The 144,179-nt window shown below is 36.9% G+C and overlaps 1 protein-coding gene across 1 annotated transcript; it reads left to right on the forward strand.

Annotated features, from left to right (window-relative positions):
- Positions 1-7,226: 7,226 nt before the first annotated feature.
- LOC149242539 (RING-H2 finger protein ATL80-like) lies at positions 7,227-8,075 on the forward strand. The gene has a single exon (XM_089370874.1). It carries the CDS (start codon positions 7,227-7,229, stop codon positions 8,073-8,075), a length of 849 nt encoding a protein of 282 aa, XP_089227000.1.
- Positions 8,076-144,179: the final 136,104 nt, after the last annotated feature.

Raw genomic sequence — 144,179 nt, forward strand, 5'->3', positions numbered from 1 at the left:
TTGTTGGTTGAAGACACTGACCTCCCCTTCTGCAAAATCTAAATCCATAGTAGTAGGTGTTAGAGATAATGGAGAATATCTTAGAATAATGAGTTGGTTCACGAGACCTTAGGATAGGAATTCGTTTCTATTTTTTAGGTTATGGTTCTAACTTCCCTAAATCTGTGATTACTATATATTGTCTAATGTACATGAACAATGTAGAGCATTCTGTAGAGCCAGACTCAACTGGTTTAGACTCTCTTTTGTAGAGCTGACCAGTGGGTTTCATTTCATTTAATATACAACATTGCATTTTTATCATGGTATCAGAGCGACAGGGCTGAGAAAACCTGTTCGTTGAGTGAGGAACTTGCTAGGTGCGCCTAACATGAAATTGTTGCGTATCTTTGAGGAAAAACCACAAAGATCACATTGTACGCCTTCCGCACGTTTTCATTTTCTGGATCGTCACGGATATTAGGTGTACATACGTGAAGATCTCCACGATTCCATGGTGGATAAGTGCGACGACCATGGTGAGAGAAGCCGAGAGAAGGCTCCGAGGTCGGGGAAACAACAAACAACATCACAACAAAAAGAGGGGCTGCGTTTTGGCGGTGGCTGCCAAGAGAAGGTTGCGTAGAGGCCGAGAGAAGGCTGCATGGAGGCCGAGGTCTACCGAGAGAAGACCAGAAGGAGGCTGTTGAAAACAACATTGGAGATCAATGATCTCTGTCTTTGACACAGATCTGGGGTAATTCTAACATTTTCTTTTACCTATCAAATTTGTTTTAATCGCCAAGATGAATAATTAGGTGTTTGAAGCATGATTGAATGAGAATAACAAGCTTGATGGCTCCAATTATGCAAATTGGAAATTCAAGATGCAGACTCTGCTAGAAGTGTAGAGTGCTTGGACGATTGCAAATGGGGATGAACAGAAGCCAGCAGCTGGATTCGCAACAGTCCCAGATTGGGAGAAGCATGAGGGTAAAGCAAGGATGCTACTGAAGATGTCAGTGAAAGACTGCATCATACCACACATCAGAGAATGTAAATCAACAAGCGAAATTTGGGGAATTTTGAAGGATTTGTATGAGATCAAGAATACAAATCATCTTCTATTCTTGAAAAGCAAGATCTTATCCCTGAAGATGGAGGAGAATGAAACAGTTGTTGCCTTCATAGTAAGGATCAAAGATCTGAAGAACAAATTGGCAGACATTGGTCATACAGTTGAAGATACAGATCTTGTAACAATTACCATGAATGGTGTGATCGATGACTACCAAATGTTCATCACTGGGATAAATGCGAGAGAGAAAATCCTGAAGTTTGAAGCACTGACAAGAATATTGATGCAAAAAGAAGAAATAAGATCGACTCTGAAGCCCTAGAGTGCTGATGCTGCATTGATGGCAAAAAAGAACCTCTACAAAGGAAAAGGAAATTCGCAATAGCAAAATGGAGGAAGCCCACAGAAAATACCAAATCTGACCTAAGATATGAATCTGAATAGAAACAATTCTATAATTAAGTGTTTTTATTGCGGAAAATAGGGTCATATAGCTAGAGAGTGCATGAAGAAGAAATATCGGGAAGAACAACAGAGGCAGAAAAGATATGCAGGTCATCTCGCGAATGATAATCAAGAGCGAAATTTCAGATTGTTCATGGCAAGTCGTGATGAGAATGTTGATGCAAACATCTGGTATGTAGATTCGGGAGCATCAACACATATGACAGGGAACAAGCAATGGTTTGAATATTTTAAAGAAATCAACGACGGAGCACAAATCTACCTAGGTGATGATAGAAGTCATCAGATTAAAGGATGTGGGAAAATTTATGTCATTTTACCTAATGGTAATGTAAGACAAATTTATAATGTTATGTATGTGCCCGGTATAACAAAGAACTTGATTTTTGTATCCATGATTACAGATCAAGACCTTAAAGTTGAATTTTTTAAATCTAATTGCTATATTAAAGATCTGCTAGATGGCATGAAGACAATTGCTACAGGAATTCGAACAGGAGGTCTATACAAATTGGATGTAAGACCAGCACCAGTTCGAGCTTTAACAACAGCGGGTTTGACTACAGAAGAGTTGTGGCATCAAATATTTGGTCATATCAACTACAATGATTTGTTGTTACTTCAGAAAATTTAGGAAATGGTAAGATATCTTCATATATTAAAACAAATTCATAATGATTGTGACGCCTATACATTAGGAAAGATGCATAGAGAAGAATTCCCTGTTCGAATAGAGAAGAAACAGAGAGATATACTTGAATTAGTGCACACATATCTTTGTGGACCCATGCAAACAAAGTCATTAGGAGGTGCACTATATCTTTTATTGTTTATTGATGACTGCACAAAGTTTTCGTGGGTATATTTCTTGAGTAAGAAAAGTCACACATTTGAATACTTTAAGCAGTTCAGAAATATGATTGAAAAGCAAACAGGGACGCAGATAAAAATTCTCTGCTCTGAATAAGGGGGAGAATATAGGAAGGATGAGCGTATCAAGTATTGTAAAGATCATGGAATATTACAACAATTTACAGTACCACATACTCCTCAGCAGAATGGAGTAATAGAAAGAAAGAACAGAACACTGGTGGAATGCGCCAGAGGCATGTTGCAAGGTAAGAATATGTTGAATGGTTTTTGGGCTGAAGCATTGAATACTACAGTTTATTTGAAAAATAGGAGTCCTACAAGGAGTCTTGAGTTTAAAACTCCTTATGAAGCACTATATGGATTTAAGCTTGCAGTAAAACATTTAAGAGTATTTGGGTCTAAAGCATTTGCCCATATTCCAAAGGAAGATAGAAGAAAACTATATTCCAAAGCCATCAGATGTACCTTTATAGGATATTTTTCACAATATAAAGCTTATAGATTATTTAATCCCTCTACTCACAAAATTTTTGTTAGTAGAGATGTCATATTCCATGAGCAGGATCATGAAGAATCTGATAAGCACAATGAGGAATGGGATATTCCGTACTTGGTGGAAGAAGAAAGTGAAGAAACAGGAAACAATCAGGATCAGCAGCAGACAAAGGCAGAAGATGAACAACAGTAGCAACAACAACAAATACAACAGTAGCAACAGCAGCAACAACGACGGGAAGAAAAAGAGAATGATGATCAGACAAGGTTTGAGGCTACCCCACCACTTAGGAGATGAAGTAGGAAAGCTCAATTGCCTGAAAGATATAGGGAAAATGCCTTTATAACTAGTATGATGAATATTTTTGAACCTTCTAGTTATAAGGAAGCAAATGAATGTAGAAAATGGAAAATAGCTATGGAACAGGAATATGAATCTATAATAAAAAACAACACTTGGGAATTGGTTGAACTTCCTAGAGGGAAACAAACCATAGGTTTTAAATGGCTGTATAAACCAAAGATTAATGCAGATGGAACTATAGATAAATTAAAAGCTATACTGGTAGCAAAGGGGTATTCACAAAAAGAAGGCATTGACTATGAAGAAACTTTTGCCCCTGTAGCTAAACTTAATACCATCATAATGTTGATTGCTTTAGCTACTAAGAAACATTGGATGATTCACCAACTAGATGTAAAGTCTGCAATTTTAAATGGAGAATTGAAAGAAGAGGTTTATTTAGAGCAACCTGAAGGGTTTGTTGAGAAAGGGAAAGAACACTTAGTCTGTAGGATAAAGAAAGCACTTTATGGACTAAAGCAAGCACCCAAGTCTTGGTATGAAAAGATTGATTCATTTTTTCTACAATTTGGCTACAACATAAGCAAAAATGACCCTAATCTTTATACCATGCATGATGAACAAGGGCGCATAATGTTGATTTCTTTGTATGTAGATGATTTGATTATTACAGGTGATGCTACATATTTGATCAAAGAAATCAAGCAACAGATGTCATAGGTGTTCAAAATGAAACACCTTGGTGAATCAAGATATTTTTTAGGTCTTGAGATCTGGAGAGATTCAAGAAAAACATTTTTGTCACAGGGAAAGTATGTCAAAGGAATATTAGAAAGATTTAGGATGGATCAGTGTAAGCCTTCGGCAGTACCATTACAACAGAACATCAAACTGCAGAGTGAGGATGGCTCTAAAGAGGCAGATGCAACACTTTATAGACAGTTGGTTGGGAGCCTAATCTACATGACCACTACTAGACCAGATTTGGCTTATGCAGTCATTGTGCTAATTCAATATATGTCTAAGCCACTTGAAAGTCATTGGAATGCAACGAAAAGTGTTTTGAGGTATCTACAAGATACTGTAGATTATGGTTTTATTTATATTGATTCCTCTGATGTTAGATTGACAGGATTTATAGATTCTGACTGGGCTAGAAATGTAGACGATCGTAGATCCATAACAGGATATGCATTCAGCATTGGATCTGGGGTGATTACATGGAGTAGCAAGAAACAGAACACAGTTTCCTTGTCTTCAGCGGAAGCAGAGTATCAAGCTATGTGTGCAGCAACATGTGAGGTAGTTTGGTTGCAGAGACTTCTCCAGGATGTTGGGGAAGAACAGAAAGATGCAACAATGATCAAATGTGACAATCAGAGTTCAATCAAACTTGCTAATAATCTAGTGTTTCACAAAAACACTAAACACATTGATACACAGTTCCACTTTGTTAGGGAGAAAGTGCAATCAAAAGAAATCCATTTGGTATATTGTAATACATGTGATAATGTTGCAGACATTTTCACTAAGCCTCTTGGAAAAATCAAGTTTGAAATTTTTAGGGAGATGTTTGGCATATTTGTGAACCCCTTCTCCATTAAGGGAGAGTGTTAGAGATAATGGAGAATATCTTAGAATAGTGAGTTGGTTCACGACACCTCAGGATAGGAATTAGTTTCTATTTTTTAGGATATGGTTCTAACTTCCCTAAATCTGTGATTACTATATATTGTGTAATGTACATGAACAATGTAGAGTGTTTTGCAGAGCCAGACTCTCCTGGTTCAGGCTCTCTTTTGTAGCGCTGACCAGTAAGTTTCATTTCATTTAATACACAACATTGCATTTTTATCAGTAGGGGACTAAAGAGAAAAATTATGTTACTAGAATTAAGTTACATAATTTAAACACCTCCTTAACATCCGCATAAATCTCACTCAAACGACCGCTCATCCCAACCATTGATATTCTATATGCACATACATTTCAACCCGAAGATCCATTGTTACAAACAATTTTGATTTTGAAGTGTGAATATGATAAACATTAAAAAAAAGAAGTCAGTTTAATGATTTTTCAAATACCAAATTTATTTATACATTCAAAATCACAATTTCACAAAAAAATGACAATATTCATTCAAAATTCACACTTGGAAAAACTAGTCTGATAATAGATATATTATCTTTTGAGTTGAACATAGTCAACTAAGCTTAAAATCCTAATCCTAACCAAGTGGGCTTTCAACTTGCTCAACTATAATCCATTCCAATAGACAATCCCCAATCATTACATGTAATACTACAAGTCAAATTGCTTATGTTAGGTGCATAAAAACACCACCCGTACTCTAACAATATTGACCATTTTACAGATGAAGTTTACTTAATAATATACCCTTTAAAATTAACTAGAAAAACTCTTCACATCCAATACCAAAAACTCTTATACTCTACCCCTATCACCTAAATCTATATCTAGAATTCATTGACAAAAACATGCTTAACAAGTGTATCTTCACAACATACTTTAGAATAACGAAGAATAAACTATTTAAAACAACAATCTACCCTTTAAAATTAACTAGAAAAACTCTTCACATCCAATTCCAAAAACTCTTATACTCTACCTTATCACCTAAATCTATATCTAGACTTCGTTGACAAAAGCATGCTTAACAACTGTACCTTCACAACATGCTTTAGAATTAGGAAGAATGGACTATTTAAAACAATACACACATAATATCAGTTTCATGGAGATTCCACTAATAAGGGGTGAATGACTTGTGAGAATTATCATCAATACAAATTTTGGTTTAATTCTCAATGAATATATTATTTAGTGAGTTATTATAATTAGCTTTGCAAAAGTAAAAATATGAAAGAAAACAAGAGTTTCAAAATCTAAAGAGAATAACTTAATGAACTCTAATATGATATATTAACACTACAATGCAAAAATAAAAATGTAAAAGAAAACAAGAGTTTGAAAATCTAAAATTCTCTTTATTTGATATAAATGAGATACAATATCTCTTAGAGACACTAAATGATGCTTTAAAAAAAAATGGACCTTTAGGTCTCCTAAAGGAAGGTCCCTCATTCTCATTTCCCTCTCATATAAATTTGAATATGTGAAGTTTTTTAGACACTCTTTGAATGGAGAGCTTTAAGACTACAAAGCAATCCCAATTGGGTGACAATTTGAGCAACAAATGTTGCAATGACTTTCCTCTTGCAAATGGTCCTCAATGGAGTTGTATTTATAGATGAAGGTCCATGGTTATGGCTTCCTCCAAATTTTGCTAATGGATAAGATTTGATTTTAGAGTGATCCTCTAGTCTCCCTACAAAACAATAAGAATCCTTTGAAAACCCCATAACTCTCTCTTAATAAAGATAGCTTTATGTGAATTGTGGATTTCCAAAATATTTTAGGATTTGACATACATAAACAACATCAAATAATTGACCTTGCCCACATCAATCAAATCAGAAAATATTCCAAAAATAAACAATGCTAAATAATTCACCTTCCCCACATCAATCAAATCAAAAAAAATTCCAAAAATACGCAATGGACTTAGGCTTAGGGAATGAAGACTTTACCTTATACTTCCATGTACCAAAGGAGCATTTAAGGTGACTTCCACGAAGATCTTTACCTTTCACCGTTGTAAAGGGTCGCTACGGGTCGCTGCTACTTGAGTTCAGATGGTTCTGCCCGGTACCTTTGTTCACAAAGTGGATGCGTGATTCTTTCTTTGATTTATTTGAATATCAGATAAGATTGGACGGAGCGAAGACCAAGGTGGGTCGTGACCACTTTCATTTATAATACATGAGATACCAAGGCATAAAAAAAGAATATCCAAAAGGAAAACTGTAGAAACATATAATAGAACAGGTTGACGGAATAACAGCATGAAATGAGTCAGAAGAGTCTAGAGTTTTATAGGTTTTTTTTATACAACCAGTACCTTTATCTGTGTCCCAATCTTAATATTCTCCAACTTACTTACCGTTCATGCCCTGTTCGAAGAAAGTGGGAAGCTATTTATTGGAAGCCCTTCCAGACTTTCACAAAACCTTCTCCTCGATCTTGCCGTTGGAGCGCTTTTCCAGCAAAATGCAGAGCTTTTCTGGCTTGCAATCGTCTATTGATGACAGGAGATTGTTCAAATATCGCAAGATATTGCAATCTTCGACACCCATCAGCCCCTCTATGGACATTGCAGAGAGATCGACAGCGGTTAACTATGTAGCGAAATCGTGCTTCGACTCTGACATAGCCATCATCCTCGCGGCGTTGCTCTGTTCCATCCTGTGCGCATCGAGCGTGATTGCCGTGCTACGCTATAGACTGCGCTGCAGACGACTGCGAGTGGCGTCCGAGCCAGAACTCGATTTTGTCGTCGAAGGCGATAAAAGTGACACTGGCAAGAAAATCGATATAAAAACACTTCCTACAACTGTGTGTGGCAGAGGGTCGCCCCTCGCAGGCATGGATTGCCCCATTTGCTTAACAGAATTTGTGGAAGGAGAAAAGGTGAGAGTATTACCAGAATGCTGTCATAGCTTCCACGCAGATTGCATTGATGCATGGGTGGTTTCCAATCCTTCTTGTCCGTCATGTCGACATTCTCTGCATCATGTGGTGGTGGATAAGTCATTAGGGGTGGCTCAGCCAGCTGCTGAGACCACCCAAGGCGCCCAAATGCATGGTAATGAAAGTGTTAGAGAAAATCATGTTCTTCAATCTTGCAATAGTTCTATGGCAGCTTCATCATGTTTGAAATGCATGAGATCAGCTTCATCATGTTTGGATTGCACGAGATCAAAGGACTTAGAAAGAGGCAAAGTGGGCGAGGATTGAAGACCACGATTGGAAAAAGTGCGCAGGAGTGGAAAGGGCGCATCACAGGAATCTGAAATGTGACCGCGGGGCGAAAATTTGAAGCGATAAATTTCGTTTATTTGAATTGTTTATCCTAAAGTTTTGTAGATAAAAATGTAGTAGGTAAATAGATTTGGTACTATACGATGATAATAGTAACCGTATCCCATGTAGTTACTATAACGGTTTCAGCTAAATTGAGTTACTCGTATGGTCTTCAATTTCAAGGGTTATTACTTACCGGGCCATCGAGCAATATCTACTCTAATACCTGCAACTGCTATGTCCAGAACAGTGTTCTAAATACACTGGTGCTATCGTTTGATGATGTGTATTCAAATATGTTCAGAATATTATGGCGCTTCTCTGATATTGTGTATTTCAATCAAATCTATTCACAACGATGCGGGGCTTCTCCAATAGGAGCAGGCTGTCCTGCCAACCCTGAATGAATCTTTTCAATTAATTACTACAGTAGATTTCCTGTTAAGCACAGACTGCCTTGCAAGGAATCTCTATGTTCTACATGGTTCCAGGTGAAAACGCTTTCAAAATGACCACGGAGAATACATTTTCGTACTTGGGCGAAGCAATTTTTTTTTTCAAACTTCGCTGACAAAACTTTCTTCCTCATATAATTGAATGATTTCGATGGCTCATTAATTTTTATCACTCTCTAGTGGCCATGGCCACTCTACATTTCGAATAAGCCTTTTTCGAGGATTTCGTAACTTTACGCATCGGGCAACAATATACTCAAACTTTGACCTAGCGAATACCGAAATTTTTAAAAGCACTCTTAAATAATCGATTTTAAATCATTTTTAGGCGTATTTAAAGAGTTCATAATTTCACTAAAAAAACAATCAAAATCTGAATGAAAATTAGCATTAAGCTTCAATTTTTAAATAATACTCAATCCTTTAGCACCATTAAAAACAATTCAAATACTCTAAAAATTAGATTTTCACACCTGCCATACAACCAGTTCTATATGTTCAACCTTAACTGTTCATACTAATATAATACATACAACCATGTTAATATTTATTTTATTATTTTTTAAAAGTATTACATTATTTGATTTTGGAAAGGTAAAGTGCCCCAAAATTTCCTTTTTTAATTTCGATTTTTTTGAGCATGTCTTACGAAGCAACTTGTAATATGAGTCAAATATCATTGTTGTTGTAAACCTATGCCTAAGGGTATTTAGGTTAGTGTAGCCAAAATATCCGAAATATACATAGTTTATTAAAGGTTGCACTTCACAAAAGAAAGAATAAAAATTGGGCAGAAATAATTATAAGAAAGCAAACTAAGAAATAGTGAACATCATGAGGTGTACTAAATAATAATCATTAACCATAAAAATTAAGAATAATGTATAACTATATTTTAATATATATAATATGAGTCAGATATCATTGTTGTTGTAACATAAAAGACTAATCATTAGTATAAACCTATCCGTAAGGGTATTTAGATTAGTGTAGCTAAAATATCCAAAATATACATAGTTTAGTAATGGTTGCACTTTACAGAAGAAAGCAAGCTAAGAAATAGTGCATAATTATATAGTGAACATCATGATGGTGTATTAAATAACAATGATTAACAATAAAAATTAAGAATAATGTATAACTATATTTTAAATATAATGGGTGTTTATTAAATAATAATAATATTTAATAATAATTATTAAAAATTTAATGATGTGTAATAAAATTATCATGCTATTTCTTTTACTTTTAATATTTTTATGTTTATTTATAATTTTATATTACTATAAATAGATCAATAAATGTGGTTCATATAAATTTAGAGGTGTATATTAATTATATTTATTTATGTTGTTATGTTAGTTTATGTTTTATATGCTTAAGGACGATTAGTAGGCTATGATTGATTATGGTTAAATAGGTTACTGATATAGTTGAGGACGGTTATGATTGGCTATGGTTAACCATGGTTGACCATGGATTCCATGGGTATGGATTTACCATGGTGACTATAATTGAATATGGATGACTTTAAACCTAAGCCCACCTAGTGAACCTAATAAACCTAAGTCAACCTAGGACAACCTAACCTAGTTATTTCTATGGTTGACCATGGTTATTCACTTTAGAAATAATGCATAATGATCATGGTTATTTATGTTAAAATTAATGCATATTTATATGTGAGAATAATGAGGGTGTTGAATAATAATGATTGAGAATTTGATGATGAGTAGCAAAATTACAATATTTTATTTTCCTTTCCTTCAGCTTATTTATGTTTACTCATAATCTTATATCTGTTTATTTTTATATTTGTATGCTTGATCTAGGTTCAAAATATTTTCTATTACATTTCTTAGTATTCCATTGATTTATGATTGACATTAGGGAGAATTAACCTATTGCGTCTTTACATTTGAATTAACGAATTATCGAACAAGCTCTTACAATGTATGACTTCATGTTTTTATGCCATGGGTTCACAAGCTACAAGGTTAGATATAATTTGATTTAATGGTGCAAAATATTTGTAAAACCTCATGATTTTATGCCATGGGTCCGCAAGCTACAAGGTTACAGAGAAATTGATTCAATGGTGCAAAATATTTGTAAATCCATGTGTTTCAGATTTAGCATGACACTAAGGAGAAAATGAATAATCAGAAATCATATAGCCCCTTAGGAAAGACAATAAAACATATATTTCATAGTTTTAATAATTGGAAGGTAGAATTCTATGGGCTCATGAGTTCATGTTTATTTTTATTATAAATTTAAAGGTATCCTATGCATATACCATGGATCTAAGGATCCAAACACCATTAATAACTATATTTGAATATATTTTGAGCCATTTATTATAACCCACATGAATTATTTTGAATTTGAAAATTAGTGGCATTCCAAAATTGTTTTTTAGAGTTCCATGCACCTCAGATTTGGTCTATGGTTTAGCTAGAAAACATAAACACATTGCAAAATGCCTAACTTCAAAAGCTTTGCATAACGGAAATTACACTAGAAATCAAACTAATGTATAATACATAATAAATATTGCCCAAACTTGTTTTCTTACAATTCTATTAATAAGAAAATCCACAAGTCTCTCATACCAAGGATAGTGGCGCTTTACAATCCATGTACAATGCCAAAATATCATGTCTAGTCCTTTGACCAAATCACCTAGGGCTAACGCTTTGTCCTCTATGCCTTTCTTGCCCAAAAATAGACACCTATAGCACGTTGTCTACACTACTATAGAAAAATAGGGCATTACCAACCCTTCTTAAATTACCAAAAGAGAAATATGCTTACATGGCACTCTTTATACAACATTGTTATAACAAACATCTCACCTTTCTCTCCATGGCCAACCTATTGTCCCTTTCATTAAGCCTCTTTAGTCATCTTGTAGCATTGACCTACTCCCTTAGGCCTTCAGCCCTCTCGCTTAGGGCTCCATATGCCTGCAAACCTTCCCTTTCTTCTTATGACATACTTCAACAGGTCCTTAAACTCCTTTTATGGGTTGCATCCTATCCTAACATGATTTCCCAGATGCTCGAACTCCCTTGCTTCCCTTAACTAAAACTTTCATGATTCTTCCTAGGCTCATAGCTAACCCGTAGGGCCTTCATACTCCATTTGGCCTATTTCCTTTGATTTGCAGCCTCTCTTTTGACCACACAATTGTCCCTTGCTTCCTTTCGCACTTCCTCTTTTTGATCACTCCTTTGCTTCCTCAGGCTAGATCACTTCTAGCCTTCTTCCACCACACAAGAATAATGATTCTGTCAGCTTCTTGTCTTTAGGCCTCTCCATTGTCTTCTTATTTGAACATGTCCATAGGTCCCTTAGGAATCACATTTTTTATTCAATAAACCTCCAACACAACATCAACAATAAATTAGAATATTGAATTATCTTCCTTAGGTTCAAAGCCTAATCACTTAATGTCAAAAACCCTGAACATGGGTGCAAAGCCCAAACACTCATACTTTGTTGGTGTTTCTCTCTCACAAGGCTCGCACCAAGGGCATGTGAGAGTACCAGTTGATGCTACCCAATTTCAGCACCTCCTCTTAGAAATGGAGGTAATCTCTATTTCCCACACTTGAATGCATTCCTCTTCCATAGCTACTCTCAACCATTCATTATAAACTTCACCTTTCATCACAGAAGCAAAACATGTTGTAAGAACAAACCCCTGTTAGAAGTTTCTTTGATGCTAGAAGCCTCCCGCTGCCTCTTTTCCTGATAGGCCTTTAAGCTAGTCCATGGCTTCTTCTTTTCATATATGGAAATCACATTTCCTCTCTCTAATGATTCACTCTTATGGGGTTGCTAACTCTCCCTCTAAATTGATGAACTCCCTCTAGAAATTGACTGTTTCTAAGTCTTTGAAACCTTCTACTTTCCTTGGTTAAGAGGCTTTCCTTTTAGCCTATATAGACCATTCTCTCTTTCTCTAAGAACCACCCTGAGCTAGAGTCAGATCTAGTAGGCTTGAGAATCTCTTTTCCATTCCAAAATATTACATCAAACCCCTTTTCCTCAATTATTGAGATTGAAATAAAACTACATCTAAGCTTTGGTACCCAAAGTACATCCTTGAATTATAATAGTCCACATATCTCAATCCTGAATGGTACAATCTTCATCCCTTTGACTGCATGTTGATTCTTATCACCAATCTTCACATGTAGATTAGAGTCCCACTTAGTTAATCTCTCAAATGATTCTCGTGTTCCTTTCATATTCTTCGAGGCTCAACTATTTAGGAACCAAGAACCTGCATGAATGATGCTCCCCAAGAAATTAGAGATAAGAGAAAACTCCCCATCGAATATCATAGCAAACTCATCCTCATCAATTCTAGCTAGAGCATCCATCGCTATCTCATGCTTCTTCTCTTTCCCTCCTTTCTTCTTATGTGGACAGTTGCTTGCATAATGAATGAAAGTTTCACATGCAAAGCATTTCACTTTGCTTAATTCCTTCTTCTTCATGCCATTGTTCAACTTCCACTTTCCCTTATTCAACATACTAGCAAGGGAATCATACTCCCCATTAGGACTCTTCTATTGAATATCCTCATTCCAAAATTTATCCTAGATGAAAACATCCAAGAACCTATTCTGATGTAGAAGTTTCTTCTGTGATACTACTCTTTGATGAAATGATTCCACTAATTTGAGAAGCCTTTCAATGTAGTCCTCATCAACTTTGATTCTTCCACATTATGCCCTATAGTTGCAAGCTCATCCAAACTTGTAAAATCCTTGTAAGATGTGATGTCACATTCTCTGAGCCTACCAACTTTGTGTCCCTAAACTTCTTTCTCAATACTATATTATGATTTTCATTCTTGTTATGAAATAATGCTTTCATAGCTTCTCACATGTTCCATTGATCCGAATGGAAAGTGGCATCTACCAATGGAACTCATTTGCCCGTGGTATTTATCCACCCATGGTATTCATCCACCCATGGAATCTACCCATGGTATTGTAAGTGGCATCCACCCATGGTATTTATCCACCCATGGTATTATAAGTCGAATCTACCCATGGTATTCAGTCACCCATGGTATTTACCCACCCATGGAATTTACCCGTGGTATTTTAAATAAAAAAAAGACTATAAGTTACAAGTTACATTTTGTAAAATAACAAATTATTCATCACAATGTAGTTTTTACAATTACTTTCTATTTTAGTTAAAAAAAGTTTCTTTGTGGTTTTATTTACTATGTGTTCTCTCATTTTTCTTTTTGGCATTTCAGTTTTTCATATCTTGGGCGTCTCCGCCCCCCAAGATCCATTTAAAGTTTTTAGATCTTGGGGTCCTCCCTCTAAGATTTGGATCAATGGTATCAGATTCAGGTTATGACTCCATGAGAATGGGGGTTTGACACATATTTTAGTTTTAAATTTTTGCAGCAATCTTCAACAAACTTCATGCACATTCTACGACCTCCACTAAGAACTTTCCTAGGCAAAGTGGGAATATTTATTTATTTATTTATTTTTTGCAGGATTTTTTTGTCGGCGTGTTTGCAGATAGATCTGAAACTTTTGGTGCAAAATTTACCAAAAAAACTAATAGATCTGGATTCCTTGCGAAAAAATACCCAAATTCAAAAATAAAATTGACTGAATCAGAGTCTAGATGAGGGAGATATCGCTAATTTAAAATCAGCTATGTTGCACTTTTGTTTTGTTTTGTTTTGTTTTTGTTTTTGTTTTTTTTTTGTTTTTTGTTTTGTTTTTGTTTTTTTGTTTTTTTTTGTTTTTGTTTTTGTTTTTTTTTTTTATGGCAATTTGTGGACGACTGATATCCTATCATTTTTTGCATTTTTTGTGTAGAATTTCAGAAACATTATTGGATATCTGAGCTCCTCTTGAAAAATGACCCAATTAAAAAGAAAAAATTGGTCAAATTGAAGTTTAGATGAGAGAGATGTCACTGATTTAAAATCATCTATTTTTTTAGAACTTTTGTGATAACGAGACAGTTGCAGCGAGAATATGAGTTTCTAGAGTGTTTAGATAGGGATTTCAATCACATGGGAAGATCCAGAATGGTAATTCTATTTCCTAAAATAGGTTATAATAAATATTCTGAGTTATATTGACCAAGTTATGCCCATTTTTAAATTAGTTTTATATTTGGAGTAACATTCAAAGTGGGTTCCCTTTGGAGACGTGCCCTCCCACCCGCTTTAGTAGGAATCTGCTACACATTCTTCAGTTTCAGCCTAGAAACATCTGACTTGGTTTCTTTGGAGATGTTCCCTCCCACCCTAGGCTATGTAGGCACCTGCTACTTCATCAACAATCATCATCACGGTTATGGGTCAACCACACAAAATCCTTGTCATCGAAGTCCATTTGCTAGACCACACACTGTTAGTATCACAGTTGATCAAAATAATTATAGGGCATCTCTTGGTTTCTTTGGAGATGTTCCCTCCCACCCTAGGCTATGTAGGCACCTGCTACTTCATCAACAATCATCATCACGGTTATGGGTCAACCACACAAAATCCTTGTCATCGAAGTCCATTTGCTAGACCACACACTGTTAGTATCACAGTTGATCAAAATAATTATAGGGCATCTCTATCCTCGGATCTTCATTTGTCATGGTTATGGGTCATCCACAAAAGCACACTTCATCTAAGTCCATTTGCTAGGCCGCACACTATCAGTATCATAGTTGGTCACAAGCATTACCAGGTATCGCTATCATCAGATCTTCGTTCATTGCGGTTATGGGTTAACCACACAAAACCCTTATCTTTAGTGTCTCTTCATATTCAACACATGCTTCTCAGGAGAGAACTTCACGCAATGGGGACCATTATTTCTTAAGGCAGGAGGAATGATCCGAATGGAAAGTGGCATCTACCCATGGTATTCATTCACCCATGGTATTTATCCGTCCATGGTATTCATCTACCTGTGGAATCTACCCATGGTATTTAAGTGAAATCCACCCATGGTATTTACCCACCCATATAATTTACTCATGGCATTATAACTAAAAACAAACTATAAGTAACAAGTCACATTTTGTAAAAGGACAGATTGTCCATCATAATGTAGCTTTTATGATTATTCTCTATTTTAATAAAACAAAATTCTTTGTGGTTTTATTTACTATGTGTTCTCTCATTTTTTTTTTCTTGGCATTTCAAATTTTTAGATCTTGGGGGCCTCCCCCCACCCAAGATCCATTTCAATTTCTTAGATCTTTGTAGCCTCCCCCCAAGATCCGGATCATCCATGTAATGTGTTTTCTAGTAAGATGAGGTGTCAAGTGATCATTGACTCCATAAAAAATTATCAACTTGGCCTTCACATCAGCTAGGTTATATAAATCTAAAGTCGTTGCATCAGTTGGTGCCTTGATTTGGGTGTTAGCACAATTACATAGATCATTCACTAACCACACTAGCTTAAATATTTACTTCCATGAACCATAGTTGGATATCCCTTCCAAATGGTCCCAAAACCTCAAGCCAAAAATCATTTTCTCTATTGGATTCTTACTCAAAAATCCAAGAGACTATTTGTGCTTCCTTCAATGATGAAGACAATTCAAACCCCTATTAAAACTTCCACCAATGCACAATTCTAACCCAATAGTTCTTAAAAGTAGCTCTTCTACCATGTATGAATTCCATGCATCCTAGTTCTAGTTTATGCTTAGCTAGAAAACATAAACACATTGAAAATTTCCTAACTTCAAAAAATTTACACAATAGAAATAACACAACCAATTATATCAATGTAAAATACACAATAATTATTTCTTGGACATGTTTTCTTAGAATTCCATTAATAAGAAAATCCACAGGGCTCCCATACCAGGGATAATGGCCCTTTAAAATCCCTGTAGAATGCCAAAATATTAGGTTTAATCCTTTGACCAAATCACCTAGAGTTGAAGCTTTCTCCTCTAAGCCTTTCCTTCCCAAATATAGACACATCAAAAAACCTGTCTACAATGTTGTAAAAAACTAGGGCATACCATCCCTTCTTAAATTACCCAAATAACAATATTCTTACCTGGTAGTCCTTGTACAACCTTCCCATAGTAGACATCTCACTGTTTATTTCCATGGCCAACTTATTGTCCCTTGTCTCTAACCTCTTTAGCCTTCTTGTAGCCTCAACCTCCTCCCTTATGATTTTAGCCCTCTATTCAGATCTCCAGAAGCCAATGACCCTTCCATCTAGCCCTCATCCCTTCCTCTTCTACTTGCAGGCTACTTCAATAGGTCCTTGACCTCCTTTTCTAGGTTGCAACCTATCCTAACATGCTTTCACAAAGGCTTGGCCTCCTTTTCTACCCTTACTCAGGTCCACAAGCTTATTTGTAGGCCTACAGTAAATGCTTAGGCCCTTCTTGCTTCACATCGACCTATTTACTTTCAGCTAGAACCTCTCTTTTGACCACATAGTTGTCTCGTGCTACCTTATTCACTTCCTCTCCCTATGGCTCCTTTTGTTGCATGCAACTAGGTCACTTCTAACCTTCTTCCACCACACAAAAATAATGATCCCTTATTCTTATTGTCTCCCATACTCTCCATTGGATTCTTATTTATACTTTGTCCTTAGGTCTCTTAGGATTACCCTTTGTCCTTCAAGAAACCTCCAACATAAGATCAACATTAAATGCTCTTCCTTGGGTTCAAAGCACACTCAAATTTAGGTTGTAAACCCCAAACTTGGGTGCAAAGCTCAAACACATAGTTTGTGAGTATTTCTCACTCACATGACTAACACAAAGGGAATGTGAGATTACCTCTTGATGTTACTCAATTTCAACAATGTTAGGAGTTAGCATGAATCTTGAAACTATTTATGAGTTGTTGTAACCATTTGAGATTATTTTATCCTCAAGTGGATCTATATCTAGATATTTTTTGTAACCACTTCAAGCATAATTCATCCACAACTAGATTTATAAGTAATAATTGTTGTAAGCACTTTAAAATATTCTCAAGTAGATCTATATTTAAATATTTGTTATAACGATTTGAGAATATCATACCCTCAAGTGGAACTATATTTCGATATTTGTTATTTTTTCTTCAAACAAGCTCATGAATACAATCTCTAGCCTTACCATGCCTTAGTTATATGGTCTCCTTTAGCGACGATTCTTAGCTGGTTTCACTTAGTTTATTCTCAATTTGTGTTGGCTAGTGCCCAACCTTCTTGTGGGTGCCTTCTCTTTCTTGTTATCTAGCCTTTTCTTCCTTTGGTTCATATCTACTGAGGCTCTATTTAGTCGATCATCTTTTGTTATCATTGTTGTGTCTTATTTCTCTACCTCAATAAACACTCTTTCCTTGACTTTTTTTTACCTGGTTAGCAATTTCATTTTTTCAACATGCCCTATCAATGAGCTTGCTCAAGATGAGGAGCTAGTGGTCATAACGCCCTCAATAATTCCCATGCTTGGGCTCAAGTCCATGCCCCGGTTGATCGATTCCACGAATGAAACCCATATGGAATTCAATAGGAAACAAATTACATAGAACGAGAAGTTCTAGAGGAGTGGGATAACATCTCTAATTCAAAGGTCATATAGCTTTAGTATTGAACTAGGTCCTTGATCCCATGAATGATCAAGGCTAGCAAAATCACTACCTACACACCATTAACCTCTATTAGCACATTAAGAATCTCCCGTGAAAGGTTCTATTGGGCATAATGAGAGAAGGGATGAGATTCTCCTCCACATGGAGAAACTATACCTACTTTACCAACTTATGGATAAGCACATGGAGTGCGAAGATACCCACCACCTCTAAGCAATCCCAAAAGCCATTCACCTACAAACATGCCTTAGCATTGTTACTGGGTATGTTATTAATAACAACTATCTTGCTTGATTTTAGACTTTTGTGATCCAAACTAATTTTGATAATGTCTTTCGGATTAATCAAATCATAAGTTTCTAGTCGATGTTTCGAACCATCTAATCTAGGTCATCCTTAGGATAAAGGTTCGAAGCATTGACCAACAACTTATGATGTGATTAATCCAAAAGGCATTATAAAAAAAAAACTATATTTATTTCTTTATGTTATATAGACTATGTATCTAAATGTTTTAATTCTTGTTCTGTGAATGACTTCCTTGCCTAAATTTTGTAATGAAGACAATTGTAAGGATATATATGTCCCATTAGTTTTGAAGATTATGAATATAACTTCCATGTGTTGCCTATGGTCTCATTTTCTATCAGGCAAGCCACGATAATTTGAAATTTTATACATTCTATAAAATATAAGTATATCCCATATTAATATGGAATTCATATATATATATATATATATATATAATGTTGATTATTTAAAAAAAATTCATATATTTTTTAAAAGTTTAAATATTTAAAATTATATGATTTTTTAATTTTTTTTAAGAAAAAACTATTAAAAATATATAGATAATAAAATATAAAAAAATTAAAAATAAAACTTGAAAAAATATAAATTAATTTTCCCCTATCCTCTCTCCAATAAACTAAAACAAAACTTATCACAAATCTCTACAATGACCTAAACCAAAACTTATTACAAATTAGAAAATAAAAAATAAGCAGAAAAGGAATATATTAATGGGAGAGTTGGATAATTGATTCTTGGAGTTTCCCCTCCCTAACCCGTATTCCTTATTTCTATGATAAAATAAAATTGGGTTTTGATACAATCTTAAAATAAAATTGGGTATAAATTAATTTTCCCTTATCCTCTCTCCAATAAAATAAAACAAAACTTATCACAAATCTCTACAATGACCTAAACCAAAACTTATTACAAATTAGAAAATAAAAAATAAGCAGAAAAGGAATATATTGATGGGAGAGTTGGGATAATTGATTCTTGGAGTTTCCCCTCCCTAACCCGTATTCCTTATTTCTATGATAAAATAAAATTGCATTGTGATACAATCTTAAAATAAAATTGGGTATAAATTAATTTTCCCTTACCGCTCTCCAATAAACTAAAACAAAACTTATCACAAATCTCTACAATGACCTAAACCAAAACTTATTACAAATTAGAAAATAAAAAATAAGCAGAAAAGGAATATATTGATGGGAGAGTTGGGATAATTGATTCTTGGAGTTTCCCCTCCCTAACCCGTATTCCTTATTTCTATGATAAAATAAAATTGGGTTTTGATACAATCTTAAAATAAAATTAGGTTTTGATACAATCTTAAAAGTGAGAGGGATTGTTTCTTAGTTAAACTTATGTATGACACTTATCCTTTTTAGAACATGTTTATCAACATCGGGTATATTTTGATAAATATTTAAAATTTTAATATTTAAATACTTAAACAATTTATTCATTAAGGTATAAGATAACATTATCCTTTTACATAATATCAATGAACATTACAAGTAGCCATCCATAATATATGGATTCATACATTTTACTTAATGAGGTATAAGAAAACATTTTCTTTTTACATAAGATCAATGAACATTACAATAGCCATCCATAATATATGCATTCATAAATGTTGCAAAATCACTTCAACTAGGTTAACAAATTTATTTTAAATACAAATAATTTTAAACAAAATAAAAATAATAATATATTTACCGTGAAAAAAAACTAAATAACTAAAATATTAAAAAAATCTTATTATTATTAATTAAAAGACTACAAAATATATGGAAACAATTTCAATTGCATCAATTTACAACCCTAAAACTTAAAGAAACATCATAACATTTAGATCATCCCAAAAGTATCTTACAACCCATGCCTCACAATGATCTACAACATTAATGATCACTTAGCTTATTCAAGTTTTTCTCTCACTTTCTTTTTATTATTTTTTCATAAAATGATTACATATTAAAAAAAATTATAATAATTAATTAACTACTTTTAAATACCAATTAATTAAATAATTTTATTTTATATTGATAAAATTGATAATAATTATCTCTCCCAAATTTTTAGTTATTATATTAAAATTTACATATTTATATACTAATTTACTTACAAGGACCTATATATATAAATAATAATAATTAAAAATAAAATTGAAGAACGTCAACGAACAAAAAACTTAACTACTAGCATTATCTATTAGCATTATGATACAAAAGTTTTTCTTATATTGCAAAGCCGCATCTTGTACATTCATATACCAATCAACAATCCCCTTTCACCAATCTTCACACTTTCAATAATCATAGACATAAATTTTCCAACAATAAATCTAACAAATAAATAAATGTGGGAAAACATTTTCCCATGCGTTTTGGTATTGAAGCACCCTTATTTTTTATCAATACCTCAAATCATAAATTAATATTTCATATTTTAAGTCACTAACTAATAAATTATAAACAAATAAATAAAATTAAAATTATTACCAAATTAAAACTATTACCATATAGTGACATAATATGGATAAACTATCTAATTTAAAAAGTTCTTTATCAAGATCTATGAGTCTTGGATAAACGGTAATCGGGTGCTTTATTAAGGCACTCCTTGATGTGAATTTACTAGTTCAATTTCCCTCTTCAATTAGGGCGATATAATGGACATGATGAAGATGTAGTCTTGCTAAGCTTAAAAAAAAAAAAAGTTCCCTATCAAGAAAGAATAATAGGCAAATTTCCTCGATATGTGCAATAAAACTAAATCAAACATACAAATAAGTTAAAAAAATTTGTTAATTTAAGAAAGCAAATTACATTAGATTGCGAAAAACTTATAACAATTCTAGTGTTACACAACAAAATTGTTCATGGATTTCTCTTTTTTGCCCTTTTTCCTACAATCGTCTACCCAACCAAAAGTTTTATCATTTACAATTGAGGAGCATACCCTATCCTCATTCTATAGAGAGAGCTCCATCGCTTTTGGATTTGTCGAACATGGAACGCCTTTATCACTGTCTGAATGGTTAGACTCATGGGTGTGTTTCTATCCGTTATTTGCTGACACAATTATTGTTGATGATTTTTCCTTATTCTTACCCTGAAAATTCTCCTCTGTTGAGGAATGGGGTGGTGCCACAATTGATGCTCTGGATCTTGAGAAGCAAAGGAGGCCAGGGGTGCCAAGTTCTTACCACTTGAAGCAACCTTCTGGTCACTATGAAAATTCGAAACTGGAATCCTATTGTAGCAACTAGAAATTATTCTCCTAATTGTTAATTTAATTTAACAATTTATTCACTGTTTGCTAAAATAAATACTGAATAAATCACAATGCAATCTAAACAAATAAAATTGCGAAAGAATAAACACTGGAAGAAATTCTATGACACAGACATAAAAGTAACACAATTATTTTTGGACAAAATTTCATGGAAAAAACCAACTTGGGAAAATTGGTGCAACAGATGACGGTTTATTATTAAGAAACAATGAAATAATCTGAGTACAAATGGATGCCAAAATTAGAAATCCTATAGAGAAATACTTGCAAAAATTTGGAGAGGAATTTTCCTCACCGCACAGGCAATCTCCTAGCACAACTTGCCTTCAGAATTTTTTCCCTTTGAGCCTCTGTGCTACTCTGCATTACTGGCTGAACATCTAGCATTGGACTGCAATCTGATGGAGTCGTTTTGCCTTCTGCTAACTAGAAAGACACTTCTTCGGCACTATGGGACTCCTTCCCAGCCTCTAGAATTGAAAACGTCAATCTCTCTCGACAAATTGACTTTGCCTTTAGAGGCTATTGCATTGCCCCAATGTCAACCTATCTATGGTTCTTCTGCCTCTACAAATGCACTCACCGAATCTTGAATCCTTCCTCCAGCTTCACTGTCTCTACCCCTCTCTCACTGCTTCGATCTCATTCTCTCTCTGGAAGCATACTACTGCTACTTTGGAAATCAATCTACTCATGAAATTGAACCTCTAGAGTGTCTTCTCCAAGTGCCCATCGACTTCTTATAATGCTCTTTTGGGACTCCAAGGTCCAATATTAAATCTTAATCTATGGCTAGGTTCATCTTGAAGTCGGATCGTGTGAGTTTCTAGATCATTCATGCCTTGACTTAATTAATTCTGATTATTTAACCATTTTCCCTAAGTTTAGATTCAGGAAATATTTAAAAATTAATTAATAATCTAATTAAGTCATTTGTAGGCAGAATTTCTAGAAACAATGTTTGGGTTTTGGAGATCACATGCATTCTAGCCTCTTCACAAAATTTCAAGGATAGAACACATTTGATGCTACAAAAATTAATGTGTTCTAGTTCTACTACACACCCTATAGAAACACCATATCTTTGTGTAATCTTTTGTCATGCTGCTGGTGTCTGGCCATATTCCCACAAACTAATTCACAAATATGATATATGCTGCATCTGTGTTACTACTGACCCTGCTGTACTTCTACCAATACTACATCTGCACTGCAAATCCCTCTTCATATGTTGTTGCAATTGCAACATCTACAATTGAAAAGCATCCAAAATACTGAATCAATTGTGATCAGTATGATGCATTTGTCACCCAAGTATCTGATGGCTACTAGCCTCTGCATTGTCCACTTAAGGCTCTGTGCTGGTGCTGACTCTGGATTGTGCCAACTACACTGTTGCGCACTCTGCACTGCACTCTCCAACATCTCCCTACTACTAGTATCTGCAACTGTCACTTTGGCATTCGACTGCATCAACTATTATTGATCCATCTTGCTACTGAATATTGTGGGCCCCTCTAGCAAGGTATTGATCCATGATTTGGATTCCTTAAGGATCTTGCCCAACTATAGTGCTATGGGGCTACAACACCAAGTCACCCCACCTCACTCCTAGAGGAATATCAACAAACATAGCAAAGTCTTCCTCTAGTTTGGAGGAAAGCCTATTGATCTCAGCTGAAGCTGCTTGCTTGTTCTGCTTTTCCTCCTTGTCCTTCTTCCTAAGAGGACACTGGGTATTGTAGTGACCAAGATAACCACACCTAAAGCACTTGACCTTTGACATGTACTTCTTCTTCTTCTTCCTATGATCCCCCTGTCCTTGACTGGGACCCTTTAATGTGAGGGCCACATTCTCATCCTTCACCTGCTTCAATCCATTGCTGCTGCCACTAATGGAGCTCTTTCAAAGAGCTTGTGTCAATTACACCTTCTGCAAATCGGCCCACATATTGTCCCACCTTGGAAAGGTATATCTACCCAAGATACTTTGGACAAACAGCTACCACTCCTCTGAGACACTGTTGAGTGCCAATCACACTAGTTCCGTGGGTTGAGGCATTGCCCCAAAAACTACAAGTTGGTCCTAAATCTCTCGAATCTTGGTGAGGAAGGGGTTTATGACTTCCCGCTTCTGCATCCATACACACCTCAGATTCTCCTTTAGGTACATCTTCCGCTGCTCAAAAGTACCCTGGTACAACATAAAGAGAGCATCCCACATCTCTTTGGCAGTGTATTTACTAGCTATGTGTGAAATCACATGATCATGGAATCCATCTAGGAAAAAACATTTCACCTGTGCCATCTCCTTTCTATAATCCTTCAACTCTGTTGAAAATAGCAACAGGAAATGTTAAAAATATAATCCATAAATTCCAATTTAATTTGTCCTTGAATTAAATTGTGAATTAAAATTGTAATTCTTTTCTCATAGCAACTTGTAATAGTTAACTAAGTTAAGTTGACTTAGTAAACTTACAAATTTTGAGTTGGAAGTCTATCTGAAGTCATGTAAGTGCGATCCCTAAGTTTTAGGGGTCCAAGATGACTTTATTTATGAGTTGTAATTAGATAACTCAATTCACTAAGTTATGGTCGGTTAAATTAGTTATAACTGTTTGTGGAACTAATAGAGGATTAACAGTGAGTTGGTGCATTGGTGCATCCACAAGTGTTACTCAAGTTAACTAAAGATTCCCTCATCAGAAACTCATGCATGTCAATTCAGAGAAAGGCCCAGTTGAGACTAAAGTGCATGGACAATGTACTATTAGTTGTATGATTTACCGAGTTGTAAATATCATCCATGCAATCAAAGAAGGACCTAATTTGGGATTGTGCAGTTATGGATGAGGAATTTCCCTTTAAATATAAGCTAATTCTCTCTGGAATTGTGCAAAGAATTAGAAACTTGGGGGCTTGGAAATTTTGCTAAGTATTAGCCAAAGGAAGTCATCAGGCGGAGGATAGGAAGTACTTGTGCAGGTTAAGCTGAAGGTTGAGCAGAGAATATTGTATTCATCCAAATTCTTTGACCAAGGGAAAGGAATTAGGGGGTGGGGAGATTGATCATAATTAGTGCTGGGATTGTTCTTGTGAGAACAAACATTGTATTATCATCTTGGATTTCTGATTTAATGCAATACAGATAGTGGGGCTTTTTAGATGAGGCTATCGATGTATACTTATTGTGTTATGTGCCATTGAATTGTCTTCCTCTTGCTATTATTGGTTTCTTTGATCTGTTGGCTTCCATTGGTTTAAAGTAGAAGTAGATTTTTGTCTTTTGCTTTATTTCATTGCATGAGCTTATGAATCTATAGGAAATTCTACATGGTATCAGAGCCAGATTTGTAGAAACTTTCTACATGGTATCAAAGCCATATTTGTACAGATTTTCTACATCCTATTAGAGCAGGATTTTTTTTGGGCTGCGAGTTTGCAAAGAATATCTGAACATTCTTGTGAAAAAAATTCAGAAACAAATAGTAGATCTGGATTCCTTGCAAAAAAATACCCAATTTCAAAAAAAAATCGACCGAATTGGAGTTCAAATGAAGGAGATATCGCTAATTTAAAATCAACATTTTTTTTTCAGAAAATTTCGTGACAGCGGGACAGATGAAAAAAATTGGTGTGCTAGCCAAGAACCTGTATGCACTTGAGGTACAAGATTCATGCAAAGCCTTGAGGAGCAAGGAAAATGTTAGAGATTTGTTGGTTGAGAGGGAGAGTAAATTACCTCTCAACATGCAGCCCCAGAAGAAGCAGTCTCAGTCAATTATGGAGTAGCCACAATTCTAGAAGCCAATAGGAGATCGAGTGGAGGCATCCAATCATGCAGAGACCTCTAGTAGGGGGAAATTTCGAGCGAAGTGGGTAGAGGGAGCACATGCAGCCATACCTTTAGGTGTGAGGTGGGGCGATGTGAAGTGATAGTCGCAAGAGGGTTGAAATTGGGCAGGGTCCATTGAGAGTTTTTATCTCATGGATCATACCTTGCTACGGGAGACCAAAGTAAATAGTAGCGGGAGGAATCAATCGCGATTAATGCAGTCAGAGATTAGAGTGACATAGGCTAGAGGAGTCAGATACTGAAGAGCACAGAGAAGGGTTGACAATAGTGCAGAAAGACAGAGTCAGTAGAAGCACAAAGTTTTCAGTCGACAAAGGCAATAGTAGTCAAAGAATTTGATGAAATATGCATCATAATGATTCGGGTTGGATGTTTTTTTCTTGTTTTTGGAGTTTTTATAGAAATAACGCTAGAGAGAAGTGTTGCATGCAGAACATTCCAAAGGTTTAGGATCAGGATCGAGTTGAATTCCTTTTTTGTTGAGAGGGAGTGTTGAAAATAGCAACAAGAAATGTTAAAAATAGAATCCAGAAATTCCAATTTAATTTGTCATTGAATTAAATTATGAATTAAAATTGTAATTCTTTTCTCATAGCAACTTGTAATATTTAACTAAATTAAGTTGACTTAGTGAACCTAGGAATTTCGAGTTGGAAGTCTATCTGAAGTCATGTAAGTGTGATCCCTAAGTTTTAGGGGTCCAAGATGAGTTTATTTATGTGTTGTAATTAGATAACTTAGTTTACTGTTAAATTAGTTCGAACTGTCTATGGAAATAATAGAGGATTAACAGTTAGTTGGTGCACTAGTCCATCCACAAGTGTTAGTCGAGTTAACTGAAGATTCCCTCATCAAAAACTCATGCATGTCAGTTCAGAGAAATACCTAGTTGAGACTATAGTGGAGGAACAATGTACTATCAGTTGTATGATTTACTGAGTTGTAAATATCATGCATGCAATCAGAGAAGGACCTAATTTTGGATTGTTCAGTTATGGATGAGGAATTTACCTTTAAATACAGGCTAATTATCTGAGGAATTGTGCAAAGAATTAGAATCTTGGAGGCTTGGAAATTTCGATAAGTATTGGCCAAAGGAGGTCATCAGGTGGAGGATAGGAAATACTTGTGCAAGTTAAGCCCAAGGTTGAGTAGAGCATATTTTATTCATCCAAATTCTTTGACCAAGGGAAAGGAATCAGTGGCTTGGAGAGCACTGGAAGAGGCTAGATATTGGCTTGAGCTTGCTTATGTGTGGGGAGATTGATCATACTGAGTGCGAGGATTGTTCTTGTGAGAACAGGCATTGTATTATCATCTTGGATTTATGATTTAATGCAATAAAGATAGTGGGGGTTTTAAGTTGAGGATTTCCCTGGATACTTATTGTGTTATGTGCGATTGATTTGTCTTCCTCTTGCTATTATTGGTTTCATCGATCTATTGGCTTCTACATGTTTAAAGTAGAAGTAGATTCTTGTCTTTTGCTTTAGCACATTGCATGAGCTTGTGAATCTATAGGAAATTCTACATGGTATCATAGCCAAATTTGAAGAAATTTTCTACATGGTATCAAAGTCAGATTTGTACAAATTTTCTACATGGAGTAGGATTTTTTTATGGGCCGTAAGTTTTCAGAGAAGATATGAACAATTTTGTGAAAAAAATTCAGAAACAAATAGAAAATATGGTTTCCTTGCGAAAAAATGCCCAAATTGAAAAAAAATCGACCGAATTGGAGTTCGAATGAAGGAGATATCACTGATTTAAAATCAACGTTTTTTTCATTAAATTTTGTGATGGTAGGATAGATGAAACAAATTGGTGTGCTAGCCAATAATCTGTATGCACTTGAGGTGCAAGATGCATGCAAATCCTTGAGGAGAAAGGAAAATATTATAAGCTTGGTGGTTGAGAGGGAGAGTAAATTACTGTTCAACATGCAGCCCGAGAAGAAGCAGTCTCAAGCAATTTTGGAGCAGCCACAATTGGAGAAGCTGAGAGGAGACTGAGTGGAGGCATCGAATCATGTAGAGACCTCTAGTAGGGGATAATTTCGAGCCAAGTGGGCAAGGGAGCACATGCAGCCATACCTCTAGGTGTGAGGTGGGGCGATGTGAAGTGATAGTCCTGAGAGGGCTGAAATTGGGCAGGGTCCATTGAGAGGCTTTATCTCATGGATCGTACCTTGCTACGGGGGCCCAAAGTACATAGTAGCGGGAGGAATCAGTGGTGATTGATGCAATTAGAGATCAAAGTGACAGAGGCTAGATAAGTCAGATACTGAAGAGCACAGAGAAGGGCTCACAATAGTGTAGAAAGGCAGAGTCAGTAGAAGCACATAGTTTTCAGTCGATAGAGGTAATATCAGTCAGAGACTTTGATGGCAGATGCATCATACTGATTTGGGTTGGATGTTTTTTTTTGTTTCTGGAGTTGTTGTAGCAACAAAACTAGAGAGAAGTGTTGCATGTATAACATTCCAAAGGTTCAGGATCAGGGTCGAGTTGAATTCCTTTCTTGTTGAGAGGGAGTGTTGAAAACAACAACAAGAAATGTTAAAAATAGAATCCAAAAATTCCAATTTAATTTGTCCTTGAATTAAATTGTGAATTAAAATTTTAATTCTTTTCTCATAGCAACTTGTAATAGTTAACTAAATTAAGTTGACTTAGTGAAATTAGGATTTTTGAGGTGGAAGTCGATCTGAAGTCATGTAAGTGTGACCCCTAAGTTTTAGGGGTCCAAGATGAGTTTATTTATGCATTGTAATTAAATAACTCATTTTACTGAGTTATGGCCAGTTAAGTTAGTTCTAACTATTTGTGGAAGTAATAGAGGATTAACAGTCAGTTGGTGCATTGGTGCATCCACAAGTGTTAGTCCAGTTAACTGAAGATTCCCTCATCGGAAACTTATGCATGCCAGTTTAGAGAAAGACCCAGTTGAGGCTAGAGTGCAAGGACAATGTACTATCAGTTGTATGATTTACCGAGTTGTAAATATAATGCATGCAATCAAAGAAGGACATAATTTTGGATTGTGCATTTATGGATGAGGAATTTCCATTTAAATACAGGCTAATTCTCTCAGGAATTGTGCAAAGAATTATAAGCTTGGAGGCTTGGAAATTTCGCTAAGTATTGGCCAAAGGAGGTTATCAAGTGGAGGATAGAAAATACTTGTGGAGGTTAAGCTGAAGGTTGAGCAGAGCATAATGTATTCATCCAAATTCTCTGACCAATGGCAAGGAATCAGGGGCTTGGAGAGCAACAACAGAGGCTAGAGATTGGCTTGAGCTTGCTTGTGAGTGGGGAGATTGATCATACTGAATGCTGGGATTTTTCTTGTGAGAACAAACATTGTATTATCATTTGGGATTTATGATTTAATGCAATATAGATAGTGGGGGTTTTTATCTGAGGCTTTCCCCAGATACTTATTGTGTTATGTGCCATTGATTTGTCTTCCTCTTGCTATTATTGGTTTCATCGATCTACTGGCTTCTGCTGGTTTAAAGTAGAAGTAGATTCTTGTATTTTCCTTTAGTACATTACATGAGCTTGTGAATCTACAGGAAATTCTACAAGCTCATCTGCGTCCTGGCGAAATTCTACCACTGCATCAATATATCTCTTCAGGCCATATTCATTTAGAAGGAAGGACATCCTTGCCTTCCAGATGACATAGTTGGAAGCCCCATCTAACCTGTCCTGATCACTAAGCCCCATAGTGGCCATATCAACAAAATGTCGAAAAACTCCTCTTTCCTTTTTCTTAGTTGCTTCCCATATATTTGCATTCTATTCTAGAGTGAGAAGATATGTTCAAAATAACTGCTGATTTGCAAGGAAAAATCGAACTTCTTGAGAGTAGAAGTTCCTTGAGTATTTTTTTCCCTCTATGTGTGCTCTTCTTCCTTCCACCTGACATTGGCTCTGCTCTAGCAAACTACTACAAAAACACTCTATCAAAATAGATATCTACTTCGGAAAAATACTGAGATGCTCCCTATGCCTCTAGAATCAGTCGATCTAGAGATATCAAAATTTTCTGCCCCTCACTCAGAAAAATCAAATCTTCTCAAGTAACTTGGCCTCTTAGAAATTTGACTGTGCTGCCCCTAGGAATTTCGATCTGCTAGTCAAACTGAGCAATGAAATTTATTCTCTCTTTGCCTTTGAGCTCTCTAGTTGATCAACTGTGCTATGATACCATGTGAAAATTCCAAACTAGAATCCTATTGCAGCAATTGGAAATTATTCTCCTAATTATTAATTTAATTTAACAATTTATTTATTGTTTGCTACAACAAATACTAAATATATCACATTGCAATAAACGCTGGAAGAAATTCTAGAACACACACATAAAATTAACACAATTATTTTTGGACAAAAGTCCCCGGAAAAAACCAACTTGGGAAAACTGGTGCAACAACTGAGGGATTTATTATCAATCAATAGTGAAATAATCTGAGTATAACTGGATGTCGAAACTTGCAATCCTACAAAGAAATACCGACAAAAATATGGAGAGGAATTCTCCTCACCCGACATGCAATTTCCCATCTTAGAATTTCGGCCCTCTAAGCCTTTGCATCAGTATCTACATTGCTCTGCATAGCTGGGTGGATTTATAACATCATAATGGACTCTGATGAAGTTGTTCTGCCTTCTTTTGGCTGGAGAGACACTTATCTAGGACTCTGGGACACCTTCCCGACCTCTGGAATTGAAAATTTCAATCTCTCTCAGCCAATTGACTTTGCCTCGAGAGGCTACTGTGCTGCTCCAACGTCAGCATCTATGTGGTTCTTCTACATCTCTACAAATGCACTTAATGGATCTGGAATCCATACAGGGACTTCAATGTCTCTTCCCCTGTCTTACTGCTTCGATCTCGTGCTATCTCTCCGGAAACTGACTGTTGTTATTCTAGAAATTGATCCACTCATGAAATCGAACCTCTCAAGTGTCTTCTCTAGGTGTCCATAGAATTTTTCTTATAATCCTCTGTTGGGACTCCAACGACCAAGATTAAATCTTAATCGATGGCTAGGATCATCTTGAATTCAATCCATGTGAGTTTCTACATCATTCACGCCTTGAATTAATTAATTCTGATTAATTAACCATATCCCCTATGTTTAGACTTAGAAAATATTTAAAAACTCGCTAATAAACTAATTAAGTCATTTCTAGGCAAAATTTCCAGAAACGATTTATGGGTTTTGGATATCTCATGCATTCTAGCCTCTCCATAAAATTTCAAGGTTATAAGACATTCGATGCTACAAAAACTAATAGTGACGCCAACCTCTATTAGGTTTCTGCTGCTCTTGGGAGTAGGACGACACCTTTGAGGAAGGGAAATCCTTCTGTAGGTGCCCTAATTGGTGACACTTTTGACACCTAAAAGACGTGTTTTCATAGTCTAACTTCTGAGATAATTTATTTCCCTCTCACTTGAGAATAATATTATATGGAAGTCCTTCAATCAAATAAATTCAACACATATATGAATGAGTGATGAAAGAGGAATCTAATCTTTCGATGTTTGTTTTGATGTAGCAGCCCAATGAATTACTGATTCGTTCCAAAAAATCTGGTCGAATCCATTAAAGGGGTAAGTTTGGGAGCCTTACCCATACTAGTGTAGCTAGAGATTTCCTGGAAATAGGGTTAAAGTCCAGAAACCATGGTTGGAGAGGAAAACCTACTCTTCACCAGAACCATGGTCCTTGGTTGAAAACACTCTGTTGGTCATCAAAATATTTGAAGACTACCAAAAAATGTCCTTTCGAAGAAAACAACAACTCTAAATTCTGGGACTAGGTCTGATGAACCCAGTCTCGAAGAGCAAAAGTTGGGGAAAAAACCATTGAAACAACGTATAGCAGCTTGCTTCTTATAACCTACTATCTTCATCATTGATAATATCTCATCCACCTTGATCGATGGTGTGTCTACTAAATTCTCCACTATGAAATCTTGAACTCAAAGATTCTTTATTGCCTGATAGCTAGAGTCTATCTTTAGAACATCTTTGGAAGATAAGGGTTTAGTTTCCAGAGATGCCTCACCACCTTTGATCCCTCCCCTCAAGCATGCCACTACCAAGATAGTGGCATCCCTCGTATGTCGATAATCTCTGAGAGCAGTCCCTAGCTTCAATTGTCTCCCTTTGTAGAGAAGTCTCACTTCTTCCTTCAGGATACTCATTCATTGATGGATACTGTTAGCCAAAGCTCCCACAACCTTTGATGCCAAGACCATAAAACATAGGGAATCACTTGACATGGACCAAACAAAAGTTGGAAATTTTTGCTGGTCCAAGTATCCAACTCCCTTCATTACTTTTTCCAACATTGATTGGGGGATTTTTTCAAACACTTTGTATGCTTTTCTAAACCCCCTTTGAGAATTTCGTTCAGGCCTTTCAACAAACACTTTGCTCACATCCTTTCAACCCCAACTCTCTATGAACACTCCATTACTAGCAGTTGATAGATCAATTTCTTTTGCATCTAAGGAGGCCTATAAAGCTCCACTGCCAAAGCCAAGGTGATCTTCACTTCCCTAACCATTCTTCTCCATGAATTTCAATACAATTGACCTTTCGACATAATCGACAAGTCCTATTGGACTAAAACTTCTCCATCGCACATTGTTTTCCATCATCATCACTCTTGTCAACCTCCATTTCCTCTCTTGGTAGGTTTTCCTCAACTCCTACCTCTAGATGTTAACCTTGGAAACAAGCTTAGGTGTTATAGGAAGAGACTTTGTGGTAAGGGATTCTACCTTATTCTCCTTGGTTGGGGTTGTAGGGGAGGGTTTGTTGGTGTAAAAATACCACAGATCCCTAGTGTAAGAGATGGAAGTAGTGGAGGGCAGATCCCTGGCATAGGAGACAATAACAGTGGAGGGTTTCAGAATATCGGTGCTTGGTGTTGTCATGATTGTGCTCAGTATTGATACGAATCAAAACATACAAATAATTGATTTAAAAATTAAAATAAGAAAATAATTAAATAATTTGATTAAATTTATATGTAAGTATTATTTTTTAAAATATGTTTATATAAATTATTAAATAAGATATTTTTGATATTATTTGATTTTTTTAAAGAAAATAATTAAATTTTGTATTCATATTATTATTTTTTTGTTAGCCCACGGGACCCAACGGGCCTGCCAGTAAACCTGTCAGACCAGCTAGTAAACCTCTTGGGGGCCTACGAACTTTCCATCTCCTCGTAGGCATCAGGCTTTCTCCTGGGGTATTTCACAATATTTGAACCCAAGACTTTCGGTTCGGTGAGACTTCATTTTTCGGCCATTGCCAATAGTGCTACCCCCAGCAAACTTATATTCCATATCTATATCTATATCTATCTATATATATATATATATATATTAATTTTTGTATTTCTTTTTAACTTTTTGTGGCCACTCTTTAATGTAGAAGTTATAATAATTGAATATAACATAAAATAATGGAAAATAAAAAATCATATATAAAACTAAGTCTTTATGTAAATAAGGTATATTAGTTATGTGTTGTTTCTTTCTTCAACTTAAAAGGGCTTCATGCATAAGTAGCTTTACTAAAGAGGAGAGTCTAGTACCAATATATTCTACTCTATGAAATAAAGAAGGAATGAAATTCCAATTGGATATCATGGTAGCTATGTATAAGAGATTTACTAACGAGCAGAGTCTAGTACCAATATATTCTACTCTATGAAATAAATAAGGAATGAAATTCAAATTGGAACTCATGGTTGCTATTTATTTACCTCATTATATTTATGGTTAATATCTAACATTGATTTCTTTAGAAAATTTTAGTTTTTTGGATTTGATTTGATATATTTCCCCGAATATAATGAATTTAAGAATGAGATCAATATCATGCAAATGTATATAAAGTGCACATATCTGGTCCCTAAATGATATGTTCTCATAATCCAAGACCTGAGTGCATTTAATTTTTTTCTTTTTGAGAATCATTTCATCAAGAATATCAATACTAATCTCTATCTCTCAATATTTGTGCAATCACACATACTTTATATCTCTCCAGAATAGATTTTAAGTAAGTGCCCAAAGTGTTTACAACATCCTAAAAAATTGATAAATATCGAAATGTAATGGACGATTGGAGAAGCAAGTTGAAACTAAATTTTGTAGTAATTGACATAGCAATAGGTTCAAATTCTAGGAACTAGGGGGTTATAAAATTTCTCATGCTTTCCAAAAAAAAATGACCCTCCTCAAATACTTTCCAATACTTAACATGATCATAGAATTAAATGATATAAAAGACCTTTAGAGGAAAGAGAAATCTCGTAATTCTTTATCCAAGTTGAGTGGTCCATTGGTAAAAATTGATGTTGAAATTCAATAACCATTAAGACTACAATTAGCCACATATTTTTCAAATCTAAGAATTGATGCATCACCTCCAACATTGTGATCTCTGTCAATGACACCTCTACAACATGATCCACTATATAGATGCTAGGAATGGGAGAAAAATTCAAAACATTTATAATGGTATATGTCTTTTTGATTGCATCCCTTAAAGACACAAGTTTTGAAATAAGAGTTTGATATTTACCTTTATCTTTATTATTCAGTAAAAGACAATGTATTTTTATCATCTAGTTGTTTCCCCTCATAGATTAAATGTCAATGAGTCAGAGTAATCCATTACAATATCCAAAAATTTGGCTTTAGAACGATCTATTGAGTGCACCCATAATAATAAGGTTTTTCCCAAAAAAAATAACTTACCATAATTTGAAATGTTTCTATTAGGGTCCTATAAATTATAGGATCCCAAGGTGATTGATTATTTTGTATTTGTGATTTCATATCGTACATAATTTCAATATTCAAATTATTTCCAAAAATATAAGAAAAATAAAAAAAATTAGAAGAGGGGATGTTAAAAAATAAATAAGAAAGAGAAAAGGAAATAAGAACCCCACAAAAGAAAAAATAGAAAATAATACTGAAAGTGCTGCAAGTCTAAATGTCACTACTGATAAGTTAGTTCTTTTAATTCATTATCAAATAAGGTTGTGTGCAAATTGATTTTGAACGCCACAATGACTATACTTCTGTCCAAATCATACAATTTAATCATGATTGAACATATTTAAATTTATGTTCAATAGGATAGCGAATGAAGATTTACCAAACTGTTTAATCTTGGTAAATCAGTAGCTAGGTAGAAATAAAATTGATTCAAAAGTTTAATGCAAATCAATGGCGATGTAAGTGACATGATAAGGTAGATTTTCATAAAATGAAAATGATTTGGGTCTGCTAGTTTAAGTGCACCCTACAAAGCAAGAAGAGAAAATTAGCTTAGGAAAATAATTGAAAGGCAAAAGGGTAGGTAGAAGCACTATGGTGGTTAGAGGAAAAGCATGAAAGTTTTATTCTAAGATGAATTTCAAATACGTTTCATGTGTAGAACAAAAAGGCAAAGGATGAAAGTTTTACTCTAAAGTCTAATATATCAATTAATATTTGGTATATTAATCCCTTATTCCTAATTTCCAATACCCCAAAGTCACCCCTCCGCTCACATTTTCATTCATCCGCCTACCCAGCTACACTCCAAACATACCCCATTTAATACTTTTCCCTACCCCACAGAGCGCCCTGTCATGTCATGTTAATACCCCGCCACCTTTCTAATCATCTGCACCCACCTCTTAAAATTCGACGACCCACAGTACGTTTCAGGCCCCCCTCACCATCCGAACTTTACCATTGGGGGGGGGGGGGGGGGTTCGAAATGGGTGGTATTCAAACCCATGCCCACTGTAACATGTCACCATCACATGGGTTTGCACCCCCTTGGCTGAAACTATTAACTGCCTCCCCCCCTCCCCCTCCAAAACGTGGTTTCTCCACCAAGCAAAACCACTACCCTATCTATTGCGCTACCGCCAGTCACCCTTTGCCATGTCATCTACCCTTTGCTTCAGCCAATCAAATCTGCTCCCTCCAAAATTAATCTGTTAAGAAATTAAATGGTTTAACCGTTAATCCAACAGACCTGTACCACCATCAACGGGAAAGCCCAGAACATTATAAAATCCCTCCTTTCGCTCATTAACCGGTTACTGAGTTCATACACTACCACTGCCATTGTCCTGTTACAGGAGAGCCAATTCAAACTGCACCTGTTTCACCCGGCCGAGCATCATACCTACTAATTTCCATTCAAGTCGGCTCCTTTGTTTCTTGTTATCTTGAACTTAATTCTATTTTTGCACCCTATAAACCTGCATCATCTAGATTTCACCAGTGTTCCCAATCAATCATGCCTCTGAAAGACAAAGGACAAGAGGAACCCATGAGTCCTCTGATCCACCCTCCCATTGATTTTCACCACATCCCTTTGGCAGACAGAGACTATAAAATCCATGAAACCCTCTGTGAATTTGATCTTTTTGAGATGTATTGCTAGCTTGAGGACAAGTTTATAGATAAATTTGATGATATTCAATTGTGGGAATCCAATTTTTCCCACTATAGTTTTCCTCGTACCCACAACACCCCTGAATTTGTCAGGAAATGGCATGCATGTTATTTGCCTAGCCAAAGAGCTATTATTTCCCCCACTAGAGAAATTCTATTCACCATCACTCCCCAAGCTATAGACCAAATGATGCAAGCTCCTACAACAGATAATGCCACCCCTTTTTCCCATGAAGCACTTGTTGAATTGTATCATAAACTGGACTTTGCTAAAAGAGCCAAAACCCTTGAGCTTTTCTTGACTGAGGATGCCCCATTACCCAAGAAAAATATTCCCTATCCATCCTCTATTTTCCCTGAGAGAGCCAAGCAAATCATCATAGTCATCTCCTACCTCCTTGGCTATTACTCAGGTCAGTGGATAGATGAGGCAATCATAGGATTTCTTTCCATTTTCTCTGCAGATTCCAAGCCTTCCATCTTGTTCAACTTTAGGCAATTTCTTGCATATTCTATCCATGAACATTTTATCGAATTCCAAACTAAGGAAGTATTTAAATATGCTTCTATGTTAGTGTATATGTTTTTATATTTTCAAGGAGACAACCTCAAGCTTGCCTTACAAAAGCTGGATGAAGAAGGAAGTCAATAGTCAGTCATATTCTGGACTACACTAGTAATGAAGGAACAAAAGAAAATTTCATACAAACAGTAGAGATGTTTGTACATCCAACACTTAGTCTCCTAAGCAGCAGGACAAATCCAAGAATCACTGAAGAAAGTAGGAAAGTTTTACAACTATTAGACCAAGTCCAGACAGGGGATTGGTACCTTTATCACAATTACATAGAGCTTAGGATATTTGGATGTTATGAAACCAACTCACGAAAAGATAGAAAAGATAGTTGAACGCCTTAGAATTCAGCCTCTTCGAGGGGCAACCTCCTTTACGTTACACAAATGAACAATTCTTGGATGATACAAATGACAAGACCTCCTTTCTATATATAGGAGTCTAAGGGGTCATAATATAATTAGAGTCGACATAACAATAATAATGTAAGGGCACAATAATAACAATAATGGGCTTCTATGGGGCACGATAGTAACAATATGGGCACTACATGGGTACATCAATATAATAAGGGGGTTGTACTAATAACAATAAGAGGTTACACTAGTAGTATAGGGGCCTAACATGCCCCTCTGCTTCAAAAAGTGTTGTCCTCAACACTTGAGTAGTTCTTAATGCTTCTGTATAAAGTTCTTGTCATCCCATGTGGAATCTTCAGCGGGTAAGTTCTTCCACTTGATGAGATACTTTGAAATTGATTGATTTCGTAGTTGCTGGGTTCTTGTTTCTGTGACTACTCCAGGTTCCAATATGATTTTTCCTTCCTCTTCAATTTCTGGCAATATTGTTTGAATTGAGATCTTTTGCAACTTTTGAATAAGTGGCCATAATTCTTCGTCCTTCTTCCATTCATCCCTTGCTTCGTTTATCCAATCTGGTTGGATAATAGAAATAGCACAAAACAATGCTTCCACATCCTCATCCTTTCTTGAGAGTGCATCTGCAACAAAATTTTGCTTCCATTTTCTATAGATGATGTCAAAGTCATAACCCAACATATTTGTGACACATTTTTTCTGTTCTTATAAAGATAATAGTTGTTCTAAAATGTATTTAAGACTATCATGATCCATTTTTACCTTGAAGTGTCTTCCCATTCGGTAAGGTCGCCATTTCTTAAGTGCATGTAATATTGGCAACATTTCCTTCTCATAAATAGCTTGCTTGAGATGTAGCAGTAAAAATACCCAATCACCTACATCAAAACATTTTTCACTACGATGTTGATCTACCTGTTGTTTCATTCGATTTTGCACCAAAGTGGTGTTATCCTTTAAAAGTTGGAGAACTTGTTGTTGATGCTCAATGTGATCTTTCACTGCTTGAACCTTTTTCTTCTTGATATGTCCTTCTATCTTTAGAGTCTGAGGAGTGGTAATTTCTTCCAATCCTTTACAAGATATGGTCGAATTCATTTCTTGATGCTCGATGTGATCTTTCACTTTTTGAACATTTTTCTTCTTGATATGTCCTTCTATCATGATAGTTTGAGGAGTGGTAATTCCGACCAATGAATTACAAGATATGGTTGGATTCATTTCTTCTTTCTTGATGTGATCTTTCACTTCTTGCACCTTTTTCTTCTTGATATGTCCTTCTATCTTGAGAGTTTGAGGAGTGTAAATTCTTGCCAATGCTTTACAAGATATGGTCTGATTCATTTCTTCTTTCTCTGGGGTTGGGTCCTGGCGTATATCCTCTTCTTTTGATGTTTCTTGATCCTTTTCTTCCTCCTCTTCATACTCTATGTAAAATAATTTCTTCTCAGCACACTTATGACATTTGGTGCATTTTCTATCATAGTTGTAACAAAGCCCTTTTTCTCTTTTTTCTTCCAATTGTTGTGGTGTAACCCTTGTAGGTTGTGGAAGGCTAGGAGAAACAACACTTCCATCTTTATAGTTGTGAGGGGTAGAATTCCTTGTTGCCATAATTTTACTTTTCACTATGTAACAAAGCCCTTTTACTCTTTCCAATTCTTGTGGTGTTGCTCTAAAGAAGGTGTTGCTCTTTGTATCCTCATAATGTGCTATCATTTCCTTCGTGAAAATTGACCACGTAACAAGTTGTTTACGAGAACAAAGCCCTTTATACCATAAAAATTGATCCGGTTCTAAATATGAAGATGCAATACATACCTTTTGTAACAGTGGTACACCATGTAGATCAAAATATTGCTCCATCTGAAGTATCCAATTTACCGGATCCTTGCCATCAAACTTCCTCATATCGCCTTTTCTTGATTTTAGGAGCTCGATCTTGAAATGACTATAACTCTGCAATTTCGATTCTTCCAATTCTGAAATTATGACCTACAGTATCCCTTAGCATCCTCTTTCCAATGCCACCAGTCTGATCCAAATTGGATTATCCAAGGAAGAGTTATGCCAAATCTCCCACAGTGACCTGATTATATACTAGTTCAGTAGAGTGAACTTGTACGACATGACACGTGTCACTGTTTCAACCTTTGGATCTAAAAAATGTCCACAGGAAACTACAGTCTGTCCTCTTTCTATAACTTCTTACGAAATTTCAATCCGATGCTCAGAGAGAAAGTTATGACGATTTTCCCCAGGTCACCTGTTTGGAATGTAATTTAGGGGTTTGCAAAAATCCTAAATTCCTCAGACTATATCTCCTAAAATATAGTGATACAGGATTTGAAATTCAGAACCAAGATTCAAACCGATTTCATCTCAAATGGGTTTTGTTCTTAGCTTCTGAAACTTCGTAGCGAAATAGTTATAGCGAAAATCCCACGATGAACTATTTGGAGCAGCAAAACCCTAGAATCCACAGCTTTGATACCAAATGTTATGAAACCAACTCACAAAAAAGATAGAAAAGATAGTTTAACGCCTTAGAATTCAGCCTCTTCGAGGGGGCAACCTCCTTTACATTACACAAATGAATGATTCTTTGATGATACAAATGACAAGACCTCCTTTCTATATATAGGAGTTTAAGGGGTCATAATATAATCAAAGCCGACATAACAATAATAATGTAAGGGCACAATAATAACAATAGTGGGCTTCTATGAGGCACAATAGTAACAATATGGGCACTTCATGGGTACATCAATATAATAAGGGGGTTGTACTAATAACAATAAGGGGTTACACTAGTAGTATAGGGGCCTAACATTGGATGTGAGCTTGCCCCTTACAAGCTGCCAAAATTCCTCCCAATGAGGATTTTTGCTCTAGAATACATCAGAAAAATGCTTAATATGGATGAGATTCACTTTGTAGCTTCCAAGAAGTTCAAGTCCCAATTCAAAATCAAAACTAAAATAGGGCATTTCATTTGCAAAAACAGCAAAGTAGGGGAAGAAGTAGATAAGTTACTAAAAGTGATGTAGTTCAACCTTAGTTTCACCTGGTCATATGATCCATTAGGGATTATTTCCAAGTTAAGGGTAGAGAAAAAATATACTACTTATTTTCACATAGCCAGACCAGAGATTGAAAAGTATAAAAATAAGCTAGAATAGACTGAGAACATTCTACAAGAGGAAAAGGAGCAGTTGGTGTCATATTCAACAGTATAAAATCCTATTACAAAGGAGAAAACAACAAAGAGGAATAGAGAAGAAGAGTCACCTTCAGTGACTGAGATTTCCAGTGAAGGCTTCAAAATCATGTACATGAAGAAGGCCAAGTTACATTCCAAACTAAGCCTAAACAAGGATTCAAAGCAAGAGAATATCATCACCACTAAAGAGCCACTTGTTTCCTCATTAGTGGGTGATTAGAGTACACTTTCTCCCACTACCTCGACAACTTCACAAGATCAACAACAGGTTATGCAGACCAGCACATCTACCACTGGGGATACAGAAAAGAGTATATTTGAAATTTTCAAGGAGATTAAAGTGAGAAATGAGGCCTTGAAGATCAACACATATAATCAGTTCTGGAGGTAGACTTCCAGCTCTTAAAGTAAACTATTGTTAGCCTTTGACTCCGAGAAAGGTAAAATGAAAATGACATTCCTCCAAGCACAGATTCCCCAACCCAAAGCAGCATCAGACTACAAGAAGACATCATTTGAATTTGATGTGAAAGACATACATCGCATTGACCAAATGGAGATGCACAAGCAGGCCGGGAAAATGATTCATCCACTCTCACTAACACTACTATGAGTTTGTCTAAATTGCAAGTTACATTAGCCAATGTTCAATCAAAATTGAAGACGGAGAAGGTATCTGCACTTGCCAAAGACACAAGGATCAAAGCTTTGGAGGAGTTGGTGATCAAAGTAGGTTATAATCCTGAAAATATCAATGCTACAAAAGAGCTCGTAAGGAAAAATAATACAAACATAGTAGCATTAAGGAAGCAATTGAAATTACCAGCCACAAAAGATTCTCTGGCCAAGGATATTGAAGAAACAGAGTCACAGAAGGCAGACATGATCAAGCTCATCATGGAGCAGAGTGCACAGTTTAAGAAAATGGAGACAAATATGGAAAAGATAATCAAAGAAAAGGAGCAAGTTGCTAAAATGGATGTTGTCCCTTTGGAAGCACTGCCTATCACAACAGTTCCCACAACTACATCTTCTACAAGAAACACAGGGGCTACTGCAGATCAGTTGGCAAGTGAAGTGTAGAACATGTCTCTCCAAATTGAAGAAATTAAAAGATTACAGGCTGAAGTCAATCTTCTACAAGATTAGAAGACAAAGACTGCAAATTTTCGTGCAAAAAAGCTAAAGAGAGCTCAAAGCCAGATAGAACTATGGAGGAAATTAGCAATAGAGTCCTCTATTGGCCATACACTAGCCCAAGTTAAAGAAATTATATGTAATAATATTATTGAAGCAATGGATGAAATCTCGCCTTGTATCCAGATTATATTTGAGTAGAAAGAGTTGATGGAGAAATCCAGGCAAGCCATTTCCACTATCAACATTGAATTGGGAGAAATGCCTACCACAACCAACCACATCATCAAATTTCTCAATTCTAAAAATAGATATGAGCTGGATGATTTGGGAGTAGATGACATAACAGAAACAATATTAGAAGTAAAGAAAGTTCTGACAAAGAAGAATTTGATTGTGCAGCTGACAGAGAAATGTCACACTTTGGAGGTAGCAGTTAACAGGTTTTTCACCAGAATAGAAGCATTAAATAAGAAGGGCCTACCTTCTTTATTTGTAATCAATGACAAGCTGATGACTAGGGAAGGCTATATGAAGAAGATGAAAGACATTGCAAAGGATACAGACAAGTCTTCCCACATTAAAGGTGTTGTGACAAGGAGATATTTCTAGGAAACTATTAGTAACATGAGTTTCATCCAGCATTAGATAAAACACATTTTTGTAGTAAAACCCACATTTGCTCGGTATACCGAGGTAGATGAGATCTACCGCAAAGTAATAAAAATTACCATTCCAGATGAGGAGTGGTGCGATAAACTGTGTGAATTCCAGGATTAAAGAAAGGACCAGCTTCATGAGTGCAACACCTAAATAATGGCCACTCAGGAACTGTTTTCCACCAAAGCAGTGCTAGGTGTCGAGATCACTTTGCCAAATTCATCTCTTTTGGTCGCATTATTTCATTTCTGTTAGTTTGAAGTTAATAATAGGATGTCATGTCAATGAGGCATTAATTGTAATCTTTTTTTTTGCAAATTATGTTTAAATACTTCATTCAGTAGAAGTATTGAGGGTCAGTTCCTGATCATTGTAACTCTTTTTATCAAGCACCATACTTTTATCATGTTGCTAGAGCATCATTAATAAAAAGACTCTTCACAGGATTCTTGTGTTGCGATATACTGGTGATGTTTTTCTTAGTGTAATTGTGTTTCCATTGTTATTCTTTGTATGTTTATCATCTGGAATGTAATTGTAAAACAGGAGATGTGAAAAATAAGATATGTTATTGAGCACCTTATTTGGACTGTGTTTACAATATGTATGTTTCTTTCTGAAGTCTGATTGAGAAATTATTAAATTCTTTTCAATCACCACTGAATCACACCTTTTCGACATTCCATAATTCAATTTAAAGATCCAGTAAATGTAACTAGCTTTCCCTGTGATTACTCTTTCAAACATTTGATGCAGCATCCAACTTTATTTGACTCCATTGCCCAATGGATTCCTCTTGATATTCCAACCAAATGCTTTTCAAAATCAAACTTTGAGCCCAATAACTAGCTTGAAATTCCTAGTAAACAAAGCTAAATCTCACAATGAGATCCCTCTTTGATTTTAGGAGGGCTAGATCCTAAACTCGAAAGTGGTTTTGATGTTGCCTCCATGGTTTTTTATTCATCCTTGAAATTATAGAACGCTAACAATTTCCTTAAAATCAAAATCTACATCAAAGAATTGGTTGAGATGTGCTTCTTCAAACACTTGGTAGAAGAGTAATTCACTAAACACTCAGTAGATAAAGTACACTTTGTCAAAAATTTGGCTAACATCCTTAAAGAAGAACCCCTGATCTCTATCTTGATAATAAAAACCTTCGTTTTCCTATCAATTCTAAGAACATAACATTGTTAAGGTTTGTATTCTAATACATGGAAGCAAAAGAGCTAAGAATAGTTGGACAATCAACATTTCCTCAAACATTTGATATAAACCTGCCTTTAATATGTCGTAATGAATGAAATTTGAACTTTATACTTCTCCACCCAAAAATATATCTTTGGTTTGTTTTCTTTTAAACTTAATTTAGCCAATATATCTATTGATACCATACATAGAAAATTATATTTAGCCCATACACTATACTAGTTAAAAAGGAAGCTGAGCTATAGTGATCAAATAATAATCGACATGCTCTATGATCTACCTTGTCTCTTCTAAGGACTAAACATAGTATTGCTAATTTAAAAAGAAATATATATATTGAGCTTTGGACTAGTATTTTGTAGAATTTGTACCATCATCAATATTATAAAGAAATATATAACAAGATTCACCAATATAACTTGGAATAAAAAAATTCTAATCCTCATATTTAGACATGGAATCAACATGAATATAGGGGAAGATTCCCCTCCTATATTGGCCCTTAATAGCTTCCTCTATTTGATCTAACCTATTCTATTATCTTTTTGTAACCATCTTCCATTTTCATTGTATTCATTCCCTACTATGTTGGATCCTCAATTCCTCCCTCATCCCCCATATAGTATTAACTACATTTTCATATTTCTTTCCAAGTTGATCTAGTTTGTTAAGCATTTACATGTACTAAGTGCATTTTACATCTATAGTAGGAGCAATGAATGTATTCATGTGGCAATATAAATCCATTGTCTTTAAATACTTAGTTTCCTTAATTCTTGAAAATCATGTAATAGCTACACATAGAGTCATCTCCTCAACTATTTTGAAATTGGTTGTAAGGACTCTTCTCTCCTAACCTTGTTTTCAATTCCTTTCATTTCTTGCTTAAATTCTACAGAAAATATATGGTTATAAGCATCCATAACTAAGATTGTAAAATACATATTAGATCTAGTCTTTAAGCATCCCATTTGAAGGTCTCAGGTTCCTTACATTTCCTTGACCTTTACCTACAAAGCCCCTAGTTGGTTTCCCATTAACCATACTCTTTGTTGCTCACCATCCCATGTCAGCTCTCTTTAGAATTTGCATACCAAATCCAAACATAAAATTCAAAAGTAGACCAAGATTGACCATGAATCTTCATAGTAAAATATCTACGAGATAGATATGAATCCTTGGTGCAAAATAATTTTATATTTACTAAGTTTACAAAACCCACCTCCACCATTTAATACCAATTCTTTGAATGAAACCCATCATCAATGCCTTTGTAATAAGTCCCTCACCTACCATTACGCTTCAGTTTAAAGCCCACCATTTGATGAGATAGTGAATATCAAAGTTTGAACATGGAGGCGAAGTCATGATAACTCTAAGCTTCGTATTACTCTCAACTTATCTCCTTCTTATATGTGTCAAAGACAAATGTAACATCTACATATGCATTTAAACTCATATGCCATCCTATTATCTTACCTCTATAATACGTCACTAACAAAAAATACTTTTGATCATTCATTATGAGACAACCTCTTCAAAACATGTGCTACAGGGTAGCTTAGTCCCTGTCAATCAAGCTAGAAATTATGACATATATTGGTCAATGCTAAATTAATAGTGGTCAGCAGGGAAATTGAATCCTATATATTGGTCAATGTTGAATTAATAGTGGTCAATAGGGAAATTGAATCATATAGTTTTGCTTTGGCAGGAACTAATAAATTGAGATATGGAGTGGATAAATTAATTTCTTTTACTCAAGCACAAGGACTTGTGTAAATTTCGGTTGGAAGAAACCAGTAGTAAGTCTATACATTTTTAGTTTCTTCTACATAATTGCTAAGGAAAACATAAATAATGGCGGGAAATAACTCCAAGTAAGTATATTTATTTACATCTTATTCCTATCCATTTTTTATGCAAAAAATTACTTAAATTATGGTGGTAATATGTTCTTGATCTTAGTATGAACTTCTTCAAGGATTTTATTTTTGCATTATTTTCGTACAAAACTTAAAACTAAAAAATCATTACAAAAATATCTAAAAATCATACATGAATTTTGCAGCCATATCCATAACTCATAAAATAAAATATGTGAAACACTAAAACACATGACATTGTATTGTTTCAAAATTGTATTTTTCATTAATTAATTTGAAAAATAAATATTATAAATTCAAATTAATTAATAAAATTTTGCCTTAATAAAACTATTAATATAAATCAAAAATTATTACTGCCTAATAAAATTTTGCCTTAATAAAACTATTAATTTTCTTTATAAATTATCAAACTATTTTATTATATACTGCATTTTAATTTAAAAAAAAATATCGTTATTATAAATTATTTTCATACAGTCCAAAACATTTTTGTATTTAAAAAAAACAATTCTTTCTCAATTTCTAAAATGCCGATTTGTTTTCCATCCCACCTAAAAATGTCCTTTTGTTTTCTTTTTCATATCCCACTCACAAGTGTGGATCAATAATAACGGAGTGAAAAATATTTGCATTCAACCCACAAATACCAATTCATGAGATTTAACGTTTAAAAATTGAATGCATGTTTTGTGAACATGGTTTTTGACGAAGAATCTAAAAAGATATTTGAATACCACTTTAAAATATTCCTCGAACATATATATATATATATCACGCATGCACCGAGTTTATCGTTATATATTACATTCTCCAAAACCTTTTGTCTGCCACTTAATGGCAATCAAACTGATATATAATTGCAGAGTCGCTCAATGGATGTCCTTGTTAACCTTAATAGTAACGATGAACGAAGCAGGGTATTAATTATATGATTAAGTTGGGTGTCCGCTGTTCACTATTCCCTGCATTTAAAAGAAGCAACTGGTGCATCCACCACACCACTTAATGCGAATCTACAAATATATATTTTTGATGTATAATTGTGGAATGATTAGGCTGACTATGTTGGACGTCTCTTTACTATTTCATGTACTCTAAGACAACACAAATACTTTTGATTTCAACCCACGATCCTTCCTTCGAATTGCAAAAATATTTTTCCTTCGAATTGCAAAAATGATAAATATTAAGAATCGAGAGTTAAGAGTTCGACCTTAAAAACGATATGAGGTAGATAACAAGTTATGAATGACTTATATAAACCAGATATGTGATAAAAGTTTTAGAAAAAGTTTAATGGAGAAAAATAAAAAATTACTTTTAGTTTAGTCTTTATAATTTAAGTTAAAATTAAACGGTATAAAAAATTATATTTTATATTGATCAATGTTAAATTAAATGTGGTTAATTGAGTTGAGAGGTTCATTTTACAGTTCAGTTTTACAGCTGAGTATGATGTGTAATGTTGTTTGTTTGTCATCAAGTTGAGATTTTGCTTATATCCGCCCAAATAAAAATTTTAAAAATAAAAAAATTTAAATAACCGTACAAAATATTTAAATAATGTCGGCTCATAAAAAATTGCACGTGAAGAAATTAGATCCCTCTCGGTTCATGTTAGATCCGTATTTAAGATAGATCCATATTTAAGATGGATCTACGTTGGTAGGCAAATCAAATCCTATAATCCTACTTAAGAAAAAACTAATAAATTAAAAAGTGAAGTGGATAAATTAATTGCTTGTTTTCTTTTTAAACTAAAAAAAATATTTTTGATATTTCATAGGAATTCAAAAGGTATAGTTCGTTGGTTGCATATCAACACACTTGATAATTTAAAAAACTGGACCAAGAATGAAATCTCAGATATATCTTAGACCTTAAACGTATCTTGAAACTTTAACTAAAACATATTTGAATAGGATCGAACAGATTAAAGGACAAACGTACAACACATTACATTAGACGAAACTAAACTAACATCTAATAACAAAGATTCTTTGGATAACATATCCACCATGACATTATTGTCCTTGTATATATGACAATTCTAAATGACGGACAATTGAGTCAGCTCTTTCATTAAACCAATCCACAAGAACTTTTGAATCCCCATACAATTTGAAAACTTCTACTTGCTTCCAAAGGGTAATCCTCGTGGGATGCCACATAGCAATGAGTTCAGTTGTAAAATTTGTGCCTTCGTCCATACCTAGTTTGCATTTAATCATCAAATTATGGGAGAAAAAATGACTATACCCACACCACAAATGTCCCTCTCACTGGCTCTATCAAAGAAATCCCTTACTATACCAACAAAAAGGTCCACATCTCTGATGAGCCTAGTCCACATCTCTAATAAGCCTAATATTCTTCCCTTTCAACAGTTTCACTTGCTCAAAATAAGGCAAACTTGCATTGTGTGCAATAACTTTAGGGGCTTTGTGGTTTTCATTAATTGCTTCTTGGGCCATATTGAATAAATGTTTGTGGGTAGTAACGACTAGTAAGTCTGCAAATTTACAATTTTATTCCTATATAAGTGCTAAGGAAAACATAAATAATGATGTGAACTAATTGGTGATAAATATATGTATTTACATCTTATTCATATATATATTTTTATGCAAAATCTTGCTTAAACTGTTATGGGATACTACTAATCATAAATATGTTATTAATATATGTTTGAGCTATTTTCAAGGTTTTTTATTTTTGGATGGACATCTGCAAAGTCTAAGAATAAAAAATCACTACACAATTATCTAGAAACCATGCATGAAAATTGCAACGATACCATAAATTATGGCGTAAATTATCGGAGACAGTTACCCACATGGAATTATATGATGCAAAGGTTACAATAAGATCATGAAGTTATGGTCTAATCAAATGTTTGAAAATTAATTTTTTGCAATAATATAGAAAAACATTTTTCTTTTAAGTTCCACATTTTAAGTTTCATTTCCTAATGTTAAACTAGTAGTGGTAATAGAGAAATCCATTTCCAAATCTACTTTCGAAGGGACTAATAATATATATATTATCTTTTGGCTTAAAGGCAGCTGGCCAACATCTTATCCTTGGTTAAGTGAGTCTTCTTCTTACTCAATTTGGTCCATTACAATGGAGAATCATGAAACCTAATAAGTATCATTTTAAATATTTTAAATGGTTGGTAATACTAGGTGCATGAAATCAATATTGACTTAACAACCTTGACTCTTTCAACTACACAAGCTTACTTAACAATCCCCCTTTAAATTTGACTAGGAAAATTCTTCGTATCCAGTCTAGAAAACATGCATTCTCTCTCGCCTATCACGTAGGTCTCTGTCTAGACTTTCATTGCATAGGTACACATGTATAACCAAAAATTACAACAATATATGTGTAAACATTACTCACAAAAGTAGACATGCTTAACCAAACCTTATATCGAGATAAGATAAAATTAAAGAAAAAATAAAACTAGCACAACCATATAAATTACATGGTTGCTAAATTCCAAAAGGCAGGAAGCCATAATAAGCATCAAAATATTTACTTCATCATACATTTCAAGTTGGTAAAAGAAGAATAAGAATTAACTAGATTATAACTTTATTTAAAATACTAATAATTATTTTTAATTATAAAAACATAAACATATGTACATTTGAAAGAACATGTAAGAAGATTCTTAACTTTGGAGATTCATCCCCTTTATTATGTAGTTTCTTAATCTAAATATCCTTGCTACAATACCATGAGCTAATGTTGTGGCTTATCAATACAACATGCCGAAATAACCATAATTCATTTCATATGACACTTGTTCGTAACAACCTTGAATCTTTCAATGATCCAGGTCCCTTCAGCTACTAGAATTAAGCAAAGTCTTTTACTTCTGTGATGTTAGCAGAATTGTATTTAAAAGAGCATGAAAAACCACATTTGCATATTGTAAAGAAGATGAAGCATAACGATGACCATCAAATCAAGAACACAAACACATTGATAATGGAGTTTATCCAATGTGGGTTACGTCATTGGGCCCTAGTATCAAGAGAGTGGAGGCTGCTTCATTTAATGTTGCAAATGATGATGATGTACATGAAATGTTATTTATCATTACAAGGATGAGTAACCTCAATGAGAGTGGAATGTATCTCCACTAGAGGTTCTCAGAAACTCTCACTTATTTGGGAAAATTCCCTCAACAAGAGTGTCATGTCTTTCCACGAGACGTCCTATAGGAAATCTCACTCTAACAGGCATTCCTTCAACATGAAAAACTAGTAAATTATCACATGATGTGGCAAACAAGTATCCCTCAACATAATATCAATCAGTGATCTCAACAATAAAAACATCATGTCAACAAAACATAAGAAAATCATGACATAATTACATCATATACTTCCATTCCCGGTGATGGTCAAAAAATGAAAATCTCAACAATTAAAATGGGCATCACCGCTGAATTCATGGCACGAAACATGTCAAATGACTGTAAAATTTTCCCCTTTCTGACACTGTCAAATTTTGGACTCTCAGACATCTTGAAGATTCCCCCAAAGATTCCTTCCTGAAGATTGCCGAAAATTGGTTGCTCGGATGAAGATTCTGAGCATACCACTGTGCTCCCTGTGAAATGCTATGAAAAATGACTATAAATTTGACAGCATTCTGCCTTGGTCAAAAAATAACATCCAAAGGAATATTTAAGATTCCACAAGATTCTCCAAAAATTCCTTTTTGTTGGACACTTGCATTTCTAATACTTAGATGGAGATTCTATATGCACGGTTAGACTCTTGGTGAGAAAATGTGCAAAAATTACTATAATATTAACAAATTATTTCACTGGCATCTCTGGCCCTCTAAGGGAATCTTTTTAACATATTGGCATATTACTCGTTCATGGTTCCACATCAATCCCTAGGTCAGGTTCTGCAGCTCCTCTATGATCTTCCTAGTCAAATGGAGAATTTGAGTTCTTAGTAATATTTTGGGTGGATAAACCAACAAAGGCCCATTGGGCCGTTTGTAGTGGGCAATATTTAGTGGGTGGAGGACCTGTGGTCGAACCTGTAGGCCTCCCCCAAATAACATGCATATATTTTTTTAATAACAAACATGCACATTTTTTAGCCGTTTGTGGTTAACGACATGCGATCGGTACATAATTGTTGACGTTTTTGGATGACGGTTACATGTGTTGGTTTGAGTTTGGTTATGGGGGTGCCTGAGAGGCGGACAACCCATCCGCCACACTATAAATATATATTGTATGTGTGGGGTGTGGCAGGGGTGGCGACCCACCACAACTTTTTGACATTATTTTTAAGATAATGACCAGTAGGGTTGGTGGGTTTGGCAGGCTTGACCCACCCCCATTTTTTAATATTTTTCATTTTTTATGGAAATATTGGCCATTTTTAATCTTGTCAAAAATATGGGTCACTCGATAAATTAATGGTTTAACAAATTCACCCTTTCCGGTGGCTGGATTTTGTGCACTAAGACTCGACCAAATTGTTGCCTCCTTAAGCCTCCAACTTAAAAAGGTTTGACCAGAACTTTGACTACAAATATCTTGAGCATATAAACTCGGATTTTAGTTTCGTTCGCACTATTGGAATCAGGGTGATGAACACGATGATCTAGTATCTATTTCATATGAATATGAAGACTTTGATTTTTGAGCTTTTTTGAAGCCACTTCTAAATTTGAGCGTGTCTGGAGTGACCTGGATCATTCCTCCCAACTGAGGAGATTTTGGTCCTCCAAAAGCATGAACATAATATGCAACTATTGTTTACATTACCAGCACCACAAGTGTCCTGACATGTCACGCTTCCTTCTCCTTCACCTTTGTTCTTCAGAGCCATAAGTGATGAGTCCACACTTACATCCTCTACAAACCTGTAGTACATATTTGCAAATTACGTGCTTAATTACATTACCAATCATGACCCAAGCATCCCCATACTTGCCAAGAGTTTGTAAGTCACACTATTTGGTCAAGTTTACATCAGAATAGAAATCAATACCCTAGCTATCAACAACAGGCCAAAACATTATTCTTGCTTGAATAAGCAATGGAAAACACATCATCACTTTTAAAATTTAAATAGAAAAATATTATTTACAAAATGTGGCAATGACAAGATACCATATCTACAAAAAGCGTCTCTCACTCTTGAAAGTGGATGGGTCATCATCTCCTTGTGGTGGATTTGCTCATTGAAAAAAAATTCCAACTCGTTCATGCATGGGTGCTTTGTCCTTGAGATGTTGCTTTGGATGGTGCCTCCAATACGTGGCTCTTTGATGACCACCTTTGTTGCAATGACTGCAAAAATTATTATTCCTCTAGAACTACTTAACCTGCTTCCTTCCCTGATGTGCAGAAGGCCTTTCACACTTCATCCTTTTTCTTGCTTCCATTCTCTTCCATCACTCAACAAACACATGGTTATGTAAACCACAAAAACCACACGGTTTTCTATTCGATGATTTCCATTCATCATTAACAACATGCTTGTAATCAAAATGAACTCTAGAATACTGAGACTGTTAATACCTCTCTTGACTATCTCTAGTGCAATTATGGTGAGAAGAGCTTGCCTTAGCTCTCCCTTTGCGATGTGCACTTTCATGGGAATATGGTGATGTGTTCCCATCATTTTCTTTCCTCGATGGTTTCAACAATGTCTTGGAACCTTCTGATACCTTTGAGCACTCTCCTTGAATGTATCCCAAACCTGCGAATTGAGGTCTTTGTACAACCTCCAATGGCTGAGTCATCCCTTGGCCATTAACACTAAGTCCTCCTCCTTTATACCTCATCTTGCTAAGGATTCTCATGCAAGTTCCTGAAATGGGTACCTCCATGTTTCCAACATAAATAATTTCATGTGAAAAATAAATTGAAGAATGATCAACACTTTTACCTCAGCTGTCGATTATGAAATTGGCGATGATGGCTTTGCTAAGCCTTCAATGCGCTTCAATTTTTCCAAGGCCTCTTCAGTGGCTCATAAATGAAGTTGCAACGACTGCTTCTCCTCCTTCTCTTCTCGTAGAAGTCTCCTTAATTCAACATTCTCTGTTTGAAGGCTTTGATTGATCCCCTCATCTGAATGTACACTCGAGGGGGTAGATGGAGCATTGTCCTTTGCTATTTCTTTCTCTTGTTCCCCTCGTACCATTTTCTCCTCACAAGCTACATACATTATGTCCACCATTTTTGACATCCTGAGGAAGGCTTCATACATATCTCTATCATCCTCCATTTTCTTTCTTGTTGCACATTCAATTATGCAATTCACATTAGTGAGAAGACCACTCTGATGCCAAACTTGATCTGGGTCTCTTCAACTATTGGAATTAACCAAGATCTTTTACCTCTATGATGTTATCAGAATTGCATTTAAAGAGCATGAAAATCCACATATGCATAATGTAAATAAGATGAAACATAATGATGACCATCAAATCAAGAATACAAACACATTGATAATGGAGTTCACCGAGTGTGGGTTACATCTCAGGGCCCTGGTGTCAAGAGAGTGGACGTCGCTTCATTTAATGATGCACATTAGGGGAGTTTTGAGGTCTAAAATGGGTCTCCTAAGGAAATTATAAAATAATAGTGGAAATAATAAAATAATATTAGATTACATCTCAAATTTTAGAGGGAAAAAAGAAAAAACTATTTTTTTAAACTCATATTTTCAACTTATCTCCCTATAGGTTTACTCAAATTTCGAGTGTAAATACTCATTGGATGCGGAATTTGATTCCTCATTCAAGGTGTACCAATGTTGCATACTTTTGATGGACTCTACTACATGAAAAATTAGAAATACATGAAAAACGTGATTGCAATCACATTTTTCATGTATTTCTCATTTTCCTTGTAGTAGGGTCCATCAAAAGTATGCAACATGGGTACTCCTTGGATGAGGAATTAAATTTTGCATCCTATGAGTACTCCTGCTCAAAATTTGAGTAAGACCTTACGGAAATAAGTTGAAAATATGAGTTTAAAAAGTAGTTTTATTATTTTATTATTTTTTAATCTTTTTTATTTTTTAATCCAAAAATGATGAATCATCCCCCATGGTTCACATCATCATCTTGAATCCTATTGGTTCTTATAAAGTTTATTTTGGTTGTAGATTTTTCTTAGGAGGCCCATTTTAGACCTCAAAATTCCCCTAATGAATGATGATTATGTCAATGACATTTTTTTTGTCGTTACAAGGATGAGTACCCTCAACCAGAGTGGCATGTCTCTCCACAAGACATTCTCATGAACTCTTACTCATATGGTAAAATTCCCTCAACAAGAGTGGCATGTCTCTCCACGAGATGTCCTATAGGAACTCTCACTCAAACAAGCATTCCTTCAGGATGACAAGCTAATAAAATATCACATGATGTGGCAAACAAGTATCCCTCAACATAATAACAATCAGGGATCTCAACAATACAAACATCATCTCAGCAAAACATAAGAAAAACATGACATAACTGCATCATATACCTCCACTCTTGGTGATGGCTGAAAAATGCACAGATTAGTTATTAAAACACGCATCACCACTGAATTCGTGGTTCGAAATTGTGTCAAATGACCATAAACTTTGCCCCTTTTTGACACTGTCAAATTTTAGACATGGGAATATTGAATATTCCCCCAAAGATTCCTTCCTTAAGATGGCCAAAAAATTCGCAGCTCAGATGAAGATTCTAAGCACATCACTGCGCTCCCTGTGAAATTCTGTGAAAAATGACTATAAATTTGACAGCATTATGCCTTGGTCAAAAATCAACATCCAAAGAAATCTTTAAGATTCCACAAGATTCTCCAAAGATTCCTTGCTCATGGAAATTTCGACTACACGGTTGGACTCTTGGTGAGAAAACATGTAAAAATGACTATAAGCTTGACAAATTATGTCACTAAGATCTCTGGCCCTATAAGGGAATATTTTTGGCATCTTGGCATATTCCCCATTCATGGTTCCACATCTCTTCTTGGGAAAGGTTTCGCCGCTCCTCCATGCTCTACCCAATCGAATGGTGAATCTGAATTCTTAAGTAATATTTTGGGCAGATAAACCAATGGAGTTCCGTTGGGCCATTGGTAGTGGGTGATATTTAGTGGGTGGAGTACTTGGGGTCGAACCTGTGGGCCTCCCCCAAATAACATGCATATATGTTTTTAATAACAAACATGTGCTTTTTTAGCCATTGTTGGTTAAAGATATGCAATTGATACATAATCGTTGACATTTTTGGATGGCTGTTACATGTCTTTGTTTGATTTTGGTTATGGGGCATCCGGGAGGCATGCCAACCAGGCTGGCCAGGTGGGTTTGAGCCCTGCCACCCCCGTTCTTGTTACAAGTCCTAACGGTTGAATGGTGGGGGTGGGTCCATCGGTGGAAGACCCACTCGCCACACTATATATATGTATTGTATGCATGTGGTGTGGTGGGGGTGGTGGACTACCACATATTTTTGACATTATTTTAATATAATGATCAGTGGGGTGGACCAGCCCCCGAAGTTTTAACAATTTTCATTTTTTATGGAAATATTAGTCATTTTTAATTTTTCCAAAAATAAAGGTCACTAGACAAATTAATGGTTCGACAAATTCGCCCTTTTAGATGGCTAGATTTTGTGCATTGTGATGCAGCCAAATTGTTGCCTCCTTAAGCCTGCCACTTGGACACACTTGACCATAACTTTGACTGCGAATATCTGAAGCATACAAACTTGGATTCGAGTTATGTTTGTTGGAATTAGGGAAACATGCACTATGATATGGTCCTAGTTTCATCTGAGTCTGAAGACTTTGATTTTTGAGATTTTCTGAAGTCACTTTTGAATTTGAGTGTGTATGGAGCCACCTGGATCATTCAACTACTCAAGTTTACTTAGCAATCCTCCTTTAAATTTAACTAAGGAAATTCTTTAGATCCAATCTTAAAAACCAACATGCTCTCTCCCCTATCAGGTAGGTCTATGTCTAGACATTAACTACATAGGTACACATGTATAACCAAAACTTACAACAATATATGTCTAAACATTACTCATAGAAATAGACATGCTTAACCAAACCTTACATCAATATCAATTAAAATTAAAGACAAATTAAAATAACACAACCATATAAATTACATGGTTGGTAAATTCCAATAGGCATGAAGTCATAATAAGCATCAAAATACTTACTTCATCATACATTTCAAGTTACTAAGAAAACATAAGAATTAAATAAATTACAACTTCATTTAAATTAATAATAATTATTGTTAATGATAAAAATATAAACCTATATACATTTAAAAATAACTTGTAACGAGATTCTTAACTTTGGAGATTCATCCCATTTATTATGGATATTCTTAATCTAAATAAGCTTTGTTACATTATCATGGGCCAATATCGTGGCTTATCGATACAACATGCTGAAAAAACCATATCTGATTTCATATGAAACTTGTTATATATATATATATATAAATTAATGAATTTAATTAAAAGGGAAAAAAAGACATAACTACTCTGTAAATAAATTGTAACATCCCCCAGAAACATCACATGAAAATGAATGGAGTTCGTATTTTTTTACGGAATTTACCCACAGGTAACTATCCAAATTACTATTCAATAATCCTCATTAACCATTATATAGAATCTTCATCATTACATATAGTAACTTTAGTAAAGGAATATCAAGTTTCATAACCATCAACAACCACTATTGTAGCTATTAACATAAACTTTCTGATGTAACCTTGCATCATTTTCGTGGTTCCTTTAACTAGATTAGTTAAACACATACTTCATATTATAAACATAAGCTCATGCAAGGAATACACATCATAAAAGTAATAGAACATGCATCCACATCATTAGACACCAATATGCCCTGGAAACTCCATAGGGTGAAAATCAACAAATGTTCAATTTTATTACTAAACGCTCATGAGGATGTTCACCCCTCACTCAATGACTTGTAAGGGATTCCATCCCTTAATCATTGTCATAAAATCTTACAAAGAAATATCATTTAAAGACAAGATATCTAGCTAAAAGCTATTACAATCATCATGATATAATTTACCCACAAATGTTTAATCTTCATATCTTTGTGGCTTGGTTGTTCTATCAATGGACCATCTTGCACCTCACACTCCCCAATCTACATGGACCATTAGTTCTCTACTTGCCACCATGTTAAACATAATCTATCATTTGCACAAGTCACCATCATTTTCTTCCATTCTTGTCGATAACACAGTTTGATATCATGATTATATAAAATATTAATCAACGAATGATCAATTTTTATTAGTGACACTTCAACATCTATTTGTATGCAAACATAAAACATAAAGAAAATGTCATGAAATTCCTTCTTTAACATCATTGCACATGCATTAGTAACAAACATATCACTATCAAGCATCATATTTCCAACAAAACACTAACATAACCTTCCATGCACTTTCATATTATTTCCAAATGAAAGTTAACATACTATACATTTTTCATGTGTATGCCAATGCATAACAATCTTTTAAGAGAACTAGCCCAAAAAACAATTTTCTTTGTGCCTATTGTTATGTTTTCTTTTCCAAAGGGATCAAATGCATACATCCATTCTTTCATGCATGCAAACAAACATTTTCCTCTTACCAAAATATCTAGCCCAATAACTATAGATAATCTTCTCCCAAAAGAAAGCTAATGCCATAGCTAATCCCTTTATGTGTGCAAATGAATATTATTTCTCCTAAAAGAAGGCTAACATAATCAATATTATGTGATCACACCTCTCTTTTCTCCAAAAATCTAATACCAAAACTATACTTTTCCATGCATGCAAGTGCATATGTTTCTCTAAATAATATTCCAAAAGGAATCTTAATGCAATAAATCATGTGATTACCAATTTTCCTTTCTAAGAATCTAATTCAATAATGCATGCAAGGGAATGTTTTTCTCTTCTTTTCTTTTTTAAGAGTTCTAACAAAAAAAATACTTACACACACACACACACACACACACACGCATCTCTCTCTCTCTCTCTCTCTCTCTCTCTCTCTCTCTCTCTCTCTCTATATATATATATATATATATATATATATATATATTCTAAGGAATTTAACACACTAATTATTGTTTTTTTCTAAAAGTTAGCTAACTCACTAGCTATTATGCATGCAATACAATATTTTTTTTATCATTTCACACATCAGATAAATATGCAATATTTCCTGAAGAAATAACATGAATAACATTCTTCTCAAATAACACAACCAATTGCCTTTTATGCAAAGGTTTTATGTGAAATATTTCTAAAAAAAGTTACTTATCTCTTACCGCACGAATCGAGCTTCCCACGCATGTAAAATCACATATTCATTTTGAGTAGATAAAATATAATAGATATTATTCCTATGCACATAAGCACATATTCTCTTTAAGAGTCCAATATTTCTCTTTAAAAATCTAATGCGTATGCATCATGATAATATCCGTGACAATAACTTAATTCCTTTTCAATAAATATCAAACATAATAGTTATTTTTATGCATGCGAATAACTTTTATCTTTTCAAAAAATATCAACATAATCATTCTATTTTTGTGCATGAAAATAACTTATTCCTTTGCAAGAAATACCAAACTTAATAGTTATTTTTTGTGCATGCAATTAATTTATTTCATTTCAAGAAATATCAAACTTAATAATTCTAATTTTTTTTATACATGCAAATAACTTGCTTCTTTTCAAGAAATATCAACATAATATTTTTTCTTTCTTGCGTGCAAACATATATATTACTTCTCCAAAATTTATTCTTTAATGCATGCTAATATACATATTTTATTTCAAGAAATAAAAAAAAAAATAGTTCTATTTTTCGTGTATGCAAAGAACATGCCTTGTTTTCAATAAATCTAATTACAATAACTAATATTTTGGTGAATATGAACAAAATTTATCTTTCAAGAAAATTTGACAAAATAGTTATTATGTATATGCATGTAAGAACCCATTTTTTCCTCAAGAAAGTTGTCATAATGGCTATTACCTATAATCATAGAACGTTACTTGTTCTTTCCAGTGGAAGACCTAAATAGTATATTATATTCGCGCATAAGATCTACTTTATGAATTTAAAAAACGAAAACATCTAGGTTAATTCTTTTACATGTAACTACACCTCCTTTTGCAAACAAAAAAAGGACTACTACGAGTTATCATCTCTCCGCATGAGAGTTGATGGATGTCTTTCCAAGTAAGTCTCTACTGACAATAATAATAACAAACTCTAAAGCAAGCTATACTAATAATAACCATAGACATATAGCCAAGAAAATGAAAAGAGATCTTAATAATGTTAACTGCATGCCCCAACCTTAATCACAACAACTACAAGTGAGTAAAACACTTGGCGGAGCAAAGAAAACACAAGGCAATGGAATAACTCTAGGGTCCCACTCACCAGCCAACATTGCCAATACACTCATTGTAAACTATTTCGAATACCCAATATCCTTTTTGAGAAGGTCAGGTACTGATCAGTCCCATCAATAGGTACATTATGAAGATCATTATGCCATCCTCCAGCATTAAAACTATCCTTCTCTTACATTAATTCACATTTTTTGTTATATTGTTCTTAGTAAGAGGAGTAAAAGGTGTTTTTCATAGTATGTGGCCTAATGTGGTTTAATTTTAGGAAAAAAGAAACATTTTTTAGGCTATTACTATTCAAGGGCTTGATGGAGACAACTAGGAGAAAATCTATGGGGTTTGTCCACCTCCTTAACTCCCTAAACTTGGCTTGGGATCACAATATCCTCTCTCACCAGTTCGAATTCATTGGCAACCAAGTGACTCCTAGTCCAAGTGAAAATCAAGAGGGACAAGATCCACCATTTCAAGATCAAGGTCAAAATCACTCCTAATTTCAAGGGATCTTCTTCAACTGCGATTTTGTATAAATAAACAAGAAGAAAATCTCATTAGGATTCAAAGTTTTTGTTCAGATAGGTGTAGCTATTGAGCTTGCAGCTTGACATTGTTACTTTGAAATTTTATGTGATGTATTAGACCTTCACTTTTTGATAATGAGAAGTTGGATTTGAAGTTGCATATGAGTTAATTTCACAGAGCTGAGACACTTGGGTTTGGGCCCAACCCAGAGGCTTTGGTCCCTATTTTTTTTACCTATGTTTCTTCTTGATTCCAAGAAGTTCACATTTTCTTGCATTTGAGTAGAGATTAATCTATAAAAACTTGTGGTTGCAACCTCTACATCACCTCTCTTAAGGGAGAATGAGTGGAAGGATTCCCAAACATAGTCCAACAATATTGTGTTTATGATTTCTTGGAAATAGATTAGTGTTAGTTGTCATATTTTACAATTTATTTCTGTACCTTATAAATAAGGTTAGTGATTAGATCAGTGTTATGGCATAAATTAGATGTTATTTAAATTCAACTAATCTTTTCCACCATAAGTTATCCTATTTTGTTAATGATAAATGGATGCATGCATGTGATTGGTTTCAGGGCTACGTTGATCTACAGGGAAGGGAACCTTTACCACTTCCATATTGAGCTCCTTCATGTTCTCTGTCCACCTCCAAATCCTGTCCCAAAACCTTGTTTTATAAGTCATTTTTCCTAGTATACCGAGGGCACTCATCATAGTGAAAGACAAGCCTCTAAGAGGTCTTGAGCTTGGCTAGGGGCTCAAACCAAGATCCCTCCATTTGATTCAACTTCCATCCACCTCTCCATATCCTCAAGGCATCATTTTCACCTTTAAAAGCCATTCAGATGCCCTCCTGTGGCATTACAGGCCTCCTGTAGCAAAGATGTAGCACCACTTTCCTCCATTTGTTTTGATCCCCACTGCAACTTTTACTTATAATAGATGAATAATGACCCCCAACTATGATTTTATGATCATGGGAAGATCCTAGGCCACTCCAACCATTCCTTTTCTTCACTGCAAAAACATAGTAGAGTTAGTTTTTTTATCACAAGCATGATGAAATTAAGTCACTGATTTACAAGCAAGTGTGAACTAGGTAGATGGTACATGCAATTCTGATTGGTAGTTTGATGAATTATGCAAGGAAAAATAGTTTCCTTTTTGTAAGTAGATTTTGTAGTTTGATGACTTTTGTAAAGATAAAATTGCTTTCTTTCTGCAAGTGGATTAGCATTTGTCCTTTCATGAATTGATTAGTTTACACATACAAGTTGATTTAAATGGAATTTCCACTTTCACAGCTAGAAGTAATTTCCAATTGTACCTTTATCAACAAGATTTCATTCTAATTCAGTGGGAGGAATGATCTCTAAGCACTTTTGATCTAATGTCATAACTGAGGGTGGCATGAGTGGAATTCTATCTACTATGCATATAGCACTGTCACCTCTAAGTTTGTACAAACCTTGGGTTGATAATTTAAGTTTAGGAGCCCTTGGGAGTTGCAAAATTCTTGGTGCAATACCAGGGCTTGAAACTTTTTGGCACTGTTAACGGGGAGGTGTCTAAGTAGATGTTGTTTCCTCTTAACCATTGTTTTCTATTTTTCATATAGTTTTTGAAAAAGTTAAAAAAAAAAAAAACAATTCTTTCATGCCTCGTAGGAGTAGGGATAATCAAGGAAAATTCTTACCAGAAACTCCCACACCCTATAAAAGTCAACCTTTGCTCTTCTTCGGTGACTGTGAGCTTCCCTCTCTGACTGCAAGTGAATTATATGACCCTCTAGGTGAGCAACCGGAAATTTTTGAAGAACCTATTGAGGAAGAAGAAGAACCCACTTCACCTACCCAAACTATGGCTAAAAACAGGGACAATAAGGTTTCCCCTATCAGAGAGACTAATGGAGAGGCTAGAATGAAGAAGATAAGCCCTACTGCCCTTCCAAACTTCCATGGTTTAACCTATGAGGATCCTAACACCTTCTTGTTTGAAATTTTTGTTGTTGTAGGACTTATGACTATTCCTCTTATGAGCAGAAACTGACGTTATTCACCTCTACCCTTAAAGATGTAGCCTTGTGTTGTTTTATGGGTATGCCTGGGGGTAGCATCACTACCTGGACCCAAATGAAACATGCCTTCAATAGAAAGTACAGGGACTACTATATGTCAAAAGAAACCAAGGAATAAATATTTAGGATGACTCTTAGACCTGATGAATCCCTAGAAGACTATGAGGAGATATTTCAACTCGGTTATAGGAGGGCCAACTGCACCCTTGATCCTGAATCACTCAAGCTAGTTCTTCTCCGAGGGATCAGGGAGGATATGTTGGAAACCCTCAACATGTTGTCTGGAGGAGATATCTATCAGTTATCCTATGATGACATTAAAATTGTGTTCAAGAATCACTCTAGGGCTACTAGGAAGAAGGGTAGGGCTAGTTAAGGCTTGGTCAATTCCTCTCCCTCCACAAAATCCATTAAGAATGAGATAGGTAACATGTTGAAGGATTTCAAGAGTGAAAATTTTCATACCTTTTCATTGCAAATGGATACCATGCAAATGAAAAGAAAACATGAGGAAGTAGAAAGGGCACTAGCCATTTTCTGCCCTAGACGCATCAAAATTCATCCTAGGAATGGATGCCCATTGAATGTCATAGATGTCTTCCTAGTCTATGAAGAAAATAATGCAACAGAAAAATGCCCTTCTTTTCCAAGACTTTGTTTCATTAATCAAATAAAACCTCAAGGACCTTGGCCTTATTAACAAGGTATGCAAGGTGCACACTACTCTTATTATAATCCAAATTAGAATGTACTTGTGCAACCTTGGTACTCTTCCACTCATCCATCCTATTCCACACCTCCTTCTTGGCCTTATGCTTCTCCATATCCTCCTCAACTTGTCAACCATCCTTTTTAGCCATATCCTCCCCAATCTTCTCAATGGGGCAACCCATGACAAGGATGGATTCCTCAAGTTAACCAATCTCCTTCTTTACTTCCTCAAAACCAACCTCAACCACAAATCACTCATCCTACTCCACCTAAGAAACCTCAAAAGTTTTCTCAACCATGTCCGAACCCGAACAACTAACAATCATGATAGGTTTACAATGGAGAGACATCTTATCATGCTTAGGCTGTGGAAATCCAAGAGATCAACCTTTGGTCTGGGAGAGTGCTTCCAGATAACCACCCACCTTCTCCACCTAAAGAGATGGAAGAAGATAAGGAAGAGAGTTTTTCTCAAGTCAATCCACCTCCTTTTCCTTAGAGGTTGATCCACCCTAGCTAACACATCCCATAAGAGGTTGAACTTCTGGGAGAATTAAACAATTTGTGTGTTAAGATACCCCTTGTCTAAGCTATTAAAGATGTTCCCATCTATTATAAGCTCATCAATGAGAAATGTTTCAAAAATCCTGGGATAATAAAAAGAGATAGCCCCACCATAAATGTTATTGGGCAATTATCTGATTTGATGCTTAGTAGGGTGATCTTCCCGAAATATCTAGACCCTGGAAGCCTAGTAGTATATGTTCACATCGATGGCCTTATAGTCCCTAATACCCTAATTGATCTTGGGGCTGTAATCAATGTGATGACTAAGGAAACCATGTTAAAGTTAAATATCCAAGGGGATTTGAGAAATAACACCACAGTGCTGGAGCTTGCAGACAGATCCACAATAGCTCTTGAGGGGTTTGTTGAAGATGTTATGGTATCCATTAAATTTTGGGAGTATCCTATTGATTTCCTAGTTCTCTAGCCCAAAACCAAGTTTAATGGCTATCCTCTCATCTTGGGAAGACTGTGGTTAGCCACTTTTGATGCTTACATTAGTTTTAGGGATGGGAACATGATCATTAAGAATGACCATTTGTCCAAAAAACTAGTATTGTATCCTCCTGCTCAACCTTCTATTGAGCATGACTTACCCTAATGGTTAGAAGAAGAGGAAGAATATGAACTGTATCACAACGCTTCCTACCTAATCTGCACTCTAGATGCTATTACAGGAGGGGGGAAACCTGATGAAGATGACCTCATTGACCATATCCTTCAGAATCAACCTCCCACTCCCATACCAATTGATTAGTTGATGAAAGAATCTGGGAGTATTCCTTGGAATGAATTATGCCCTATTGACTCAAGTCCAAACCATGTCAATATTGTAGAGTTTAGCCCTTCTAGAAACTTAAATATTAACCCTTCTCTCTCGGCCAAGGATGAAGAACAATTGTGAAAACTATTGAGGAAACACTTGGATGATTTTTCTTGGGATTATAAGTAAATGAAAGGTGTACATCCTTCAGGTTTTACTTACCATATTTACATTAAGGAGGGATGAAATCATGTGTGCCAACCTAGAGAAGGATGAACCTAGCTCTTAAAGACATTGTGAAAGAAGAACTGCAAAAACTACTAGATGTAGGGTTCATACACCCCATCTCAGATAGCGAGTGGGTGTCACCTCTTGTTTTAGTTCCTAAGAAGAATGGGGAGTGGAGAATCTATGTTGATTAATAGAACTTAACAAGGCCAAAAATAAGGACCATTTTCCTATGCCCTTCATTGACCAATTCATATATGGCATTGCAGGGAAGAAATTATTCTCCTTCCTGGATGGATTTAGTGGATACAACCAAATCCAAATCAAACCCAAAGATGAATATAAGACCACATTCACATGTCCTTGGGGTACCTTTTCTTATAGAGTTCTTCCAATTGGCTTGTGTAATTCCCCTGCTACTTTCTAGAGGGAAGTTTTGACTGTTTTCACTGAATTAGTTCATGACTCTGTTGAAATATACATGGATAATTTCACTCGTTATGGATGTGACTTGCATGAATCTCTCTCCAATCTATGCAAGGTCTTGAAGAAATGCATTGAAATGATCCTCTCTTTAAGCCCCGAGAAATGTGAGTTCTTGATGAATGAGGGGACTGCCCTTGGCCATTCTATATCCAAGGAAGGGATATAGGTAGACACAAATAAAATTACCATCATCAAAAGGGTCTGTACCCATCAAAAGAAAAGAGACGTGAGGATTCTCTTGGGACTAGCTAGGTATTATAGAACACTCATCAAAGACTTTAGTAAAATGGATTTACATTTGTTTGGTTTAATGGCCAAAGATTTAAATTTTTGTTGGACCAACAATTGTCAAGAGGCCCTTGAAGTGCTGAAAGAAAAGTTGACCATTGCACCCATCTTAAGGGGTCCCAACTGGGAATTTCCTTTCCATATCTATACTGATGCATAAGATAAAGCTATAGGGGGAGTCTTGGGACAAGTAGATGATAAGTTGCATTATTCTATTTATTTCATTAGTAAGAATTTCTCTAAAGTCGAGTTGAATTACGTTGTCACTGAATAATAAATCTTAGTTTTAGTACATTCTTTAAACAAATTTAGGCACTATATCATTGGGTACCGAAATTTTGTTCATACTGATCATGCAACTATTAAATATTTGATGAACAAGGTACATGTCAATGTTAGGATAATTATATGGTTGTTATTATTACAACAATTTGATTTGATTATTATTGGCAAACCGAGGAAAGAAAATGTGGTTGTAGATTTTTTGTCCAAGTTGACCTTGCCTGAAGATAATGAAGATATGGTGGATGATCAACTACCAAATGAGCACCTCTTTTCCATCTAGTTGTTTTCTCCTTAGTTTTATGACATAGAAAACTACTTGGTTGCTCTGGGGTTCCCTCCTACTCTATCATCTAGGAAGAAAAGTAAGTTTGTCAGGAAAAGGTCTCCTTTCACTTGGATTGGGGGAAATATTTTCATAATGGGACAAGATCATATCTTGAGGGTATGTGTAAGAGAAGAGGAGGTATTTTAAATCCTCTTAGAATGTCATGATGGACCTTGTCGAGGTCATTTTGTTGCAAAAATGACAACCTCTAAAGTATTACAGGATGGTTACCATTGGCTCACTTTACATCAAAATGCAAGGAGATACACCACTAGAAGTTATTAGTGCAAAAGAATGAGAAAAGCGACACCCAGGGATGAAATTCCCCTACAACCTCAAGTGGCCTTAGAGCCCTTTGACAAGTGGGGCATGGATTTCATAGGGCCAATTGATCCACCATCAGGACAAAAGAAGTACATGATTGTGTGCACTAATTATTTGAAAAAGTGGGATGAGACAAAGGCAATCAAAGTAGCAACTAGGCATAAAGTTGCAATTTTTTTAAGAGAAAACATCTTCTATAAGTTTGGGTACCCAACAGAGGTAGTCACTGAACAAGGAGCGTAGTTCACAACCTATTTAATTGAATATATCATGAGGTGCACCATATCAAGAACAAGAAATCCACTACCTATCACTATCAAGAAAATGGGAAAGTAGAGGTCACAAACATAACAGTGGAGAGAATCCTCACCAAGGTTGTTAGCAAAAACATGAAATATTGGGCAAAGAGACTAGTAGAGGCCACTTGGGCCTACAACACCACTTGGAAAAATACCATTGGATTAAATCCATATGAATTTTTTTATGGGAAGAAGGCTTTGCTTTCTATTGAGTTTGAATATAACACTTTGATAATGATAACTCAGTTGGACTTATATGTCATGACAACACAACAAGAAAGGCTGGTCCATATGAATGGCTTATATGAGTTCAGAATGTAAGCTCTCCTACACACTGAAGTCATACAATTGCAAAGGAAAGTCTAGCATGACAAGCATATCAAGGAAAATACTTTTCAAGGAGGGGATTAGACCCTGTTTTATGAATCTAGGTTCAAATATTTTGAACGAAATCTAATGACAACATCGTTGGGGCCATACCTAGTAGAGAAGTATCATGAAAATATATATGTCTAGATCAGAAACATTGATGGGGAAGACATTCCCTTACTTGTAAATGGTCATAGGTTGAAGCTATATATGAGACCTATGTCAAAGGAAGAATTTATCAGTTTAGTCAACAAAGAATTAAATGTGATTGGGAGTTTCATAGCTTCTAGTCCACATCATTCCTAAAATTGAAAAAAGAAAAGAAAAAAGACCTGGATGAAAACCTCTATGAGGAATTTGATGTGAATTATAGGGTTGAAAACCTCTCTGAGGCAGCCCAAGAGAAAAAAATAATAAAGATTCCCAGGTTAAAACCTCCTTTGAGGCACCTAGGGCACACATGTAGGTTGGAAACCTCATTTGAGGTAGCCTGTGTGTCTCATGGAAAAAAAAAGAGAAGAAAAGAATAACAAGCAAGAAGCTTATATAATGTCTTCTAACCTTTCTCTTGTTTTGTAGGATTGTACATAGTGGCAAATTTCATGGCTACAGGCCAAAACCTGCAAGCTATCATCCATCCCTCCATCCATAGACCTCATATACATCGTATCCATTCACATGACTATCTATATCCACAATACCATCATCAAGGAATTCAAATTTCATCTCATCTTTGTGATGCTATAGTAAGGACCTGTATTGCTACAGGATGTCCTATAATGATATAGAGGAGTTTGTGGAGCTACAGGAGGGAAATCCAAGGAGGAAAACAACCCAAAATTCCATTATGAATCTAAGAAATGATAAAGTGGGTCCTCCTATGGTTTTTTCATCATCCATCCATCACCCATCCATTCCATTTCACCAAGAATTTTCTCACATTTTCCACTTTGTCCTACCTTGAAAAAAACACAGAGGCTACTATTTTTTATTTCCACAGTGTCTACACTACTCCTTCATGACTCCAACCCTATCCTCATGGATTTTCATCACCTCACTCATCTCCCTCGTGCAAATTGAAGACTTCAAGGGGCGATCAAAGGAATGCTACAGGAAGAAACTCCTCTTGTAGTAGCATGTGCATCCACAACAGGAATCACTGATATCATTTTTTTCCGCCATCATAAGGGATAATGGAGCCTTGTTTGAAGCTATCAAGAGACACATCATTCTCAGGGAGGCTTTCCACCAACAACAATAGCTTGGACATCAAAGAGGCACCTGCACACACACATCAAAAGCAACAATCAAGGTATCATCAAGGATGAAGACATGCATATGAAACAAGTCAAAGAAGTCAACTCCCTCAATCATAATGATATATGTTCCAACTCCAACATGAAAACCTCTACAACAGTTTGATCCACAAGTAGGCTCAGGTATGGTAACCCTAACCTCCTCCCTATGCATAAAATGAATAAAGTGTGTTTTGAGTGAGAAAAGGTATTTTAATAGGTTGGAGGTGGCCAATGACGTTGGCCACCCTCGACTAGTAAAATAAAGTGTGAGTTAAGTCACCCATGCAATCTGGAAATGTCAACTCAAAACGAAGTGGTGCCCTCGAAGAGTGGGGTGATAATCATGAGGAGAGAGAAATGGTTACAGTTAGTGGGGACAACAGTCCAAAAGAGGAAACTCATGTTCATGCCAAGTCACTAGAGTGTTCCAACCAAAAGATGATATTATATGTTGGGATCGACTTCATTTGTACCATCACTCATTCCAAAAACAGGGAGAGGAAGTACGAGCTAGTGCAACAGATAACCTAAGGTGCAATCAAAGAGGTTCGAATCCTATCTGTAAGTGCTACAGGAGGAAGCTATAGGTAGGACTGCAATTGCTATAGGAGGGATGAGAGGAGTTACAAGAGGATTTGGGAGGATAAAAAGGAATCATAGTGGCTCGATATTGTCTCAAAACCTTCATGCACACGTAGAATTGTTCTGACAAGAAGTAAGTGACACTCTCCTTCCTTGTTTCTACATCCAATTGCATGAGAAGTCTAATTGAATCTAAGAGCCTAAAATAGTCAATTGAATAGTAGGAGGTATTTTTTAAGTTTTCTATGGTTAAGAGAAGAGAAAATAGTTTGGTTGATATCAATTTGAGCACCCTTCTTCCTCACTACTACCAAGCACTTTACCACTATTTCACCAATGAGATTGTTTCATTTTTCTTTTTGAATCCCACACCTACATAGCATCAAGGAGTAATAGGGAAGAAATGGGGGGAGGATTTAACAGAAGGGAACCCTCAGACACCAGACTAATTCACCATCATCCTCCTCTAGTTGACATCTTGAGAAGATGCCAGTGGTTTGGTTTCTTTGAGTTGTTAAAGGGGTATGATGATTATCTTTCCCATGAATTTTCCATGACATTACACTCTAAAGAGAAAGACAATGACTCTACTACTATAATAGGGTTGGGCATCTCTCTCATCCCTATATCCATAAGTAGAGTGACTACCTTGCCTTTAGGAATTAGGTGGAGAAAAGATGACAAGAAAGTAAGTGTCATAACAAATAATAACTTCTTCCTTTCAAAAGAGAAGCCTATAGAATACAAGAATTGAGTGAGAAGAGAAATTCTGCCTTACCCTTGGGATGTTGTAGCTTACCATATCCTTAAATATATACCTTGTGAAGGGATATTAAGTGTGGTTTATGCCTACCACTTTAGGCTACTCCAGGAGCTAAGATTGAGGGAAAAATTACCCCTTCCTCAAAGACTTAGTGTCCATGATTTCCTCCTACAGTCAATCATGGACATGAGTTAGAAGGTAAGGGAAGGAAAGAACCAACATTTAGCTCGCCATGGCCTGATTAAGTTGATAGTGGTGGATGCTATGAAACACTTGAATATCCCTGTCATATGGAACAAATTTGTGGACATGGATAGGGAGACTTTCACAGAAACCCAAGCCCTCATAGTAGGAGAGACTCCCACCTCTAATATTGGAGGAAGAAGAAGGAGAAAAAAAAGAGGAGGAAGAGGCAACAAGAATAGAAGAGGAAGAGAGAAAAACAAAGCAAAACGAGGCAAAAGAGACAGAGGAAGGAGAAGCAGGGATGAAAGGATAAGAGGGGGAGGAGAAATGAGAATAAAGAGTAATCCTTGAAGAGACTTCCTAACCCCAAGGAGTAGAATATATTTAACAGGAAGTAGCTGCAACATTAGCTACATTAGGCACTCTTGTCAAGCCCAAGAGGAAGCAAACAAGATCAATTCAAATGTATTTTAGAACCAGAAAGACTAGTAGAATTAGACAAGGCAATCCACAAAATCTTACAAAGGTTCCTATAATTATTGATGAGTCACCAAGAAAAAAGGAAGAAATAGGACCTGGTGAAGGAAAGATTGAGGTCACTCCTCGTAAAACCAAAACAAGTCATCTATATCACCTGCGATTAGGCCTACCACTAGGATTTTCACCTTCAAGAAGCAAAGGAAACAATCTTCCTTTGATAAAGAAGAAAAAGAGAAGCTACAGGAGGATTAGGATTTGCTACAAGAGAGACATGGTTTTCTACAGGAGGGGCAGAGTCTATTATAGGAAGGATAGGGGAAGTTATAACAACACAAGAAAGAGTTACAAAAAGAATCCACCACCTCAAACAAAGTTGGAAAGGACCTACAACAGCTCTAAGAGCATAGCCCACAACCTAGCGTGGGGTCCTATGACAAATTTATTGAAGGAGAAATGATTATCCTTGAAAACTTTGCAGTCTCACTCCTATATGATCTAGAGATAGAGAGTGGCATAATCGATAGATGGATGAAAATTGATAAATCTAAGAATGTGGAGGATGTAGGCCTCATGGAATATAAGGTCCTTGAAATGGGAAAAGTGTTAAGTGATTTGAGAATGAGGGAGTCTATGATGAAGGAGCAACTATAGGCAGAAAACACTAGGTTGAGCGAAAGGGTGCAGGAGAAAGAAACACAACTTGCCACCCTGGAAAGTCTCTCTATGGAAGCCCTGCAATGTAGGAAGCCATCAAAGTATTATGCTCCCTTTCTCAAATAACAAGGGCAAGAGTTCCAAATCAAAACTCTAACACAATATTGATCTCTTCCTTTTAAGGACTACATGGAGTTAATTGAATTTTGCAACCAAACTACCATTTAAGATAAGGTAAAATTAGCTTAATTTTATATGCACAATCTCACGTTGAAAAATATGAATTTTTGAGATTCCAATTCAAGATTGGGGAAATGAAACTGGTGGATTTAGCATCCTGGATGACTTATGAGGAGACAAGAGATCATGAGGAGATGAAAAAGGTAATGGAAAAGGAGGAGAAGGAACCATTGTATATCAGAGTAGAGCTAGTGAGCCCTAAGGCTATTGTTAGTAGTTATAGCCTCATCTCCAATGATGTTCCTTTAGAAGGTGAATACATTGTTACCCAAGAGACATCCATTCTACACTTTGAAGACACATTGAGGATGTTGGGAACAGAAAGTATGCAAGCCTTCAAGATAAGATGGCATGCCTTACCCCACAAGCTACAAAGCAAATAATATCACTCTCCTAAAAGTCTAAGGAATGCCTTGGAGAGAACACCTTTGTACAAGAGGATCACGCAGAGGATGAGAATCAGGTTGATAGGACTCAAACTCGGTCCACCCTTTCTCCTAGGCTTACAAGAAAGAAGCGATGGACAAGAAGAGAAGAGGGAGCAGACAAAGATATAAATGAATGTATGTTTCTACCAACAAGAGGGAAAACCATATGAATATCCTTGGGATGTCAGGGAGGCCACTAGGGACATGAAAAATCTTCACATAGATGACTGAGTTGCTCAGAAAATGAGAAACACCTTCATGAGGGGATGATGATGAGTCCCATCAATTAGTACATTTTTAAGATCACTATGCCATCCTCCATCCTTAAAACTATCCTTCTCTTACATTAATCCACATTTTTTGTTATTTTATGCTTATTAAGAGGAGTAAAAGGTGTTGTTCATAGTATGTGGCCTAATGTGGTTTAATTGTAGGAAAAAAGAAGATTTTTTTAGGCTATTACTATGTAGGGGCTTTATGGAGACAGCTAGGAGAGAATCTAGGGGGTATGTCCACCTCCTTAGTAACCTAAACTTAGCTTGGGATCACAATATCCTCTCTGACCAGTTCAAATTTATTGGTAGTCGAGTGATTCCTAGTCCAAGTGAAGCTCAAGAGGGACAGGATCCAGCTTTTTCGAGATCAAGGAGGGAATCACTCCTACTTTCAAGGGATCATCTTGAACTGCCCTTTTGTATAGATAAACAAGAAGAAAAGCTCACTAGGATTCAATTTTTTATTTAGCTAGGCATAGCTATTGATCTTGAATCTTGACATTGTTACTTTGAATTTTCATGTGATGTATTAGACCTGCACTTTTTTATAATGAGAATTTGGATTTTAAGATGCATATGAGTTAGTTTCAAAGGGCTGAGACCCTTGGGTTGGGCCCAACCAAGATTCTTTGGTCCCTCTTTTTGTACTTATGTTTCTTCTTGATTCCAAGCAGTTCATAGTTTCTTGTGTTTAAGTAGAGATTAATCTATAAAAAGCTATGGTTGCAGCCTCTACATCACCTCAGGAAGGATTCCCAACCACAGTCCAAAAATCTTATGTTTATGATTTTTTGGAAGTAGATTAATGTTAGTTATACTAATTTACATTTTCTTTCCGTAGCGTAGAAGTCATGTTAGTGATTAGATGAGTGTTATGGCATAAATTAGATGTTTTTTAAATTCAACTCATCTTTTCCATCATAAGTTATCTCATTTTGTTAATAACAAATTGATGCATGCATGTGATTTATTGTTGGCTATGTTTATCTATAGGGAAGGGAACCTTTAAAACTTCCATCTTGAGCTCCATCATCTTCTCTTTCACCTCCAAATTCTGTCCCAAAAACCTATTTTATAAGTCATTTTTCCTAGTATACCGAGAGCACTCATCCTAGTGCAAGACATGCCTCTGAGAGGTCCTGAGCTTGGCTATGGGTTCAAACCAACCTCCCTCCATTTTCTTCAACCTCCATCCACCTCTCCATAGCCTCAAGACATCATTTTCACCTTCAAAATCCACTCGAATGCCCTTTTGTAGCATTATAGGCCCTCATGTAGCAATCACCTATAGCAAACCTGTAGCACCACTTTCCTCCATCAGTTTTGATCCCCATTGCAACTTTGAATTAGTCTATATGAATAATGACCCCCATCTATGATTTTATGATGAAGGGTACCTCTTAGTCCACTCCAACCATTCCTTTTCTTCATTGCAAAAATATATAAAGTTATGTTTTTTATCACAAGCATGATGCAAGTAGGTTATTGATTTACAAGCAAGTGTGAACTAGGTAGATGGTACATAAAATTATGATTGGTAGTTTGATGAATTATGTAAGGCAAAATACTTTCCTTTCTTTAAGTAGATTTTGTAGTTTGATGGATTTTGCAAAGATAAAATAATTTTCTACAAGTAGATTAGCGTTTGTCCTTTCATGAATTGATTAGTTAGCATATACAAGTTGAGTCAATGGAACTTCCACTTTCATAGCTAGAAGTAATTTCCAATTGTATCTTTATCAACAAGCTTTCATTCTAATTTAGTTGGAGGAATGGTCTTTGAGCACTTTTGATCTAATTTCATAACTGAAAATGTCATGAGTGGAATCCTATCTGTTGTGCATATAGCACTATCACCTCTAAGTTTGTAGGAACCCTGGGTTGATAATTTGAGTTGAAGAGCCATTGAGGGTTGCAAAATTATTGCTGCAATACAAGGGCTCACTAGGTACCATGTAAACCGATGACCTTAGTACATCGAGCAATACTGCAAATTCATTTTCTATGCAACCGAGACGATATTCCTTTCTTATTCACTGTAGTATTTTCTTTATTACTGGAATCATATCTAGATAGGATTTGTTAACATATATTTTTTTTGCATTCCATATTCGAAAGAGGAAACACATTCTATTTTTTTTTATCGTTACCAAATGTGAAATAGATATTAACCACAAGATCGTTTGTGTAACTACACTGTTTTTGTAACTACTTCTTGAGGAAAATGTTTCTTGATATTCACTATTGGACCACATAAACATATTAACCTAAAATTTACAATTTCCATGTTAATAAGGTTATAATTGCCAATGTAAATACATTGACATATGATTTTACGTAAATCTCAGCCTTTGATTTGTGTACACTAATATTTTAGAATATTCTATGGAGGTTGAAACTCTAATAATTACTGCAACAAGAGCCTAGTATGAGGGGAATGTGTAATTACTTCTTTGCTCAACCTCGAGTTGACACGTGTCTCTTTTAAGGTAAAAATAAAATATGCTGTAAATAAAAAAATTATAAATAATTACAATAAAAACAAAATTGAATATAGTGAATATATATATTTAGTTAGTTTTAATTAAAATCATTATATAACATCAATAATCTCACTCTCACTATGCTTACTAGATATTTTATTTAGAACCATAAATAAAATATTTTATATAACTTTAAAATAATATATATATATATATATATTTTATTTATATAACTTTAAAATAATCTCTGAAAATACATACTAACCATTTGCATTGAAAATCCACAAACCCGAGTGGAGAGGATAAGAGCGACTCCCCTCCTAGTCAAGCGAGTTATCATAACTACCATTTCAGATTTAATTGTCAATGCATCTCGTATCGTGGGACTAATCTTACCATTGTGAAGGGTCGATGTTAGGAAAACTCAAATGGTTCCAACCGGTACGGTTGTTAGCGAAGCAAATGTCTGATTTTGTCTTTGTTTTATTTTAAGATCAGATTCAATTGGACGGAGCGAAAGATAAGATCCGAAAAGAATATCGGTAGAAACATATAATAAAATAGGTTGACAGAATAACATCATGAAATGGGTTAGAAGAATCAGAGTTGTATATACACTTCATAAAACTAGCTTGGACGTGGAATGCAAGATATAGTAAAAGACAGAAATATGTTGCATGACGAGGATTCTGTTCTTGTGAAGTCACAAGAACAGAATCCTCATCCTGCATACTATATCTTGCATTCAACGTCCAAGAAGGTTGTTATTGTACCTTGATTCACTTCGAGGTTCGACACCATTATAGCGATTCCCCTGTAAAATGCAGAGAATTTCTGGCTTGTCATCGCCTATTTGTGACAGGAGATTGTTCAAATAAAGGAGGATATTGTCTTTTCCCACTCCCATCGGCCTGTCGATGGAGATTTCAGGGAGACCAAAAACAGTCATTGGAGCGAACTCAAACTTCGACTTAGGAATAGCCATCATCCTCGCAACGTTTCTCTGTAATGTCTTGTGTGCGTTGAGCATGAGTGGCTTGGCACGCTATAAACATCGTTGCAGATGATAGCGAGTCGCGTCTGCGACAGAAATCGATGTTGGTGTCGAAGAAGTTAAGAGTGACACCAGGATGAAAATCGATATAAGAACACTGCCTACCACTATGCATGGCACATTTCGCTCCATTTGCTTAACAGAATGTGGAAGCGAAAATGTGAGAGTATTTCCAGAATGTTATGGCAATTTCCACTTAGATTTGGATATTTTTATATGAAATAAAAATATTTTATTTGAATATTCCAATTTTCAATGGAAAAATTTTGGTAAGTAACTAGATTCAGTAACAATACAAGGTGGTTCATAAATATAGTTAATATAATTAGATTTTCTAATAATATTAGAACAATTACATTAATAAATGTGATTGATAAGTGTATATTAATGATATACACAATTTGTTGTAGTCACGATTGCCGTTACACCAAAACCCGCAGGTGTTACTAAACACACACATCGCTAGAGTTAACGGATCCATGAAACAAACGGGAGCATTGGATCAACACCGCCATTAATGGGGAGCGCAAAAATCTCGCCCCTCAACGCTAGCCAGGTGTGTTTTGAACTCGAGACCTTTGACTCTGATACCACTTGTTGGAGTCACGATTACCGTTACACCAAAACCCGTAGGTGTTAGTAAACAGACACATCGCTAAAGTTAACGGATCCACGAATCACACGGGAGCATTGGATCAGCACCGCCATTAACGAGGAGTGCAACACAATTATATTAGTAAATATGGTTAAAATACACCGATAGCCATTAATAATATAAATTTAATATTAATATTAATATTAATATTCATATTAATAAATATATAACAATAAATAAAAAATATTATATAAAAAAATGATAATTATTATAATATTATAATTATAAAAATTATACTATCTTATAATAATAATTATATTATAATTATAATAATTATGATTAGTATGATAATTATAATTATAATTATTACATTATAATTAATATTAAACAATATTAATTATTAATTACTTAGACTAAAATATTAATTAGTATTAATATTAAATTAATTAATATGGATGTTACATTAAATTTATAATATTAATTAATCACACTAATAATATTAAACCCTATGACAAATATTATAAATGCTAAAATAAATATGGTTGACCATGGTTAATTTACATATTGAGATAATCGTTGTCACAATACAACATTGGACCATGGTTGACAACCATTGACCGTGATTACGCATGGTTGACCATGGTTGATTTTCATATGTGGACAATTTTTTGCACAATGTCTCATTGGACCATGATTGACCATGGTTGAGGATGGTTGACAATGGTTGTTCATGGTTGATTTTCATATTGTGACATTCTTGACCACAATGTGACATTTGCAATGGTTGACCATGGTTTACCATGATTATAAACCCAAGGGATTTATATTAAACACAATGGTTAATATTATAAACCCCATGAATAGTATTATAACCTTGGAATATGAAACCTTATATTAATAAACCCAAGGATTGATATTATAAACCCAAGGGATTACAAACCCAAGGTATATAAACCCTAAGATAAATATTACAAACCCTAAAATAAATATGGTTGATCGTGGTTGAACATGGTTTATTTTCATATTGACACAATCTTTGTCATAATGCGACATTGGACCATGGTTGACGATGATTGATCTTCATATTGAGGCAATCTTTGTCAAACTGCAACATTGGACCATGGTTGACCATGATTGATTTCCATATTAAAACAATCTTTGTCACAATATGGCATTGGACCATGGTTGACCATGGTTGACGATGATTGATCTTCATATTGAAACAATCTTTGTCAAACTGAAATGTTGGACCATGGTTGACCATGATTGATTTCCATATTAAAACAATCTTTGTCACAATATGGAATTGGACCATGGTTGACCATGGTTGACGATGGTTGACAATGGTTTCCCATGGTTCATTTTCATATTGAGACAATCTTTGCCACAATGTGAAGTTGGACTATGGTTGACCGTGATTATAAACCCAAGGGATTTATATTTAAGCAAATGATTAATATTTTAAACCCTATGAATATGAACCCTTAGATTAATAAATCCATGTGAACCATATTATAAACCAAAGGGATTAATACTAAAAACCCAAGGGATTATAAATCCAAAGGAATAATATTAAACCCAAGGGATTAATATTATAAACCCAAGGTATATAAACCCTAAGATAAATATTATAAACCCTAAAATGAATATGGTTGACCATGGTTTATCGTGGTTGATTTTGATATTTACACTATCTTTGTAACAATGCGATGTTAGACCGTCATTGACCATGGTTGTCACAATGTGACATTGAACCATGAGATAATATTTGTCACAATGTGACCATGGTTATTGACCATCATTGACCATGGTTGACTATGATTGATTTTCATATTGGGACAATCTTTCTCACAATGAAACGTGGGACCACGTTTGACCATAAACCCGAGGGATTGATATTGTAAACTGTTGTACTAGCTGCAACACCCTCCAAAATTTTAGCCTACACTCAAATTTTGGAGCCTAATGTGGATCCTATGATCAATTATTCCTTAGTCACTCATTGGTTAGCTGATGATTTCAAGCTCCCTTCTTGGATCTCAAGAGTCATTTACACTTTTACATTTATATAGCAATTGTCATCTTCGGGCATGGGAATTATCACTTGTAATGAGAATAGGAGTTTGTTTGCTTCAAGGAGAAATATTTGTGAAAATGATTTGTTCTCGTCATATAGACATGTTTCGCTATCATATCCAAAGTTTCATGTACTATTACACAAGTGTCGTCATTATCCTCATAAAGTCTATCATCAGAGTGACACTTGTTGTAAGTTCCCAGAAAGGTTGTTGCATTAACCGAAGTATATTTTCATATGTTTTGGATGATCTATGTTGTATCACTAAATGTCCAAGTGTGTGGTCACAATCAAGTTCTATCACTGTTCACATTGGTTCCACTAAACCCACACTTAGCAAAATTCCAAAGGATTCCTAGCAACCTAGCCTCATCCAGCCTTCTAAACTGCGCACTTCGCATATGCAACACTCAAGCTTTTTCCTTGCCTGTTGGAAATACATAGTGCATAGAAAGCCCAACCTCCCTTGGAATCCAAAACTACGCTGTTGCTTCCTCCAGTGTCATTCCCTCGGCTAGAACTCACTGCCTCTAGAAACAACGCAATTCTGTCTCAAAAGCCTCTCAACTTCCCAGTCCCCATTTCCTCCTGAAACTGTGCAGTTTTTCCTCCCAGGGCTCCATCCTGCAGTAGCCACTACTTGCTTGAACTATCCAATTTTTTCCCTTAGTGGGAACTGCAGAAATTTTTCTCGTAGTGAGGATTGTGCATAAATTTCCCTCAATCTGGCCTGAGTTGCGCACTACACACTCTCAGTGATCAAGCTCAACCCTTGGCTGCTTGAACTACACAATATGGTAATCACTAGGCCTTCTCCCATGACCTATCAATTAGTCCTGGCCCAGTTCATGAATCCAAATGCTCTATGTTAGGCTAGGGGTTTCAAATTGATGTCATCTCGTCATGAGTGATTTGTAGGGGCAGGTACTCTCTTACACTATGACAAGATGATAAAGAGGGATATGAAGAAGGAGGACATACTAGATGACGCTTAAGGAGTTGAGGAGAAAAGATAATCATGGGTAAGAAGACCAAGGAACCTAGGGGTATGATAGAATATTAGGACCGCATGAAGGCTCCATCTGATTCACAACCATTTGGAGGGTAGGTATGAAAACAAAAGTACATATTTCATGAAATACACCTCTTATCATAGTGTGAAGGACAACTTACTATTTTCATATCAATATGTCTTCAATGAAATGTATGGTCACAAACACTGAAAGTCATTCCATTTGTTTTTGCAGTAAGTGTTTTGTTCACTTTTTTATGTTGGGATAACTTTCATCTTTTGGCATGTGTGACTAAATGTAATGTCACGATCCTTTTATGGTGGTTTCAAAGGTTGGTATTTGTGTATACAAGTTTTCCTAGCCATGTAAACACTTGTCACACTCATACACAAAGTCTTGAGCACTTTCGTATAAGTGTCATCACGGTCAACCTAAAGCCTATCTTAAGTGTCGTACTTGTCGCTTCTTGTCACAAGACAATCACAGAGAGGGTAACACTTTTTTTTGTTCTTTGGTGGTCTATGTTGTTGTTTCATTGAAGTATGCTAAGTGTGTGATCACAAGTTCAAGTTCATCACAAGTCGATCATCCTCCCACACTTGGCCCTGTTTGAAAAATCTTCTTGAGTAGGTAACTCAACTTTGTCGGTCACCGACTAAACTACGTAGTCTCTAGCCTCATTGATGTGACCTTGCTACCTGGAACTGTGAGGTGCTTAGTCATTGTTCTCCAGGGTAGTTGTACTGTGCAATTCGAGAGCCCAACAACCTTCCTTCACCCCTAGAATTGCACAGTTGTTCCTCCTAGTTTGACTTGAACTGCGCACCTCACACTTTCAGTCCTCAAGATTTTTCCTTGCCTGTTAGAACCCTGCAATGCACATAGAGCCCAGCCTCCCTTGGCCTCCTGAACTGTGCATATGTGTCCTACAGTGTCCTTCCCTCACTTGAATCTCAGTGACCTCAAGAACTACACATATTTGTCCTCCAGGCATCTTTGCTACCTAATCCACCTTTCCCTCTGAAAATTGTGTAGAACTGAACTCTCAGGGCCTCATCCCGCGTCAGCCACTCCTAGCTTGAACTATGAAATTTTTCACCCCTGTCGGGACTATATTGAAAAGTTCCTCGGTCAATCCCGAGTTGCTCTCTGTGTAATCTCAGTGATAAAGCTCTCTCCCTATCACCTGGAACTGCGAATGCGCAGTTACTAGGACCTCTCTCCCAACCTGTCACTTTTCTAGGGCTCAATTCATGGATAATAATGTATCATCTTAGACTAGGGAATTTTCAGATTGATATCATCTCGTCATGAGTGAATTGCAAGAAAAGATACACTATCAAGTCATGGCGAGATGATGGGGAAGGAGAAGAAGGATGGAAGCATGCCTAAAGACTCACTTGTAGCTAAAAAAGCAAGGGGACTTACCAAGAGAAAGTGAAGGAACACAAGTATGCAACCACCTGAAAAGATCGAAGATCATTGAAGACCTCTCATTACCATGCTATTCAGAGAAGAAGAGAAAGAATATCCAAGAACACATCTAGCACTCGACAACAATAACAAATTGAAATTTCCACATCATCAAGTGAGTCCATGTCAACAATGTCATGTCAAGCCATTTCGTGAGTTATCATACGTCGCACTACTAGTGTGGGCCATGTATATTGAAAATGAAATGTATTGTAAGGCGGAAGTCCAATGGACATAGATGAATATGAAGAGTCATGTAAGTTCAAAATTTATAGGAAGTTGAACAATGATGAGGGTATTCAAAGGGTCACAAGGGGTAAGCATAAACCCTTGGTTATATATATTCCCTCATTGTATGAACAGAGCACTTTTCACCTTGGCTCCTCTCGCAAGGCATTACAAAGACCAATTAGTTCTTTGAGGAGTAAGGAGTGGCTCCAATGTCCAACTACTGGGGTTAGTGACGTACAATGTAAACATGTGTGTTGGAACTTTTTCTTTATAACAAAAGCCTTTTAAGGCCAACACGTTCTTCATGCATGACATATGAATTTTTGTAAGACTATTTTATAGATGTTTGTATTTAACGTTTGCTTTCACATGTATTAAGATAGTTGGACTATTTCAGTTATTTTAGTGGTTATCTTCTTGAGAATTTTTTGTAATAATTGTTATTGTTTTCCCATCCTTGTGGACTATTCCACAAGATACTAGACAAATGTTTTCTTGATTATTAGTTATAATGACCGTCACATCCGTTGTGGACTACTCCGCTGGATGTTAGAAAAATCTTCACTTGTTCATTGGCTGTAACAATTGTTGCATCTGCTATGGACTATTCCACTACATGTCTGACAGGTCCTTTGGGTTCATGTGTGTTTCTTCCTGGGAGATACTATTACCTCTCACATAGAGGCATGATTTTCTCCCCCTTTTGCAGTAAGAGAACCTAGACACAGTTGCGCTACACACTCACCAGGCACACTCTCCTTGCTTTTCGAAGATACCATTGCATCACTCTCATATGCTGACAGCTAGACCGAAGTTAGATCTTTGAGGATTTGGAAACTGATCCTTTATACCTTATGGGACTCTTACACCAAACGGTGTGAGATCTGATTGAGACTTCATATCGGGGAGATCCCCTTGGTTGACGGATTTATAACATCATCAACAAAATGGTGCTAGAAGGAGGGCGATATGGCAAGTTCAGCCCATTGCATCTAGTTTGAATATCTTATCTAAAATGGCTCATAAACAAATCATACTCCCGAGGTGTTTCTCCAATTTTTCCCTTCATCAATTTTTAGGCCCTGATGAGCCTCTCGGTCACTTGTCCTAGTTAAAGTTTGATGGCAAGGATGGAACATTCATAACCGAGAACATTTCCAATTTTCTTAAATTTTGTGAATCTTACGAAATTGATGATGAATAATTGGCTTGTCTAATTTTCTTCCTCACCCTTGAATGTCATGTTAATCGGTGGTGCCATACCTTGCCAGCCACTTCCATTAATTCCCTTCGTCACTTCCTTGAGGATCTTCTTCAAGCCTTCAGTGGGTATAATTATCGAAATGTTTAGAAAAGAATAAATCTCTTAAGAATGGAGCCTAATGAATCAATTGATAATTTTTTTGATCGATTCCTTCACCTTTGCTATGAAATTTCGAACAAATATTTGAATTTAGAATTCTTGAAACAAGATTCTGAGTGCTTGGTTCTTATTGCTTCACATGGTGAACTTGAACCCCTTGATTTTTATGCTTCCCCAAGTCTTTTGAATCATGAGACACTTCTAATTTTAGAGGAGGATTTTATTGTCCCTTTGTTCTTTGTACTCCTCCTTTTCTAGTTCTGATAGGGGTGCCTCTCTGTGTTGGAAACAAAGTTCAAAAGCATGCAAATAAAATTCCCAGTCCATATTCTCATTCTTCTTCCATTTTGCATGATTCAGATTCAATGGAGGAAATTCGAGAATGGTTCATGAAACCTACAACGAAGACTCACTCCTCCATTCCATAAGATGATACAATTCACTACTCTAGTCTTAAAGCTAATATGGATTTATGTTATCCTCTATCATCTACATATCCTGACTCTTTGTACCATGACCAGCTTGATCAGTATGCTTCACTAGCTAGTTCTTCACATTCTCTTGATTCTAAAGATGCTGTCTCAAATTGTGATCAGGTACAACGCAGTCACATTACGCAGGTAGAGGAGCACAAAGGTGAAGAAACTTCCAATATTTACTCTCTTTTTTAGAATGTTCCACATCAAGATATTGCATTTCCATTCTTTAATGATTCTCAATCTGCTAATCTCGATTGAGAATACAATGCAATCAATTTTTTTAATCAAACCCTAGCCTTGGGCAGTGATTATTCCAATAATGATAACTCTATTTCTGTATGTTGTGATGAAATCCCAAGCACATCATATGATATTTCAATTTCTGATGAAGAATTTAATTTAGATCTAGAATCTGGTTTGGTCAAAAAAGATGTTCATATCGAAACTTCCCATTCACCTCACTATCCCTTGTGTCCTACCATTTGAAACACATCTACTTGTGATGGAGATACTCCATGCTCTCTAGTTTCTTCATCTGATGAGTTATCCCTTGATTGACACAAGGAAGTGAGGCTATCCATGATGAAATTGAAAACAATCAAATCATAAGGAACTCTTACCAACCCTCATCATCATTTCTCTTGCATGAGGACAACACTTCAAATCAACTTACTTGTGAGATCTCACCGATTCATTTATCTTTGAATTTCTGATCAGAAGAGTCTTCTAATTTGAGAAATCTAGTTGTTGAAGTTGAAAAATCTGGTTAAATCTATGACAGAGATGGTTGCTATTCGATGAGTAGTTGTATTACTAAAACCAACAGTGGAAACTATCCTCAAACCATGCATCATCTGGTCCAAGCTTCAAAATGTGATTCTACATTCCTAAAAAGTTCCTGAACCTGAGAGGGAGTCGAGGCACTTCAAATTCCATTGATGGCTATCTCAGGATCTTGTGACTCTGGTAAGCCCCCCAAACTAAGTCAGATCTGGTATCTCTTGCACAATCCATCTCTTTACATGGTTTCACTCGATGTAAATTTCCTTGTGAAAAATGTTTGGTATTCTGGGTGTGACCTTTCAAATTTTCAAGATTTTACTTCCTAAATTTAAGAATCTGTTACAGTTCATTCATATTCATGAAAATCTCTCACATCAAAGTTGGCTTGGGAATGTGCATCTCTCATAGAATCATGGAATTGAAAAGTTAATCATGTCAACGACTATCTTTTCCTGAAGGAATCATGCTTATCTAATTCATCCCTTAATGGTTAGCTCTTGGGTCTTCTTGAGAATTTTATATTGCAAATATGTACTCTCATCACACTAAATATCCTCTTGAGTAACAATGAACACACAATTTGTCACACAAATCAAATTATTTTTTTGTTCACCATGTCCCAACTGGTCTCATGTATTTGTGGTGTTGGCATCCTTTCTAAACTATTTTGACGACTACGATGCCTGCATAATTTGTCACCAGTTGTGGAAAAAGGTCTGTCATATTTGGCTGACAAGAAACTTTGTTCAATTGTTTATAGCATTCGTAAGACTGTTCGAATCAATTTTTCTTTTTTTATTGCAAACTGGGAATCTGATGCTTCAACCATCTTATTTGATCATTTCTCTATCTTTGGTGGCTATCATTCAGCTTATCATTTTCCCATCAACACATCTAATGAAATTTGTTTCACACTCCTTGATCTTCATTATTCAACATCTCCGTATTCATATTGTTGTCAAGCAAGAGAGGCACTTCAGCCTTCGTTGATGGTTATGGCAGGTCCTCATTGTCTTGGCATGATTTTTGAGAATAATCAGATCTATTTTCCCTTACAAGATTCCCATAGTGATCCCACTGCTCTAATTGAAAATTCATCTTTTCCAAGATTACGGGTCTTCAAGAGGACATCATGAATTTTATGATCCAATCACTCAATGGATGGAAAAATCATACCTGGCAAGCTCTCTAGCAAACAACAAGTTTCAATATTTCCTCACGCTTGCTAAAGGGCTTGATGTATATGAAGACACATCTGCAAGAAGCTTCCGTGGTTTGTTGGAAAATGGTATTCATTCAAAAGGTAAGCATGTGAATTGGATAAAAGTAATGGGTGTGACACACCTTTTTTCCCATAGGAAGAACCTTCTTTTTCTTGTACAAGTTTTTCAAGTTTTTATATATTCTATTACACATCACTTTTTATATATTTTAATTGTTCATATCTTTATGGATGCGGGTCGGGAACGAATATAGTGGCTTCAATGGAAATTTCATTATACGTGACCTTGACCTTCTAGTTGTTGGGTTAGGAGTAGGATTAGCTACATCCTAGTTTTCCCTTTCTTAAACTCATTTATCACCCATTCCTTATTTTCTTATTCCGATTCTACTTCATGTTTGGTTTAGTCATTTTGTTTTCTTGTCTTCTAGTTTTGTTTCCTGGTTCTATGTTTTCTTTCTTTTTATCTTGTTTTCTTTCATGTTGAGTTTTCCCTTTTGTTTTCATCATGTGAATAAGTGTTTTTCCTAGACCCATTTTGGCTTCTTAGTATGTGTGTGGCCGTACTACAAATAATCCTGTGATACTTCAACATTTGGCTAGCCATTTGTCCATCTTCCTTATGTTGGTTACACCTTTTGGCCGATGAAGTTCCGACAAAAAATACGATCCATATGTAAGGAGACGTTTGGTCCAACCATGAACCTGTGTCTAGTCTAGAAGCCTCATGCCTATACTTGGTTTTTCTTCTTTGGTGTTCTCAAGCTTATCCAACCAGTAGAAATGGAGAAGGGGAAAAATCTAAACAAGCAAACCTAAATCAGAGGGCTCTATATGCCTCTCTGAAGGAACAACCTCTTCTTCTCTTAGTGAGTCAGGATCACTCTTCAACCCCAACATAAATAAGTGTGATTGCACAATTCTCTTTAAATAAATAAATAAAGGCGAAAGAAGAGAAAGGCTTCCTACGTAGAGAGGTGAAGCAAGCAACTCCACAGGGGTACTGTCCAGGCTCCTTGGTAGCAGAGTAATGTTTGTGTTCTTGAGTGACTCCACTGGGGTACTGTCTAGGCTTGCTAGCAGTAGAGAAAAACAAGAGATGAAAAATTATACTTTAAAAATCTTAAGCTCGTGAGCTACACTAACCTTCCGAACTCGAAACATTGTGATCATGCTAAATCTTATGTTGTGTTCAACTGTGAAGGTATAGAGGTGACCATGTCTATTCATGTGGCAAGTGGGAAGGCCAAAGAAATTTTCGTGATGAATCAATACTCCTTGAAGAACCAATGCCCTGCACAAAAGGATTTAACCAAAGCAGAGAATTTGGATTCTACCAGTGTGTCGCCAAGTGTTGTAGTGGCTGCAACCACCTCCAAAATTTTGGACTACACTCACATTTTGGAGCCTAACTATGGATCCTATTATTGATCGTTCCTTAGTCACTCATTGCCCAACTAATGATTTCAAGCTCCCTTGTTGGATCTCAAGAGTTGTTTACACTTTTACCTTTATATAGCAAGTGTCATCTTTGGGCATGGTAATTATCACTTGTCATGCAAAGAGGAGTTTTGGTTTGCTTCAAGGGGAAATATTTATAAAAATGAGTTTTTCTCATCATATAGACATGTTTCATACTCATTTCCAAAGTTTCATGCATTATTGCACAAGTGTCGTCATTATCCTCACAAATTCTATCATCGAAGCCACACTTGTTGTAATTTGCCAGAAAGGTTGTTGCATTAAGAGAACTATGTTTTCATATGCTTTTGATTAGCTATGTTGTATCATTAAGTGTCCAAGTGTGTGGTCATAGTTAGGTTCTATGACTATTCACATCGGTTCCACTGATCCCACACTTAAATGAATTCCAAAGGATTCCTAGCAACCTAGCCTCATCCAACCTTCATAAACTACGCACTTCGCATTTGCAACCCTCAAGATTTTTCCTTTCCTGTTGGAACTCTACAATGCATAGAAAGCCCAACCTCGCTTGGCTTCCAAAACTGCATAGATGCTTCCTCTAGTTTCCTTCCCTCAACTGGAACTCACTACCTCGAGAAACTACGCAGTTCTGTCCCTCAAGCCTCTCAGTTGCCTAGTCCCCCTTTCCTTCTGAAGCTACACATTTTGCCCCAGTAGGGCCCCATCTCACAGCTGCCACTACTTGATTTAACTACATAATGTTGTCCCTCAATCGAAACTGCATAAATTTTTCCCTTAGTGAGGATTGTATAGAAATTTCCCTTAGTCTTTTCGGAGTTGTGCACTGCACAGTCTCAGTGATCAAGCTCAACCTTTGGCTTCTTAAACTGCACAATCATGTAATCAATGGGCCTTCTCCCCTAACCTATCACTCAGTCCCATCCTAGTTCATGAATCCAAGTTCTCTATATTAGGCTAGGTGTTTTAGACTGATGTTGTCTCGTCATGAGTGAGTTATAGATGCAGGTACTCTCTTACACTGTGTAAAGATGATAAAGAAGGAGATGAATAAGGACGACATACTAGATGACACTCAAGGATCTAAGGAGAAAAGATAATCATTAGATAAGAAGACCAAGGAACCCAGGGGTATGATAGAAGATCGAGACTACATGAAGACTACATTTGATTCACAACCCATTTGAGGGTAGGTATGGAAAACAAAGCACACCTTTCATGAGATACACCTCTTAGCATAGTGTGAAGGAAAACTTACCATTGTCATATCAGTATGTCTTCAATGAAATGTATGGTCATAAACACTGAAAGTCATTCCATGTGTTTTCGCTAAGTGTTTCGTTCCCTTTTATATGTTGGACTAACTATTGTCTTTTGGCATGTTTGACTGATATGTAATTTTGTGATCCTATTCTAGTGATTTCAAAGGTTGGTATTTGTTTATATGAGTTGTCCTAGCCATGAAAACACCTATCACACTCATACAAAAAGTCTTGAGCACTGTTTCACAAGTGTCGTCATGGTCATCATAAAGTCTATCTCAAGTGTCACACTTGTCGCTTCTTTTCATGAGACAATCACACATAGGGTAATTCTTTATTTTTTTCTCTTGTGGTCTATGTTGTCATGTCATCAAAGTATGCTAAGTGTGTGATCACAAGTTAAATTTCATCACAATTCTATCTTCCTCCAAAACTTGGCCATCTTTGGGAAATATTCTCGACCGAGAAAATTAGCTTCATCGGGCCCCGACTCAACTATGGACTGCACAGTATCAACTGTCATTTATTTGACCTTGCTTCCTAGAACTACGTAGTCACTTTCTTTGAGGGAAGTCGTACTGCACAATTCCAGAGCTTGACAACCTTCCTTCACCCCCAGAATTACGCAATTGTTCCTCCCAATCTGAATTAAACTGGGAAATTTGCACTTTCAGTCCTCAAGCTTTTCCCTTGCCTACTGGAACCCCATAATGCACAGAGAGCCTAGCATCCCTTGGCCTCCAAAAATACGCATATGTGTCCTATAGTTTCCTTTCCTCAACCGATGCTCCTTGAACTCAAGAACTACAAAGATTTTTCCTCTAGGAATATTTGCTGCCCAGTCCCCCATTGCCTCTGAAAACTGCACGGAACTGACCTCTCAAGGCCTCATCCTACCTCAACCACTGCTGGCTTGAACTACATAATTCTAACTCCCAGTGGCCATTGCACAATTTCTCACTCTAGTGGGGACTGTGTTGAAAAGTTCCTTGGTCAAGCCTGAGTTGTGCTCTATGCAATATAAGTGATCAATCTCTCTCCATGTCACTTGGAACAATGCAATGCGCAGTTACTGGGCCCTCTCTCCTAGCCTGTCACTTGTCTCAGGCTCAATTCATGGATAAGAATGTATCATCTTAGACTAGGGAGTTTCCAGTTTGATGTCGTCCCATCATGAGTGAATTGCAAGAATAGGTACACTATCAAGTCATGTCGAGATGATGAGGAAGGAGAAGAAGGAGGGAAGCATGCCTAAAGACTCACTTGTAGCTAACAAAACAAGTCGACCTACCAAGAGCAAGTGAAGGAACAAAAGTGTGCAACCACCTGCGAAGACCGAATATCATTGAAGACCCTGCATTACCATGATATTCATATGAGAAGAGAAAGCATATCCAAGAACACATGTAGGACTTAATAGCAACAATGACTTGACATTGCCACATCGTCAAACTAGTCCATGTCGACAGTGTCATGTCAAGCAATGTAATGAGTTGTCATATGTCGCATCACTATTGTGGGCCATGTATATTGTAAACCAAATGTATTTTAAAGTGGAAGTCCAATGGACAGACATGAGTATGAAGAGTCGTATGTTGAAAAGTCATAGGAAGTTGAACAGTCATGAGTGTAGTCAAAGAGTCATAAGGGGTAAGAATCAACCCTTGGTTATATATACTCACTCATTGTATGAGAAAAGAACTTTTCACCTTGGATCCTCTTGCAAGGCATTACAGAGAAAAACTATTTCTGAGGAGTAAGGAGTGGCTTCAATGTCCCACTTTTGTGGCTAGTGATTTACAAATGTGTCTTGGAATTTTTTCTTTATAACAAAAGCCTTTTAAGGCCAACATGTTCTTCATGCATGACTTATCAATGTTTGTAAGACTATTATGTGGATATTTATATTTCAATTTTTCTTTCACATGTAATAACATGGTTGAAATATTTCAGTTATTTTAGTGCTTATCTTGTTGAGAATGTGTTGTAATAGTTGTTATTGTTGTCCCATCCTTGTGGAATATTCTGCAAGATACTAGACATATCTTTCCTTTCTTATTGGTTATAATGACTCTCATATACATTGTGGACTATTTCGTTGGAAGTTAGACAGATCTTCCCTTGTCATTGGTTGTAATGATTGTGACATCCACAGTGGACTATTCCACTATATGTCTAACAGTTCCTTCTGGTTCGTGTGTATCTCTTCCTGGGCAGTACTATTACCTCTCACTTAGGCACTCACTTTTCTCCCCCTATTTCAATAAGAGAACCTACACATATTTGCACTGCACACTCATCAGACACACTCCTATTGTTTTTAGAAGATACCATTGCATATCTCTCCTATGCTGACAACTAGAGTCAAGGCATATATTTGAGAATTTGACAATCGAGCCTTTATACTAGATGGGACTCCTACACCAAATAGTGTGAGGTTTGATTGGGACTTCATATCAGGGAGATCCCATTGGTTGATGAATTTCTAGCATTGTGAACATAAACTCAAGGGAATAATAAACTGAAGGGATTGCTTCTAAAACCATAAGGGATTATAAACCTAAGTGAATAATATTAAAGCCAATGGATTAATATTATAAACCAAAGATATATAAATCCTAAGATCATTATTATAAACCGTAAAATAAACATGGCTGCCCACGATTGACCATGGTTGATTTTCATATTGACACAATATTTGTCACAACGTGACATTAGACCATGGTTGACCATGATTTATTTTCACATTGAGAAATTCCCAATTAATAAACCCATGGGATTATTAATATCGGTTTTATTAATATGATGTTGACAATGGTTTATTTTCATATTGAGACAATCTTTGTCCCAATGTGACGTTGGAACATGGTTAAGCATAATTGACCATGGTTGATGACGGTTGAAAATGGTTGTTCATGGTTCATTTTCATATTGATATTTATATTAAACCCAATGATTAATACTACAAACCCTATGAATAATATTATAACCTAGGAATATGAACCCTTCGATTAATAAACCCAAGGGATCGATACTATAAACCAAAGGGATTAAAACTAAAGACCCAAGTGATTATAAACCCAAGGGAATAATATTAAACCCAAGGAATTAATATTATAAACCGAAGGTATATAAACCCTAAGATAAATATTATAAACCCTAAAATAAAAATGGTTGACCATGCATTACCATGGTTGATTTTCATATTGACATGATCTTTGTAATAATGCGATGTTGGACCATCGTGACCATGGTTGTCACAATGTGATGTTGGACCATGAGACAATATTTATCACAATGTGAACATGTTTGACCGGGATTTATTTTCATATAGAGACAATCTTTCTCACAATGCGATGTTGGACCATGGTTGACCATTAACCCAAGGGATCGATGTTATAAACCTAATTGATTAATACTATAACGCAAAGGGACTATAAACTCAATGAAATAATATTAAACCTAAGGGATAAATGTTATAAACCCAAAGTATATACACCCTAAAATAAATATTACAAACCCTAAAATAAACATGGTTGACCATGGTTGATTTTCATATTGTCACAATGTTTGTCCCAATGCGAGATTGGACCATGGTCGACCATGATTGATTTTCATATTGAGACAATCTTTGTTAAAATGTGACGTTGGACCGTGATCAACCATGGCTGATTTCCATATTGAGACAATATTTGACACAATGTGACATTGGACCCTGGTTGACCATGGTTGAAAATGCTTGAACATGGTTAGTTTTCATATTGAGACAATCATTGTGATAATGTGATGTTGTACCATGTTTTACCATGATTATAAACTGAAGGGATTTATATTAAACCCTAGGGTTAATAATATAAAACCTATGAATAATATTATATCCTAGGAATATAAACCCTTAGATTAATAAACACAAGGTATTGATATTATAAACCCAAGGGGATAATATTAAACCCAAGGGATTAATATTATAAACCCAAGGTATATAAATCCTAAGATAAATATTATAAATTCAATGAATATGAACCCTATGATAAATGTTATAAACCCTAAAATAAACATGGTTGACCATGGTTGATTTTCATATTGACACAATCTTTGTCATAATGTGACATTAGACCATGGTTGATGATGATTTATTTTCACATTGAGACAATATTTTTCAAAATGTGTCATTAGACCATGGTTGACCATGGTTGACCATGATTGATTTCCATATTGAGGCAATAATTGTCACAATGTGACAGTGGACCATGGTTGACGATGGTTGACAATGGTTGTCCATGGTTCATTTTCGTATTGATACAATATTTGCCACAACGTGATGTTGGACCATGGTTGGCAATAGTTTACCATAATTATAAATCCAAGGGATTTATATTAAACCCAAGAATTAATATTTTATACCCGATGAATAATATTATACCCTAGGAATATGAACCCTTAGATTAATAAACCCAAGCGATTGATATTATAAACCCAAGGGAATAATAAACCCAAAGGATTAATACTAAAAACCTAAGGGATTATAAACCCAAGGTAGTAATATTAAACCCAATGGATTATTATTATAAACCCAAGGTATACAAACCCTAAGTTATATATTATAAACACTAAAATAAACATGGTTGACCATGATTTACCAAGGTTGATTTTGATATTGACATAATCTTTGTAAAAATGAGATGTTGGACCATTGTTGACCATGGTTGACCATTGATGAGCCCTAGCATTGCAACAAGAATGTTGCAACTCTTGAGGCTATCAGCGTAAATTATCAACCTAAGGTTCATACAAACTTAAGAGGGGTCGACATTGTATGTGCGATAGACACCTTCCTCTTCCTGGTCTGACTCCGTTTGATGAAGGTGAACTAAGGCAATAAAACAAATTCAAATAAGAAAATATCTAGGTAAGCCATCAATTCTAAGTTGCAAAAAGGGTAAATAACAATAATCAAATCTATTCTATTTTTGTTGAAAAGTAAATCTAGACTAATTGTAGAAATCAACATTCAAGAAGCTAGAAATGTAAGCGATAAATGAGAACCTAACCAAACCTCAACTCAACCAAAGTGGTCTCAAAGCATTAATAGGCTATAAATTTACTTCAATCATGAATTTGGAGTGAGTCCGAGCAAGGAAGATCTTGAAAACAAATTGCTATAGGATTGCTATAGGATTGTTATTTCTTGAGCTAACTTTCCAAATGCGCATGAAATAAAATGAAAATGGGATGGGGCAATATTTTTTACTATGTATAATTACATAGAACTCCAATCCAAGTTGAATCACTCAAAAATACCCTTGTTAACATGTGCTAAAAAATAGAAGGAAATTACAGCTACTCTAAAAACCAGAAATTCAAGAATTAGTGAGCTAGTTAACCTATCAAATCTCTAATGTGATCAAGTTCAAATGCTATGGAGAAAATTTTGTTATTAATTAGAACTTTTTTAGGACTCAATAAAAGTGTTATCAACTCAAAATAACCTCATTAACATGTTCTAAAATACAACATAGAATTACCACTAGAAACCAAAATTTTAGAGTAGTGCACTAGTAAGCTAATCAAAGTGCCCAAATGCCTAGGCTAATAAAGTGAAAATGTTGTGGGGTAATTTTTTATATTAATTGGGATGGTTTTAAGCTATAATAAAAGTGGAATCAACTTGAAATAGTCTTATTAACATGCGCCAAAAATTAGTAGAAAACTACTATTTTTCTACAAAATACTTGTAGAAATTCCAAAATTGTGAACTAGTAAACCAATCCAAGTAGATTAATCATGGATATGATTTTGCAAGGTTTTTATAAAGATATATCATCATTGTGAATTCATAAATAACCTTCAAAACAACTTAGTGACTCACTTCAATAATTTAACCCATATAACCTACAACAAATGAAACACAAATACTAAATGGAGAAATAGGAAAAACAAGAATAAAAGATGCAAGTGAAAACATTCAAAGAAGATAAATAAATTGTATAGTAGGGCTTTATGGCTCCTGGGATGGCCAAGTCCAATGATAATCAGATTTAAATGAAGGAAACCAAGCTTTAGAAGCTAAAAATGACACCAAACTTCATTATTTGAATCAATCCAAGTACATCCCTGCTAGAAATGAAAGTAGAGTTGCTAAATAACATTTTTTTCTCCACAATAAGACTAAGAAATACATGAATCTGGAGTAAAATTCAAATTACTACTTATTCAAATATATGGGGAAGCATCCTCCTTGAACAGACGTAACTTTCCCCTCAAAAATCCCTTAAAAATTGGATTTGGTTCCCAATAGTAGGAATCACCATCTAATGATAGTAAACGCATTCCTAGATTTTCTCAATCAATGGAGCTCCAAAATATATTAATTATTTCATGATATTTTATTCATTTATTTTTCCATTTTTTCCATCTGGTAGAAGGGAGCAAGTCCCTAGATTTTTTCATTCTCCAAATATTCATAATTTGTCCAATATTCTCACAATATTATGCAAATATAAATAATATTAGGCACATAATATGTAATTATCTCTAAACCTTCCTAATGAATATATTAAATCTAAAAATATTTCATCCAATGAAAAAATATAGGTTTGATGTGATGAAGGATGGTTAGATGGGCCTTAATTTCTATCTAATTTGGAGGCCCATGATACCCTCTACTGAAACTGTTGCTCATCATCTAGCAACTTTGTGACCTAACTGTGCCTCATTCATGGCCCTGATGGCCTCCTTAAGATCCCAAGCTACCTTAGAAGGAATTTTGGCACATATTCTTCTTCTTTATCCTCTTCCTCTTCTTCACTATACTCTTCTTTTTCTTCTCTAGATTCTTCTTCTACAAATCCATGTTTTTCTCCAAGTTCTAATTAGGCTTGTGTTTGTGTCTTAAGAAAAGTATGTCTGTCTATGTCCATAAATTTTTCCCATGATACAGGTTTTCAAGCATTCTCCACAACATATATGATAATTAGAATCCTTGATGAGTCTATGGATTATCTTCAATTCACACCACCCCCCATGATTGTCACTTTTATTTTCCAAAGTTTGGCAAACCAATACTCCCAATCTGCTACCGATGTTAGAGATTTTTTGAGCAATTAGGGTTTCAAAACATGGGTAAAAGAGAAGTTTATTCATATTGGTTAGAGGAAGGAAAACTTCGGGCTCAGTTAACAAACATTCCCATTTCCTTTATTACCTTGCTTAACTCAAAAGAAACATTCACATTCAATTTTTTTTATTCTCAAACTGTTATCAAAATTTTGATACGGGATGCATTGTTGAAGGAATGAGAGATTTTGCAAGTTTTTTGTACACAGATGGCAAAAAAGAATGCATACTTAGCCTTCTCTTGGATGTCTCTATTCAAATATACGGTTTGGTGGATGGAGTTTCTCAAATTAAGGATCTTTTACAACTTTTTTGACATTGTTGTAGCACACTCTTATCCTATAGAAGATTATCTCAATCCTATAGCTCTGTGTTATGATCATGTAGTAGTATGTTCTAATCATGTAACAATAGTTTCTAGGTCCTTTAGCCCCTCTACAATGGTATATGAAAGCAATAGATGAGGTAGTTTGTCCTCCAACACTAATGTCATGCCTCCTTAGCTTAAAATACAATTTTTTATGTATCACATGAGGCTCTACCCACTTAAGTTATTGCTGGTTTGGTGGGAGAGAAAAAAAAATTGCATACCAATCTCAAGACAATTTCATCTTCCTATTATAATTCTCATCTTCACAAGAGAAAAAATTCACACTTAAACTTCTTTTATTTTCAGGGTTCTTTTATATGATATGCAATGAACGATTTTTGCAAGAATTCATAGAATTTTTAGTTTACAAGAGGTGAGGAAGATCAAGTAACTACCCCTTCCTTGTAGATTCCTTCAAAATTCTAGGGTTTTATGGCCAATAATGCTCAAATTTCACTCCTTTTCACCTCTCGGGACAATCCTGTAGCACTGTTTGCAATCTTGTAGCAACAGTCTGCAATCCTATAGCAACAATCCACAATCTTGTAGTAGCTATGTATGATCTTGTAGCACCTATTGTACAACTATGTAACTTCTATGTATCACCCTTTGGGACCCTTGGTCATTGCTATCTCGACTCCCGATGTCTTAGTGGGCCTCTCTTACTATTTTAGGAATGAATTCTCGATACAAATGAGATTCAAGCTTGTCTTTTTATTTATTTTGTGGCTTGGTGGTGGGCTCAGTGCATTGTATGAGATGGCCCCCACCTACCACCTTTGTAACTTATCAAACCCATTGGCCCACTCATCAAAATCATCACTCTTCTTTTTTTCATTTTCCCCACATTGCATGAGAGAGGCAATTAACTTCACTTAATTATTCGAGGGTGGCTGAGAATGATCACCACCTTTAGCCTACAAAACCTTCTCTCTTGTGCATTGGCAACAAATTTTTAATCATAATACGCTAAAGAGGAGAGGTGAAGAAATGCATACCTATTCCTACCTGATGATCTCTGGCTACCATGATGTCTGCATTTTTTTTACTATTTGGATGTGCCATTTTCCACGCTAGTTGCTTCATGCTCTAGCCCTTCTTTAAAAAATATATTTTTGTAGATAATTTTCTGATAGATGTCTAATTGAGTGAAGTCTATCAATGTAGGTTCTTTAAATGTGTTGTAACACCATTTAACACCCTTGGTAGATTTGATTCTCTATGATATGGCCTACGACAACCCTTCCCTACCAGACTTGGTCCATTTTCTAAAAAAACAATGTTTTAAATCCCAATACGCGATTATTCCCTAAATAAAGTGCATGTACACATGGGTCAGCCTATACCCAACCCTTGTATATGTGTTAAAAAATTTAAAAATAAATAATCTCCCTTAATTGGAGCAGGGTTTACAAGTTTGACCAGATATCCACCTACTATAGCCCATGGCCCAACTGTTTCCTAACTAAAAAAACTAATTTGGAGAAGTATAAATACATCTCCATGGGAAGGCCTCGAAGGGGAGGAAGGATTAGATATTGATATGATAGTTAATTACATCCCTGATCAAGTCTAAAGATATCCCTATGCCTTCTGCACTCCCATTCATAGGAAACCCCTGTTTCCTTCATGTGATGTTCATCATCCTTTCATGACATCCTTGTGTATACTTATGGAGGAGGATTGTTTAGGCCTGGGAAGGATGGATCCTGAGGATGGTTTCAATTGGAGCCAATGGATGAATCAGGTTGTATTTCTTCCATATTTTCTTTAGCTTACATTAATAAGGAGGCGATGTCTTGTTCCTGATGATTATGGTCTTTGTGCAGTAATTTATGTCATGATTTTCTTATAAAATATCATGTTAATGCTTATTTGCTTACATGCTTATATGATCTAAGCTAGATGTCATGAACATGATTTCAGCTATTTTTGGTGTATATGCTTTGCCTTGAATGAATTGTAGGTCCTAAAATGCAAGGAAGAAGCAAAGGGTTTGAACCCTATAGGAATGACCTCAAACGTAGGACCTACGGGTAATACCTTTTGTACCAAGTTCAAATGTTTAAGTATTAAGACTTCTTGTTTGTGTGTCTCTTTATGATGTATTCCATCCACTCTGTTGGGATTCCCAAGCCAAGACCCTAGGGTAATTCTACCCGAAATAGAATTGGCGACTCCGCTGGGGAAAGCATTCTTGTTTTTCCTAGATTGGGTTGTTTCTTCTTGATCAGGGATTGCCTGATTGATTTATTACTTTTAAAGTGTCTGTCATCTATTTTCTTCCTGGGCATCAAGTCTGATCATTTAGATCAGACCTGGATTTTCTATTTTTCTTTATTGAGCTTTATATACGCGCTTTCAGAGGATACAACAACGTATACACGTTAGTTTCTTCAAAGAAATCACATATGCACGAGTTTCCTTTGTTTCATTTCTGTATACATGCTTCTTTGTCTTTACACAATCGTATACACATTATTTTGAATAATTTTTTCAAAATATTGGACTCAATTGAGATTGTTGTCTGGTGGTTTTTTCTATTTTTTGGTCATTCAATGTTAGTAAAGCTCTACTTTCATGCAAGTTTTCACTTTCTAATATTATTTTTGTTGAAAAACCTAGTAAACCTAGGGTTTTATTTTTAGTAAAGTTTCAGTTTAGGCTTTGGGTTCAAGGCTTCTTGTAGAAGTTCTTGGTTGTTCTGACTTTGTGGAACAAGAAATTGGTTGCAGTTTTGTTTATAGCCCAACTTTTGGATTGCTTTTCTTTGCTTTCCTTTTTTGGTTGACCTATTTTGTTTTTGATTGTTTTTTAGTGCCCCTTTGGCGATATTGAAAGTCTTTCTTGAAGTTATTTTAGTTTGCTAAAGTCCTTTATACTATTGTTCAGATCAATCTATACAAGCCTGTAGTCCTTTGTCATTTCAAGTTTTATTATATTAATGATGTGCATAACTTGAGAATTTTGGGAGTCTTTATTCTTGTTTTTGGTCTTGGAATTTTAGTAGTCTTTGTGTCCTCAAAAATTTCTTTGGCTTCTTTAAAAAAGAGAAAGACAGAAACATCGTTCTTGCCTTTCTTTTTCTTTTCAAGTTTTTGTTTTTGGTTTCTTCATTATTTTTGAGCAATTGTGAACTTTTTTCGATTCATTTTGCTTGGTTTCGAGGGAAGTTTGTCATTGAATTTGTGCCCTCGTAGTCATGTTGGCCTATTGATCTTGTGAAGGAACACCTTTTCTTATTTTATGAGCATCCATAGAATATTGCACCATCATTATAGTTTGCATTAAGTTAGTTTTCATTACAGGAATTTTAGTCTTCTTGTTAGATTTTTAGTGTGTGGAGCGTTTTTTCTGAAAATGATTTTTTTTGTCTTTTACAAGTTTATTTGTAGAACCTTATAGAAATATCTTTTCATTGAAGAAAAATAGCTTCATTTGCATATCACTAAGTTTCTATTGATTTATTTTATGTCAAAACACCACAAGTTGCACTCTCATTTTACTCATGACCTAAAGAACAACCTTTTAAAATCAAGCGCTTAATTAAAAAGAACTAGAACATTTTTTGATTTGTCATTAATTACATCAACAAGTCTAGCTCTTTAGGGCCCTGGAATAGGTGAGTGGAGAGTTAACTCTCCAAGGCCACTCAAACTGTTAGACATAGATTTTTAATAATGAGTGAAATCCAGTGTCGTTAGAAAGACCAGGAAAACTCCTTTCCACTAGGAGTCAAGCACGACAGAGAGTGAAGAAAAGGAAAGAGAGATACCCCCTCTCCTACTTGTTGGATCCCACCATGAGACTGTTATGCATGGATTTTGATATGAACTGGTGTCCATAGTTGGTATTCCTAGGGACCACATAGGTCACTACGGAGGAGAATCTCGTAGCACCTAAGGTAGATGTTGCATCACATTCATTAGTACTTTTGGAGGGTACCCTTACAAAGTTTGGGTACTTTCACTGGAAAAGGATTTTGTCTGGGGGTCAGAGTAACTATTTCTATTACCTTCGTTCGTAGGCTTGGGCCGTAATTATCCCAAACTATCATCAAAAGGTCTCTTACTTCACCTTCTTGTAATTTGGTGTCCGATCCTCATCACCCAGAGTGGAAATATTTGGAAGCTGCTTGATTGGATGCATCTTTAGGGACTTTATAGTGGATTGCTATTTGCTCTTTGTATTTAGTTGTCTTTAGGTGGATTTATCTGGTCACTTTTGGACCTTAGATTGTGAGTGACTGAAAAACCACTCCACTCATCTTGAAAGGCTTTTGACCTTTCTTTTCAAAGTTGTGGAGTTTCCTCCTTAAGGGAAAAGGCTTGATTGTGCATGTCTCTTCCTTGGAAAGTCATTTGTATGATCCCGTAAGAGAAGGATCTGCGTAAAATTTGGGTATGGGAAATATTCCTGTGGAGGCCAACCAAGGTAACCTTCCAAAAGGGGATCATTGTGCTTTTCCTTTCTTTGGAAATGTTGGTATCCCCTTGATGGCCACTTTGAATATTACTGGATTGAGTGTTGGACTACCAGTTTCGCTGTGGACCACTTTGAATATTCCAAATTTTCTTGAAGCTTCTCAGGTGAATGCTTTATTTCAAGGGCATCAAATGGGTGTTAATTGTTCATCTTCTTCAAAAGATAAATCTACGATTCCTCTTTCTCCTCCCTCTTGTAATAAGAGATCTAAAAAGAAGAGAAACAGAAGGAAGAAGAATAAGAATAGTTTTATCCATGGATCATCACCAACCCTTGCAAGTCATGTTGGAGATGAGCTTTCAGCCACTGCAAGTCATGCTGGGGGCATAAGTCTAGTCATTGCAAGTCATACTGGCAATGGATCACCTACCTCTGTGAGTCATATTTCTATTGACTCACCTGCTTCTGTGAGTAGGGCTAGGGGCACAAGTCCTATCTCTCTTGGGAAAGAGTCACTAACCTCTGCGAGTAATTTTGGGGACTCTCCACCGACCACTGCTAGTCATGTTGGCTAAATGGATGTTGATAAGAAACTAGGCATAGAAGATTTAAACCTAAGTTACCTTGTAAGCTATGTAAGTGATACCATCTCACTCATTTGTGCCCTGGTATTCCAGTGGTACAAAGGATATGGTCTGAGTTTGAAGGTTCTTCTACTCTTGAATCTGTTATGGTTTCTCTACAGTCTCCTCAACCATTGGTTGATGAAGTGGTCAAGCCAGTGCAATCTCTGGTTGATTTCACTACTCTTTTGGGGGGTGAAGTGTGTAACAACAAAGTCTTCTTGATTTCTAGTACAAAGTCTTCTGGTCTAGGGGGCATTCCGGTATATTCAATGTACCCCCTCCAAGCTCTAGGCGTGTCTCCTTTGATTGGGATAATCTTGTCGAGCCTCATCTTCCTTCTGCTCCACCTTTCCAAATAAGGGTTAGAGTTAATTTCACAAACATCTATCGATGTATGGTGGATGAAGGATCCTCTACAAGTATTGTATCCTCCTTGACTTGGAAATATTTGCGTTTTCCAAAGTTGTTGGCGGCTGATAATCAATTGTTAGCCTATGATAGAAGACCTCATGAATCTATGGGTGTTCTTCGTCAATTTCCTATTACTTTAGGTGGGAAGACTGTCATAATTGATATGATGGTGGTTGATTGCCCTTTAGACTTTAATATGATACTTGGATGTAATTTTGTCTATGCTATGAACATTGTGGTGTCTTCACTCTTTTGAGTGATGTATTTTCCTCATAATAGAAATATTGTCACTTTTGATCAACTTGTGTCTAATAATCACCCCCTAATTCGAATTTACTACAGAATACCCCTTGGTATGTTCCAAGGGTTTAGGTAGACTCTACTCGGTCACATGTAAACTATGTGACATTGTATCCTCAATGATTAATTGCTTCTGAGAAGGATCCTTTGAACTATTAGTTTCCTTCTCGGGACTTGGTCCCGACAGTTGACTGAGTGATTTCTCCTAGTGGGACCCCTTAATTCCCTCTTTTAATCCTCCTGGTTCTCATGATTTCTTGGAAGTTGACTTTCCTTAACAGGAGGAAATTTTTGAATCCATGAGTTTTAAATACCAAAGGAGTCCTTGGTCGGAGCCTCGTAAGGGGCTTGTCTTGAAGAACTATTATGCGTAAGCCGCAAGGTTGCATGGTTCCCTGTACCATATTGTATATATAAGGTACGCATTTTCAAGTTTTGTATTCTATAACACCAGATTTTATCTGAAGTTTATATATGGGATATATTAACTTCTTTTCTACTATTCCTAATTATGTCTATAGAACTTGGAAGACTTCTCCTTTGGGAATTTTTTTGATCCACTCTGATAGGTATTGGTTCTCGAAACTAGCATATAGGTTAGGTTTTTCACCTGCATTGTGTATTTATTAGTTTCCTTTCTCATTTTTTCCTTAGGATCGACCCCACCAAGATATGATGCAGAAAATTCTCATTGCTTAGAAGTGTCATAACTTGTGTGGTAGAGCCTACCTTATCATGGGCACCCTAGATAGTACCTTGTTGTCACTTGCCACCCATGCTGAACTTTTGTTCTTAGGCTTGGGAGTCCTCTTTAGTCCCACCATGACTTTTGCGATGAAGCTTCATTATCCTACTTCTTCGCTATTTTTCTGGCTTTATACGCTAAAGTATCCTTTGTGCTGGGTTGTACCACTGCGTTGCATGTTGACTATTTGCCTCTTTTTGGCCTCAAGTCGGCTTCATTTGGACTTGTGCTTAAGCATCTTTTTTGGCTAGACCTTTCTGTGAAATCAACCCTACAATAATTTAGTCTCTGTAACTTGACACCCGCTAATCCGTGGAAAGAACATTCCTTTGAGTGTCATTGACCAGTTTCGTCACCTTGCATTGAGCATAGGCATGTTCCACTCCTAGGAACTAGAACATCTGTACTTCGACACTCATTCTTTCCACTGTATTATAGCCATTATTTTATTCTTTTTTGGGCTTTCTAAATATGAAAAAGACAAAAAAATTAAATATTCCAAAAAGAGCGGGAATGAGACATTACTTCCATGATTGATGGAAGCTAGAGTCAGGTGTGTCGCCCTTGAACAAAGCACTCAAAATTAAGTCTTTCCCCCATTGGGATGGGCTTTTGTTTGACTTAAGAGAGCCTTAACCTTGTTATTGAGTAAATACTCCTCTGGTTGGTTATCTCTTCCAATCACATGGAGAGTTTGTTTGTGCCTCTTGCATGACAAGCTTATACAAAGTTATCATATGTTGCCATATTGTCACATTTGAGTCGTGCTTTTGTTCAAGGGAAGTAAACTTGAGTCAGCCTTTCTATGGTGTCCCTTGAATTATTTTAAGTCAGCCATCCTTGGTTGTCAAAGTCATGTTCACTATCACATCAGCTATTTGGTCCTTTGCTCATGCTGGTTTGAGAATGTCTCCATTGATTTCTTGCTGGCAGGCCTTGCTCTTATCGACTACGAAAAATTTCTCTAAGAGTAGACCTAGAGTTGCACCTTGGCCCTATTTCCATCATTTATAGGTGACCTTGTGCTCAACATCGATCAGTATCATGCATCTTTGACTAAGTGTTTTCACTTGTGTTCGACGCCAGCTTTCATTATCACACATTAGGATTCGTGTAGTATCTTGGTTTCCATTTGACCTCATTGATGGATTCCTTGCCTTTGTGTCAAATTTCATTATTGGCTCGTACAAAGGGTTGCTGTTGTGCACTAGCTACATCTTGTGTACACCAGACACGTGCTTTAGTTTGGTTACTACATATTTATTCTTTTGATTCCTTCCACATTATTGGCATGTGGGTTACACTCGTGTTGGATTGATGAAGGATTCCTTAATGCCTTCCAGCAAATATTTTCTGATCGAATTCAACTCATTGCTCTAGGAACAAGTCCATTTGGAAGTATCTTAGGTTTTGCAGTCATCAGTGGTAGATTCCTTCACTATAAACAGTGGGAATACACCATTTTATCATGATTGATAGATTCTTCCAAGTGTTCGACTTCACATCATTATTTTCACTTGTTAGATTGTACTGGGTACCTTGGCTCTCATCATCATTATCGATGAGTAGTCTCGTGTTTGTTAACATTATACATAAATGATCGAAAATCAAACGATTTCTCACATGGTCGACTTCAGATCATTTATTCCCATTGTGTAGAAATGTACCATGATAGTGAGTGAACACCTTGGGTTTGCACCAGCATTTGTTGGTTCACTTTCAAGTTCCTCGCATTTCTTCTAGTGACACGATCTACCTTATATATTGCAGTTCATCATAGGGACATCCTATTTATTGGCACCCAAGTTGCATGTAGTACCATTTGTTCCACTCTTTGACTTGGTACTTTTTGGATCAAATTTATGACTTCATTGATAAACTTTCTACTTCAGCATAATTGATCAGTTATTTATATGTGATATTGTAACATGTAATTCTATGTATATGATCAAATGATCCACAATGTATTTTCAGTTCTTTTATACTTGTATACATATTGGGTCCAATTTTGTATTTGATATGCGGATATGATTTATTATATCTTAGCATGGGTATTCTTACCTCAGACAACAACTTTCTTTCTGATCTCTTCCACTGGATTGGTAGGATGAAATCTGGTGAACTCTTCTAAGGCCCTCGCATGATTCTTTCTATACACTTAATACATTTCGGCCATCATGTACCCCTTCCGACCTCATATATTAGGGGTCATCTATTATAGCACCATTTACCACACTTGGTAGATTTGCTCTATGATATGGCCTAGGGAAATCCTTCCCTACCAGACTTGGTCCATTTCTAAAAAAACAAAGTTTTAAATCCCATACATGATTATGCCCTATATAAACCACGTGTACGCGTGGGTCAGCCTATACTGAACCCATGTATATGTGTTAAAACATTAATAAATATATAATCTCCCTTAATTCGGGTGGGGTTTATAAGTTTGACAGGATACCCACCTAGTATAGCCCGTGGCCTAGCTATTTCCCAACTGAAAAAAATAATTTGGAGAAGTATAAATAAATCTCCATGGGAAGCCCTAGAAGGGGAGCAAGGATTGGATATTGATATTATAGTTGCTTACATCCCTGATCAAGTTTGAAGATATCCCCATGCCTTCTGCACTCCCAATCATAGGAAGCCCCTATTTCCTTCTTGAGATGTTCATCATCCCTTCATGACATCATTGTGTATACTTATGGAGGAGGATTGCTAAGGTCTGGGCAGGATGGATCTGGAGGGCGGTTTCGCTTGGAGACGACGGACTACTCAGGTTTCATTTCTTCCATATTTTCTTTAGCTTACATTAATAAGGAGTATTATATTGTTCCTAACGATTACAAGACAGTGCCAAGAGTTATACAACTTAGTATGAGGGTGAGGACTCAGTATGAGGGTGAGGATCCCTACCTAGGCATGTTGTGATTGACAATAATCTCTCAAGATTCTTTTCCACATCTCTAATAGTATGGAAGAACTCTCCTATTTATAGCTAGGTTAGTTTTACGGTATTCAATTCTAGTGGAAACCATACCTTTGGAGTAAGTTTAAAAGGTGGTTTTATTTATTTATATTTTTATTTATTTACCATACCTATTTTTTAAGTGTTCATAAACTTCTTTATATTTTAAATTTATATTGTGTTTATACATAATAATAATTAGATTGATTTCTAAATAGGGCTGACATTAGATTAAAAATTTTAAATGTTAAAAATCACATGTTAAGTGTTTACATTTACATTTCTTTGCGTTTACATCTACTTTTACATGTTTATGTGATATCTACCCCCATATCGGGCTGTAGAGCACCTCTCGGCGCAATGAGCTAAATAACATGGGCCAAATACCATATTTACAAAAGAGATATGGTAAATTAATGAAAATATAAATAAACGAGAGGTATGGTAAATAAATAAAACATTTTTTTATATTTAATCCATAATTCACTTTATATTTATGAACACTCAAAAATGACGTTCTATTTAGGTGAAGCATATGGGCCAAATACCATGGTCCAAATTATTATTAATACCACGCAAAAAAACATTATTAACCCTAATATTAATATTAATAAAAATAAAGATGACACATGGTATGGACCCATGGCATTCACGTGGAATGTAGCCTATTTAAGGGGGGAATTAAACCAGCATAGATCCATCTTTACTCTGGATATACTAAGTGCCGAGAGGGATCAAAGATCTTGATATGCAAACTAGCATAGAGTGAAAAAATATTTGATCCCTCTCAGCGCTTGGTAGATCCAGAGTAAAGATGGATCTATGCTGGTTTAATACAATTATATTAATAAATGTGATAGATATACTATCAATAATATTAATAATTATTAAGTGTATAATAAAAATTCAATATTAATATTAATATTATATTAAAATTACAATTATTAAACTTTAATATTAATATTAACCTTATTAATAATAATATTTAACATTAATAATTTTAATTTAAACATTAAAATTTATTAATAATATTATTATTACAAAATTAGTTTAATTGCAACTAAGATTCAAAACTAAGTTCCAACTTCACAAAATAATATAGTTTATAACGTATAATGTTATCTCTCAAACTCCACCCTAGGAAGAAATGTCGTGGCCTCAAAACGAGAGCCTAAAGGTACAATAGGTAAGCCACCCATTATCACCTCAATAACATTTCCTCACACCTAAGACTAAGGAATCTAAGCTACCTTAGTCTAGGGAGAAATACCTATGGTTTATCTAGCCTAATTGATTGTGGCAATGGAGAGTTTCTCATACTAGATTAGCTAGAATCATTACCATCTCACTCTCAATGATTAAATATAACTTAAAATGTACAAGTTGTCGATAGATTAAATGATATGAAAATCATATGAATGTGCTTTTGTTTTGAAGTATTATTATGCTTGAAAAATAGAGAAAAAAATAAACTTTCTCAATTTCAATGACTCAAAGAAACTTTAACCATGAAGTCATGAACACATTGAAGATATTTGATCCCCATATGAACCATATATACCAATGGAATTTATCATAGAAATGTGTGATAAGACACGAAATCCTAGTTTAGTGAAGAATAATGATTATGATTTCTAGATTTCACTAAAAAGGATCTCCATGAGAATGGGATCCAACCACTACATCAAATCTAATACTCATTAAAATCAACCTACTTCCAAAGAAACTAATAAGGGAATTTCTCATAAATGGGTTTGATTATGCCTCATATTAGCAAAGTACAAATGAGGACTAATGCATTAGCATCCCCCAAGTGATAATGTTAGCCCTCAATGGGTCACCCTAGTAGCCTTGTAATAACCCATAGAAAATTGTAGCTACACCCTATAAATTTTTTATAACATAAACTAAGAAGAATATGAAAACATAATTAACTCCAAAAATTGCACTCACAAATTATTATTCTCATGCCATATGATCTCATTGTTTAACAATGACCTATTTGGGAGGAGGGATTATCATTATATAAATTCCCTTTTGTAATCACTAGATGATCCCTCTCACAAAATAATATTTTGTTGTCTTTCCATCCACAATACTAGACACTAAGTCATTTTTCAAGAAACTATTTTTTTACACAAAACAATTCACCCACTAGGGGGGCAACTTGGCTCAAGAGGCCATGATTTGACTTGGACTTCGATGTTTGGCCCAAAGGTGCACTAACTAGCTGAAATGTAGCTCAACATTTTACCTTTTAACCCAAACATCCATTTATATCTTGGAAAAGGTGTCCAATTTTGGGTTGAACCCTCTCACACGTGGATTAGGGTCCCCTTAGCTAGCAATAGTTTGGTTGAATTGGCTAATGTTTCACTTGATAATGATAATGTTTAGTTGAGAGAGGATAAATTTCAACTTGAAGAGGTAAAACTTCACCTTATTACCACGTTTGACATGGGGCATTGCACCTCAACCACCTTCCTATTCTTACATGTTTGCTGGGAGAGGCCAAAATTGCTTGCATATGTATGAGAACTCCAACGTGTTAGAAATGAATTAATGAAGCAATGGAATACACAAAATATTGTGGAAACACAAACAAAGAAATAAATAAAACAAGAGAGACACATATATATGAGGTTCACCCAATTTGGGCTACGTCCACAGAGAAACAACCAATCCTTCCTTTTATATTATCCAGTAAAATTAAGAGCTACAACATACAACAAATCCTTAGTAATTTCCTCCTTTCTCTGACAATGTCTCCTCTCTCTTTCTCGCTCAAAATAATTAAACAAAACCACAATAAAATTCCCTCATATAAACTAAGGGTTTCCTTCTAGGGGAAAAATCCCCAAATTAACATAACTTCTGCCATCAGGTGATCTTCCTAATGGACACCTAGATTGACTATATAATTACAGTACTTTACAATGCAATTTTTCATCTATTTTTAGTTTTGGGGTAGCTGCCCAAAACCCCTGCTGGGAGGGCTGACAGAGATTAAACATGCTTCATTTTCATCTCATTAGGAACAAGGATCCAATGTAGATGAAATAAAAAACTTCTAAACAATCAAAAGGATGATGAGGCTCCACACCCAACAATATCCCATTTGGAGATTGATTATATAAACTCCATCGTTGCTTCACTTGCTAGAAAATGACTCCACTTGGACCTGAATGTTTCTCATATTCACCATCATACTTGAAGGCCAATTGAAACTGAGCAGAATCTCAATTTTTGCCTGGTTACAACTTTTGTTAACATATCTGTAGGATTCTAGCTAGTGTGTAACTTTTCCAGCTTCAATTGTCCTTCTTCCAACACTGACCATATGAAAATGGTACTTGAGAAATATATGTTTAGTCTTGGAATTAAATTTTGAGTTCTTTGTAAGATGAATGATATTTTGGATGTCACTGTATAACCTTCCCATCTCTTGCTTCATTCCCAATTCATTGATAAACCTTTGTAACCAAATCATTTCTTTACTAGCCTTTGTAGCAACAACATACTCTACTCCAATTATTGAAAGTGCAACATTGTTTTGCAATTTTGACAAACAACTGACATCTGTTCCACCTACATTAAACACATACCCTGTGGTGATCCTCCTATTATCTCTATGACCTACCATACCTGCATCAACATATCCCTATAAAGCAATGTTTGAACCACCAAAACATAATGCTTGATTTGTGGTACCTCTCAAGTACATGAGAATCCACTTCACTCCCATATAATGCTCTTTTCCTGGATTGTTCATATACTTGCTTACAACTCCCACTGCATGTGCAATATCAAGCCTTGTGCAGACCATTGCATACATTAAGCTTCCAACTACTAATTCATATGGAATTTTACACATATAATCCATCTCTTCCTGAGTCTTAGGACACATCTCCTTACATAGTTTGAAATGGCTAGCCAAAATTGTACTAACTGATTTTGGATTCTGCATATCAAATATTTACAACACCTTTTCTATGTACTCACTTTGAGACAATGCTACTTTACAATTTTCCCTATCTCTAGTTATTGTCATACTAATAATTTGTTTTGCAACACCCAAATCCTTCATTCCAAATGAATTTGCCAATTTTCCTTTGAGCACATTTATTTCCTCCATGTTAGACTATGGAACAAGCATGTCATATACATTCAATAGCAATATAATATAGCTTCCATCATTTTACTTTTTAAGATAAACATAATGGTGAGAGTGACATCTAGTATAAACTTGTTTAGATATAAACCTGTCAAATTTTAGATACCACTGCCTTGGATCCCGTTTTAAGCCATACACACTCTTCTTCAATTTTCACACTAATTTTTCCTTCCATTTAGCCTCATACCCTTGTGGCTGCTGCATATGTATTTATTCCTCCAAAAATCGATGGAGAAAGGCTATCATTACATCTAACTACTGAAGATGCAAATCTTATTCTACCACTAGACGTAAAATAGTTCGGATTAAAGTCTTTTTAACAACAAGAGAAAAAATTTCATCAAAGTATATACCTTTCTTTTTTGCAAACCCCTTCACCACAAGTCTAGCCTTATACCTCTGTTTACCTCTATCTTCTTCCTTCAACCTCTAAACCCATATATTTTTCAATGTTGTTTTTCTTGCAGGAAGCTTGACTAAGTCACAAGTCTGGTTATGTATCAAGGAGTCCATCTCTTCTTCTATGGATTTCTCCCACTTCTTCCTAGTTTCTACCTACATTGCTTCTTCATATCTTTCTGGTTCACAAGAATCAGTCAACAATACAAAATATAATGAAAGAGACTATCATTCAGGGGTTTACTTATCCTAGTAAATCTTCTAACACCACTTCCAGGTGTTTGAGGTGCTGTTGTTGTTTTGGTTGGTGTTTTTGTTGTGGTTTCTGATCATTATGATTTTTAGGAACCTTTGTTTTTTCTGTGATCTCATCAAGCACTATGTATTCTTTGTTTTCCTTTTCCTATTCCTTTTCCCACATATGATTCTTATACAAGATATTTTCAATGAATATGACATCTCTACTCCTAATGATATTGTGATTTTTATAATCATATAAGCGATAACCAAAATCATTTACACCATATCCAATAAAGGTACATTTCTTTGATTTTGCCTCAAGCTTTGTTTTCTTTTTTATTGATCTGGATAAAGGCTTCACAATCGAAAGTCTTTAAAATGAGTAGTTTACCTTTTTACTTGTCCATGACTCCTTTGGAATACTTGATCTGAACTTATGCACGAACACAACAAAATGCAGATATACAAATAAAAATAGAGATGCAATAGAAATAAAACTTAATTTCATTAATATCAAAGAATTGAAATATGTTTTAATACATAAATGAAAATAAAGTAGCTCAGGAGATGGTAGCTTATCTCTAAGAAGAGATTTGGTAGCTACATGCCTCTAAAATGTGTGACAATGAGGCTCAAGGGTTTTTTTGTTATTGAACAATAAAGGAAAATCCTAAACAACTAAAACCCTAACCCAGGAGATGGAAAGACAAGAGTTTGTGAGCCCCATTGGGGTTAGTTGGGAATCCAACTTAACAAGGTCATAATTTTGTCATTTTATCTCTGTTTCGCACATACGATATTGTAGGTTTTAACATGTTGACATGGCGAATTTTCGCTATACCAACAAGGGGAACTAACCCTATCACAGACCCCAATTATGTCTACTTTCGTTTGGGATGGCTAGCTCCAATGGGTTTTAAAGGATCCCATAAACTGCTATATGTGTCGAAATATTGCCTCCTGGAGGAAGACTTCAAATAAATCAACAAACAAAACATCTAACCTGTGTGTATCTAGTCCTATCTACACTACTTCTAACTACTCTAATCTAGTCCTAATTATCCTAATCTATCTTGCAGGGGCAAAACAAAAGGAGGTTAAACATCATATATAAATCCCAAGTCCAAATGAATCAGTTACTGGTCCACATAAGAACAAGACTAGATTAAATCCTAATCGAAATCCAGTTACTAATACAAGAATATACATTCCTTTCCATACAAATAACACTTGCAACTGATGTTTAACAAAGTCTGGAATCAACAACCTTTCATGAATTATCAATGCTATTGAATTACATTCAAATAACCAGGAATAACCATTAACTTCTAGTTACCAATATGCACAAAGCAAATCACATTTGTCTTTATACCGACAACTACAAACTGATTCTAAACATATGAGAGAAAAGGGAAATAAATATGAAACAACAAGCTCCTTCTTGAACCAAACAATCTTCTTTATTCACAATAAATCAAAGTTGTTCTCTCCAAACAAAAGGCCCTGCTCTCCTATCCGAAGGTAATACTTACGCAACATGAAATGACCCTCGGTCTTCCACGACTTTTCACCTCCCCGCTTTTCATTACACAAATCAAAATATACATATGAGAACAGTCAATGAAACTATTGACACGTCGAGGTTACCTTTGCTGGAGCATTCGACTTCCTAGGGGAATGAAATGGATGTCGATGGAATAGAAAATGACTGCGTATCATTTCTTTGCACCTGTGTGGAGTGGCTATTATTCCCTATCATTTCCTAAAGGAAACTGAAGATGTTGCACTCATCATCCCATATCTGGCATGCTTTGAGCTATATCTCGAGGAACTGACATCTTGATGGATCAGCACTACCACGAGTGCTTCAATTTCGCCTCTCATCTCTTGATCATCGCCTGCAGAGATATTTAATCATTAGCTATGGATATAAAAAATATAATAGAAATGCTTAAACAAAACACAACGTTGCCTTCATTAAACTTTTATAAAATCACAAGGAATAGGTGTGAAAGAATCGGCCCCTGGTCCAGCCAAGGGTGTGATGTAATTGAGTTGCAATCACATATCACAGCGAGCAATCCCCTCCAAAATCACCCCTATCAGATTTTCTTTTAAAAACCCAGAATGCAACATTTACTGGAACACATAGGAATAAACGGGAAAATCTACATCCGGCCATAAGGCCGGACTTGAAAAACTATATACCCGACTTCATAGCTATCGGAAAGTCTGCTTTGTCGCATCGGGCCTTATGTTTTAAATGATGAACTTTGCCGATTGCGATAAGCAATTGGGGAGGCAGACCTAAAATATATATGTGCCGCATTTTATAATCCTTTCAGATCCGCCATATAAGACCTTCCTTTGAAAACATGGACTAGAAGGATTTATCACAATACAAGGGAATACACGGGAAAACCCGCGGTCAACCATAAGGTCGGACTTGAAAAATTATGTGCCCAAATTCATAGTGATCGATGGGTCCAGTATATCGCATCGCACTATATGCGCAGGCCTAGGGCTCCACCGATATGCGATATGCGATTGGGGAAGCGAACCCGATAACACATATATTTTACTTTATATTATTGTCGAGTCCTCTATATCGCATCGGCCTTATGTATAGGCTTTGACTCCCAACGATTGCGATATGGTTCTGGACTCGATATATATAAAATATGGTTGATAATGCCGTCGGGTCCGGAGTATAGCGGTGAACCTCATGCCTTAGTGTTGATTCCGATAGGCGAAAAGGGATGATTTATGCATGCTTTGTGAAGTATTTCCACTGTAAAGAGTTATGATGTAAATAATGATGTGATAAAAGATTTTGTGGGTCAAAAAAGTCCCAATGAGGATATGAATGAAGGGCTTAGAGAGGGTTGTAGTTGAATCATGTGGCAGGGATCTATTAAAGGGGCCTTAACCATTTAAAAATTTAAGATGTGACTTGGCAACGAGTGAAAGTCTTTGGGATGAAATAGATCATTCAGAGAGGTGAAAGATCAACTTTTTTAGGGGATCCATTCAAAATTGCCACCAAGGTAGGTTTTAATAGGGTGGTGGTTGTGGCCACAACAAATGGTGAACCACTGGGTGAACCAATTATCTCTATTTCCAAACAAACCTTCGATCAATAGAACATCAGGGTGTTAAGATAAAATTGAAATGCAAACTATACAGATGGACAAGCATGGGTTCCACTTCAACATTAATTGCTTTAGGTGGGATAAATACAAATAGCTTCTACTTACTAATAGGGTTTTCACAGGAATTCTCCAATGGTAGTATTATGGAATTTATTGACCTTCCTTTACCTATTTCCTACTTTCAAAAATCCTTTCGGGGCCATCACTGGTCTATCAATACCTATTTATTGCTCATCAAACTTGATGTAGATATGTTTATCTGCACATTATATGAGAATTTCAGTGCTATATTTTCATATGATTGAATAGGGCACAGTCATGGATCATGCCATATTTTTATACCGCTTAAGAAAGGTTGGGCTTTCTGTGTCAACCGGTACTCTGAGCCCAGCAACAATCCTTACTCTAACTGGCTTCCCAAACAACCTGTCCTTCCAGATTGGCATAAAGACTTGACATTTAATTTTCTTTTAAATAAGTCCTTCCAGTTTCTGGCACAAGGACTAGAGCACAATTGGATTTGCCACATGGTATATGATAGTGAGTTTATCCCATGAAAGGAGATTTACTTGTAGATAACAGGTATTGCACAATTTAGTGTGGTGGATGGGACCAATGGAGAATGACTGCAAACCTTACAGGCAAGTATAGGCTAGGTCTGAGTGGGATTTATTCAAAATGCAACGTTCCTCCATGCCAGTCTAGTTGTAGTTACACATTTTCGTTTTATAAAGAAGCCCCTACATGCTCCAAGTATCCGTGTTATCGACAAATCTTGCCTAGTTCCCAAAAGATGCTAATGAGTGGCTTCGGTTTGAATTCCACCTCAGATTTTATAGTTCTCATGGGATCATTGAATTTTTTTTTGATTTGCAAGGTAATGATGGATTTAGGATCAACAGACTTATCAGCAGGTTAATGAAGGAGGTGAAAGCTGAAGGTGGCAAATGAGGGCAATTTGAAAAGGTAAAAAAAATACTGGAAGACCGAAATCAGTTGGCTGAAAGGGACTGTAATTGAAAACGGAAGGAAAATAAACTTTGCAGAAAAACAAGAAAGGAAAAGACGGAAATGTAACTAAACTAACAACAAAAAATAAAATGAATCCTAACCTATTCAGGACGTAACCACCATGTGGTGGCTACTGGAAGTATCTCTTCAGATCTTGGCCATTAACAGGGAGTTTTTCAATTTCTCCTTGTAAATTTTTCAACCTGTAAGTTCCTTGACCAATTTTTCCACAACTTGGAAGTGGCCCAACCATAAGTGATGGAATTTCGTGTGTTTACCTTTTGGCTCATTCAACTTGTCCCATTTCAGGACTAGCTCTCCTACTTGGTAATCTTTATCTCCTTCCAAATGGAAATCAAACCACCTCTTCACAATCATTTGGTGATTTTTGAATTTATTTCTGGATTTATCTCTCAATTTCTCCAACCTCACCAGTTGGTTGATCCTTTCTTGAAGTAACACTGAAGGGGTTCCTCTTGAAGCTTGGGAGAGCTGTAAAGAGGTAAGGGTAACATTTGGAGGCAAGATGGCTTCCTTTCCATAGATGAGGAAGTATGGGGAGTTTCGTAAGGCCACTTTTGGGGTGACCATATCGGCCAGAAGGGAATTCATAGAGCGTTGTGCTAGTTCCTCTGGTTGTTAGCAACAGATTTACAGATTATGCGTATGAGGTTCTTGTTTGAGGACTCTGCAACTTCATTTACTAGGGGTAATAGTTTGATGCATACCTTATGTGAAATGATTTATCAATAGCAAATTCAGTCAATTTCAGTGATGAAAAGTAAGAAGCATTATCAAATATGAGAGCGTCAGGAATGCCATACCTGTTGATAATGAATTTCTCAATAAATGATATTACCTCATCTTCATTCACCTTTCGAAGCGGGATGGCTTCAGTCCATCTAGTGAAGTAGTCGGTCATTGTGACTATATACTTATGCTACTATGAAGAGTTTGGAGTGATATCACCTATGAAATCTAGGCCCCATTGCTCGAATGGGCGATAAATCATAACAGACCTGAGGGGTATGGCTAGCTTTCTTTCTCGTCCTGTGGCAATTTGACATACCTTGCATTTCCAAGCGTAGGCATGCGAGTTTCTAAACACTGTGGGCCAATAATATCCGACTCTTAATATTTTGTGAGTAGTGGTCCCTCTACCATAGTGACCACCTGTTGGGCCGTCATGCATTTCTTTTAAGACATGGTAGGCATCATCCTTTTCGAAACACCTCAACCAGATTCCGTCACAATTTTTTCTGTACAATGTATTATTGGTCAAATGATACTGATTAGATTTCAATATGAGTGCTCTTCATTGTCATGCATCCATGTGTTCAGGATATGAACCCCGTGTAAGATAAAAGTGGATGTCATAATACCATGACTCAGGATCCAAAAGGGCTTCCAACATTTCTCGTTCACACATTAATGCTTCATTAATCCATAGGGGCTCCTCCCTGAATTCCACTTGTGCATTCTGTAAGTTCTACACTTCTAGTTCTTCGGACGCCCCTACTTTCTCCACCAAGGCTTCGGTCGCAAGCTCACACAGTCCCTGCCTTTGAACTATCTTTGTCAGCTTAATCTCGAGGTTGTATTGTTGAAGTGCGGTTATCCAATTTCCTCTCTGTTCACCCATTTCTTTTGCACGAAGAGGGCTCTTACAGTAGGATGGGGAACGATCACTTTAGTCCTGGCCTTTAATAAGTAAGGGTGGAAATGTTTTATGGCCTTAAAAACCATAAAGCCTTGTTTCTCCATGTCTGGGTAGTTCAGTTCTGCTCCCTAGAGATTAGAGCTCATATAGGAAATGGGGACTTTGTTACCCTAGTCATTTTTCTGGGTGAGGATTGTGGCATATGAAACATCAGAAGTGAAAGTGTACAAGAGTAATTCCTTGTTGAAATCAGGACTAACCAATGTAGGGGCTTCTGCGATGGCCTCTTTAATTCGTTGAAACAATTTCTTGGTTTCATCACTCCACTTATACACCATGTCTTTCTTCATCATTAGCTGCATGGGGCACACTATTTCCGCAAAACTTGAGACAAATTTCCTAACGAAATTGATCTTCTCGAAGAAATATTGCATTTCCCTTTTATTGGCAGGGGGTTGTATTCTCATGATGGACTCTATTCTTTTAGGATCAATAACAATCCCTTCTTTAGAGAGGATGTGACCCAGTAATTTCCCTTCTGTGACTGTGAAGACGCTCTTCTTGGGATTCAATGATATTCCATGCCTTTGGCATATTTCAAAAATTTGTTTCAGGTGATAAATATGATCCCTTTTGTGATATGAACACACAGTAATGTCATCCATGTACACTACTACTGATCTATTGATCAATCCTCAGAAAGCTATGTCCATGGCTCTCTGGAATGTGGCTCCCACATTAATAAGTCCAAAACGCATTTTACGATATGCGTAAGTGCCCCATTTAGTGTTGAAGGTTGTCTTCAGTTGATCCCCATTAGATACCAACACTTGATTATATCCTAAAAACCCATCTAATAGGGACAACATTTTAAACCCAGAAATGCACTGAAGGATGTGTTCCATAGAAGGGACAAGATAGTTATCCTTTTGCGATGCTTTGTTTAGGTTTCTAAAATCTATATACAGTCTGATGTCTCCATTTTTATTTCTCACTAGCACGAGATTGGCTACCCAACAGGTGTGTCTAACTATGAAAATGATTTTAACATCCAGCATTTTGTTTAATTCTTTCTTCACCAACAGTTCCAGGCTTGGATGCATCTTGTGAAGCTTTTGTTGGTAGGGCTTAGCCCCCTTTTCCAAAGGAATTACATGCTGCATAACGCTGGTATCAAAGGTTTTTAGGTCTCCATATGTCCATGCAAAGACATCCTTGTATTCTTTAAATAGCTTGAAAAATGTAGGCTTTTCTTGTGAAGAGCACCCCAAGCCCAAATTAACAGTTTTTGGGTCCTCTTTGGTTCCAAGGTTGACTGATTCGTACTTCATGGATGAGCTATGCATTCTACAATTGGTTGACCTTTTGAATTTATCATGCAAGTCATACAAGTGCTCCATCTTGACAACTGACTTGAGAATCATATGGGACTGATCCTTTTCCTCATCTTCCATCTCATTTATAAGCCTGTCATGCTCTTTTTCATCAATGATTGCATTCTTGAATGTCTTCTTGTAGTGTAAGAACTCAAGGATTTTCTCGTCATCTTAGAACACCCGCCAATTTGAGATGTTATCAGGCACGGATGGTCTGAAAATCAATTCAACATAACATTTATTCTTCTTTAATCTAAAATCAGGCAAAAGTTTTGTAGCCATACCAACCATCAGATCGACATCTTGGTTTTGTCCTCGAGGTGTGTATGTGATATTAAAACAATCAAAGCTGTCAATTAAGTTCCATACTTCATGTTGGTACCTTACCAGGTATGGCAAATTGTAGTGTATCCTCTTCCTTACCTGGTCCACAATTATCTGCGAGTCACTAAACACTTTAAGATTTTTTACCTTCATATCAATGGCCCTTTTCAAGCATTGCAGCAAGACTTCGTATTCTGCCATTTTGTTGGTGCACGTGAACTCCAACCGACTGGCCCTCTAATGTTGGTTCCCTTGTGGATAAACGAGAACGCTCCCAACACCTGCACCTCCAAGGAAGTTAGAGCCATCAAAATAGAGTGTCCAAAATTGAATTTCTTCCTATGAAACTAGTTCTATCATCTACTATATTACAAGGTGGTTCATCACTTGGATTACAGGGGAGAGCTTCCAATTGTGCGTTTATTGCAGTTTCTTCAATTGTTTTTGCATGGAATTCTCCAAAACATGTTTCTCTGGCACAAACATTGAAACTATAATTCCCAAGGATACAGTTGGTAAACATTACAGGTTCATTGGGACCGTTTAGCTCCATCACTACATACTTCATGTATCTTTCTCGATCAACTCTCAACATATCACCTTTTCCCTTCTGAGGTTGCAAGAGATGGGACCAATCAGTTGAGATGTATCCATTCAGTTTTGTTGAACAGTCCCTACTAAGTAGCATTCCATAAGCCTCGGGTATGTCAACTACAACTATATCAATGACTTGTGTGTACTGTGGTTTAGTAGTCATCCAAATCAATACATCTTTCAATTCCCAATTACTTTCACATTTGTCCTATCTAATTGCATGATTTGAGTTCTAGTTTTCTCAAGTATCACATGAAGTATTTTAGCAACAATGTAAGGCATCATAGTGGATGAGGCACCTGAGTCTACCAAGAAATTGTGTACGTTCATGTTGAAGATTTCAAATGTGATAAGGAAAGGGGGAGTCATGGATTTTGATTTCCTTTCTATCATAGCTGCACTAACATCTTGAGGGTTTCAATTCATTTTTGATAGGGTGGCTTCCATGGCTACTGGCGTTTAGGCTGTACTGGGAGTACTAACAGGTCTGGAGACTGAATTCTAGGTTTGGTTGCTTGGAATGGTGGGATATTTGCAATTCTATTCATTCATAGCTTTTAAGAGCAGATCTCTCTACTGCGTTAACTTTAACAAATCAAAATATGTGATATTAGCTTGAGATTTCTTAAGATCATCCACAATGTTGTAATCAATGTTATAAACAGGGTAGGGTAGAGTAAACATACCAGTTTTGCCATTTTTAGGTGGGAGTTTACCATTGTGAGTCACCTTCGTTGCATTTGGAGATGCATTTTCTTCTAAGGATAGTTCATGACTGGTGTACTCTTGGAACCACCACTAGGTTTATTCCCCTTAGCAGGAATCTTGGAAGCGGATGCCTTCAAAGGGTGAACATCTTTCTTTGTATGGTCTATAGGCTTTATCACACCCGCAAGTGGCCCTTTACTTTGTGTATGGATTTCATTAGTGTGGATTTCTGCCATACTATCTCCTTCGTCATCATTGTTCTCATTTGTGTAGAAATCCCATAGTACATTGATTTGAGATTCTTCATCCAAGGGCTCTTCTACTTGGTATTATTCCTCATTTTCTTGTTCTGGCTCTAGCTCTGCTATAGGTTCTTCTTTGTTAAGGAGAGATCCGATAAGAGCCAGCTCTTCTGTATTTAAATTCCCTTCATTGGGTGGAGCAGGTAGTGCAAGTGGACCATGACCACCTTCTATCTTCTTACGATAGAAAGTTTTGAAAGATTTTCTGTTGTTATACTCTCCTCCATTCCCGCTTGTACTCTCTCCAGAATTCCTTTTCATATAGATGACTATGTTTGTCAACTTGTTAATGATACGATTTAAACCTTCCACATCTTTGGTGTCCCTTTCTTTACCCTTAACCACTTTGTTCTCACTCCCACTATTCTTCTTGGATGACTGAAAGGCTTTCTTTTCTCCGGTTGTATGATGACATGCTGTGAGACTGATAATTTCATTCTCGACTTTTACTGCTTCATTGATAGCACCCTCTAAGGTTTGTGTGTTACTCCTCTTGACGCACATAACAGTAGGGACAGGGAGAGCAGTGATGTAGAATTCCATGAGCACCTCCTCTGTAGGTCTAGCATTAGCCGAGATTCCGTTGAACAAGGTGTTGAACCGAATGTTAAAATCCTTGACCTTTTCTTTGGTTTCCATTTTCAAACGGGATAGTTCTAAAACTAAGGCCGCAGGTGTTTTGTCATTGCCATACTTGTCTAAGAAGGCCTATTGAAAGGCAGCCCATGAGGTGATTGATCCTGCTCTCAAGATAAAGTACCATGTGGAGGTCGCACCAATCAGAATAAAAGGGAATAGGTGGCATACTATATCTTCATCGACTACCCCAAACATGCGCATGGCCAGGAAGAAAGAGTGAATATGCTTATCAGTGGTGTCTCCCCGCTCAGGGTCGAATTTAGGTAGTACTCTTTCTACATTCTTGGGTAAGGGATGTTGCTGCCCAGGTACCGCTATGATGTCCTGAGCGAGCCAGGGAGGAAGTGCTCCCAGAGGAGGTGGGAGTTGTTTCCCACCCGGTTGAAGCTGGTTCCCACCTAGGACATGAATGTTAGCCATATCGTGGATAGGGATGTTCTGGTTCAAGGTTTCTTCAAGGATTTCCTTATTAAGACTTCCCAAATCTGGCTAGGGATTACCTTCAGCGAGTGTATCTTCAGGAATTTCTTCCCGGGGAGTGTCGATACTTTGCAAGGATTCAAGCACAATATCTTGAAGAGACGGGGATACAAATGTCCTTATATTTATGGAATAGATCCTTGGCTTTCTTTTAATTGTCGGAGGATGGGGAGTTGAGAGAGGGAACGAGCTTAGGCCCGAGTAAGTATTCTGACTGGTTGTTCCTGAGTGACAGGATACTCCCACAGTGTCTCTTCTTCAAAATGAGGCTTTTCCAAATGGGAGGAAGGGTATTTTAGACCTTCACGATCCATGCATTAATCTTTTCGAGTCCATGCGCGACATTTATAAATGAAATCGTAAAAAGTTGTGGACAGTGGTTCAAGCCCTCCTTCTAGTGCCAAGTTTGTTGACATGGCAAATTTTCACTATACCAACAAGGGGAACTAACTCGATCATAGACCCTAATTAGGTCTACTTTCTTTTGGGATGGCCAGCTCCAACGGGTTTTAAAGGATCCCATAAACTACTATATGTGTCGAAAGATTTCTTCCTGGAGGAAGACTTCAAATAAATCAACAAACAAAACAACTAACCTATGTGTATCTAGTCCTATCTACACTACTTCTAACTATTCTAATCTAGTCCTAATTATCCTAATCTATCTTGTAGGGGCAAAACAAAAGGAGTTTGAACATCATATATAAATCCCAAGTCCAAATGAATCAATTACTGGTCCACATAAGAACAAGGCTATATTAAATCCTAATCGCAATCCAATTACTTATACAAGAATATACATTCCTTTCCATACAAATAACACTTGCAACTGATGTTTAACAAAGTCTGGAATCAACAACCTTCCATGAATTATCAATTCTATTGAATTACATTCAAATAACTAGGAATAACCATGAACTTCTGGTTATCAATATGCACAAAGAAAATCACATTTATCTTTATACCAGCAACTACACACTAATTCTAAACATATGAGAGAAAAGTGAAATAAATCTGAAACAACAGGCTCCTTCTTGAACCAAACAGTCTTCTTTATTCACAATAAATCAAAGTTGTTCTCTCCAATAAAAAAGACTCGCTCTCCTATCCAGACTTAGTACTTATGCAGCATGAAATGACCCTCGGTCTTCCACGACTTTTCACCTCCGCTCTTTTCATGACAGAGATCAAAATATACAAATGAGAACGGTCGGTGAAACTGTTGACAAGTCGAGGTCACCTTTGCTGGAGCGTTCTACTTCCTCGCTGAATGAAATGGATGTCGATGGGACAGAGAATGATTGCGTATCATTTCTTTGCGCTTGTGTGGAGTGGCTATTATTCCCTATCATTTCCTGAAGGAAACTGAAGATGCTGCGCTCATCATCCCACATCTCGCAAGCTTTGAGGTGTATCTGGAGGAACTGACATCTTGATGGATCAGCGTTGCCACGAGTGCTTCAATTTCAACTCTCATCTCTTGATCCTCGCTTGCAAAGATATTTAATCATTAGCTATGGATATAAAAAATATAACAGAAATGCTTAAACAAAATACAAACGTTGCCTTCATTAAACTTTTATAAAATCACAAGGAACAGGTGTGAAAGAATCAACCCCCTAGTCCAGCCAAGGGTGCGATGCAATCGAGTCACAATCACATATCATAGCGAGAAATCCCATGTGAAATCACCCCTATCGGATTTTATTTTAAAAACCCGCAATGTAACATTTACCAGAACACATAGGAATATGTTATCACTCAGGTTGTTCCCTTTGACTCCTAAGGGAATACGGCCGAGGTAACCACAAACCAATCTTTGGACTGCAGGTCCTAGCCTACCAGCAGTCAGAGAGGGCTCTCTCTTTAGGATTTAGCTTTGTTTAAGGGATGATTTTAGGCTAGATATGATGCACATGGGTTTTGTTTGAGTTTGGTGGGATGGTTGATCTATTCAAGCAGAGTTGGCATGCAAAGTGTAAGAAGTTCAAACCATTGGGCATGGAGTCAATGAATGTGAACTGAAGGGTGTGTTTTCTTTGGCAGAAGAGGGGAATATGGAGCAGGATAACTACACATGGCACAATGATTTATGCTGGAATTAAGATGAAATGGAGGTCAGGGGATGAGAGGCAATTAAGGATCTCTCATCCAACCAAAGAGGGAAAGTGAATGAAGACTATGCAGGATCAATGAAGGATTCCTAAACAGCATTCAGAAATGAAAGAAATAGCTTAAACATGATCAATTAAGGATGCATATTCATCACTAATTCAGAGGAAAACATAGAAAAGTTACAAGAATTGAGCACAGAGGGCATGAAGGCCAGTTCTGATATATTCCTTTTTCCTGCAACTTAGATTATGATATATAGATGATACTGATACATATAAACTAATAAACAGAGGGAGGAAAGACTTATTGGACCATGAGCAAGCACAAGAATTCCATATCAAGCTCTTCAGCCATTGAAAGCACAACCAGCCAGTTCAGATGCAAATATTCCAGCAATCTTTGATTACAGAAGCTCTCAACATATACAGCGCAAGTCTTGGAATGAAAGATACAACCAACCAACCCTTGAAACAATGCACAGGGTGGTTTATATAGAGAAAATATCTAAAAAATATCTACAACAGTAGATCTGAGACAGATCTCAAGAAATAAATGCTTCTAAGCTAACATTTATTGGAATGAATGTAAAAAATATCTATCTAACAACTGCACTGGAGGCAACAGTCATAAGAATGAATTAATAAGGGTCCTTTGCTGCAATGCGCTGGCAATTTTTCGTAACTGCGCCTTGGGACTTGTAGCACAGCTCCTATGTGTCTTTGTACACTGCCTCTGCAAAATCTGGGCCTTAAATCTCCTATCTGCTCCCTTTAGGCGGTTCTGCTGCTTTTAGGTGGCTTTATGTGCATTAACTTTGATCTGGTGAGCCTTAATGGCTTTAAATTCCATCACTGATACTCTTTGACTTAAATGGATCCTCTTTAATGCTCCTTTGTTGTGGCTTTACTGCTACATTGATATTCTTTGAATTCTCGGCCGAACTGATACTCTTTCACTGAATCGGGCCCTTTTCTTTCCACTGATACACTTTGCCGCTACTCTGATACTCTTTAGTTGCAAAATCGCCCTTGCCTACCACTTTATGGCGAGATTTGACTGCTGTCGTGCCTTCCGTGGCCTTTAGAACTGTTTCGGCACTTGGCCGATCAAAACATTATCAAAATTGAAGAAATCCTGCGCAATGGTGGACGATATGCTAACTTGTGACCGCTGGGGCCAAAGTCTTTCTTTTCGAAGCCGAACTGGGCAGGAGCGATGATCAATGGGCCAAGAATGATTAAGCTCCCTTTAGAGAAGGAGCGCACGTGGGCACAATAGAAGAATATGTGAAAAAAGGCCCTTTTCTCTTTACAAAAGAAAATTACCAAAAAACAGGCAGGAGCGACCAAATACAATGAAAATGGGATGAATTAACTGTGGGCCATTGGATTGCGCAAAGGCAGATCCAACGGCTGGTGCTAAATTGGTGGTTTGCGGATCGGCGGTCCCAATCAAAAACACCTCTAACGAGCGATATAAAGGGCGGACCCGAACTGCTTATAGGCCCACTTTTATTTAAAATCGAGTCCGGCCCATCGGCAAACCCAAATCGGCAGATTTACAATTGAAATGGGTCCGCGGACCTGAAATCCTTTAACACTACATTTTATAACTTTTCGGGCCACGAAACCGAGGGTACAGTACTACCCCTTTCGGACTTGAAATCTTTAGGTTCTGCTTTATTGTTATTTCGGCTTCGGAATATCGGAGCACTCCTCCTTTGCCGTACAAAAAGACCTTTTGGGACCCGAAATCTTAATATGCCGCACTTTAATTTATTTCGGCTCCGCCCGTCGGAGCCACATATGGGTTGCAACAAAATATGGGCCGTTGATCTGCGGCCCTGATGGATGGCTGTGATTAAGTCGGCATTTCGGCATTGGGGCGGACATGGGGCACAACCTTTACATATTTCGATTGCCAAAATAGGGAGCGCCACGACAAGATCAGGGCCGTTGATCTGAGGGCCTGATCCAACGGCTCCCGATAAGTCGGAGCATCGGCGATCGGCGGGGGTATTGTAATATGGGCACAGAACTATTGCGACCGCCGATAGCGATATCGCATCGGCGGTCCGCCATCGGAGCAATGCATATATATGGGCCAACTCTTGATTGCACCTCCGACAACAATATCGCTTCGGAGGGGGGTTTAATCATTTGGAAAAGGCTTTTTAAGGGATACGATGAGGCTTTTGTGATCGGAGAGAGGTTTGCATGCTTTATAAAGGGTTTTGAGGCCTCGGAAGGGGTTCGATAACCTTAAAAAGAGGAATTTCATGCTTTGGAGAAGTCCAAAGGCACTTGAGAGGGGTTTTATGGTTTTGAGAAGGATTTTAGGCCTTTAAAGGGTTTGTGCCTTGGAAAAGGTAGAAACAAGGCCAAAAAGATGGATTTTATACATTTGGAAGGGGATTTTATGCTTAGGAAGGGGTCCTTTGCATTGGAAGATGGTTTGAAGGGGCAAAATGAGGGCTATTGCTAAGTTTCAGGCAAACTTAGCAATTCCCAAGCATACTTATGGTTATTTTTCAACCAGGGGGAGGGGATAAGTATATAGGGGAGTTATTAACATTGTTATAGTAAGAGGAGGGGAGATAGATAGGGAGTTACATAGTAAAGTTAGTAGTTAACATGATAATGATAAGAAAAAGTGCTAAGTATGAGATCTTAGGCTATTAAGGGGGAAAATGACTCATAGAGGAAGTATGGACATTCCTTGAGTAAAGCAAATCTTTACCAAGGCAACTGATATGAAAATGATGAGACTAAGAGATATCAAGCAGATCTTGACCTCTTTAGGGGAAGTTAGTGAGTGATTTGGGGAAGAGGAAGAAGGGGAAGTTAGACATGCCTCGCTTGAGCTCCTTTAAATGGAAAACTGCCTCGTGCTTGAGATGTGAATAGATATGACACTTGAAAATATGGAATGGATCACAAGCCATGATTCTGCAACCACAAAGCTACCTACCCAACCTACTCACCTAGCATTTTCTCTTCTTTTTGGTTTGGGTGCACTTGAACTAGCAAACCCAGCTCTTCATTCTTTTCTTCTTGCTATCCTCCTATCTAAATCTACACCTATTGCATCCAGGGGCTCAGATTAAGCTGTTGAGCACCCTTGTTTCTCTACCTATCTACAAATCTGCCAAGATTAAGCTGTTTGGACAGATATTCAACTCTATATTCTAAACAAGCAATTGAAACCTAGGGAGGCCAAGATTAAGCTGTTTGGCCTTCCCTTAACTGAAAACTCATCAAAATGGATTAACTCATCAAAATTTGGAATACAGCAGTGGCATTTAGACTAGCACACTCTCATGGCCTCTTCTTTGGCCTCTTAAGGAAATATGGAACATTGCAGCATGCAAAGTATGACATATTTGCCATGTAAAAATGTCGATCATGAAAGATGAATACCTGTTGCAATAGGAGGCTAACAGTGGCTCCACTTGGGAATGGCTTTTCCTTGTGAAAAGCCAAGAATAGCAGGTCAGACTGCCTTGTATTCAATTGTTTCTGTATTCTGCAAAATTCCCTTTGCTGGCTGCCTTATTAATCCTACCTACTATTACAGGGAAAAGTGTCTATGCAGAACTGCTAATCCCACTAAGGTGTGGTAGCTACCTTAGAAACAAACAAAGTAAAGCTACTTTCGTTTTTCCTTTATGAAATATAGATGAGAGAAGAATAAAGGAGACCAACCTCTATCTTGTGCTTGGTTCCTTGCTTGATTCCTCTCTCTTCTGATAGCCCTTTGCTACTTGCTTCCTTGTACACCCAGCTTCACAGAGTACCTGTAGAATCAAAGTAGCATAACACTATACAAGAACATGGATCTATTATCATAAACAATCTAGGATCAGATGTAAATTGACCATACAAATGCATAAAACATAAATGACACAAGAGTATGGAGGAAAACTTGAATAGCTTTATTGATAATCAAGAAAGAGCCAAGAGAGTTACAACCAGTTGTTCTGACCCAGCATCATCCTCTCAGCAAGTAAGACCTTCTTCACCTCATGCAAAGCTTAGATCACCCAACACTATGATGTTGCCTCAAGAAACCAACAGTAATTCCTTACAAGATGCAAAATTCCAGCCTCTGGATCTCTAGGATGAGGGATCCATATATAGATATCTGTAAGGGAGATGAGTCAGCTTGTGATTTGATTAGTGTCTTCCCTTTGATAGTTCTTGCTTCCACTTGGAGATTGATGATCTCTTACTCATCCTTGGTCGAATTCAGAATGGCAAGTGTCACAGGAGAAGTTTCTGGAAGATTCCATGCTTTTCCACCTCGCGGATTGACACTGCCATTTGTCTCTTCTCGCCCATCGCACCCCATAGAAGGGATTTTTGAAATGCAACGCACCCACAGAGTGTACTTAGGTGAGATGCAACACACTTTGCCTATGGAGCAGGTGAAATGATCCTGTTTTGACCAGTTCTGAGTAGTTTTTCATGGAGAACTTCTGGGAGAAGCTGTAATCAGTTGACCTTGTTCCTTTAGGGGTTGGAACAACACTTTTAGGGACTTAGGAGCCCTTGGTTTATGGACATTTTATGCTTGGGGTTGCAGTGCCCAAAAATGTCTATAACAGTTGCCCCCTAAAGCATGAGGTCGTTAATCTTTTTTGATGTCGGGTGAAATGCTTTATCATGAGGGTCCGAAGTTCTTTCAAGCTGGGAGGAGACCTGTAATAAGATACAATACAATACATTATCTTCATAATATTTTCATGATCTAGTCGAGGCGGGCATTCCCATGCTCAGCTTTATAAATTCATTTTCATGTACATAGGACAGACAATCGTCTGAGTGTAGACTGATGATTCTGGTAGAGCCATCATCCCTTTGATTGGATGATTATCTGTGCAGCAATGATGTACATTTGATGTCTTTATTTTCCCTGAATATATATCGCAGCACGGATGGATGAAACTAGATCCGGGGTCTTCAATCTCGTTCGATCTTCACTCAAAGTACAAGTCGATCCATGTGAGAGATGTTCTGGAGTCGAACATGGGAAGACATCGCCTGATTACCAGCCAATTATGTAAACTGTTAACAGGCGCGAGAGGAATCACCGATAATGATAATGACCCTCAAGGTACTGCAGTACAATTCACGTGGTGTGAATAAAGGACTTGGCGTCGAACACCACGCAAAATCTTTCGGTCGAAGGCCATTGATGTAAACCTGTCACCGAAAGTGAGAAACTTGCCATTGAGGCATGCAAGCTTCAAAGTACTGAAAGGGGTGTTCCTAGATCGACTTCTTGGATAATGAGCTGATGTCGACAAGAAGCGATCCGTCATAGGAGGGCCTTAACGAATCCCACATCAATGACACGGAACGGAGCAAATGATTTTAATGGAGGTGAAAACGGTCTGGTGATATAAGGTTCAGGGTGGCGGTCATGAAAGAATGGAGCGTAAATGTATTGCAGTGGGTGAGACACAGGTGAATTCTCTGAGTGACTTCTCTTGAACATATCGGCGACACTGACATGATGGATTGGTAGCATTAACCCCAAATGTGGATGGTGTGATGGGACCATGGTGATGTGACCGGTGAATGAAACAACCCAACCCGACCTGGACGTGGAGTGAAAGTGTCATGTTCAAGAGCGACTTGCTACCAACAAAGTTTCTTCAAGTTTTCTTCCCAATTTTTCCCCAGTCATTGCTGACCAGTACCTCTTTATTTTTGTCAAGCTTGAGGAGGATAACATATGCTTGTTCTATAATTTTCCCTTCGGGCAAACCCATCGCTATGTTTTAACGAGCCTAGCGATAGTGAAACTCGTTCTTGTCTGCTATGGACAAGTTTGTTGCTATTAAGTTTTAACGAGTTTAACGACAAAGATAACTCGGTCCTTTTCAATTTTAGAGAGTCTGAAAAGGGACGTAAAGGAAACTCCAAAAATCCTTTTTCGTCATCTAATCCCTTAAGTCCGAAAAAGTATAAAACAATACAGAAGGGATGAATTTTCGATACTTTTTAACGAGCCGAACAAAACAAGCGCTCGATCTTTTTGTGTAATAATCCCTCAGTTCCAAAAAGATTAAAATCTAAAGGAGGGATAGCACTTCCGGTCCCTTTAACGAGCTGGAGAGGCCAATGGCTCGGCAATCTTTTCATATTTTATGAGTCAGTTGAAAAGAGCTTAAAGGAGACTCGTCTTTGAGGAACGAGTGATAAAATTGGGTAGCAGCTGATTCCAGGTAAGGTTTGGAATTTTCCAATCACGGCAGTGTTACAAGGATGGCTAATAGGATCACTCTTCGTAGTTGTTCCTCAAAAGGGGTAAACAATCAAATGGAGGTGAATGATCAGCCAATACAGAGTGGAGGTGATGATGGGAACACGACCAAGGCTTTAAAGGCTGAAGTACTACATTCACGATGATTATTTACTGAGAATTGGTTCATTTTTTAATGAGCTTAAATGATGGGGGAAACATTTGCTCATTGCTTATGTTTATTTTTTAACGAGCATGAAGTCCGCGTTAAAACTGCTCGATATAACGGTCATTTCTTGACTTTACCATAAATAGCTTTGTTCTTTCAAAGATTGTACTGCATGCTCAATTGCTTCATCAAACTAGTTAGAAATGAACAATATATGTTTGAAAAATGAGTTAGAACACTAATATTTTACTCGAATTACGTAAAAAGTAATTTAAAAGTGCTTTTACCTCTCATTTTACCATTTCATTTGAACTTTGGCTTGTTGGAGCTTTGGAGGTGCTTTCCCCCCTTGATTTTCATCAGCTGATTCCGGGAGATTCTGTGGACGATTTTCGGCGCCGTCTGGACTAGGTAGGAGCTAAACCTGAGCTCTTTCATTTCATGCTTTCCATTTTGCATTCTGAGCCTGATTTCTGGTTTTTCTGAGCCTCTGGGGTTTGAAAAACTTGCCCTGGCTCCATCGCACCCTTTGTGTATCGAAAGGTGCGTTGGATGTTAGCCTGTCTACTGGCCAACTGACATGCAACGCACCCAGAACACTACTGTAGGTGCGATGAGCGCAAGGAAGGAAATTTATGCACAGTTTTTTGATGGAAATTTTGTCTGTTTCTCACCAAATCAGGATCTAACTCTTCTCTTGTTTGCTTTCAGAGATTTTTTGGAGCAAGATGACTATTACATGGCGAGAACGTGAGCATGAAGAAGAGGACATGCTTGCTTTACATGATCCGGTTACAGTAAACGCACTGCGGAACTGTGGCCTGTTGAAGTTTTTCCGCATTTCTAGCATGAGACAACAAATCAACTTGCTGCAGTATTTGCTCGATGCTTGGGATCCTACCAGCCAGGTGTTCCAGATTAGGGGCAAATCCATCCCCTTGACTGTAGTGGACATCTATTTTTTGACCGGCTTATCGAGGCGGGGTGCCCCCATCTCTTTATCAGGTTCGGCCCGAGGAGGTGAATCTGTGAGAGATTATGTTCACAGGTATTGCAGAGAGGGATCTCAGCCGAGTAAAGACGGCAAGATCATCATCCGAGATGTCACTGATAGGTCCCTGAGGACTATTCTGTTCACTTTTGGTAGGATGGCTGGTGGTGCGGCTCTTCATGTGGCCAACCGATCTTATATGCAGTATGCCTTGGAATGTCTCCAACCGAAGGTGTTCAACTGGTGTGACGCAGTACTCCTTGTGATGAAAGAACAGTTGACCAAGGTGAAGAGCGGGAGACTGAAGAACTTTGGATATGGTTCTATCTTGACCGCCTTCGCCTTGGAAAAGATACCACTGATGCAACCGCAGTATATTGCACTCGGTTTACCTCCACCGACTGAACCACGTATGCAGAGATGGGTTGACCATATGTCTAGGCATGCTGGTCAGTCTCAGATTTCCTTTTCTGATACCTTCTTCGGGTGGTTTGATCGTCAGGAGATGGTTTATTCTGAGTATCCATATGCTGGTATGGACTTCCGGGGTGACCCAGATTTGGTACTGCCGGCTGGCGAACAGTGGGGTGCCATTGGTAAATTCTTTGACCATATTCCTGTTTATCGTTTTTCTTTTATAATGTCCTTGTGCTTTATTCTATCAAGACTAATCAAAACTCATGTGTTCATGCAGATGTCGGTCCTGTTCGGCCAGTAGTACGCCTGAGAGTGCCAGCTGCCGCCCCAGCAGGAGAGGCTGTTGGAAGGGCTATCCTTCGCGACCTCGATGTGGCTGAGACTCTTTCAGCATTACAGGATCAGGTCGAGGGCCTCACTCTTGGTATTCCAGATGTGAGGACTGACGAGCTGCCTTTGAGGTTGCAGCGGCATACTACTGGTGTGCCAAGACGATGGACTAGGCTTTTACGCATGATCGCACAGGCTGTGACTTGTTATCACGAGCATCATTAGACTAGGGTGCCCCCTAGTGTTTTGAGTTTTGGGTCATTTGACCAATTTTGTCTTGGTTACAGAACATTATGTGTAAACCATAAACAGTTATATATATATTTTTTATTTTCGGAGTTTTATTTTGGTTAAGTTGCATGATCCTGATGCAAATATTGATGAGATGCTTCTTTTTATAAATGTTGCAAATGTCTATCTAACACATAATTTGCCAATGAGTCAGTTAATGTGTTTAAGGTTCTGGAAATATGCTGATATTGAATAAAATCAAATTTCCTTTCCAAAATCTTGACCCTTAGGAACATGCGATAGATAGCTGGATTTCGGATGGAGTAGATACCAGTGAGTTGTAGTATGACGAGCTGTGAGTCTAGCCTGACGACCAGTCGGCGTATGCCATGTGTGATGGCATCAGAGAGAAGTTCTATCAACGCGCTATATTCAGCGATGTTATTCGTTGACCGACCAATGCATACCCCTCTGAAACTTACTAACTCGCCGCTTGGGTCAAAAATGGCCCAGGCCGCAGAAGATAGGTTCCGCGAACTACGACTTGCTCCGTCGGCATATCCAACAAAAGATTCCAATAGGTTCGACATCTGCGACAAATGTAAAAAGTGGATTTACTTGACCAAAACAAATACTTTAGCGAAAACAAAAATGTAACAAAAGCATATAGGTTACCATACTGAATCACGCATAGTAACGCTTAAGGTACAACCCATTACGAGGTTGTGCCAGTGGAATCCCGTCATAATCCATTAACTCGTAGGCTCCTTTTGCTAACACTCGCTTAACAATATAGGGGCCCATCCATAAAGACTTGAATTTACCTGCCCCCAATTTATCGGATTCTTGGTCATAAAGCAAGACCAAGTCACCTTCTGAGAAGACACGGGGTTTGACATTCTTGTCGAACTGCGCCTTGACTCGTTTCTTATGGGCTTCGTTAGCCAAAGCGGCATCACGACGGGTTTCATCCAATTGGATTAGTTCCAAGAAACGAGCCTCCTCTTCTGAAGTTTCGAGGAGAAGGTCGATTGCGAGTTTGAGGGATGAGATTTCACACTGGACTGGTAAGATTGCTTCTAGGCCATACACCAGTTGGAAAGGTGTAAACCCAGTTGCATTCCTTACCGATGTTCGGTAAGCCCACAAGGCTGAGTACAGGATCAGGTGCCAACTCCTTTTATGAACTCCAATCATCCTTTGCAGCATGCGTTTCAGGACCTTGTTGATTGCTTCAACTTGTCTGTTGGCTTGCGGGTAATATGGAGTAGAGCTGTCATGTGACAACCCTAATTTGGCAGCTAATTCGACCATCATGTGATTGCGAAAATGCGATCCATGATCTGTGACTATAGCTTGCGGGACGCCGAATCTGGCGACTACATGATTGAAAAAGAAGAGGGCAGTTGTTTCACCAGTGTTATCTAATGTAGGCATCGCCTCGACCCATTTGGTAAAATAGTCAACTGCGACTATGATATACCCATGCCCCCCGGTCGAGGTGGGGTTACATGTCATGAAATCGATGCCCCATTTGGCGAATGGCCCAACAACAACTATTGGCTGCAGAGGTGCGGGTGGTCTTCTGGTTTTGCTATCGAAAATTTGACAGGCATGGCAACTTCTGACTGCGGTTATGCAATCTTTGAACATTGTTGGCCAGAAGTACCCTGCTCGTAAATTTTTTTGCGCTGTAGCGTAACCGAACTGATGCTCCCCACACGCGCCTGAATGGCAATCATTCAGGACTTTTTCGGCTTCCTCATGAGTGAGGCACCTCCTCAGAACTGTATCGATACCACGACGGTAAAGTGTATCACCGACGATCATGTAGTCTTTTGATTGGTATCGAATACGTTTTTGTTCAGAGCGGGAGGTATTGGGCCTATATTTTTGGGTTTGGAGATAAATGATTATACCCCATACCACGAATTGTTTGAAGATATCAGAAACAAAGATTCATCCACGATTGTTTCTTCGGATGTTTCATCGTTGGACGACGATGGGAGATCGCATAATAATTCTGCGAAAACCAGTGCTTTCTTTGACTTGGATTTTACAAATTCCAGATCAAACTTTTGTAGAATTGCTATCCATTTTGAATATTTCCCCCTAGCAACTGTCGCGACAATATATAAGTCATGGGGTTGCAATCTGACAGAATGGTAGTTTTTCGAAAGAGGACATAGTGTCGAAATCTCTGTATCGCTTGAACAGCTACGAGCGCTAGCTTTTCAACATAAGAATATTTGCTTTCTGTATCACTTAAGTTCTTACTTAAATAATATATAGGATGTTCAATTCCGTTGTCTTCTTGAACTAAAACCATTGCGATGGTTGTATCCGCTGCAGCCAGATACAGGTTAAAGTCTTTTTAATAATCAGGAGCGTACATTAATGATGCTTTCATTAGGGATTCTTTTAAAGCATCAAAGGAAGCTTGCGCAACCTGATCCCAGATGAAGGGTACTTCCTTTTACAATAGACGGGTATAACCTTTAGCAAGTTTGGCGTAATTTGGAATGAACCTCCTCAGAAAGTTTGCTTTCCCTTGGAGTTTCTGAATCTGAAGCAAATTCGAAGGTGGAGGCAAATTTATGATTGCCTGAACCTTACATGGGTCAAGACGAATTCCGTCCTTCGAGACTACAAAGCCAAGTAAACGACCAGAACTGACACAAAACACACATTTGTGTGGATTGAGTCGTATCTTGTAGTGTCGGCAACGTAGAAATATCGCTCTTAAATGCTGCGGATGATCAGTCCGCTTTCGCGAATGAGCCGGAAGGTCATCAAGATATGGTTGAACGATGTTTTTGATGTCATGGAAGGCATAATTCATTGCCCTCTGAAATGTTGCCCTTGCATTCTTTAAACCAAAGGGTAATTTTCGATATGCGAATGTGCCCCACGGACAAATAAATGCAGTCTTTGACTGGTCCTGTGGGCGGATATTTATTTGATTATACCCGGAGAATCCATCCATAAATGAAAAGATTTCACATCCAGCGCATTCATCAATTATCTGGTCAATGAAGGGTGTAGGGTAGTTGTCTTTTGGACAAGCTTGATTTACATCCCTATAATCGACGCACACTCTAATTGTTCCTTGTTTTTTCATAACAGGAACAATATTTGATACCCAATCGGTTAGAGGAACCGGGTAAATGAAACCAGCATGGAGAAGCTTTTCAACTTCTGCTTTGATGGCAGCGGCTTTCTTGGGGTGCACCTGCCGTAGCCGTTGTCGTACTGGTTTGACATCTGGATACATCTTGATTTCGTGTTCAACTATATTCGAGTCAATGCCTGGCATTTCTTCATATGACCAAGCAAAGACATCTCTGAATTCGCGAAAAAGAGCGTTATATATTTCTAGTTCTGAAGGAGAACAACATTTTCCAACATAAATATTCTCTACAACATCTGTTTTGGTCAAGATATTTATGGCGATAGTCTCTTCAATGTTGGATAAGTTTCGCTCGAAATCCACCGTGTTTACAGTATTTGATAGAAAATCAAAAACTGAAGGATGATAAAGGTCATTAGGAGTATCTTCTTCACAATCCGGAAGAAGGGAATGATGGTGGTAATCTTCCCATGGTGCCCCTTCAATTACCATTGATTGAACAATTCCTTCGTCGGTGTCATGCACTCGTGACCAAGGATCTGAAGGGGTGCCATATTCCTTAGACCTATCTATCCAAACGCTTGATGAGCGTTGATTTGGGTTTGCCTCCCATGCTAGGAACATTGATTGCTACAATATTTCTGTTGGGCTTGGAGGCAATACCTGTGCATGATCCATGTTGATATCGTTTTTTGAGATCTTTTTAATCGAAGATATCATATTGCAGGTTCCTACCGACGCTACTTTCGCCAAATTGATTGGAGGCGGAAGGGCAAAAGTTCCCATTAATATAGGGTCTTTTAGTAGGCCTACTCCAATATTTTGAAGCGAATGCGGGCTTCCATGGATCATTGGAATGCTTCCTGTAACTTGAGAACCATTGGGGAGGAAAGTTTGTTGATCGACGATTGTAATCCCTCCTTGAAAGGGGAATGCAATCTTCCTAAAATAGGTCGACACAACAGCTGCCATAGCATATATCCATGGTCTTCCCAGTAGGATGTTGTAATCGAGGTTTCCGTCGATTACTTCGACATCTATTTCTACTGTTTTCCCTCCTAGTTCAACCTTCAAGTTACTTAGAATACCATATGGGGTATATGTTCGTCCGTCAAATGCTTTTAATGTCGTCGAAGATCGCGACAAGGTTGGAGATCCTAAATTTTTCCAGCAACTCATCGACATAATACATGTAGATGCCCCATCATCAATAATTGTTCGATGAACTGTTTTGTTGAGGGCTTTCACTTGAACGAGGAAAGCTAGTTGAGCTGGTAACTGAGGATCGTATCCTTTATGATTAAAGGACACAAGATTGGAATCCTTTGGGTCTATCCCACCGATGGCTGATAATAAAGCCTGCTTTTGGGATGGGCAATTTTGCAGTACCTCAAGTGTCGACATAGCGGATGGCGATTGGGCCAGATCTTCCACTATATTATAATGTTGTGCTACTCTAGCACGAGGATTAAATGTCGACTTGTGTACTACTCCCTTTGGCGGTTTTATTGTCAACTCAGGAATGATGGGTGGCGCAACTTCTGTCGAAGTTGTTGTCGAACTACTAGGTTGATCTTTATCCTTGTTGTCCAACAGCTGTGGATTCCCGTAATCTTTGTTCCTTGTCGATATCAAAGCATCATTTTGTTGCTTGGAAACCGACAACATCAGCACTTGAGATGGGGAAGCATTTCCACTGTCAACCAGATTAGTTCCTGGATTCGGAAACGGATCAGTTAATACTGCCGAGGTTTTTGAATTCTTGAAGAATTTTTTAAGCTCAGCTCTATGTGGACAATCTGCTGTCCAGTGATCCTCATCGCATATAAAGCATGGACGATTTGGTTTCCTATTTCCAGAAGGGTTTGTAGAAGATTTTTCAGGTGATGATTCTTCCTGTTTCTTCTTCTTCCCTTTGCTTTTCTTCTTGCCCCCTGGTTGCTTGGTTTCTTTGCCTTTATCTGTCGAGACGGCATTTACTTGTGAGGCAAGAAGTTCCTCTTTTGCATTTTGACTAGAAATCTTATGGGCCTTTTTAGATGTAGCCTTTGTCGATTTCGTGTCTGTTGCGCCAATCACGCCATCACCGGCATGAGAGTCATTGTTTGATTTAGGAGGAGGGGGGACCGAAAATTCCGGTTTGGGAGCGTCAGGTATTTTATCGTAGAGCGTGCCAAACTGAGTATAAATCAAGTCTAAATATTGCGCACGAGCAATGACTTTCTCTTTGGTGACGACTCCCCCTTTTGCCACATCTTTCGTGATGGAAGGCAATAATGACTTAATAAACCATTCAGCTAAAAACTGATCAGGAACATACGTTTTTACCATTCTACGACGACGTCGCCACTCATGTATATGATCAGATATGTGAGTGGTCGTTGTTTGTTTGAAATTGGTAAGAAGTTCCGTTCCTGTTTCGTACCTTATCGATAACTGAAAATGGGTTAGAAAGGTTGTGGCTAGGGTACTGAAGTTGTCCAACGAAGCTCTGGGGAATTCGATATACCATTTTGCTGCCGGACCAGTTAACGTCCTCTAAAAAAGGCGAAGCCTAATCGAATCATCGTTTAGGGTGTTTGATGAACACCACAGATGAAAGGTCATCACATGATTCGACAGATCTTCACCCGGATTTCCATTAAATTTAGGAATATCTGATGGAAGTTTATGCGGAATTGCTGGCCACCAAGGGGCGTAAGCGATTGGATCGTTTGTTAACCGATTTAAATCAGGTAACTCTAAAGTTGCCACAAAGGGTAACTATTGATTCAGGTTAGGTGAAGCATACCCAGGATAAGATGGAATTGCCTGAGCAGTTGGTCTTTGCATGCCAGCATAATGCATTTGATGCTGGTAACTTTGGTAAGGTTGGTGGGCATGACCATTGTAGAATGGTTGATTTTGACCGTTTTGAATATACGGCTGCCCACTATTTGCAAAGATTTGTTTCTCAAATCCTTGTTATACTTGTTGGAATTGCGGTTGTTGGTATTGCACCAGCCATGGCTGTGAAGCCATGTGTTGTTGCTCGATACTAACTGTTTGACCAAGATGAGGGGTAATTGTACCCGTTTGGACCTATGTCATTCCACCAGTCAGCGATTGTGGTTGAGTTGCAGGGTCAAGAGGCTGTTGCATTACAACCTGAGAAACCTGAGGTTGGCATACAACAGGCAGCGCTTGTACTTGCGACACCGTCACAATAGCTGGCGTAGTTGGTATATTTGACATAGGTAAACATTGTTGCATCGAATATACAATTCTTGGTTGTTGAGGTAGTATTGGTACCCAACCGCTAGACGTAATTCCAGCATAACCTGAATTTTGTTGTGAACTCCCGTATGGCTGTCCTCCCGGAGGGGACAATGAAAAGGTATACTGCCCCCATACGGTGGTAATCCGGTACTTAAAGGAATGGTTTGCCCTTGAGGACCGGACTGCCCAAATTGACATGCCAATGGATCAATTTGCTGAGACTCAACATAAGAGTTTCCGGATACTATTCTAGATGAACAAACAGGAACAGACCATACCGTCGAAATAGCCCCTGAGTGGGCTCCTAATGATTGAGAGCTAGTTGGGACAGATGGTATACCGACGAACATTGTTGGAGTGATAACAGGAAGTTCTGCCATCGCTGTGTCGGACGACACAGTCCTAGATGTTGACGGTTGTTCAGACATTTCTAGTCTATCCAAAAGATTACCTAGCAATTCTACAGGAGCTTCCGCTGGCGGTAGACTAATTTCTGATGAAGAAGGATACAGAGTGATCCCAACTCCAAATTGCGATGGAGTACTAGATGGAGGATCCTCCACAATCTCTTCTATAGCAATCAGACCAGGTGGAAGAGGTAGACCGTCAGGTCCGTAGAATATTTCTGGTGCCGAAGAAGGTATGGAATCTGCAGCGACAGATGTTTGGGGAACAACACTCTCTGAACCGGTTGTAGATGGAACTAGTTCAGTAATACAAGTGTTTACCCTCAGACTAGGATCAGTACTACTATCCTTCGGTGGCTGCTGAACTTCTTCTGTAAAGGCAGGGATACCAGAAATGTTTGGAGTAACCGGAGTCTCTGATGTTGTTGGAACACTTGTTCTAACTTTACCAGGAGATTTGGAACCGGTTAAACGAGTTCGCTTTGTCCATAATAGTTTCGATTCCGGAGACAAAGATGGTTGACTTGTAAGCCTCTGCAAACGACGGGGTTTCAATTGACTTTCTTCCACGATTGCGGATTACTCGATCAACTAAAAATCAAGGGGAAGTATGTTTCATAATTAGATGAATTTTAGATGCTTTTGACACAACTTGTTTTTTCAATTTTAAAGAGTCGAGAAAAAACAAAAGATGACTCTAGTCACCTTCAACTTTTAATGAGCCTGAAGTGACAAGTGCTCAGATGGACCTTTTCTGTTAAGGAGTCTAAAAAGGAACAAAAGGGACTGCTCTGGAAATCTAGGTAGAGGGATTACCAAACCAATCGCAAAACTGCAGAATACTTTTTACGGTATGGCAGTCAATCTTCCCGAATGCTGTGTTCAGTGCATTGTGATCGATAGGGCGGCAGACACGGTTCCTATGGATAAAGGATAAAGCCTATTGTGGTCTCCCAAAATATACTCGAAAGTACGTGGGAGCACAAGTCCATACTGGCACTTATCGTCTCAAAGTGGACGAATCACCCAACCAACAGTGAGAACAACAGTTACCAGGCTTTACGACGCTGGAATACGTCTCTAGCCTAGACTTCTAGATGTTGTGCATTAGGTTCCAAAGCGTTGTTAGATTCATTAAATTTATTTTATAGTTGATCTTGCTTAAGAAATTTGCCTTTCAGGTTCACCGCATGATGTAGATGTACAATTCCTAAAATGCAATCTAAGATGATAAACAATCTTTTATCTTCTTTGTGCAATGAAAATCCTAGCTACTAAGGAAAGAAAGACAGAATTCTTTCAAAAAAGAGCAAAGAGCACACACTATATGCACTGTCCTAAATCAAACCAATCAAACAGTCTAAATGCAAATGCACATGCATGTATTTGTTTTCATCCTTCTTAATATGTAAATGATAAAAAGAAAGCTAATGTGCAAATCTGAATTACTTTTCAAGCGACAATTACTAACAAGTTTCTTTTCAAAATCAAAAATGAAGACAATGACAACACTTTGCGATTTGGAAATGAAGACTTGCTTTCCACACTAGAAAAACTACAAATTTAGATCAAATACAATATTAACAGGGTAATCGACTATCAAGAGCAATCAGACTCTCTTCTATGACTGAAAACGACACTTGCGACACTTTCAAATCAAGAAACGACAGTACAATTACGTTACTTTTTGCAAAGGAGAACTGAAAATGACTCAACAAATACACAAAAACATTTACAGTTCTTTGCACAATGGAGGCAGAATATCAGCAAGGAAAGGGGTTTCAAACAGAGGTGTACTGACCATAGGCAGCAAAACTCATGAATAGAACTAAAAGAATGAACACAGAAACCAAAATTCAGGAACAATGCCTAGTCTGATCAGCGTGCCTGTAACACAGTGAATTTGAAATGCAGCGCACCTACTACACTCGGGAAGTGTGCTGAATTTCAGATTCACAGAACAGAGACTGCGCTGGGCCAGGGATGAGACTTGGCTTGGGTTTCGGGTCACAGTTTGTAGTTTAGTTCAGGGATTTTGGCCGAGCAAGTGGTAATCTGTAAATCAACAATAGGGGTAGATCTAAGGAGGTTACTAGAGCCACCACAAGGGCAATTAGAGAGTTTGTAAATTAGTTGTTTAATTCATAAACAAAACCCGGAGATTGACTGAAGTGACATTTATCTACTTTGCATTTGCATAGAAAATGCAGTTCGAAAGCTACCTGGCTCGACTTCAGGCTCCGTCTGTAAGTTTATAAAGTAAACAAAAAATGTAGATAAACAAACAACCTAGTCGCTCCCCAGCGGAGTCGCCATTTTGTTACAGGGAAAAGTGTCTATGCAGAACTACTAATCCCACTAAGGTGTGGTAGCTACTTTAGAAACAAACAAAGTAAAGCTACTTTCATTTTCCTTTATGAAATATAGATGAGAGAAGAATAAAGGAGACCAACCTCTGTCTTGCACTTGGTTCCTTGCTCAATTCCTCTCTCTTCTGATAACCCTTTGCTACTTGCTTCCTTGTACACCCAGCTTCACAGAGTACCTATAGAATCAAAGTAGCATAACACTATACAAGAACATGGATCTATTATCATAAACAATCTAGGATCAGATGTAAATTGACCATACAAATGCATAAAACATAAATGACACAAGAGTATGAAGGAAAACTTGAATAGCTTTATTGATAATCAAGAAAGAGCCAAGAGAGTTACAACCAATTGTTCTGACCCAGCATCATCCTCTCAGAAAGTAAGCCCTTCTTCACCTCATGCAAAGCTTAGATCACCCAACACTATGATGTTGCCTCAAGAAACCAACAGTAATTCCTTACAAGATGCAAAATTCCAGCCTCCGGATCTCTGGGATGAGGGATCCATATATAGATATCTGTAAGGGAGATGGGTCAACTTGTGATTTGATTAGTGTCTTCCCTCTGATAGTTCTTGCTTCCACTTGGAGATTGATGATCTCTTACTCATCTTTGGTCGAATTCAGAATGGCAAGTGTCACAGGAGAAGTTCCTGGAAGAATCCATGCTTTTCCACCTCGCGGATTGACACTTCCAATTGTCTCTTCTCGCCCATCGCACCCCATAGAAGGGCTTTTTGAAATGCAATGCACCCACAGAGTGTACTTAGGTGACATGCAACGCACTTTGCCTATGGAGCAGGTGAAATGATCCTGTTTTGACCAATTCTGAGTAGTTTTTCATGGAGAACTTCTGGGAGAAGCTGTAATCAGTTGACCTTGTTCCTTTAGGGGTTGGAAAAACACTTTTAGGGACTTAGGAGCCCTTGGTTTATGGACATTTTATGCTTGGGGTTGCAGTGCCCAAAAATGTCTATAACACCTACTTACCCTAATCAGCACTTACTTTGTTGTTAGGTAAAATGAAATAGCCAATGCAGACACCTAAGCATTACAAACATGAATGATCTTTGTTGCTTGTGTTTGCTGGTACTTGAAATGGAGATCTTGCAATCTGATATGGCTTTGTTAATCTTTGAGAAGATCAGGAAACTGCTGACCTTCTTTGCTGAATTTAAACCCTGTACAAAAGGGTTCTGCAACATATATACATTATTGCTGGGCTGAAATAAAGAACTGTACAAAAGTTTGGGACAGCTATCATGCTTTGGAATTGGGAGATCATCAACAACTTGATATTGAGCCTTGCAACCTTCTAGTGGAGAAGAGCGCTGATTTATTTCATCACACAATTTGTCATCTGATGGATTGCACAAAACTTGGAGCGATACTTGCAACTCATTAAAAACAGTCTCAAATGGGACTTGACTGATTTGCGCTTGCTGTTCTTCTTCTTCTTCAAATATCTGAGATGGCTGAAAACCAAGAGGCAGGGGATCCACTTGGATCATTTGATCACATGCTGCTACTTTTGAGTCTTCCTCAATCTGATATTCAATGGCTCTTTGGGGCTGCAAAACTAGAGGCAATATATTTTGAACAATGATTTGGGCTTCCTCCAGACGATCAATATCAACATTTGCTGACACTTGATTATACACAGCATGATAATTCTTCTTAATAGATTGAAAAGACTCAAAACAGAAAGGTAAAGTTCCTTCGCTGAAATCAAAACACTTTGCATTTTCCTCCTTTTCTTCATAGCTGAAATGGGCACGCTGATCATTGTTTTCAAGCTTCTGAGCCTGAACTTCACTTTCTGCAAAAATATGATCTGATTCCTCTGCATGGCCGATTTGGATTTGCGGGGCAGATTCATCATCATACTCATCGTATTTCGGCAAACCATTGAAAGAAGAAAAGCTGCCATATTCACATAGCATATTAGGAGACTGCTCCTTCACGTATGGCTGTATGAATATGTCATCTGTTTTGTGGCAGGTTTGTTCATGGATATCATTACTTTCCTTTTGCAAAATAGATCTGCTCTGGTGCTCTAAGCATTCAACTTTCTTTGTGATCAGCTGCATCATTTCCTCTGACTTTTGTAACACACTATGAAGTCTTTCCTCTTGCTCTACCTTGCGCTGCTCCCCCCTCCTCTTCAGGTTTGCCTCCACGTCCACAGCTATGTCCTGCATCTGCTTCAAAGTGGACGGGCATCTTTCCCTCAAACAGAATTCTATTTCAGGGTCAAAAGCTCTCGGATAATGCAATAGAGCTAAATCAAGGGGAGGTCTTATATTCAAAGGCATGGAATGATAAATGTGATTGAATCGATCAGAAAATTGCTGAACAGATTCATTAGGAAGCCTTTTTAATTGATCATATTCTTCAATGAGCAAGAGGAAATTAAGTTTGATCATCCATCTATCAAGGAAAAGATTGAGAAACTGCTAAAGATTAGAGATGCTAGCCTCAGGCAATGCTTCAAACCAAGTCCTAACTTTGCTTTGCAAAGAAAGGGCAAACAGCCTAATACTAACATCCTCATCTTCTACTTCAAATATATTAAGATAATCTTCGAAAGCCTGGATATGCTTTTGGGCAGTAACACATTCTCTCCATCAAATCTTGGGAGATACTCAGGATGATTTCTAGGTAAAGGATTGAGCGTGGGAGGAAAAATGAGTGGCTTATATCTATCAGGAACCTTACAAGGCACGGGATTATGTACAGGGATTGAGTGACTGGGCTCGATATGAATAGGGATAGGATGATTTGCTTTGATACTTGTTTCCCCCTTGGCTGTATGATGATCTTCAACAGCATTTAAAGGTTGCTGTTCTAATGTGCAAGGAGGCTTTCCCATAACATTTTCAAAAGGCAAATCACAAAAATCAAATCTAAAATTGCTTTTAAAATACAATATACACAGCAAAATTTTATGGAAGAGAAAGAACATGACCTCTTGGATGATAATCCAGGTCAAAATCCTGATCTGCTCGTATATTTGCTTTGGGTTCATTTCTCCAGCGGAGCCTTTATTATGAGGATTATGTAGAGTCGCCAGGTGGATAAATTAACTTTGAAGGGTCTGATCTCTGTCCACCAACACAAATCAAAGCTAATATGAAATAAATCTGAAGAAAAGGGAGATTTTCTCCAGGAAACAAATTTTTTTTTTGAGATTTTTTTAGATTTTTTTATTTTTTGGGATGTTTCAAAACAGCGTAAGACTTATTCGAAAGGCAAACTGATAAAAAATGGGGATTTACAGCAATAAACAAATGATGTTCCCCAGTGGATTCGCCATTATGTTATCACTCAGGTTGTTCCCTTTGACTCCTAAGGAAATACGGCCGAGGTAACCACAAACCAATCTTTGGACTGCAGGTCCCAGCCTACCAATAGTCAGAGAGGGCTCTCTCTTTAGGATTTAGCTTTGTTTAAGGGATGATTTTAGGCTAGATATGATGCACATGGGTTTTGTTTGAGTTTGGTGGGATGGCTGATCTATTCAAGCAGAGTTGGCATGCAAAGTGTAAGAAGTTCAAACCATTGGGCATGGAGTCAATGAATGTGAACTGAAGGGTGTGTTTTCTTTGGCAGAAGAGGGGAATATGGAGCAGGATAGCTACACATGGCACAATGATTTATGCTGGAATTAAGATGAAATGGAGGTCAGGGGATGAGAGGCAATTAAGGATCTCTCATCCAGCCAAAGAGGGAAAGTGAATGAAGACTATGCAAGAGCAATGAAGGATTCCTAAACAGCATTCAGAAATGAAAGAAATAGCTTAAACATGATCAATTAAGGATGCATATTCATCACTAATTCAGAGGAAAACATAGAAAAGTTACAAGAATTGAGCACAGAGGGCATGAAAGCCAGTTCTGATCTATTCCTTTTTCCTGCAACTTAGATTATGATATATAGATGATACTGATACATATAAACTAATAAACAGAGGGAGGAAAGACTTATTAGACCATGAGCAAGCATGAGAATTCCATATCAAGCTCTTCAGCCATTGAAAGCACAACCAGCCAGTTCAGATGCAAATATTCCAGCAATCTTTGATTACAGAAGCTCTCAACATATACAACGCAAGTCTTGGAATGAAAGATACAACCAACCAACCCTTGAAACAATGCACAAGGTGGTTTATATAGAGAAAATATCTAAAAAATATCTACAATAGCAGATCTGAGACAGATCTGAAGAAATAAATGCTTCTAACCTAACATTTATTGGAATGAATGTAAAAAATATCTATCTAACAGCTACGCTGGAGGCAACAGTCATAAGAATGAATTAATAAGGGTCCTTTGCTGCAATGCACTGGCAATTTGCCATAACTGCGTCTTGGGACTTGCATCATTGCTCCTATGTGTCTTTGTACACTGTCTCTGCAAAATCTGGGCCTTAAATCTCCTATCTGCTCCCTTTAGGCAGTTCTGCTGCTTTTAGGTGGCTTTATGTGCATTAACTTTGATCTGGTGAGCCTTAATAGCTTTAAATTCCATCACTGATACTCTTTGACTTAAATGGATCCTATTTAATGCTCCTTTGCTGTGGCTTTACTGCTGCATTGATATTCTTTAAATTCTCGGCCGAACTGATACTCTTTCACTGAATCGGGCCCTTTTCTTTCCACTGATACACTTTGCCGCTACTCTGATACTCTTTAATTGCAAAATCGCCCTTGCCTACCACTTTATGGCGAGATTTGACTGCTGCTATGCCTTCTGTGGCCTTTAGAACTATTTCGGTGCTTGGCCGATCAAAACATTATCAAAATTGAAGAAATCCTGTGCAATGGTGGACGATCTGCTAACACATGACCGCTGGGGCCAAAGTCTTGCTTTTTGGAGCTGAACTGGGCAAGAGCGATGATCAATGGGCCAAGAATGATTAAGCTCCCTTTAGAGAAGGAGCGCGTGCGGGCGCAATGAAGAATATGTGAAAAAAGGCCCTTTTCTCTTTACAAAAGAAAATTACCAAAAAACAGGCGGGAGCAACCAAATATAATGAAAATGGGATGAATTAATTGTGGGCCGTTGGATTGCGTAAAGGCAGATCCAATGGCTGGCACTAAATCGGTGGTTGGCGGATCGACAGTCCCAATCAAAAACACCTCCGACGAGTGATATAGAGGGCGGACTCGAACTGCTTATAGGCCCACTTTTATTTAAAATCGGGTCCGGCCCATCGGCGAACCCAAATCGACGGATTTACAAATGAAATGGGTCCGCAGACCCGAAATCCTTTAACACTGCATTTTATAACTTTTCGGGCCACGAAACGGAGGGTACAGTACTACCCCTTTTCGGACCCGAAATCTTTAGGTTCTGCTTTATTGTTATTTCGGCTCCGAAATATCGGAGCACTCCTCCTTTGCCGTACAAAAAGACCTTTTGGGACTCGAAATCTTAATATGCTGCGCTTTAATTTATTTCGGCTCTGCCAGTCGGAGCCACATATGGGGTTGCAACAAAATATGGGCCGTTGATCTGGGGCCCTGATGGATGGCTGTGATTAAGTCGGCGTTTCGGCATCGGGGCGGACATGGGGCACAGCCTTTACATATTTCGATTGCCGAAATAGGGAGCGCCGCGACAAGATCAGGGCCGTTGATCTGAGGGCCTGATCCAACGGCTCCCGATAAGTCGGAGCATCGGCGATCGGCGGGGGCATTGTAATATGGGCGCAGAACTATTGCGACCGCCGATAGCGATATCGCATCGGCGGTCCGCCATCGGAGCAATGCATATATATGGGCCAACTCTTGACCGCACCTCCGACAGCGATATCGCTTCGGAGGGGGGTTTAATCATTCGAAAAAGGCTTTTTAAGGGATGCGATGAGGCTTTTGTGATCGGAGGGAGGTTTGCATGCTTTATAAAGGGTTTTGAGGCCTCGGAAGGGGTCCGATAACCTAAAAAGGAGGAATTTCATGCTTTGGAGAAGTCCAAAGGCACTTGAGAGGGGTTTTATGGATTTGAGAAGGATTTTAGGCCTTTAAAAGGGTTTGTGCCTTGGAAAAGGTAGAAACAAGGCCAAAAAGATGGATTTTATACATTTGGAAGGGGATTTTA

Source organism: Pinus tabuliformis, chromosome 8 (assembly GCF_031772625.1).
Source record: "Pinus tabuliformis cultivar Carrire ecotype Pingquan chromosome 8, CPIR1, whole genome shotgun sequence".
Lineage (NCBI taxonomy): Eukaryota > Viridiplantae > Streptophyta > Pinopsida > Pinales > Pinaceae > Pinus > Pinus tabuliformis.

Bases quoted from the DNA above. Each gene is read 5' to 3' on its own strand.
- LOC149242539 (XM_089370874.1), top strand. From the start codon at position 7,227: ATGCCCTGTTCGAAGAAAGTGGGAAGCTATTTATTGGAAGCCCTTCCA.